This window comes from Musca vetustissima, unplaced genomic scaffold (genome assembly GCF_032173495.1).
Source record: "Musca vetustissima isolate MV318-11 ecotype Yass unplaced genomic scaffold, APGP_CSIRO_Mvet_v1 utg27537, whole genome shotgun sequence".
NCBI classification, from domain to species: domain Eukaryota; kingdom Metazoa; phylum Arthropoda; class Insecta; order Diptera; family Muscidae; genus Musca; species Musca vetustissima.
Window position 1 is genome coordinate 253538 of NW_026882770.1, and position 144179 is coordinate 397716.

At 34.3% G+C, this 144179-nt stretch overlaps 4 protein-coding genes across 5 annotated transcripts; 3 read left to right on the forward strand and 1 right to left on the reverse strand.

Moving 5' to 3' along the window:
• The first annotated feature begins 32005 nt into the window (after nt 1-32005).
• On the forward strand, nt 32006-66170 carry LOC133329442 (facilitated trehalose transporter Tret1-2 homolog). Of its 2 annotated transcripts, none has more exons than XM_061537916.1 (6): nt 32006-32036; nt 58289-58403; nt 58475-58621; nt 62471-62656; nt 62721-62965; nt 65400-66170. In XM_061537916.1, the coding sequence occupies exons 1-6, from the start codon at nt 32010-32012 to the stop codon at nt 66168-66170; spliced, it is 1491 nt and encodes a 496-aa protein (XP_061393900.1). In that variant the 5' UTR covers nt 32006-32009. The 2 variants fall into 2 exon arrangements, with proteins under 2 accessions (XP_061393900.1, XP_061393899.1); XM_061537915.1 differs by lacking the exon at nt 32006-32036 and adding an exon at nt 48550-48670.
• A 15200-nt stretch (nt 66171-81370) lies between these two features.
• LOC133329440 (facilitated trehalose transporter Tret1-like) lies at nt 81371-97919 on the forward strand. The gene is made up of 5 exons (XM_061537913.1): nt 81371-81451; nt 93454-93626; nt 93696-93857; nt 96683-96934; nt 97006-97919. Exons 2-5 carry the CDS (start codon nt 93488-93490, stop codon nt 97917-97919), a joined length of 1467 nt encoding a protein of 488 aa, XP_061393897.1. The 5' UTR covers nt 81371-81451; nt 93454-93487.
• Nucleotides 97920-101572: 3653 nt separating this feature from the next.
• Nucleotides 101573-102621, forward strand: LOC133329437 (facilitated trehalose transporter Tret1-like). Its single transcript, XM_061537909.1, has 2 exons — nt 101573-101645; nt 101705-102621. Exons 1-2 carry the CDS (start codon nt 101573-101575, stop codon nt 102619-102621), a joined length of 990 nt encoding a protein of 329 aa, XP_061393893.1.
• A 7024-nt stretch (nt 102622-109645) lies between these two features.
• LOC133329438 (facilitated trehalose transporter Tret1-like) lies at nt 109646-111225 on the reverse strand. Its single transcript, XM_061537910.1, has 4 exons — nt 111180-111225; nt 110960-111121; nt 110651-110902; nt 109646-110586 (listed from the first exon to the last, which is right to left on the reverse strand). The coding sequence occupies exons 1-4, from the start codon at nt 111223-111225 to the stop codon at nt 109646-109648; spliced, it is 1401 nt and encodes a 466-aa protein (XP_061393894.1).
• Nucleotides 111226-144179: the final 32954 nt, after the last annotated feature.

Below are 144179 nucleotides of genomic sequence, written 5' to 3' on the forward strand. Positions count from 1 at the left end.
TCATAAATAAAGTAGCATCATTGAGAATTCCATAAACCTATAAACTTTTTCTTGTCTTCTACCAATCGCATACCTCCTTCTGGTCCTCTATAAACAGAAAAAATATATCAAGTTTTCGATAGAAAACATTTTTTTGCAGATAAAAGTCTTCCTGGAGTCGGTCTTTTATTGACATAGATAGAAGGTCTACAGATAGGCATTCTGTAGATAATATACCGCTTACAGAACTTTTATAGATAGGTCTACTCCAGGTTTTTTATAGGAAGAATACCTCTATAGACCACATTCAGACTTTCTTTATTGATAGAGAACTTTCGTCAGATATTTTGAGAAAAAACGTCCTCCTCCGGCATGTCTCCTATAGATAGAATGTCTATTAAATCCTCAGTCTGTCTATTAAATCCTCAATAAGCTATTCTGCCTATAGAAGCCCACAAGAACGCTTTTTATTGTAATAACTTCTTGAGAAGAGTATAGACAGACGACACTACAGGTCTCATATAGATAAAGAAATATATCTAAAATATGAAATGATAAAGGGCCTAAGGTCTTCTTGGGTATATTCATCAGTATATTATCTAAAGACAGAAAAATGTCTTCAGCAGTCAATGGACCCAGACTTTTGTGTAAAAAATACAAAAATTGTATTCTACGGCGTATATATTTACTCCTGAAGGACAGAGACCCGAGAAGTTGATAGTATATCCAAGAGGAGTGGTTGACCTTCAAATTGATACCAATTAGATTGCTACATGTGCTCGGGATCTATTTGCAGGGATCTACTTATATTTACAGTGATATGCCTATTCTGATATTATTATTTAGTATTACCATTACCACACTAGAGGGCGGAAATGTAGCGCTGATGGCATGGGAATTTTGCATGTGGTTCCGGTTATGATCAAGGACGATGCTTATAATTTCCGATGGTGGTCAGATGATATTTCTAAACGCTCTAGACGCTACAATTATAATGCGAACATTACAATTTTTCCATGGGGAATGTGATCTGACCCAACAATTGTTTATAAAAAAGTAACAAAACATTTTTTATATAAAAGTAATTTTTTACTCCGGGAAAATATGCCGTAGAGGAAATATTTACTTCTAACCGGTCAAGAGTACAAATATTGCGAAAAATTACCCAGGCTCGGAATATAGAAAGAAAGTTAGAATTCCGTGTAGTCGGCCCCGTCCGACTATATTGCTCCGCTCACTGGGTTTTTAACCAACTTTAGTTATGTTTCATTTTGTTTATTATTTACTTAAATTAAAAAACGGTGCTCCAAAATATTTATATAATACAAAATAAATAAAATTACAGTTTAAAATTAAATATATCACAGAACTGACTATTAGGTGATTGCAATTGCATACTGAAGCTTAGTATTGTTTTTGTCTTCCTTCGTTGTCTTCAATTCGTTTTATATTCTTAGGCTTTCTAATGTATATCTTTTGTTTTCCTTTTTGTGCTTTATTTAAGATTTTGACATTTTTAAAGTCAGTTGTGTGGCCAGTTTCTTTAATGTGCTGTGAGATGCGTTCATCCGGTATTATATTATAGATAAATTATATATTCCGTCCGCTTTAGGACAGAAGACCTCTATCAAATCTTATATTCGCATTTTTTTAAGATCTAAAACTACAGTATTCACGACCATGACCTATGCCTATAAATGTTATTCACCTTTGCGAAATAAAAAGACAATTCAAAAAATACCTCATTTCAGAAATTATATTCGTTGTGCGCAGCATTTCAGCGTACAGCAACGTCATAATTCCACAATTAGTGATAAGAAAATAAAACGTCATTTTTGTGTATACGAAATTTGTAAACAAATTCGAAAGAAATTGAAGACATTGAACTGCCATTTGTTTTTACGTATTTTCTCGTACGTGGTTTTTGCGCATTTTTGCCTTCCCTTGTGATTGATCATATTTGTTATGGATGTTTATTGAACTTTTCTACGTTTGTTCAAAAAAAGCAAAATACAAAAATTTTGATAAAATTTTTAATTAAAATATATAGTAAAAACATATAACATTTGTATGAAGACGTTTAAATAACTGCATAATAAATAGATGGAACCCATTAAAGAAGGATTACAAACAATAGATTCTCATAATAAGATAGTTTCCTCTCTAAAGAAAATAAATCATAGAAGAGCGAGTTTTATACCGACCAAATTTGGATGTGTGGAAATGCTCCCAATAAATACTGTAATCCCCGAAATAATTAAATAATAATAATCATGGTCGACGTTTTTTAAATTATATCTTTGTGTTAGTTTCAACATTGAAGGCCACTATTGGTTTGGGCAGAGTAGCATACATAAGATTTCATCACCTTATTACAAATTTGTAAAAATGAAGGCAAAAAACTCATTCTTCAAATCGACCGGCATTTTTATATGAATCCAAATCTATACTAAACAAATCCACTTCGACTCGGCCCAGTCGCCGACTCTACCTCTCTTTTTATTCCCTCTGCCAGTGCCTTCGAAATTTTTGTTTTACCGTTTCATACAATTTGGAGTCGAATTACAAATGTCCATCCGCCCGTTTATTATTCCGTCTGTCAAAATTCCACCCAATATTTTTTTATCTAGCCTATATTTAAACACTCCTTCTGGTACCTTCCCCACAATGGGACAACATTTAGCATGTTTCAAATATCCAATGCGAAGGTGTGGAATGTCCGATTTAATGCCAAATATATACATCGTAATATTTTATTCAAACTTAATTCAAGTTGGAATATGGGACCCATCGGTTCACTCCTTATGGCACCTCCCATACAAAATGGTAAGCATTTTACTGAAAATTAATTTCATGGACTATTCGATTTGTACTAAAAAAACTTAATATTTTAAACATGCATGGGGCAAAACGTCAACATTTTAAAAAATGAGGTAACATATTTACGGTACATACATCAAGTTTGAATGCGGGACCCGTTGGTCCACTCCTTCTGGTACATTCCCTACAAAGTGTCAACAATATGAAAATTTGTTAACCCAATATCAAAATAATGAAATGTCTAGTTTGGTTATGAAACTTTGGAAATTGTTATATTTTTCCAAGTCTATAAATAAATTCTAGAGCAACCTTATCTAGAACATCTCCAAAAGATGATTTGTGGAGAATTTTGAGCATTTGTGTGGGAGTTACCAGAAGGAGTGAACATTCCATTCGCCTGATATTGGATTTAGAAATACTGAAATTTCGACCCTCTGTGGGGGAAGTACCAGAAGGAGTGGATCAATGGGTTCCATCTTCCTACTTGAGCTAGGCTGGGTAAAGATAATAGGTTGTACAAAGTTTTGTTAAAATCGGATAGTCCGTTTGCATGTTATTATAAAATTAATTTTTAGCACAATTTTGATCATTCCCATTCTTCGAACTTAAACGAAGTTTGGAAGAAATATTACGATGTGCAAAGTTTAGATGAAATCGGTTATTCCCTTCGAGAGTTATCGTGCGCACCAGCCAGACAGACAGACGGACAACGGACGGACACGTATAAATCGACTCCAAATTTTCTGAAACGGATTTAATCCAAGGAAATATGGGGTCGAAACCCAATATTTCGATTAGGCACATTTCACCGTATCAAAGTGTATATACCCCTTCATAGCCTTCTTCAAATGCTCATCCTAAGACAGATAAGAGTGGCTTTCGCAGAAGATTTGATAACACTGTTTAACTCGATCGAAGGATAATGTCAAATTCTGGACTTCGGGTTCATCCAGACTGTATAAGCAAGCGGTTTTTATAACATTTGAAACAGTCACTCTACAAGTCGTCGACTTGCCCCGGTTAATGGTGTCGAATGACTTCAATAATTCAAAATCCACCATAAAATTTCGGTTCAGTCTCTGTAAATATTTATGGGTAAAGCGTGTATCGCTATGCATTTTCCTGAAACCATGCTGATATTTGGACTACTAGATGGGAAATAAATAGTCTCTTTAAATGGCTATGTGGCGATTCAACCAGCTGAAATATTTTCCGTACTCTAGTCCCAAGTTTATCGATCTTAGAGTTTTTGATGGTGGTGGGGGGGAGGACTCTTTTACGATGCAACAGACACATTTGTTAAATGTCACAGTATCTCTGCCATCCTCCTACCAGCGTTCAACAGTGATGATGCATTGAATGCAGAATGATGCATTGCTATTGTTGGTCTATCCACTTGGGTCTTAAACCGACAACTATATTATACCCAATAATCGATCCACTTGACCTTAATTTATGTCTGTTAGTACAATAAAAATGTGATATATAATTTTCTTCAATCTGACATCTACACTACCATATGTTGCCGGTACATTACCTTTTTGGCTTTTATCGTCGGAAACTCCCCAGCCAAAGCCTTATGGGCAGACTTCCACAGCCCAAGCATGTCAGGAAAGATCTTCATGATCTAGAGAGGTTGAAAGGTACAAGATCAACCGACCTATTGCAACCCAGAGAAAGAGTAGATGCTAATGCAAACACATGTACTCTTAGCACATCTAAGATCAGTCTGATGTAACCGCTTAAATTGATATTGGAAACGAATTAATGTCTCCTAATTCTCTATGGACATTGCCTATACAATTTGTACAATTTGTACTAAGTATTCCTGTTATTAAAACAGCAAACATTTTCATGAGTAGAGAAATTATAATAATAATATAATAATCAGGGACTACTATCTAAAAGGAATACTTACCTATAACAAAGTTTAATATCTAGGCGGAGATTGGACATTTGGATTTAATTTATAGCGAAAACTTCGGAGCTGGCAATTTACTTTGAATCTGCAAATGAAAATTAGATATATTACTTTTATAGATAAGCATACATTTAAAATATACTGTAATGTTATTCATTTATATTTTAAAAATTATTTTATTTTAATAACGTTCTCGTAAAATTTGAATTTGTTCCCCTGAAAACAATATTTCCTCAAACATTTAGCCATGACTTTTCCTAAAAGTACAATGACTCTGAACGTTACCGGTTAATCTCATTATCACGAAAAGTATATATGTTTCAATCAAAATCTGGGTCATTGACTGGCCTGTTTCCATTCACAAAAAAAAATAATTTTCGTATTTACTTGGCAGTACACGGGGATGCTTTTTATCGCAAAAGAAAAACAACACACACATAAACTTTGTTTACAATAAATATTAAAAAAAAAAACATTGTTTAAGCAATATACACTGCCGCGCCAATGTCCATAAGTAACAAGGGCAGCAACAGCAGAATCTCAGGTAGCTGCAAAGTAAGAAAATAAATAAATTTTTGGTCATTCACCTGCCGTTTTTTGGCAATTGAAAATAAAATAATAAAAAAATGCACACAATTTTTGTGTTTTTTATGCGTTTGGTTGTTATATGGAAATTAAGTTTACTTTTGGTCATTCATTGCCTAAATCGTCGCTCATTATTTTGCTGTCGTTGCCTGTCTGTCTTTCGGTTTTTGGTGTGGTCGAGTGGTGTGGTGCTATAAATCATTAACCTTTCTTGTTAGCTACAACATGGCGTTGTTGTCCATGGCGGTTGTGTTGCTGATATTCTAAAATTTCAATTATTTTGGATTTATTTTTTTGTGTGTGGTTGTTGTCAATTTGATTTTGGACGATAAACACAATGATAACTTAATTATTATATCGTATTTCATTTATTTCACTTGCTGTTGTTGTTTTTTTAATTACCTTCAAATAAATACGTTTAAGCGTTTTACTTATTTGCCGTATGACTGTTGCTGTTGTATTGTATTAACCAGAATTGTATGGAATAAAGTTCAAGGTCGTTTCAATTTTTTGGTCATTTAGTTAGGTTTTTTTTTGCGGTGGTGAAATAAATATATTTTTTAATAAGTTAATATTTAATACATTAAAAAAACACAACGTATGGAGTTATTGTAATAAATCTAATTTATTGCTGTTCCTCCGCCGATATCGTTCTCTTCATTATCACAGACGTTGAGGAAGATTGGATTTTGGTCGGAAAAGCTTTCATTTTATATTGCCGCTAATACAACTACTGTCTTCGGTCTGCTATTTGCCACGTGATTTTCTTCTACCGTTGCCTTGGTAATGGTCCCTGCAGAAGCAGCGACTATATACGAGGTAGGAATTCGTTCGATCAGTAATTCCCTAGAAACCTTGTGGTGATAGTCCATTGCGAACTTCCTAACGACCATTAGGTGCTCCTTGATCCAGATGAATTAATTTTCACTGATCATGTTTGGCTCCTTACATACGTATCGATCGCAATAGCAATTTGCCTTCCGATACGCTTTTCTATCCATAAATCACTTGGATTTGGCACTTTTGGATGTAGGGACCGACGGCGGTGATTCCAAAGTATCTTTGGAACACCCACTAATGTCTTCTTTCCCCTCAGTGGCCGGTTACATCCTAATCTTCGTCTGTCATTGGGGTATTGTAGCATTTTTCGGTTGGAATGATCTGCCGTATTCCTGAATGAGTATAAAAAAGGATTCATTTTGTGGGTTCCAATTATCATGGATGTCGCTCAAGACCGGAACCCAGACTGCAAACCGTATACACCGATGAACACGAGTTCGACACCCCACCATTAGGGAATCATCCTTTAGGGAAGGAGACCAGGAATACATGGTTTTCAATTAGTTATAGGGGAACCAAAACGTTGTCCCGAGACCCTATATTTGATCATTCTGCTACCAAATCCAAGGTCTTTTAACTTTTAACTTAAATCACCTTCGTCCGCAAAGTAGGAATTCTTTCAAACAAGAAGTTTCTCACGGACATGTTCGGGCAGTTCCTTGTGAAATACTTTGCGATTATTGTTTATAAGTCCGTAGTGGTATTTCTATGTCGCTCGATGTAGAAAGTTATCGCTCAGCGGTAGATCTTTTTCTCAGATGATTCCTTGAAATTTACAGTTTTCTGGTTGGTTGTGCAGATTGTTTCAATGAAAAGATCATTGACACCAAAATCCACCTCAATCGGTTTGCCACCTACCTCTATAATGTTGGGTTTCCCATCCCCACCAAGATCATTCCTGTTTCATACCATTGTTAATGATTCCCTTTAAGTTGAGAGAGTCACCTCAATTACGGATGTGTAGACCACATCTCCTTCATCCCTGTCTGTCAAAGGTTAATTATCGCAGATGTAAGTCTGAATACTTTCTTGGCAAAAACAGACCCACTTTCTGGACAGTCCAGGATGTCTACAAGTGTGAACGAGTTGGAGTCGCCAGCTAAGTGAGAATTCAAGGTCGACAATGACAATTGTTTTGAAATTTTTACAACATATTGTCCGAATGGCCCAGAATGAAACTATATAATTTTTTTCTTGCAGAAATTTATATTACCTGATATGTGGGCCTTCACATTCCCGCAGAGACACTTGTCTTGCTTACCTCTTTAAATTCACCGAAGAAATATGGGTGTCAATTTAAATGTATTTTTTGGGCGATCCATACTTTCGAACATATGGATATGGCTTTGGATGGGGAAATTAGGCTACGCGACGAAATCTCCCTTTAAGTAAAATATCTCTTTCTATGGGCATCTGACTTCATATTGATACCCATATTGCCTAAGTGAATGAATTGGGTTTTTTGTCCATTATTTCAATAATTTATATCGGAGCTTTAAAGGTTGGGGAAAAATAAATCTTTTATTTTTATATGAACTATAGGACTGTATTTAACATGCTTCGGAATGTCCGATTTGGGCCAAATATGCATCGTATTGTTTTATGATTTGTTGCCATATTGAAGGTAACTTAATAATGCATGACTCATATAAGACCTGCTCTCTATTAGCAAAAAAACACTAGTATTCGATTTTCACCATCCTCCCTAGATACCAATTTTTTTATCATTAAAGAAATTTTGTAATGCAAGAAAAAGTTGATAATCGCTTGGTGCCAAGTCCGGACTGAATTGCGGACGCATTAAAACTTCCCAACCAAGCTCCTAATGTTTCTGGCGAGTCACAGTGTGTGGCGTAACGTTGTCCTGGTGGAACACGACACCTCTCCTGTTGGCCAATTCTGGCCATTTTTTGGTCAGTTGTTATATTCAAACGGTCCAGTTGTTGACAGTAGATATGGGAATTTAAAGTTTGGCCATATGGAAACAAAACATAATAAATAATCCCCTTCCAGTCCCACCAAATGCATATCAAGACATTCCTGGTCGTTAGTCCTGGTTTGGCCACCGTTTGAGGTGCTTCGCCGCTCCTTGACCACTATCTTTTTCGCACGGGGTTATCGTATATGATCCATTTCTCATCTCCAGTTACCATACGTTTAAGAAATGGTTCTATTTCATTCCGTTTGGTCAAGGCTTCGCAGATGGAAATTCGATCCATCCTATTTTTTCTGTTAACCCGATAAAAAGTTCAAATGTATATTCCGTTTTAGAACCAATTTCTACAAAATATATAAATATGAATCGATTTCAATAAAACATAGCAAATTCCATTCTATACTGGTCCGAATGCTGCACCATTTACCTTAAATCGGACAAAAATATATATGGGAGCTATATCTAAATCTGAACCGATTTTTCCCAATTTCAATAGGGTTCGTCCTTGGGCCGAATAAGTGACCTGTGCCCAATTTCATCACATTCGGATCATAAATGCAACCTGTACTTTGTTTACAAATTTACATCAACAGGCACAAAAGCCTTAAATATTACATAAACACTGCGTGGTGCAATCAAGACGGAATGACAAATAAAAACTTTGATATACCACATCTCAGGAAATATGGATTTCCGCAAGAAAAAAATGTGTACCGTTATAATTAGAACCACTTAATGGTTCAATGCCAAAAATCTTAAGAGTTTAATAAAGAGTAACTATGTTAAGGGCGATATCATAGTCATTGCGACACAAGTGATCATATCCTTGCAATGGGGAAAATGCAACAGTTAAAAGCATAAAGGGAAATTCGCGATTTCAACCACAGCAAAAAGTGGATTTTAAACATCGGAGTGGTGTATGTAATGTAAAGATTAAAGTACGTAAAAATATTCTTTATAAACAATTTTACTTACCATTCTTATATTTTATATTTTTCAAAATAATAATTTAAATAAATAATAAAAAAAAAAACAAATAAATAAATCACTGCACAAAAATTCCACCACACTGAGTGAGGTGTATTGTTTGCAAAAATAAAAATCGAAAAACAGCTGATGCTGATCCTATCCTAAACTAATTGCGTTTTGTTGGAAAAATCGAAAAAAACGATTGCCCGCCAAATCCATGATCCAATAAATAGGTCGTGTCACAAGCAATCGTTATCGACAATTTTGTCAATTGCCAAGCTGTCAATTTTTTGTTTACGTTTTCACACAATTTAGTCAAAATTGAAAGCATTTTGACAGCTCGGGTCTGGCCTTATCGGACGACCTTATTATTGGCCAAATCCACCGAACATGGTCTATACATAAGGTCACCCAGGGAGATCAGCTGGATATCAGCAGCCACTCAAATTTGCTGTCAAAATTCATTTTTGAATTGACTTCCATTGTGGAAACGTAAACAAAGGCCAAATTTTTGACATTAGACTTGAGAAAAAACACCTGTTTTCCGATTTCGGTTGCTACCTGTGTGACCTTATTAACAGTACGTTTACATTTAAGCGGATTTCGTTAACCCAGTGGGTTTCAATTGTCATTTCCTTTGCATATATGTCAAATAAATCCTCATAATGTAGGTTAACCCGGTAAAAAGTTCTAATGTACAAGGAGTTTAATAGATCTTGCCTTCGACTTTTCCATGGCCTATAAATAAGGTCACCAAGGGAGACCAGCTGATTATCGATAGCTCTCAAGTTTGCTGTCAAAATGCATTATTGTGAATTGACTTCCATTATGAAAACGTAAACAAAGTCGAAATTTTTGACATTAGACTTGAGAAAAAACAGCTGTTTTCCGATTTCGATTGCTATCTTGGTGACCTTATTAATAGATCTTGGACTTTTCAATACAAAAATTCGATTAATCGATTAGTCGCAAGTCGATTTACTTATCCCTAATCATAATTTGCCTAAACCTCATTCGTAAACAACACGGTTTCCATTTGGTCTCCATCCCACCTCATTCGTAAACTTTCGGTTATACCATTTTGAGTTCATCTTTATCGGCCATTTTGTCTCCTCTTCCCATTCGTTAGCACGTTGGAACGTTTTCAATTTTTTCAGTCGTTGTTTTTATTTTAGCTCCGTTCCAGAACCTAAAAGAATCTACTAATTTTAACTTTTTACTCGAAAAACGTTCCTGAATCCATAAAACTGGTAAAACATTGAATCAAATTTAAGAGAGCACAAAACAAAATGGCTTTCTCTTTGTAAACTTTTTACTCGAGAAATTTGGCCGAGTAAAAATTGTAAACAGGAATGCCTACTTCTGATTGGCTGTTATGTTGATTTTGAAGAATTGCCATCTAATTTTGGCATATTTACCAGATTTGCGTTCCCGAACTTTTCAAATTATTTTGTACTCTGAGACTTATTTTGAAATGTTTCCCTTTTACTGGCTTTACTATTAAAAAAGTACTGGAACAGACCATTTGTTGGCGAACGTTTGCGTACGACGTCGCTTGAGTCTTGGCAGAACGACGATTAACAAGCGAATTTTATGAAGACTGGAGTCTTGGAGGCTTCCCTCTCATTGTACAACCGTATAGTACCTTTGCTCCATATAGTTCCTTTGCTCCATACAGTTCCTTTGCTCTTTATAGTTCCTTTGCTCCATACAGTTTCTTTGCTTCAAATAGTTCAAAAAAGGAACTGGATCAGAGAAAGGAATTATATTAATTAAAGAACTGGAACTAGTTCCGTTCGTTCCTTTCTCGGAATAGTTCCAATGAACTAGTTCGTTCCGGAACTACTCAACTCTAGTATTGATGCTGCTGCACTTCGCTTTGTTTGTTTGCCATTTATTCGTTCGTAATAACTGTAAATTTCCCCAGCGTGACTAAATCAAAGTTCCAATAAAATAATAAATACCAAAAATACCAAGGAAGAGCATTTGAGACGCAGTGATGTCTGTGACAGAACAATGCACCAGTTCTTCTGGTCTAACGACTGTAAGTATTCAATAAATTCCTTTTTATATTCACTTGTATTACAATGTGCATGCTTTGTCTTCCGCAACAGGGTTCGGTTGATGATCTGCTGGAAAATGTAACAAGTTTTATAGACAGTGTCCTGAATTCATTGTCTCCGGAATTATCTTCCCGAAATGTCACATCTTCTTCAGTAATACAAGCAAGTCCTACGTCTCCAACAAGTAATGGTCGACGAACGAGACGCCCAACGCGTCGTAATATAGATGCGGATATCGAAAGAAGTAAGTTGGGGTAAATGCAAAAAATCATTTGCAAATTTCAATATTTATATAATTAGCGGCTTAACTCTAGTTTAGTAAAAACGATCAGAATTTTCTGAACATTTTTCCAGAGGTAGGTATTTTTACCCTAATTATGGGGATATCTTTTTTCTTGGGGGACGTACCCGGTTACCCGGTTATTTGACCCGGAAGTTCGGGTACGGGTACCCGGTTATATCCGGTTCTACGGATCCGGTTTATTTAATATTGGTATCATTTTAAAGGTTATAAAAATACCTTTCCATTGAGTAGTAATATGATGGGGTTATCTCAAACCATTTTGGAGATATAGTCAAAAACTGGGTTTTGGTCCCCGATTTTTTTGAAAAACTCCCTAAAAGTCGAACTTGGGCCCATTATAGTACCTCTCTAACCCAAACTCAAATGATAGACCACAATTTGCCCTTTCCAAAATGGTGCGATATGTGGCTGTATCTGTTGTGGATCAAAAGATATGGGCCTTAGAACCCTACAAAAACAAGAAAATTCTGTCGCGTAGCCGGTGTTGGTATCTGTCCATAGGAGAAAGTCTTAAATCCCCGGCCGAAGGCCGGCTACACAAAAAAATATTCTATTTAGAAGGATTTTCTGCCGCGTTAGCCGGTGTTGGCATCTGTCCATAGGAGAAAGTCTTAAATCCCCGGCCGAAGGCCGGCTACACAAAAAATATTCTATTTAGAAGGATTTTCTGCCGCGTTAGCCGGTGTTGGCATCTGTCCATAGGAGAAAGTCTTAAATCCCCGGCCGAAGGCCGGTCACCCTAAAAAGTATTCCATTTAACAAGAGATTCTGTCGCGTAGCCGGTGTTGGTATCTGTCCATAGGAGAAAGTCTTAAATACCCGGCCGAAGGCCGGCTACACAAAAAAATATTCTATTTAGAAGGAGTTTCTGCCGCGTTAGCCGGTGTTGGCATCTGTCCATAGGAGAAAGTCTTAAATCCCCGGCCGAAGGCCGGTCACCCAAAAAAATATTCTATTTAACAAGAGATTCTGTCGCGTAGCCGGTGTTGGCATCTGTCCATAGGAGAAAGTCTTAAATTTTCGGCCGAAGGCCGGCTACACAAAAAACATTATATTTAGAAGGAATTTCTTTCGCGTAGCCGGTGTTGGTATCTGTCCATAGGAGAAAGTCTTAAATCCCCAAAAAACACCATGCTATTTAAAAGGAGATTCTGTCATGTAGAAAGATTTTCCTTGTTTTCATAGGGTTCTAAGGCCCATATCTTTTGATCCACAACAGATACAGCCACATATCGCACCATTTTGGAAAGGGCAAATTGTGGTCTATCTTTTGGGTCATTTTTGGAGAGGGACTATAATGGACCCAAGTTCGATTTTTAGGGAGTTTTTCAAAAAAATCGGGGACCAAAACCCAGTTTTTTTACTATATCCCCAAAATGGTTTGAGATAACCCCATCATATTACCACTCAATGGAAAGGTATTTTTATACCCTTTAAAATGATACCCATATTATATTAACCGGATCCGTAGAACCGGATATAACCGGGTACCCGTACCCGAACTTCCGGGTCAAATAACCGGGTAACCGGGTACATCCCCCAAGAAAAAAAGATATCCCCATAATTGGGGTAAAAATACCTACCTCTGGAAAAAATTTCAGAAAAATTTGATCGTTTTTACTAAACTAGAGTTTGTTGTAATAAATATACATAACCGAATAACCATTTAGCCATTTATATTATCACTATTTGAAGTTTATGTGATGTATAAATTAGTAGTGTGTAATTAGTCAGCTCTGAGTGAATTCAATAAAACTGAGTATAGTTCATAAGCAACCGTCAAACCAACCGCTTGTTTTTCCTTTTGGCCTCTCAACAGGTTATGGGCCCAGAGGCATTTTTTAAAAAAGTTTAAAGTAATAATTTCGAGATATATAAGTGAGAAGCGATTAAAATGGCATCGGCATTGTCTTTTCCATTTGATAAACTTCGAGGCCGTGAAAACTTTGATACATGGAAGCGGCAGGCAAAATCGTATCTTATATTGAAGAATTGTTGGAAAATTATAGAAAATGGTTTGGCGGTAGACGCAAATGAAAAGGACAAAGAGAATAATGAAAAAGCGTTGGCTGAAATAACCCTGATGGTGGAACCAAGTAATTTTGCGCATATTGCTAAGGCGAAGTCAGCTAAGGAAGCATGGCAGGCGTTGGTGAGTTCCTATGAAGACACGGGCTTAACGAGAAAAGTGGAGCTATTGAAACAACTGGTGCAGCTGAAATTATCTGACTGCGATAACGTCGAAGATTACGTTAATCGGATGATAATGGCATCGATGAAGGTACAACAGGCAGGACTCAAAATTGATGATGAGTTGGTAGCATCCCTTATGTTGGCCGGACTTCCAGAAGAATTTAAGTCATTGGTGCTAGCAGTGGAAAATTCTAAGACACAATTGAATGTGGATATGGTGAAGAATTTGTTACTGCAAGATGCTAAATTCGATGGAATAAAGAAGGAGGACGCCGCATTTATATCAAAGAAGAAATTTATAAAAGGTAAAAAGTTTAGGTGCCATGGTTGTAAAAAGGAGGGTCATTTCATAAGAAATTGTCCGAACAAGAAAAAATTTGAAAATTATAACTGTGCGCAAAAACAGAAAGAGACAGATGATAGACTGCTGTTGACATCTCTTTTTACACCACATGAAATAAATGCAGAAGATTGGTACATCGATTCTGGTGCTACTGCTCACATGACAAATTCAAGATCGCTTTTGTCGAATATTCGCACTACTACTGGGAGAGAAGTAACGGTGGCGAACAACAACACAATGAAGGTTGAATGTGTAGGAGATGTGAGAGTGGTGTTGAATGGTGGTGGCACAAAGACAAATGCAGTTCTAACGAATGTTGAATTTGTTCCATCTCTTTGCACAAATTTGTTGTCTGTAAAACAATTAACGGCGAACGGCAACAAAGTAGTTTTTGAAAAAAATATGTGCACAATTCTTGGAGACGATGGTGTTGTTGTGGCAAAGGCAATTTCGCAGAACAATTTGTACAAGCTGTGTGGTTTAAGTTTTAGAAAAACAAATGCAGCCTTTACCGTGAACAACGATGCAAGTATTTGGCACAGAAGACTTGGGCATATTTGCGATGACACATTAAAGAAAATAAAAGCCGCAAATGAATTAAACTTGAAGGCAAATGGCGAGAAGTGTGAAGTCTGTATTCAAGGTAAACAGTCAAGAGCCTCGTTTAAGGACGAAGGTCACAGAGCTACGGAATTACTAGAACTTGTACATTCTGATGTGATGGGTCCATTTGAACCAAAGTCGTTTTCTGGCGCTCGGTATATTGTTACATTCGTGGACGACTACTCCAGAAAAGTATTCTTAATTCCTATTAAAAATAAATCGAATGTCTTTGAAGTCTTTAAGGACTTTAAGAATATGGCTGAGAATCAGTGTTCCAAGAAGTTAAAGATATTTCGATCAGATAATGGAACTGAGTACGTCAATGCGCCTTTCCAAAAGTTTTTGTCTGACTCTGGAATAATTCATCAGAAAACAGCACCGTACACTCCGCAACAAAATGGCGTGGCGGAAAGATTGAACCGCACCATAATGGATCGAGTACGTTGTATGCTTTTGGATGCTGGACTTAAAAACAAATATTGGGCTGAAGCTTCTGTTACCGCAGCATATATTTTAAACAGAATTCCATGCAGAAAACAATCGAAGAGTCCTGAAGAATTATGGACTAGCAGAGAACAGAATTTGGAGCACCTAAGAGTATTCGGCTGTAAGGCGTTCGTCCATATTCCTAAGCAGAAGAGATCGAAACTTCAAGCCAAGTCAGAAGAATGTATTTTCGTTGGGTATAGTCAAGAGAGTAAGGCGTATCGTTTATTCAATCCGAAGACACAGAAAATAATAATTAGCCGTGATGTTGTATTTGTGGAGAAACAGGTATGTAGAACTGGGACAAATTTTACTAATGAGATTCGAAATACTCTAGTAGAAGTCATCGATGACAACGAAAAGGAGGTGTGTGTAGAAGAACCACAACATGATGGTGCAGCGGAAGTTGTCGAGAATGCCGATGTTTCCATCGATAGCATGAAGGTGGAATTCGACGAGTGGTCCGATGATAATGTGTTGTTTGAAGATGCTGAACAAGAACTCCATAATGATAATAACGATACCGAGATACGTCGGTCAGGAAGGCTAGCTGCAAAGTCACGTGCGAATTATAGTTTTTGTGCTGCAACATTCATTGCAAATGATCCCACTACATTGGAAGAAGCCATGAAGTCAAACAATGTTAAGGAATGGCGTAGTGCAATGGATGAGGAGATAATATCTCTTGCACATAACAAAACGTGGGAGTTAGTAGATTTACCCAACGGAAGAAAACCATTGAAATCTAAATGGGTATTTAAAACAAAGGCAGATGGATCCGGATCAAACACTCGATATAAGGCTAGATTAGTGATAAAGGGCTGTAGTCAAACAGAAGGAATCGACTATGAAGAGACATTTGCCCCTGTTGTGCGATACTCATCGATTCGATTTTTGTTGGCACTGGCAGTGAAGTATGACATGCACATCCACCAACTCGACGCAGTAACTGCTTTTCTCCATGGTGAACTTAAGGAGGAAATCTACATGAAACAGCCTGAAGGTTACGAAGATGGTACAGATCGAGTTTGTTTGCTGAGAAAAGCGCTTTATGGCCTAAAGCAATCTAGTAGGGTATGGAATAAAACCCTGAACAATGTTTTGTTGAAGTTTAGATTACAAAGAAGTGAAACTGATCAATGTGTTTATTATTACCGACAGTCAAATCAGTTTCTGTTCGTTGCTATATACGTGGATGACGTATTAGTATTTTCAACTGATGTAGATGTCACCAAGAAATTAAAGGAAGAATTATCGACACATTTTCGAATGAAAGATTTGGGACAAGCTACATCTGTACTTGGGATGAAAATAGAACGAACAGAAAACAGTGTCAAAATTGATCAATCACAATATGTACAGCAAGTTTTAAAGCGTTTTGGTATGGCAGATAGCAAACCGATATCTTCTCCAGTGGATATAAATCAAAAGTTGTCAATAGAAATGTGTCCATCAACTGAAGAAGATAAGGAGGAAATGAGAAAAGTCCCATATTTGGAAGCCGTGGGTTCATTGCTGTTTGCTGCTCAAAACACAAGACCGGATATTTGCTATGTTGTCAACTTGCTAAGCACATTTAATGCCAATCCTGGAAAAGCCCACTGGAAAGCAGTTAAAAGAGTGATGCGGTACTTGAAGGGTACTTTTGAGAAAGGTTTGGTTTATACCAAGTCAGGTGGCGACTTAGTTGGCTTTTGTGACGCAGATTGGGCAGGTAACGTAGATGATAGGAGGTCGACTACAGGCTATGTGTTTACGATGCAAGGGGGAGCAATATCGTGGTGTACCAAGAGACAACGTACAGTAGCCCTATCGTCAACAGAAGCAGAGTTTATGTCGGTTGTTGCTGCAATGCAAGAAACTGTTTGGCTTCAAAGATTGGAACGAGAACTATTGAATGTGTCCAATACTATTACATTATACTGCGATAATAAGAGCGCAATTCAAATAGCACGCAATAGCTCATACTCATCCAGAACAAAACATGTAGATATCAGAATTAAATTTATTCGTGAGAATCTAGAATCTGGTCGTATTAGTCTGGAATATTTGGAAACCGAAAACATGGTAGCCGACCTATTCACCAAAGCCGTGGCTGCCGACAAGTACAAATTATTTTCCATTAAATTTGGGCTAATATAAATTTTATGAATTTTGTATTTTTAAGTATTTTTTTTATATCATGGTAAATGCTTATTCAGGGAGAGTGTTGTAATAAATATACATAACCGAATAACCATTTAGCCATTTATATTATCACTATTTGAAGTTTATGTGATGTATAAATTAGTAGTGTGTAATTAGTCAGCTCTGAGTGAATTCAATAAAACTGAGTATAGTTCATAAGCAACCGTCAAACCAACCGCTTGTTTTTCCTTTTGGCCTCTCAACAGAGTTGTTCCTAATTAGCCATATTTTATTTTATATGAACGGTGTAGCTTGAATGTATTTAATGAAGTAATAATGAGGTTGTTGCCTTCCGTTTTGTATGTAACATACCAGATCGATTTCGAGGTAAACAATATGGGATGGAAATTAATTAAAGGATGGAAATGGCATGCGTTTGAAGATGATACGCATTTGTAGATTATTGTTATTTTTGTTGATTATTGTTATTGAATGTTATTTCAGCAGAGTGAAATAACATTCACTCCACCATAAAGTGAATTATATATACAATTGGGGGGAACAAGTCAAGTCTCATAGCAGGAATTGGAATCTGCCCACAGGAAAAGCTTGAAATTAAAGGAAGAAAAGAATGCGTCTCGTAGCCGAAATTATCATCTGTCTATAGGAAAAAGTCTTTAATCCTCATCGGAGGACTGGTCATCATTCAATACAATTCGAATTATAATTTTGGGCACGCATTTCTCAGCAAGTATGAACTTCTTCGATATGAAAATAACATTTTTGTAATATAATGTAGTGATCCTACGCCCTTGTGAGAATATGTACAGACCGATACCCACATTTCCGATCCACCGGAATCTTAACTTGTTTTGTTCCTAAATTTGTCATTCACTTCACCTTGTTGGAAACCCCATGAATATATATGTCTCAAGTCTAGTTTTTACCAAATGTAGTTTTTAGGACATCCAAGGATGCAAAGTACCTTTGCCTTCTATTTTCTTATACCTTCTATTTTCTTATGCATTATAAAATTCCCTAATCTTTTAAGAAATTTTTGAAATTTACCATATTTAGCCCTTTTGATTCTGATAGCAACCACATATTTTTCTTTTCGGAAGGAAATCATTACATGTCGTGATATGGGGTTCCAAAGTTAAAAAACACACTCATTTTTTATACCCTCAGCCTTATGGCTAATGAGGGTATATATAATTTGATACGGTGAAAATGTTTTTTTATTTTTTTAGACTCCATGTTTCTTTGTACCAAATCCGTTTCAGACAATTTTGAGTCGATTTACAAATGTCAGTCCATCTGTCTGGCCGGCTGGTACGCACGACAACTATCGAAGGAAGAAAGGAATATTTCATCCAAATTTTCCATATCTTAATATATCTTCCAAACTTTGTTCAAGTTCGAAGATTGGGAATATTGGTCCACACCTTCTGATACCTACCCCTTAAAATTGCCAAAATTGGACTTAAAATTAATTTTATAACATGCAAACGGACTATCCGATTTTAACGAAACTTTGTACAACCTGTTATCTTTATCAAACCTAGTTAAAGTCCGAAGATGGGACACATAGGTCCACTCCTTTTGGTACCTCCCCCGCAAGGGGTCAACATTTTCAATATTTTAAATGCAATATCAGACGAATGGAATTTCCGATCAGAACCAAACTTTGAACAACCTATTATCTTTACCAAACATATATAAAGCCTGAAGGTGGGACGGGTCTGGCCTCTCGTCTGGTACCTCCCCCAATCAGGTTCAATATTATATAAGCATGTAAATTTTATTTGAATTACCAATTTTATCGACATTAAAAGCGAAACATCTTTGAAAAAACATATACCTTATACGGCAACACTGGCTGATACTGATTAAATCAACATTATTATTTTTTATATTACTCCGGCGATGGAGAGTTCCAAATTTTCAAAAAGAGACTATTTGGTTTTAATTCGTACGCCTTATATGGAGTTTAAGGGTTGAGTTGAAATTGTAAAAATCCTAAATCCCCTACCGAAGGCCGTCTACTTTTAATAAAACTCCGACCAAAGGCTACTTAGGAACAAATCTAAAATAAAAAGAAAATCCAGTTCGCGTAGCACAATTTCTCATAGGAGAGGTAATATCTTAAAGCCTCGGACGAAGGCCGACTATGTATAAAAATATGAAATTAAAAAAAAACTGCTAATTTGACTGCAATTTGGTACTGTGATTTCCATTGGGTATCAAATCTGCCTACTAAAACTGATCAATATCGGTACTCCCCATTATTCGGTATTTTGGAGATTTTTGCAATTTTTTCCACCGAATATTATTATTTGGGTAGTTTATTAGGTTAAGCACTTCATATGCATTTTGTAATTTATCTTTAATGGACCTGAAGGCTTGGAATTTCAAGTTAAATAAAATTGAATTCAATCCAAATGCTGTAACTTGGTACTTTGATAGCACAGTGGGTCGCATATATTTCTACCAAAAATGATCAATATTTGCCAATTTTTCGGGGAGCCCCCATATAACGTCACCTCCTGATATTTGGTATTTTGAAATTTTTGGACACCTTTTTCAAATGTATCAGCTGTATGTTGGTATTTTGGGTTATCACTCGGTAAAAAAACTTCCTACTAAAAATGGTCTATATTGGTCCATTTTTTAAGGGTAGCCCCTTGTGGGAACGTTTTCAACTGAATTGGCTGTAATTGTGTACTTTGAGTTCGTATTGCAAATCTCACTACCAAAAATCCTCCCCCTTGCCATCAAAAGTAACAAAATCGATCAAAGATAAGCAAAGCTATGACCCCCACCCCCTATAGTGTTTACGTAATACTTGAACGGCCCCTAACAGTGCTCTCCATTATTTTGTATTATTCTGTATTTTGGTATTTTTGTAACGTTTTCCAGGCATTCAGCTGTTATCACTATAAAAAATTACAAAAATCTATGAAAAAAAAAAACAGTGAGCGCAGCAGTATAGTCGGACAGTGCCGACCATATGATACCCTTCACAACTTTCATGAAAATCTAACACTTTTGACTGGCTAGAGGTCAGTAAATGTTACTAATAACCAGTACAGCTCCTCTAATTGCTTGTCCAGATTCCCTTCACCGTGGGTTGTGTTGTGATGTTCGGCTTTCGACTCGAAAAGTACAAATAATTAAGTTTTCGGTCCACTTCATCCGAAAAATTATTATCTGATCATAACCTAACATTTTAGGCGTTTCCTTGACCATAACTGGAATCTCATGGAACATTTCAAAGCGATCAGCGCTATATTTCCGCCCTGCAGTGTGGTAATAGGTTACTAAATAATATATGAATACGTAAGCACCTGTAAATATGTAAGTGTAACTCCCGCATCCGAGTACCTACGACAATATAATTGGTATCAATTTAAAGGTTAACCACTCCTCTTGGATATTCTATCAACTTCTCGGGTCTATGTCCTTCAGGAGTAAATATATACGCCATAGAATACAAATTTTGTAATTTTTCACACAAAAGTCAGGGTCCATTTGACCCGCTAAATATTGACCGATCTTTATCAAAACAAGTATGCTTATTCTTTGGTCCGTTCTCCTTCTCCATGTAAAATTCGAGATGTTTGGGCCATAATTGCGGCCTCTGGAGCGAACAGAAAAACCGACAAAAATTAAGTATTTGGTCCATTTTATCCCCTAAATATTAACTGATCTTTACCGAAAACAATGGGGGTCTTCATTGGCCAGAACCCATCCTACATGCAAAATTCCGTGACGATTGGTCCATAACTGTGGCCTGTATCGTGTTTACAAATTATAATAGACGAACGGACACACATGTCTAGATCGACTCAACTAGTCGAGGTACGACGATCGGTATGCTTAAAGGTGGGTCTGGGACCAATATTTCGCGGCGTTACAAACTCTTAGGGCTGCACAAAGCTATAATACCCTGACAACATAGTTGTGTAGGGTTATAAAAATTTGGGTACGCTTTTCAACTTTATCAGCTGTATATTGATTTTTTTTTAGTTATCACTCATTAAAAAATCTTCCTACTAAAAATGGTCTATATTGCTCTACTTTTTAGGTTAGCCTCTATGTAATGCTACATCCCAAATTTCAATATTTTTGGGAATTTGGGCACGTGATTCAAACAAATTCTCTGTAATTTTATGAATGGGTTTCTCATTGAGCAATGGGTTTTTTATTTAGTGGAACTCGTTTTTCAACCGAATTGGCTCTAATTTGATTTGCAGTATTGGAACAAAATCCTTGCACACAATGCATAAACATCGACAAAAGGTTACAAAGGGTCAACAATAGGAAAATTTGTAAATCTGGTATGAAATATTTTTATCAAATCTGAATATGGAACCCATTGGTTTATCTCTTCGGGTGCCACCTCCCTCACAGAGTGTAAATATTTTAAATATGTCATATGAAACTAATGGAGTATTTGTTGTGGTCCGTTTAATGCATAAACAGAGGTTGGCCAACGGTGCAATCCTTCTGGTAACTGCCCCACAATGGGCCAACATTTTGACAAACATGTAATTTCACATAAAGCTTTTGGAGTATCAATGGCGAATTCTGTGTAGTCTAAACCTAGCATAAATGTATATATAGTTCCATCATCTCCGGTACCACTTCACAACAGTCAGGATATATCAGCAACACCGACTAACACGTTTTTACTAGTTTTTCTTTATTCAAACAATTCAGAGATATTAATAATCTTTATTTCTTTTCTTACAGTTAACAGAATCTGTGATACAGTTGATCGCGATTTACGCTCAGTAAACATTTTTATTAACCCAGGAGGTGATAATCAACGTCAACGTACCACAAGAAGAGGTAAATAAATACATGCAATGGAAATGCGTAAACTTATCTACCTATGTCGTAATTGCAACTATTAGAAAAGGTTTTGATTGGATTTTATACGACAGTTATTGTAGATCCCTTCATACTTGCTACAAATATTTCTAGCATTGAACATTTACTTAATCGGAGTTGCTCTGATGCAGCTCTTTCCGATTCTCTTTTGAATTTCCTCCCCCATTACAAAGTTGTAGCAGAATTTCTTACAACAGTTGCATGTGTAAACCCCGACTTTGTAGATGAAATTAATTTTTATTTTATTTTTTATAGGCACAACCACATCAACAACAAATAATACTAACAATGACGTATCTCAGGCGCCATCAAATCCCAGACGTTCGCGAACGACACGTAGAGCAGCTACGCATGACGATGATGAGCCGACAACAAATCTCGATGAGGCAATCATTGATACAACAACATCCAACCATCAATCTATATCTACCACTATTCCTCTAGAAGATGAACCAATTAATAATCATCGATTTTCCACACCTACCTCGAATGCAGCGAGAACAACAGAGGAAATTGTTTTGGCCGACGACGATGATGAAGAAGTGGTTGTTGTTTCCTCCAATTTGCCAACTGTTATAGACTTATGTACCCCTAACAATAATAATTTAGGATCAATTCGACAATCTGGAATAAATCGCAATGATTTGACACGACGTAACTTGGAACGTCACCATTCCATTGATTTTGATAATACAATTACATCGCCACCACCAGTTCGCAGGCGACGTGTCACAAAACAAAAAGAACCGCCTGCAACGCAGGAAGTCGTCGAAGATGCAAATGAATCGGAATCGCTAAATAATACACCATTTATGTGTCCCGTTTGTATGGAATCATGTTTGAAACGTCGTCCAACATCGACAAGATGTGGTCATGTCTTTTGTGAAGAATGTATTAAAATGTCCATACGTCTGACACACAAATGTCCCATGTGTAAGACTAGAATTAATTGTTCGCAACTTATACGTATTTATGTGTGATTTAAAGCCGAGAATAACCTCATATTTAGAAATCTTTTTTGTGATGAGCAGACAGCTACTATTTTCTTTGTTTTTTTTCAATATTCATAGATTTTATCTTCTTACTTATATATGAATGTGAATTTTCACTTGTTTTTGTTGTTTAAGTAATTTATTATTACGCATATGATTTTGTTACCTCCTAAATTCTTTTTATATGTAAATGGATATTGGCATTCCTTTCCCACTCGATCCATAATTAATAAGCATTTTATATTTTGAATCCAGTTTTTTTTCTAAAATTTTTGTTTAAGTTGATTATAATAAATATTTATCATTAAAAAAAAATTAAATTTTTAATATTAATTTCTGACTTGAATATTAAAAAGGCAGGCATGAGATATAGATAAGGGGTGGATCGCCATATTGGGGAAGATTTTGGTATTTGAAGGGGAATTTACACCAATTAATTTGGTTTGAACCATAAAACTTTAATGAGGAGGGATTTTAAGATAGGAAATTCTTTACAAAGTTTAGGATACCTTACCATTGTACCTCATCGACGGGAAAATAACTTATATTGACGTACAATTTATGCCTTCACCAATCCAATCCAAAAATACTAACAGCTTACATCTTCCTTACTGAGGTCGGTCCTATCATCTTCTTCGAGATATCAAATGTCAGATGATTTTACCCCTTCACGGTAAGTTCTATAATTTCCCAGTAAATGAGCAACCAATATGCAACTTATCGCGCTAATTCTACAGGCAGTTGATCTACCAAATGAGCATGATGAACTCCATTCATATAACCCAGCAGATCCCACGGCCAGAGAACTCACGTTGGAGGTTATCTGATTATTTGGGGATAATATGCGGAACAAATGGTAAGAGTAGCTGAGGTGTTAAACATTGGAACCAGTGTGTGCATAGGGGTCACGGTTAGGTCTCTCTCGAACCTTGGCAAGAAGTATGAAAGAGCCTCAGTCACTTTTAACGACGAAACTGTGATTGATCCGAAGATATGTGCCAGTTATTTTAAACGACACTTTGTCGAGCATTCCTGAGAGCTATAGGACAAAGTGAAAAGTACTAAGCCGTCTAGCGGAATAAATGTTTGGGCATCGTGTTAATGGTTAAGTCGCTCTCGAAACCTATTAAAAATTATGACCTCAGTTATTTTAACGACGAAACTGAGTCTGATCCAAAAGATGCGCCAATTATTTTATTCGACAGATTGCGAAGCGATAAGTACTACGATGTTTCAGATATATTTCCATCGAGGTGCAACCAGCACATTGTTCCCGAAGTTCCGACGATTGTACATGCAGTTGAGCTCCATCAATCTACCCCTGCAGATCCCAGGGTCAGGGAACTCACGTCGACAGAGCTGGTTGGCCGTCAGCAGATTAGTCGTGGAGAATAGCGGAATATTCTATAGGCAATATACATGTTGGATGGCGTGTGAATTGAATAGATGGCGTGTGTCGTGAGGGCTTTGCTGGCCGGAGGGACACTTCTTTAGGACTAAGGGGACAATGCGCTCTCGATACGAATTAAAAACATTGCTGAACATCAGGATCATAGTTTTGACAGAATCAAACGCTGTCCGAAATTGCAGGAGGATTTTGGAGTAGGACTTTGTTGCATCTACAGCCATTTATGGCTTCAGAGATCGCCACGGATTTCATTGCGTTCGCTATCGACAATCTGTTGATGTCCGATGGAATGACGTCTTGGATATCTTCACGATAGCGCCTGAAATCATGACTCTTGTTTCGTGGAGGTCGATCTGCCATCACTGTGTGATGGTTGGGATGACACGGCAAATAGCATGCCAGCAGGGACTGTCTAGTTAACAACACATTATGATGCTTGCATCCTGGTCTCCTGATGGAGGTTATCGACGCTCGTCATATGGACAGCCGATTGCAATTCCGAGTTCATTATTTTGTGTTGTTTGCAAGGATCTCCATAGATGATTGTTCGATTATGATGGTATTGTTTATTATCGTTGATGACATAAGTGCAATGTTGAGCGCATATCTCGTCGAATTAGCAGCCGTATTCCACTCGAGGAATATACAAAAATATTCGCCACAAAATCTTAGGCTACATTCTTCACCACATGGACGGCATGGATGGAAATACCATTGAAGAAGGAGCATACAATTCCCACCACCAACTACACCAACATTTTGGGGGTCACATTCGATAGCATGTTTAAATCGTCTGCAAACCAAATCAGATTGAAAAGTAGGGCAATGTCCTCAAGGACCTTGCTTGTCGGCAGCACTTTGGACCGAAATAAGGAAACCTTGTTGACCTCTTATAAAGCGTTAAGTTGGTCTGTGGCCAGGTATGTAGTGCCAGTATGGACTGGCAAAATGTGATACGCAATGGAGAAGTATTCAGAACAGTAAAAGCTCCGCCCTGGTATCTGCAATAGAGTACCTCCTCATGATTAAGATCCTTACCTTACGTTAGCGTTTCATTGCCGCACCTGGTGGGACGCTTCTGAGAACTCTCCAACCTGTCTTGACAGGAAGGATTCGGATGATCAAGATATATAGTCGAAGTTTATAAAAGGAATCATGTAGGTCAAGATACCTATTAAGCAGGTCTGAATAGTATTCACATACATTTTCCGATATGCAAAATTAATAAGTAATACTCGGGTCGGTTTGAATCGTTGTTGTTTTTGTAGCAGCTTGTACTGCTGTGTTTTTTCTTCTCATTCTAACTCCTGCTTCTAACTCCAAGTTCTGGAAGGCTGCGACCTGTATCGGTTGAGTCCAAAGAAAAGATGGGGTTAGGTGAGTGGGTTTGGCTGGGCAGTTGAATAGGTGTAGCATATCATGTGGTCCATTACCACATGCCGGGCAGATATTATCGACCTCTCCATCAATTCGTGCCCAATATGAATTGAGGCAGCCACTCTGGTTTGTGGAGATAGCTGCTGCTCTTCTGCAGCTATCGTAAGCGGTTGATCTCCGAGGATAGTATTCACACGATATTCTCGAATTGCTTTCTCAACTCCATCCGTGTGAATAGGATTCAATCCTGCTTGATAGGCCTGTTGATCTGGAGGCTCCCTTTTGTACCTTTGGACCTCTCTCTCTCCAAATAATGAAGATAGCCGCATCTCCGCTGTCCATGTGGTAAACAGTGTGGTCGTTGACTTAGTGGCGGATATTTCCATATTCTCCGACCGGAAAAAGTCTGCAATATCCACAGATTCGGATTCGGCCATTCGGATCGTAGACTCCTTTGTCGTTCTAACCTAGCAACCAATTAAAATCCGAATAGCATTTGGAACAAATTTCCCTATGGTGAAAGATTTTTGACTAGACAAAAAGAATCATGGTATTGCATAGAACTTGTCTCTTCTAAATATAATGAAAGGTTCTCCCAAAGACAGTTTACCTGTGTCGAAGTCGAACATTTAAAAATATAAATTCAATACAATACAAAATTTATCGTCGAAAATTATCCATGTCTTTTCACATAACATATCCGAAACCATTACCACCGCGAGATAATCAATCGCCTACCAATGAAAATGGATTTACGGCAACCGAAATTGCATCGTTACGAAATGGTTGGCGTCTTATTAAGCGACGTTTTAATTATCATTCTAAACAAATATTCATGGAGTAAGTGGAATTGTCAAGAAAATTTAAATTTCTTTTCATTTCCTTTCTAATTCTTTTCATTTATTTAAATATGCAGATTTTTCCAGGAGCATGAACAATTGTTGGAGAAATTTCGCAATAGAATGGGTAAATTTAATATGCAACGTCTGCATCAACATCCCCAGGAGCTGTTGCAAGTCTATGGTAATCTTATAGAACATGGGTTGGATAATGCGATATATCTTAATGTTTTATTAACCGATGTGAGTCAAAGGCATCGTATGTTTGGTGTGTCGTATGATGATATTAAGGTGAGTATTTGAATACATACATGGATAGATAAATATTAATGTTTTATTTTTTTATTGTAGCTGCATACGGATCACATCAACTTGTACATATTAGAGTTTTTGGAGAAGATAATTTCATCGTCATTTGTATTGGCTCTGCAGAAATTAAGCGATTTAATAAATGCATATCATCGTGACGATGCATATGATGATCAGTTGGAAAACGCCTCAACTGATGCAATATACTAAAAGTAAATATATTTGATACAGCTTAAATTTAAGGGTCATGTTAGAGAATGTACGACTGTCATGAAACAGTCACTCCACTCGTAGTAAACATGCCATGCTAGTAAACATTGTAGATAGAGCTTTGTAGATAGGGATAGAAAGGAAAAAAGAGGAAGTGTGAAGTAAAAGGTATTGGTTAGGGCTGGTAGCTCACCAATAACATGTTTTGGTAAAGCTGTATATGGTGTTGTCGGAGAAAAAAGGTTAAGGTTTCTATCTCATATCTTCCAAATTATTGATACCAACTGTTCCGAAGTATGTGGGATCGACAGAGTAGTTGTTCGATTCCTTGCGTCTCTTCTTCAAGCTCGAAAATACCTGATTCTGCATCGACCAGTGGTGATACCCACAGTTATCTTTAACTTTGTTTTAGATCTTCGCTCCATGTTCTACCTCCAGTTTTCACATTCCATCTTGTCGCCATTACCTTGTACTCAACAAAGTCTAACAAAATGTCGTATATCCAGCAAAACAGATGTTTAATTATGAACGACTCTAGAGTTTGTAGTCCATGACCTGATTGTTGACTTTCGACAAATATAGTCATCGGCCCTGATTACTATCGTCCAATATTACTAAAAAATATGAAAATGCTCGTAACCATTATATAGGGGATAGGTTAAAGTTACTTCTTTTCTAACAAAAGTCAAAGTGGATACTGCCTTCAGAAAACGAAATAATTTAAAAATAAGTAAAAACGTCGTTAAGTTGGTCCGTCCAAACTTAACGACGTTTTTTATTTTTGGCGGCATATAGTGTGTACCATATAGCCAAGAGTGTATATCACTAGCCGAGATGAAGACAGAATAGCAATCAATCCGCTGTAGAATAATAAAGCAGCAGGTGCCGATGGGTTACCAGCCGAACTATTCAAGACTGGTGATCAGATGCTGGTCAGGAGCATGCGCCAGCTGATTAGTACAATTTGGCTAGAGGAATGCATGCCCAATGATTGGAATCTCAGTATCCTGTGTCCCGTGCACAAAAAAAAAGGGACAAGACGATATGTGCCAACTATAGAGGAGTAACAGCCTGATTTTGTAAAATTCGAAACGAAACAATTCGAACGAATTACTACCAAACCTTTATTTATGTATAAAAATGTTTCTTGATTCAAAACAAAAATAAATGACATATTTTTCAAAGCCAAGGAGTTTGGTCGTAAGTCACTCGAATTCGTTCGTTTTGAATTTTACAAAAACAGGCTGTAAGTCTCTTTCCCTTCGCATGAATGTGCTATCCAGCGTGCTGTGTGAACGATTAAAGCCAATGGTCAATGACATTATTGGACCATACCAATGCGGCTTCAGGCCTGGCAAATCCTAGTCTTGACCAGATATTCACTTTTCGCCAGATTCTGGAAAAGACCCAGACCCAAAACACATTCTACCTATTCGTCGACTATAAAGCCGCATTCGATAACCCGATCAGATTCATAGCTGTTTAAAGCCATATCTGCGTTCGGCATTCCTGCAAAGTTAATACGGCTATGCGGGATAACTTTGACTTGCACAAGGTCAGCAGTTAGTTTAGTACAGAACGAGGATTCAGACAAGGCGACAGTTTATATGAGAGGCAAAGGTGACAGAAATGACACTCTGTACACCAAACAACACATGTTACTCGCCTACGCCGATGACATCGACATAATGGGTCGAACAGTGAGAGCGGTAACAGCCATCTTTGAACAAATTGAGAAGGGGTCTGCTAAAGTGGGTCTGGCAGTAAATGGTGAGAAGACCAAACTGATGGTATCAACGCGCAAGACGTCCAGTAGACTCGGACCAACTGTGGAACTTGAAAACTACAGCTTCGAGGTAGTTAACGATTTTATATACCTCGGTATCGCCATAAACAAAACTAATAACATCCGCTTAGAAATCCGGAGGAGACGGTTAATATCATCGTCGACGAGTAAAACATGAGTTTTACCGACTATAACCGGAAATCGACGTAGTCAGACGGATCGAGCTGCAGCGACTACCTGGGCTAGGTCATGATGTGAGAATGGATAATGATTCCCCCATTTAAAAAGTACGTAAAAGCGAGCCAAGTGCTGGTTCACGCAGAAGGGTAAGGCCATGAATTCGATGGAAAGATCAAGTAGAAGACAACATCTCAGAACATTGTTCGTTAAATAGGATAAGATGCGCACAAGACCGACGCGCTTGGAAATCTTTTTTAAGCTCGGCTTTTGATTAGAATGGACAAAAAACTTTATTTCTGTCCGATTTTCTCGCGCCTCTGGTGAAAGGACAGTGCCCACATAATATAACCAATCCAATTAAGATCTTTCTTATGTTCTAAATTGGTTTTGTGGTCCTGATCGTTTTTTATAGCAAAAATTTGCAGAACCCCAGTGCTTGTCTGTTTTTTTATAGAATAAAATGCAGAAACTCAAAACATTGTATCCATATAAAGGCCTCGCCCAATTTTCGCTATTTTTAGAATTTTAGCCGCATTTTCTATCGACAAGGTATTATTTTCTATTGTGCTGAAGGCTGACGTACTTCTGTAAAAAAAATGATCATTATATAGCTCCCATAAGAATGTCCCGCCAAATTATAGATATTTTAAGGATTTCAGCCGGATTCTCAATCGAAAAGGCTCTAATTTGGCATTTCAGGGTTGTTTAGGCTGGCATACATGCCCATCCATGTTTTTACATAGATCCCTTATAAAAGTCTCGCCCAGTTTTCGGTATTTGCCCTTATTAAAACAACATATAGACCCTGATGTAGCACCTGCTAAATGTAATTGGCAGTGAACATACCATCTGTAAATAGCCTTCTTGACGCTTAATCGGTCTTTAACTTGATTTATTAAAAAATATTAGAATGTGCAATACTTCGATCTCTTCGAGTTCTTAAGTAGTTTCAAGAAGTATTTTCAATTTTTCAAAATTGTTTACACATGATATCTTTTGGTATTATTTTAATATGGGAAAATTGGAAGATATGCCTTAAAACCGTTAGCGGAAACTTTATGAATTAGACTCAAAGATGAAAGTATTTCTAGGGCTAATTAATGCTAATTGCAGTGTGATTTCTTGTCCAAACGTTTTTTTAATTCTAGTGTGCGTACAGTTCTGGTAAACCAAGCCCTGGGTCTCTTTGCATGACGGTCTAATTTGCTATTCAATCGAAAATATCGGTTTCACCGAAGGTCCTCCCAAATATTTCAACGTGATATCGCTGAATTTAAGAAATACATTTCTTGTTGCAATTTTCAATCGAAGTTATTTTTTTATTTTGGTTTCTCGTTTTGGTCCCGCCTTTTTATTAATTACTATTTCAATAATCTCAAATATAACATATGGTGTATACCAGCAGTAGATCGATGCATGCTCAACAATTAATTTTTATAGATTCGTACAAGTACACCCAATGTTCACGTGAAGTACTGAGGCGGTTTCAGTATTCTTAACATCTGATGACGGTTACTCTTAAAATTTAGTGCTTTATCACTCGACGTGTTCCATAGCAATTAAATTGATAAGCCATAATTCGATAAACCAATATTAGTCTTATCAAAAAAAAAATTTATTTTTTTTTTGAAATCTATGTCGAACAATTTAACGATTAAGCTACCGTACATAAAATAGATTTCAAAATCTAAAAAATGATTTAGAGATATCTTTCTTTTTTAACCCTTTGATGAACAATGAGGCTCTTGAGGTCTTTTGAAGTGGAAAGTCATTACTTTTTTAAAGATTTTTATTTATATATACATACCAATTGTGTTATGGAGAACTTAAAGAATCTCATCGATTTCAACAAACCTTTCCGCTTATATAATCCCTATAAAAGATAAAAACGCCTCCTACTAAATTTAGTACTCCTTATTTATAGAAACAACTCCTTATTACCATCCTACTCACCAACAACAGTTCTAATACCCAATTTCTGAGATCCGACCCCTCGAATTTTAAGATTTCTGATAAGGTCCTCAAAGACAAGAAATCCATCTTCGTATGTTTTTATCGACATTTTGTATTCTATTTTCTAAAGAAGCCAAGGCCTTTAATTTCCACAAGGAATTTCTCACTCCAAATTTGTCGCATATTATTATTATTTTCTTAACTAAATACCATTTTAATATTTTTTATTTTTAAAAATACTAATTCTCTAACTTGTGGCTGTTAAGAAAAAGAAGAAAACAACAAAGTAATATCTCTCTTTTTTGATAATCGTTACATATCTACTGATTACTACTGCTAAGCAAGTCAGTAAATAAGTCAAGCAGCGAGCCAGCGATTCACTTGGTTATTGCCTATGCATTACCATACGGATGTGGATGGTTGCGGTGGGATATAAGTTCTACTAAAACCCCATTTGAAAGTATAATTGTGTGCGTACACTTCGATGTGGTCGTTGCTGTGGTGTGGTGGATAAGCTGAGGCGTCTTGGGTGCTATATTTACGTCGCTTAGCCTGCCGTACAAACTTGCATACACACATACATTCGTATTAGCCGTTTCATATCTTCTCACTTTATCCCAATGCCGAACGCAGCACAACTAACTGTTGCTTGTTGACTTTTGGCGCGGGCTGTCACTTTTGAGACACTTTTGAGACTTTAGTTGCGTTGTGACTATCGTCTGGAAAGCAGTGAAATTTGGAAAATTTTGAAATCATAATTCGAAAAAAAAATATTTGAAATAGAAAATAGTGAAAAATATTGATCAAGTACTGAATGCATATTTCAAATGAATGAATAGTTTATTAATAATATTAAAAGTGAAATAGACTGAACAAACAGCTATAAAATAATGGTGGCTGTAACCGATCCCGTCAAGGTATAAATATTTGGTGGATTATTTTATAATTAGAAAAGCTTATTTAATTAAAAAAAGTAAAATACAATATTATCGAGTGAACTAATTATGGAATATTTCCTAAAATTGAATGTAAATATTTTCGGTATGAGCTATCATTAGAAATCGGATCATCCAATAATGATTGTGTAGACTTATAGACCTTAGACCTTCAGAATAATGATCCTCCTATTAAATTTAAAGTTTCATTCATTCACTATGTACTAAGGAAATCCAAAATTAAACTAAACCCTTTACAAAAAATTTTCATACTATTATTAAAGATTTAATTTCTTTTCATTTACTCATTGCGAAATGTAGGTGAGACTGGGGACCATTCGGCACTTTTTGTTTAGAGCTCTATATCTCAGTACTTGTTCATAGCTTCGGCATAGGCATAGCCTGGTAAATATCACCGCTATCAGTCTGATTGAAATTCAGATCCTCTAAAGTTATATTTTATTTTAATATGTGACTCAAAGTTTGACTTTTAAGGTTATATTTTCCAGCGGCGGGCGTAGCATTGTAAGGTAACACGCACCATCAGAAATAGTTCTTTTTTCTATCCCATTTTCGGCAATACAAGCACATTTGGTCTTATATATTTAATTTCGAATCATATTAAAGGATTATTTTTAAATATAAACTCAACAACATTTTAAGGATATAATATTTCACTATCTGTATATGGCCGAATGTGACCCACTTCAAAATGCCGAATCTACCCGAAGGTATTTTTTTTATAGTTTTTTCAATTAATTTCTAACAATCTTCTAAAAACATTATATTTTTAATTATTTTTATAAGAATGCACAATGTAATTAACTACTTTTTAATAATACTGCCTTAAAATATGAAAATTTTTATTCACGACATACTTACGAAATGGAATGGAAATATTACAAAAACATCTGTAAAGATACAAAAACACGTCCATCTAAATAAGCTAGAGATTTCAAACTTTGCGTCAGTTTATTATTTATTTTGATATTCGATACCTATGAATAAAATCTAGTGATGTACAATCAGAGCTTCATATCGAAAAAATCAATTGCCGAATGTGCCCGACGACGAAGGTGCGCCAGTCTCCCCTACTATTGAAGTTCGACAAGTACTAAATGACACTTATATTACTATATTTGGCAAACTAATATATCTAAATCTTTAATTTCTTTAAAAATTAAAATGTTCAGAAAAGTATATACTGCCCTATTGGATGAACGATTTGATCTGAAATCTTGTGATTTGGTGTGGTTATAGATAGATCTAGCTGTGAAGGTTTGAGAAACTTGTTATTTTGAAGTTCGTATTGTATAAGGATGTAGTTTTGGACATTTGTGTTATAAGTATAAGAAAAGTGGGGTGGAAAAAACTAGGAGACATTTGGGTACATCTATAGAATGACACATTCGTCATTTTTTATGTCTTAGTCGCATTTTCCTTTTTTCTGTAATCGGCATTTCGATTTCTCACACAATAGCTAATGTATTTGCAGAATATTTAAAATGTCGGCCCATAATGCCCGCTGGTATTGGGTTTGCAGTTTGGCATTTCATTTTCTTTTTATAGAAATTTACAATAATATGAACTCCGTATATTAGTTCCAATGTATTGGAAGCAATTTGGATGTCCATCTTATGATGAAGTATATAAAATGTTTGGCACGGCTGAACTTATCGGCGTTTTTATTTGTTTTTAATTATTCAACCCCATTTTCGAAATATTTATAGCATAACTTTGCAACTTTACACATATCCTTACACTACACCTACGATGTTTGGAATTGAAAATTGGATATGTCGTCCATTCTTTATATCCTCAGCCTTATGGCTAATAATGGTCTAAACTCTTTCATACGGCAAAAATGTGCTTCATCGAAATGAAGGTTTTAGACCCCATTTTTTCTTTGGACCAAATCCGTTTCAGACAATTTGAGTAGATTTACAAATGCGCACGATAACTCTCGAGGGGAGTAACTCTCGTTCAAGTTGGAAGACTGGAATATCGGTCCACTCCTTCTGGTACCTCAAAATTGTGCTAATTTTTTTGTAATAAAATGCGAACGGACTATCCGATTTGAACTAAATGCTGAAAGATGGGATTTCAATCCACTCCTTCTTGCATATCCCCCACATAGGGAAAACATTTTGAAAACTTGTAAATCTCAATGAGAGCGACCGGAATATTCACACAAGTGTTAATATTAACCCAATGTCAAGATAATGGAATGTCTACTTTAATCTAAACTTTGCTACACATAAAAATTTTCCAAAACTGCTTTAAATTCTAAGATGAAGTCTATAGGGAAACCTCATTTGGAAACCCTTCAAAGATGGCCATCTCTTTGAAATAACCTGGACATTATTCAGTAAACCTCCGCAAACCTTAGGCTGATCTATCAGCAACACCAACTGGCATCTTTTTACTTGCTACATACTTGTTTATTTATATTTTTAGTATTCCCAAACAGGCCAATTAAAAAGACACCTGCATACGTACTTCGGTTTTATACCCTCCATCATAGGGTAGAGTAATACAATTTCTTTTGGGTATGTTATAAAATGATCGGAACTTTACGAAATATTTGCTTGTTTTTTATACATTCAAGTAAATGTCTTAAATGATCTTCAAATATATGGAAGTGGACCGACATGGTCCACTTCTCTGATACCTATCAAAAAAGATAGTAAAGATTTTTTTGACAGAGTTAATTTATAACATTTTTATCAAATCTATATCATGTCCATTTCGTAACTCCCCACCAATGGACAATATTTTGAAAATTAGTAATCCTAAATCAAGTCTGAAGATGTAATTCATTCGTCCATTACTTCAATGAATTCAAGTCATCAGAGAATACCAATAGCTAAGAAAGAAGAAGCACAAAGCTAAATAACTTTGCCGCTAAAACATTAAGAATTGTTTTTAAAAGGAATAAAACATTAATTCAGACCGCCAGAGTCTTTAAATTAAACAAGTGTTTTATTTTACCAACCACCACCAGTTCCTAATTAGCAACACGTAAGTATCGCCTGTATACTTGTTGTGTTGTCTAATATTCATATTTATTGTTGTTCGTCTTTGTGCAACAAATAATTTCGGTTCTAAAGCTACTCTGTAGATTTAGAACCCCTACAAGTCCATACGCCTGTATCGGAACTTGTACACTTCTGATAATATTTGTATGTACGACACTTGAAGACGACATTTGATTCGTAAGCATAGAAAACATAAAGAACTTCTATATATAAAATTCTTTACTAAGCTTTCTATAGGCATTTTTGGATCAAATAGCCATTTAAAAAGTCTTTTGTTTTTTTATATCTAAAACGTTTTTGGAAGATTACACATGTAAATGGTGTAACTTATTATTATTATTTTAAAATCATTTCCATATAAAAACAAAATATGGAATTATATTCAAATAAGCATAACAATTATTGTAACTATTTATGGTTTTATTTACTATTACTCAGTTTTTTTGTATGACGTATTACAAGTCATGCCTCCAGTGCAAAATCTTGACAACTAATATGCATGTAAATGGTGTGTAAAATTATTTATTATTTACAATAAATATTATTATTATCATAATCATCGTCATTAGTAGCAGCAGCAGTAACAGCAACCCCCGTGTACTGACCGGTATTGACTTTTCTTCCTAATTAGATGAAAAAATACAGATGACTGGAACTGATGACAATAATTGCTTACCGGTTTTTTGCATTGATTTTGATTTTTTTTATTTCTGTTTTGTTTACATTTTGTAAAACTTGTGACACTACAGATTTATATTTTTAGTTTCAGTATAATTACCCAAACAATTGTAAGATGAACTGTTAGAAATCACAGTAAGATTCACGTGAAGTCTGTGGGTTTTTATTTGTTAAACTTAAAACGGTTCTACGACTTATAGTTGTATTTTTATTGAGGCAGGTATTGTAAAATGTGTATTTATCGTGATATCAGATAAACTATGTCTTTGAATTTAAAAAATCGAGATATATTGTCCGTCCGTCTGTTGTAATCACGCTATCTTCTGTAGAAATTGAGATAGGGTGCTAAAATTTTGCATAGGTTTGTCTTTTGTCTGCAGACAGGTCAAGTTCGAAGATGAGATATATCGGTCCACGTTTAGGCATAACTCCCATATAACAGTACCCCCCAAATTTCGGTATTTTGTGATTCTTGAACGCGTTTTTCAACCGAATACGCTGAAATTTGGTACATTGAGTTCTTATTGAGTACTAAATGTCTCCACAAAAAATTATAAATATAGGTCCATTTTTTCGGATTATATATATATATATATATAAACTGTAACCCGCATTTAGGCCTAGCCCCTGTGTGGGTGGTACTAGTACAGATATTTCCCATGTTCGAACTTGAGCTAATTTTGGAAGAAATAATAAGATAGGCAAAGTTTGGAAGAAATCAAAAAATTTTGAAACAAATTTGGTTCAAAGAAACATGGGGTTTAGGACCAATATTTAGAACCGTAATAGGTTTGTAGAAATGTCGGTATAGGTACACTATTTGGTATGTTCCCTATATTTTTATTTATAGTACCTGGCCGAACTTAACGCTTTTTCACTTGTTAAATATTACACTGCCTATCCTTCTATTATTTAAAAATATACAATTTTATTATTATTATTTTATTACTAAAATTCTTACATTTTATATTTGTCTAACATTGTCTCAAAAGGATTATTAACAGACAAATACTTACACCATGGCGTATGATGAATGTACACAAAAACAACAATCATACGCCATGTAGTTCCACATTGTGAAATTAGTTGTTGAAATTCACTTTCAAATCATTGCTTACACTACACATTTCTAAACACCCACAACAATTTCAAAAGGTGTGTTTTGTTGTTAACAAAACAATGAAACGTGAGTAATTTCGATAATGATTTGTATTTAGTCGTGTCTTCTTGTTGTCTAAATGCCAACACATAGCAAGACCGCCTTTAGCATAACTGATTATTAAGTAATATGCAAATAGGCTGGTTGATATGAGAAAGTGACAGTTTTATAAATATTAATCACTTGCTTTGGAGACAATTTAAGAATACATTTTTATATGTAATATTGTGTAAATATTGTGTAATTTTGTATAATCATTTAATGATTGTTTAAAGCAATGATCATACCCTACACAACTATGTTGTCAGGGTATTATAGCTTTGTGCAGCCCCAAGAGTTTGTAACGCCTCGAAATATTGGTCCTTGTTATTGGTCACCTTTAAGTATACCGATCGTCATATCTCGACTAGCTGAGTCGATCTACACATGTGTGTCCGTCCGTCCGCCTGCCCTTTATAATTTGTAAACACGATACAGGCCACAGTTATGGACCAATCTTCGAAATTTTGCATGTAGGATGGGTTCTGGCTAATGAAAACCCATATTGTTTTTGGTAAAGATCGTTTAATATTTAGGGGATGAAATGGACCAAATACTTAATTTTTGTCTGTTTTTCTGGTCGCTCTAGAGGCCGCAATTATTCTCCGAACATCGCGAAATTTTACATGGAGAAGAGGATTCGGCCAAAGAATATGCAGGCCTGCTTTCGTAAAGCTCGGTTATAATTTAGCTGGTCAAATGGACCCTGACTTTTCTGTTAAAAATTACAAAATTTGTATTCTATGGCGTATAGATTTACTCCAGAAGGATATAGACCCGAGAAGTGTATCCAAGAGGAGTGGTTGACCTTTAAATTGATACCAAATATAGTAATGTACCTACTCGGATGTGGAAGTTACACTCAACTATTTACAGGTGCTTACGTATTCAGATATTATTTAGTTACCCATTACCACACAAGAAGGTGGAAATATAGCACTGATCGCTTTATATTTTCCATGAGGTTCCAATTATGGTCAAGGACACAGAAAGTTAGAGTTCCTTAATAGTTGTGGTCGGCCCCGTCCGACTATACTGCTCTGCTCACTGGTTTTTAATATAGGAATTTAATTTTTAATGGTCATTGAATATAATAACTAAATTATTAATCCTTGAAAATATTTTTTTATAAATCCACACCTCAGATACACCTTGAAAAAATATTCTTCAATATATCCACGCCATGAAAAATATTATTTTTTAAACCCCACCGATAATAGTCCTTGAAAGATATTCTATAACAAAAAAAAAAAAAACAAAAAAAAAACGTTTGTGTAAGTCCTTGAAAAAATATTCTTAAAAATCCAACACCTTGAAAAAATTATTATTATTTTTAATATTATAACTGAATTAACTATCATTTACCACCAATGTCGTCATTGCAAACAAAACTTCATATAAAAATCGACATTGAAATAAGCTTTAAGTTTAAGTGAAATTCAATAAACGTAATTAAGCTATCCACATGAATTTGATTGATGTTCAACTGGTGGCCGACACGAAAGGAGTGCACCCACAACAATGCAAACGCTAAAAAACAAACAGAATGCAACAAATGTCAAAGGCGGGGGGAAATGCAGTTAAGTCTGTATGGCACGCGACAACAACATTTAGTTAAATATTTCCCCATAGTTTGTTGTTGTATGGACGATGATAATGTCGTTGTTGGCGTTGTTGCATTTTCACTGCACAATATGCTAATATTGGTGATAATAATAACGATAAAATGTCGATGTGTAATTACAGAGAACAAAATGTTTTGCAATAAAATTTTACTTTTCCTTTGGAATTATAAAGCATTTCTAATTAATTAAGAAACAAATGAGTTTTAATTGTGTTGTTTTCTGTAAAATGTTCTAGTGGAAATAATTAAAAATAATTGTGTAGTGTCTTCGAAGTTAATGTGTCCTAGGGAATGCGATTTTTAAGAGAATATTTTTTCAATGACTATTTCGATGAGGCATATTTCTATCGTATGATGAAGTTCTTTAGCCCGTCTATGATGAAGGCATTAAGTTAAATTGACATGCCAATTTTTGGAGCCTCATATATATCTATGCATAAAATGAAGGTTCATGTTTTGACACAGCCGCCATGTACTTAGAGTGCCATTTTTCCAAAGTAGCCTAATTTTTGAGGTTTTGGAAGCTGATATACATATTTGCAAATAATGATCAATACAGGGCCATAGTATATCCCCTATATAAAACTCCCGCTCCATTTTCAGCATTATCCGCAATTCTCTACCGAATTAGCAGTAATTTCATACCCACCAAAGTCTTGGTATTTTGAAGGTTTTAGCCGCATTTCCCCACCGAAGTTGCAGTAATTTTGTAATGCGGGTATTCGGAAGCAGACATACAACTATTGAGAAAATGATCATAATATATCCATGTTTTGGTGTAGTTCCCATATGAAGGTGTCGTTCACATTTAGATAATTTCAGAATTTTATTCAGTCGAGAGTGCTATACTTTGAAATTTTACAAACTGACGTACACATAGACAGAAAATTATTATAATAGGTTCATATTCTGATATAGCTCCAATATAAATGTGCCGCCGCATTTTTGTTATTATGAATATTCGCCACCAAAGTAGCTGTAATTTGGCAATCTGGATTTTAAGAAACTGGTATAACGGTCCCATCTCACTTACGGTAGCCGATTTCCCCGTCAATTCGGTCATTCTATGTTCTTTGAGAATATATTCATAGAGCGACATAGTATTTATATAAATATTTGCCCCATTTTCGGTATTTTGAAAATATACCCGAATGTCCCCAACTGTATTTTAATATTTAGCAGGTCAAATAAACCCTGCCTTTTGTGTAAAAAATACAAAAATTGTATTCTACGGCGTATATATTTACTCCTGAAGAACATAGACCCGAAAAGTGGATAGTATATCCAAGAGGAGTGGTTGACCTTTAAATTGATACCAATTATTGCAATATTTGCATATTGCAATATTTGCATATTTGCAATTTTCCATGAGGTTCCAGTTAAGGTCAAAGACAACGCCTTTAATTTTAATGATCAGATAATAATTTTGGGATAAAGTGGGCCGAAAACTACCTTTTTTATGTTTTTTTCGAGTCAATCTACAGGCCGCAATTATAAGCCGAACATCACAACACATCCCACGGTGAAAGGAATCTAGACAAGTAATTAGGAGGGTTGTACTGCATATTAGAGGAAGAGGTGCTGTCTACCTCTAATCGGACAAGAGGTTGCAAATAATAAAATAAACATCCCCAGAAAGTTTGATTTCCGTGGTAGTTGTGTAGGGTTTCATATGATCGTCCGACTATACTGCTCGGCTCACTGGTTTTCACATTTCAGATACTTCTAAAAAACATACTTCTTTCCAGAATAATGTCATTATATGTCCCGCTTAATTTTTAATATTTCAGAGTTCCTAATATAGCCTTCTGGCATTAGCGTATGTTTTTAATTTTCTCAGAGTTTATACAACCACTAGCAGACAATGTTTCCATATAAAGGTCCCGACTTGGAAATTGTTGTTACGAACTTCAAAATGAAGAAAATGGAACTGAACCTTATATAAATGCCAAATTAAACTGTGGCACAAAATCGAGCTTATGGTCTGGGGGGTGTAAAAGTCCTTAATTATAGGGATGAAAGCCTTTTGTGAGTTTATTATGTCGCGATGAATTTCTTGCTGATAACTCTAAAATTCATTAAGTTAGAATCTATATATCTTTATTCGCGACTTATTTTTGAGATTTGAGGAATATTTTTATAAAACTCCTCCTTCTATTTCGAATCCTTGTCGATTTTTTCCCTTATTTTATTGAACCGACAGTTTGTCCTAATGTAACATTTATTCGAAATTTTTTAGTGTTTTTTTGAATATATGGAAGTCAAATAATCTCGCCTTGTTGTATTTACGGTTTAAGAAAATAAGGACGAAACAAATGCATACTCGAAATATAAAGAGGATATGTTTACAAAAATATTCCTTATTCTATTTCAATGAACACATATGACCTTAAAAATAACAAAGATATATAGCTTTATCTTCATTGCGAATTTGTCCTTCTGGGTTATTATTATACTCGCCAAGGGTTTTTATCGCCATAAGGAATTGTCCAACCTAAAAATCTTGTTGCTCAGTGTATGTAGGGGAGAACTTGTTGAATTAATGGACTTACTCCATGTGAACAGACACCGTATGCGCAACATTACTAACGAAATTCTTCATACGCATCCTGGTACCATACGCACCAAGCAACCAACTGAGAAGTATATCGACAATTGAGAACCAAAAAAAAAAAAAAAAACAGATTACACTTTTTTCTCTGTGTATTGTATAGTAATGTTTAGGGAAATGTGCAATTTTACACACACATACACATCAATTGCAACCGCAACGACGTGCGAGTAGAGAATAACCCCCCATCAATATATGGCATGTGTCTTGTGTTCACCACAACGACGACGATATTGCAATGTTGTGGCTTTGCCCACTTTTCAATTCTGCTGCAGACCCACTACCTTCGTTGCAATGACAGCGGTACTAAAAAGTGGGTGTGTAATGGATGGTCATGTGACCGACCGAAGGACCGACATATTATTTGTTGTTTTTTTTTGTTAAAAAGAAAGGTAGAGAGGCAAATAAAAATCATATTTATAGATTTAAATTAAAAGATATGAGAGGAGAGCCGACAGAGGTGGAGGAGGACAATTTTTTTAGTTACAATTTTATAGTGGCAAAGATCAACTCTTTCTTGTTGGCAGCGGCAATATTTATTCTTCTTTAGTTTTTCTTTTTTGCTATAACCTTCTTCCTTGCCTTTAAATTTTGTTTATATGTTTTCTTTCTCTTTTTTTGCTATATTTTTTGTACCCCTTTCTCTGTTTTGTTTATATGCCTTGACGTTTGTTTGTCGTAATTCAGTTGCCTTTAATTGAAATATTTTGTAAATAAATAATTGAAAATGCAAATAAACTAAACTGAACTGCATTGAATCGCATTGCTCGGGATGGTGGTCGTCGTCGGTCACCGCACACAAATTCGTTTGAATATTTGTAGTTTATTTATTTAAATTCTTAGGAAATGTAAAGATTATAAATTTTAGTTATGGTGGGACAATGGAGAAATGGAAATGTACCCTTCCCATAATAATTGCGCTATGTAAAATAATCGAGCTCATGGTCGGTGGAAGAGTGGTTGAAAAATTACTTATGGGCATGAAAACCTTTCAAGAATAAAAGGACGCACAGGTATTCGAGGTAGAAGGACAAAAGTCCTGACCCATTTTGCTTTTAATTTTTTATTCGCTCACTGCTCTTATTTATTATTTCATTGTAGTGTGCTTCAGTTAACTGCTTATTTCTAGTTTATACCTCTGACGTATTTCATTCCCCTCAGATCTTTTGTTGATTTATAAAATAATGCAGTGATCGCCGCTGTTGTAGTATCATCGCATTGATACATTTTTTACAAATCAAGCGAAAAATGTTTGTTTATATGTATATATTACATGAATGATTGTATAAACGTTTGTTTGTATTGCACGTGATACGAAATGAATTGTATATTTGTTATGCGAAAAAAAAACAAAACAAAAATATTTTGGCACTTTGGCACAGATATCTGTCTAAGAGATTGAAATCTTTCATCAGATGCTATAAATAAATGGCTACAAAACTAGTGATAGTAAATAATCGAATACTTCTCGAATTGAATGAAATTCCTAGCAATTACAAAGATACTACACAATTGACTTTACAGGATGCATTTGAGGGTTTATATGGAAGAAATCAATGATGGTCTATTATTTTACTTTATTCTATGATTCACTTTACTAATGTTACTACAAATAGCTTCTACGAGGCATATCCATAACTAAAAAAGTAATGTAACTTATGATGATTAGTCTTCCCTGTCTTATACCATAGACAGACGACAGCCTTAATTTGCATTAAAAAGTTCTTAATTTGAATTAAAATTTACCCCTGACAGACGAGAGTTTCTTCATTTATGAACCAGTTTTTTGTTTCAAAACAATTGTTTGTCTGTGTGTAGGAAGAAAGTATTGACATTTGTTTACAATATTTTTTAGGATTACATCTTTTTGAAATTGATACATGGCAGGAAGGAAAACTAACAGCTATAACGAAGATAATACAGCTCCAACTTTGAAGAAATGTTGAATTTTCCCTTTATTTCTAATTTTTATTTTCGTAAACATAAACAAATTTGACAACAATCAATTTATTTTCTACAGCATAGCCATATTGAAATTGCTTAATTCAGTATAAATTCAGTTTGATTTTGTGCATTAACAACACGTAAAAATGAGGATAATGTACAAGTTAATTTGAATTAAGGCTGTTAATGCAAATTAAGGCTGTCGTCTGTCTAGGCTATTATCCCTTGGTAAATAATGTCATATTTTCCAAAATTTATACTCAACATCATGGCATAATTATTGAAGGTAGTCATGGTACAATTATAAAAGGTAACAGCAAATCCCAGCTGATTTGATTCCAACGTAATACTAGTGTCAATATGAATTTGACAAATTATGTTTTTAAAAATCGCCCAACAGGAAAATTGGGAACGCATACAATTTGAAATTGTTCTTTATTAATGTGCTCCCGTATTCAATTTACTCAATCTGCCTGCTGGGAAAGTTTGAGGAAGCAAATCTTTCTTCAAGGAATAATTCGCTATTCCCAGCATTTTTTATATGTGTTACACATATATGTGGCAATGGCTCAATTGTAGGAAAGATGTGGAAGCGATAGAAATATAAATTTGATAGATTTTCATTCATGTTTTTCAATTTTTATTTTGAGGATTCGAAAATATTTCATTTTCAAAATAAAAATAATTTGATGATAATTTGTTTGTTTACATTTTTCTGTCATATGAGTTGACAGTAGTAGAACTTACAACAACAAATTTCCATGTGGTTGTTGTATCGTTTTTTTCTACAACAACACTTGCTGTTACCTTTTATTATTATACCATGGAAGGTAGTTTAATTTACTACATCAATAATGGCAACAATTTTTTTATTTTCGGCAACCCTGTGTCTTGTGAGTGTCTCTTTTTCATGCTTCCTTCCAAGCATATTGTTATAAAAACGGAACTAGGTGCAAAGATGGACTTTATAAATACCAAAGCCCCATATAACTCACTTTATGGTTTTAGATCTTAAGTTCAGACCATTCAAAATACCTACATATGTCAACACATCGACATACACTGGAAATTGTCTATCCTGATAATTTAATGTCACTTACATGTATATGGTCATGGTACAATTATAAAAGGTAACAGCAAATCCCAGCTGATTTGATTCCAACGTAATACTAGTGTCAATATGAATTTGACAAATTATGTTTTTAAAAATCACCCAACAGGAAAATTGGGAACGCATACAATTTGAAATTGTTGTTTATTAAATGTGCTCCTGTATTCAATTTACTCAATCTGCCTGCTGGGAAAGTTTGAGGAAGCAAATCTTTCTATTCCCAGCATTTGTTATATGTGTTACACATATATATGGCAATGGCTCAATTGTAGGAAAGATGTGGAAGCGATAGAAATATAAATTTGATAGATTTTCATTCATGTTTTTCAATTTTTATTTTGAGGATTCGAAAATATTTCATTTTCAAAATAAAAATAATTTGATGATAATTTGTTTGTTTGTTTACATTTTTCTGCCAAATGAGTTGACAGTAGTAGAACTTACAACAACAAATTTCCATGTGGTTGTTGTATCGTTTTTTGTACAACAACACTTGCTGTTACCTTCTATTATTATACCATGGAATATGGTATGGTTGGAAAATAAATGGTCTTGCATTAAAATGAATGTGATGAAGTTGTTTACCCTCTAACAGTCAAGAATATAAAAGTACAGCCACTTCGGTTAAAAACGTCGTTTGCGGCATAACAATACCTATTATTGAGCGGGTCCTTTATAAGGGAACTATGTGAAAACATAGACCTTTGTTGAAAACTGTAAACTTTTAAGAAACCAGAATGCCAAATTACAACTACTTCGATTGGAAAATGCGCCAATACTTAACATCATAGAAGTTGTAACCGACTTGGGGAATGTAACTGGTGAACTGATTTGAATTTTGAAGACTATATCACCTTCGGAAACATATTTGTTGGAATTGAATATTTCGATGGAGATAATTTTTTCCGCTGCCAATTATATATACATTACATTCATTGGCAAGTGCCTGCAACTTCTTTTGTGTTTTTTATAAGATTGATAACTTTGGAGACATTTCCAGGTCTACGGCGATACTTCCAATAAGAAACTGTGGCAATACTTCTAGGAACTAACTTCGATGATTCTTCCAAAAAGTTATTACGGAAGAATCTGACAGTGAATACGGCTATTCATCGGCGACACTTTTAGTACTACCCGGCCCCTCTGTGGAAATCAGATGGACCTCGAAATATTGAAGTTAGAGCTTTGAAATTTTGTATTGTTACTGTTCCTAGGTTTTTGAATTGAAAATCGTATATATTGGTCCACTTTTTTGAGTAGACCCCGTTTAGGAGACATGAGAGCTTATGTATAGGGAGACCAGCAACAACCGGCTCGTTTGGACCAAATGTTTAGGGGCGCGAGAGCTGAAAAAAAGGGAGATCGGCAACAACAAGGCAATGTTTCTATCCGGCTCGTACGGGCCAAATGTTTAAGCGAGGGGCTTGCTCTACTCCTCGCCGTGGTTATGGTGAATGGGGGAGATCAATGATTAACTCAAGGGAACGGGGTGAAGCGACAATAATAGAACTCCCAAGCAGTTAATGGTGTATGGAATAGAAAAGAAATTGCAAAGAAAATAAAACACAAGAGTTATTAATATAATATTTTAAGTATCTTGGATTTATTGGTGGTATTCCTTCTTTTCTATCAACAACAATGATTGACTGAGCTCGGGAAGCTGAGTCAGAACGTATCAAACTTATACAGACCCCATATAACGATTCCCTTATATTAGGTCCTCTTTTTTACGGTATCCCCCATATATCTGTACCTCCCAAATTTCGGTATTTTGGGGAGTTTAAAAACATTTGTCTCCAAATTGGATGAAACTTGGTATTTTGAATTCTCATTAATGAAAATTATCAATATAGTCTCCCTTATTTTGACGAGTATGTATCTGAACTTTTTTAATTGTTAATCTGATGTTCTCTTTACAAAATCTTAAAAGATCTCGTTTTTACGGATATTCTTTCAAATAATCCAAGGATCTTCATTTGATAATCGTTAGAATACATTCTTAAGTGGGTTTATGAAATAAATAAATATAAGATATAAGCATTTCGAAGACACTGATTACGATTCTGCAAGAAAAACGTAAAAAATCAATAGGGTGGATTTTTTTTAAAAATTTTTATTAATACAATTATTTTTCAACCCGTTTTGTAGAGGTATGACCACTGATTACAAATATTAAATCAGATTTCATATTCAAGTCAATATAGCATGGAATCGTATTTTGTATGTATTATGGTCTGAAAAATATGGCATACCTTGAATACATTGTAATTATAGCCAGCTCAAAATCTCAAAACTACCAAAAAAAATTGGGGTTGGTTTATGTGGGCCTTACCCAAAAACCTAACTCAATATTGATAGTTTTTGTTACAAAGACTGTGCAAAATTCTGCACAGAGAACATAGCGTCGACTGGTGCTATAACCATTAAAATATCCTCTGGCACTGCTTGCCGCTATAGCAGTTCCATCTATGTAATTGGCCCTCATTTCATGTTAAATTTTCGACATTATGGTGCAAAAAATATTTTATAGAAAAATACATGTAAATTTTATCGTATAATTAAACACTGTTAATTGATTTTCCCGCTTAATTGGTTCAAAATTCATGTCATCAAAAATAAATTTCCTTTTACTTTTCTCCGGTTAATTGCACTATAATAATTGAATAATAATCTGCCATTTTTTTACATATATATTTGACATAATTTGTGAAAAGACTATGTTTATTGCTAAGGAATAACTTCGATAAAGCGTAATTTGTATTTGACATTGGATTTGTTTAAATCATTAGTAGTTCCAATTATACGTGATTACTGTAATTGAACAAACTATTCAATTAAGCGGGTTCGGATAATTGGTTCCTCGGTTAATTGAACGAAAATTTGTGCAAATTTTGATGTGCAATTAACCGAAAAATACTGTATATAAAGTTTAATGGGCTCTGCCTAAAATGGGCTTTTTGCAAAAAATTGGAATCCTTGCCCATAGTGCGTTCCTTAAAATAATATTAACATTTTCTTTTATATTAAAGTTTCAGGGATATTAGAACAGATATTTTTGAAAAGTTCACGCTTGAGAAATCGCTGAAAATGAATGACTTCCGACTTAATGTCAATGATGAAACAACATCGTTACGATTGTCCAGTTTAGCACGAAATTTTGCACATTCCACCAAATTTCAGTATAGGAGGGCATAGCTTTATTTAGAGTTTAGAGTTATTTCTTATTTATATCAACTATGCGAATGTTAACTTCGATTTCACTATTTCAAATTGTTATGATCTGATGTTATTGAATTATTCCCTTTATAGAAGGGTTTTCCATTGTAGTTTACAATTAAAACCTGATTTATTTTAGGTATATTGATTTCATTTCCTTGAAATTACGTCAATTTAATTCAGAAAAAACTTTCCACTTCTAACTTGCCGCCATTAATGACTGGTAATTTTCCTTCAAGGGCCACGGCCAAATGAATCACCCAGGAATAACGAGAACATAATAATAAACAAATGAATTAACAATTAACGTCAACAACAATTAAAATTTAATTTGTTTATGATGCATTTCATTGATTCTTTTTAAATGAAAATACTATTGAATTAAAAATCTCTACAAAATCGCGTAGAATTCATTTATGTTCTTCTTCGTCTTCCTGCAAATGGTCCAACGGCCTCCCCGCCGATTGTCTGTCTTTTTTCTTTATTTTGCATCATTAATTGTAAAACAACAACAATAAGACGATTGAAACATGAAAAAGAAGAAGAAAATAAAAGATATGCAATAGAAGACGAAGAAGATACGTAAAAGAAGACTAACCAACTACTGTGGATTGGGGGTGCGGGGGAAAGGATGAACAAGATCGGCGACAGAAACGAAAAGTTCGAAAATTCATTGTGTAAAAATGTTTTTACACAAAAACTGTTCGAAAAGATTTTAGTCTTCTCTCAGATATCGAGGCATCCACACGAATAGAATTAAAATTTAGAAGAAAAAATCAATTTGAAAAAAAAAATAAATATTTGCATTCTCAAAAAGAACGGACTATGGACGTCAAGTGAAAAAAAGAATTTTTGAACCGATTGTTATGTTTCGAATACAAAGTGCAAAACAATGAACTTGAAATAAAATTGAACGGATTTAAACTTGTTGCAACAATACAAAGTGATTTTTTTATTTGTGAAAATTTTCAAAAAAAGAAAATATTTATTTTTTGGTGGATTATAGAAAATTAATTAATTTTTTTTTACATAACTGATCAAACTTTATTGAATTCTGTTCTTCTTATCGCACAATTAATTCAAATTAAAGTTATATAACCGGCCACATTTTCGCTACATATAAATCTGTTCGTGTCCTCAAAGGACTAACAATGGATTCGGATAAAGTAGTGCGCGCCATGGCGCGTTGGTGGCAGGTAAATTTAGAATTTTTCATATTTTGTGGTTATTTTTATTTTGTGTTCCTCCTTCAGTTACGTTTTGGTGGTCACATTGACGTTATTCCTACATTTGGTCCCAGCCCCCAAGCAAACACTCCTACATCGCGTTTTGGCTGGCAAACACACCCCCTTTTTCTTTTAAGATTTATGAATAGTTGTCTAGTCTTGGTCGTTGTTGCTGTTGCTTCTTATAATTTTTGTTTATTTGCAAAAATTCTCTCGGCAATATTGGACATATTTTCGAAAATTGCATATCAACAGCTGTATGGTTATATACGTTATAGGATGGTGTAATATAAAACAGTTTGTGTGTGTATTTCCTTTGTTTTTATTTTTTGACGAAAACATTATGTTTTTCAAGTGTTGACTGATTTTTGTGTGGTTGGTCAACAAATATTAGAAAAATACACTATTTTATTAAAATTAATAATTTGGAAATTTAAAAAACGAATATGGGACATAAAAATACGCAAGGAATTTTAAATAAGATAGTGAACATACATTTTGTAATTGTAATAATTGTAATTTTTAGAGTAATTTGCACTTACCACAATTTTCATTGAAAATTCTAATTTAATAAAAAATTGGCATGGACTCGAAATTGGCTGTAAAATAAAAAAATGTTTAAATGACAAATATTAAAACATACAAATACAGAAATAAGACCATTTAAGGGAATTCTGATAGTAATGTAAATTAATATATTTTCGCAACTCTTCCGTATGTTGCTATATGATTTGTTCCAAGGAGTGGGCTGTCGTATTTAGGATATACGATATTGTATCTTGACTAGCTGTCGGTCTGTCTGTCTATTATATTTTGTAAACACGATACGATATTTTCCATTTATGAGCGGTTCTGGTCAAACAAATTCAAACGCTACAATTTTTACAATTTTATTGAAAGCAAAAAATGTCGGAAACAGCATCAAATTTTGGAATAAGTTTAGATTTGTTCGAATGCCCCAATTTAGATTAGGCGAGTTTACTTGCGGCAAGTCTTTGTTTGAAGGAGAGAGGGGCGAGGGAATAGAAATTTGAAAAAAAGTTTCTGGCAATTCTTTTTATAACCTGCACAACTATGTTGTCAGGGTATTATAGCTTTGTGCAGCCCCAAAAGTTTGTAACGCACCTTTAAGTATACCGATCGTCATATCTCGACTAGCTGAGTCGATCTAGACATGTGTGTCCGTCCGTCCGTCCGTCTGTCCATTATAATTTGTAAACACGATACAGGCCACAGTTATCGACCAATCTTCACGCAAATTTGCATGTATGATGGGTTCTGGCCAATGAAGACCCCTATTGTTTTTGGAAAAGATCGGTTAATATTTAGGGGATGAAATGGACCAAAAACTTTATTTTTGTCGGTTTTTCTGGTCGCTCCAAAGGCCGCAATTATGGCCCAAACACCGCGATTTTATTCATGGAGAAGGGGAACGGGCCAAAGAATAAGCATGCCTGTTTTGATAAAGATCGGTAAATATTTAGCGGGTCAAATGGACCCTAACTTTTGTGTGAAAAATTACAAAATTTGTATTCTACAGCGTATATATTTGCCACTGAAGGACATAGACCCGAGAAGTTGATAGTATATCCAAGAGGCGTGGTTGACCTTTAAATTGATACCAATTATATTGTCGTAGGTACTCGGATGCGGGAGTTACACTTAAATATTTACAGGTGCTTACGTATTCATATATTATTTAGTAACATATTTCCACACTGGAGGGCGGAAATATAGCGCTGATCGCTTTGAAATGTTCCATGGGGTTGCAGTTATGGTCGACGACAAAATGTTAGGTGATGATCACATAATATTTTTCGGATGAAGTGGACCGAAAACTTAACTATTTGTACTTTTCGAGTCGAAAGTCGAACATCACAACACAACCCACAGTGAAGGGAATCTGGACTAGTAAGTAGAGGTGCTGTACTGATTATTAGTAACATTTGCTGACCTCTAGCCAGTCAAAAGTGTGCAAATATCGCGAAATATTGCCCTATCTCAGAATATAGAACCACAGAAAGTTAGATTTTCATGGAAGTTGTGTAGCGTATCGTATACTGCTCCGCTCACTGGTTTTGTATTTTGTTTGTAGTATCAGTAATTTGAAATACCAATCCAGAACATTGTCACAAAATGTAAAAAAAAATATTTTTGAAACCGAATTGCCTTGTATAGACGCATGAAGCAAGTTCAAAAAAGAAGGATACGAATTGCCGCAAGTAAGCTCGCCTAATCTAAATCAGGACAATTGGTCACCTTTGGCACGAATTATGGCCTTCAAACGGACCATGAAACCGTCACACGCTGCCCGAATGTTGTTCTGCGGCGAAGCGTTTGCTTGAGGTATTTGATATTTTTCTCCAGACACAATAGTCCAATGGATTGGTATCCGTGGGTTTTGGTGGTCGGCAGTTCACCACTTTCGGTCAAGCGAAGTAACTCTTTAGCTCTTTTGTGTCTTTTTCATTCTGTTGTGGTGTAAGTTCTTGCAATTTTTGGAATTTTAATGGCTTTACCCCGAGCTTATTTTTCAATATTTGCCGAATGGAATATTGCGATATGTTCAGCTCACGCTTCTTTACTTTTCGAACCATTTCTCCTGATGTTACTGTTTTCTTCCGTGCACTTCCTTGACGTCGGGCCACTCTACCAGTAAGCTACGACACACAAAAAATGTATTCACATTTAAATGCTGGAATGCTCTAACTATAGCCACTTGTGGTTTTCCAGCCAAATATAAAGAAATCACACTATAATGCCTGAATTCGATCACGAATAACGTTTTTTCTGGAAAATGCTTTTGACCGCTTGTTAACACTGTCACTGGAATAATTTTAACAGCTGCCGGAGGAGTGGCTTAGAAATGACAGCAGATGGTTACAGTTTTTTCATCCCACCCTGTGTGTGACAGCTGGAAAATGTGACCTGAAACATCGCAGTGAATAAATATGGAATGGTTGACTTTTAACCTAATATCAAATATAATGCTGCACGAGGACGAAATGGATGATATACTAAAATTTGTAGAGGACATATTTTTTATATGGTTTGATATATACAATTTGATACGGTGAAAATTTGCCTCATCGAAATATTGGTTTTAGATACCATGTTCCTTTGGACAAATCCGTCTCAGAAAATTTGGAGTCGATTTACACATGTCCGTCTGTCTGGCTGGTGCGTACGGTAACTCTCAAAGGGAATAATCGATTTCATCCAAACTTTGCACATCTTGACATTTTTTCCAAACTTAGTTTATGTTCGAAGACATGGTATATCGGTTCACACGTTCTGGTACCTCCCCCACAAATGGTCAAAATTGTGTATTTTATAATAACATGCAAACGAACTATCCGATTTTAACGAAACTTTATAAAACCAACTATCATTACCAAGTAGGGAGGTCAAGTAGGAAGATTGGACTTTATTGTCAACTTCTTCTGGTACCTTCCCCCCAAAAGGGTTTAAATTTTCAATATTTATAAATTCAATATCAGGCTAATGGAATGTCCGATTTGAACCGAACTTACCACAATATATTACCTATATTACAAGTTTGAAGATGGGACCCATTGGTCCACTCCTTCTGATACCTCCCCCACAAAATGGTCAAAATTGTGCTAAAAATTAATTTTATAATAAGACGCAAACGGACTATCCGATATTAACGAAACTTTGTGCAACCTATTATCTTTATCAAGCCTAGATCAAGTAGGAAGATGGGACCTATTGGTTCACTCCTTCTGGTACCTCCGCAACAGAGGGTCAAAATGTTCAATATTTATAAATTAAAAATCGGATTTGAACCAAATTTTGCACAATCTATTATCTTTACCAACACCAGATCAAGTTTGAAGGTGGGACCCATTGGTCCACTCCTTCTGCTACCTCCCCCTCAATAGTTCAGTATTTATATATCCAATATCAGGCGATTGGAATGTTCGATTTAAACCAAACTTTGCACAACCTATTATCTTTACCAAGAATGGATCAAGTTTGAAGATGGAACCAATTGGTCTACTCTCTCTGGCACCACCCCCACAAAGGGTCAACATTTTCAATATTTATAAATCCAATATCAGCCGAATTGAATGCCCGATTTGAACCAAGATTTTCACAACCTATTAATTACAAGTCTAGATCAAGTCCGAAGATGGGACCCGTCTGCCCTCTGCTCTGGTAAATTCTACAAAAAAGAGTCAATGTTATATGTTTGACCAACATTAAATCCAAAACATTTTTAATTAAACATATACCTTATATAAAACAAATAATAAAACCTGTTTATAACTCCGAAGATCTCCTCCGCATAATAGAATGAGGGTATAATATCTGTCGGCAACACCGACTGACACTTTTTTACTTGCTTTCATATTATTCGTCGTGATTTATCACGGCAAGAGCACATCGTATATATACCATGACAATGCAGGCTACTAAAAAGTGGCTCAAACTAGAGCCTTTTGATCCGGTCAAAAAATGTATGACATTTAGTTTTAGTAGTACAATAAAATTAGACATCCTGTTTCGTGAATTAAAAGCTAAATGGCGCTGTTTGCATTGTATTGGAAACGCTATGTTATATCGAATTCAGTGCAATTTTACAAAAAAAAATGCAGGAAACTGGATATGGATAGAAAATCGGAGTGCAATTGTAATATATATATGCACATTGTTATGGGAGATACCGAAAATAATGAAGCGCAGTGTTTCTAAAATACAGAATGTCATCAAAACCCATTGATTAACGACGTTAATAAGGTCAGGATAATGATCTCAAACATACTGTTCTAAATTCCAGACTTTGCATCCTTAATAAATGTCTCAAATACTTCGAACGCCCATTCATAGTAGATATCTTAATCCTATTAAAAATTTGTAGCCAATGTTGAAGAAAAAGTTTAAACATTATAGCATCAGAAACGTGAGACACTTGAAAATAGCTTTAAAAACGAATGGGATCAAATATCACCAGGTTTCATTTTCAAACTAAGTGGGCCATAAAACAAAAATTGTAACCAGCAAAATAACAACTTTTCTTAATATCCAAAACATTTTTAGTTTTTGGACTACGTCTTATTGGTTGAAAGAATCCACATTTCATGTTTTATATTGAGAAATGCACAAAATTTCGTTGCATTGTGTAATTTGCATGAAAACTGCCATTTAAACACCATCATTATTTTGAGTTGTTGTTTTATAGTGAAACTGCGTACATGGACGCGGGCCAAATTATTATAAAAATAAAAATCTAAAGATATGGCCGATTTAAGACAAATATGCTGCGCAGATGCCATGCAAAGCGTTTTGAAATAAAAAAAAAAACAGAAAATTAAAAATTTAATTAGATATTATAATAAATAAAAACATTATGAATTATTTACTTCATATAAAAATGAAGAAAAAATGCAGAGAAATTAGAAAAAAATGCAATTTCTATGAAGATCTAAAATTTTGTCACACACCCCAATCAATTCGAAAGCCATCACATACAGTGAACCCCACATTGGCGCCGTTTAGTCATTGACGTTTTTTTACCTCATCGCTACGTAGCACGTGCGGTATGCCAAAAATTGTGGCTAAATTTAGTTGATATTCGGTTTTTTGTCTCCTATCGATTGTTTTTTTGTTGTTCTTTTATTGTAAATTGGTTAAATTTTTAAAATGTTTTTCTTTTGTTGTTGTTCTTGTTATTTTCTTAGTTTGGCTAAAGTGCATTGTTGAGATTTTTTCTAAATTGTATTCTTTTATTTTGTATTTTTTTTTTGTAATTTCAATTGTTGTCTTGCATTTTCTTTTTGTCTCCTAAACTTGAACTTTAGAATCGATTACAATTTTAGTTTTTTTCGGGCAGGAGGTCCAAAGTCTAATTAAAACTATACTAAATAGTTTCGAATGAGAATAAGGAAAGAAATGTCACCGACCAAAAGTATTTCATGTGTCGGACGGAAGTTGTTTCGCTTGACGTTTAGTAATTGAGAATGGTATTTGACGTATTTGTATTCGAAATCGATGATACATTCTTGTCAAGGATGTGGGAAAGGGAACTAATTGAGTGGTTCAAGGGAATTTCCATACAAAAATCGTTGGAATGCAAGGCATCGCACTAGAATTGAGTAACGGTGAATAATTGAATTATAACACTAATATTAATAGTTTAATTGAAAAGTCAGGAAATAACACAGAAATATTATAGGGAGTTTTAAATGAAGATAAAAGGTCGTTTACATTGAACCGGATTTGGTTAACCGAGTGGGTTTAAATTTTCAATTCCTTTGAATATATGCCAAATAAATCCTCATAAAGTAGGTTAACCCGGTAAAAAGTTATAATGTAAATGCCGTATAAGACTATACAAATCTGAAGGCTTAAAAATGGAAAATAACAGACTGACAGGTATTCTCACTCGATATTTCTGTCTACAAGTACATTTTTACATGATAGGATGCGCGAGAACAACAGAACTTGTGGGGAAGGCGGCGAAATATTAAAACATTTCCTATGCCGCTGCACAGTTTTTGAGAAATAATAATATTAACGAACTAAATGGTCTAAGCTAGTGTGAATGAAAATATTTTCTCATTGTCTATAACCTTTCACTGGCTTAAGTGAATGTCCTATAAAAGGACAAGGGTGTTGTAAACCACCGCTCTTTTCAACTTAATCTAACCTATCAAGTTCCCAAAATATATGATGTTCGGTCTAATGGTCGGAATTATTTTGATATTGGTACTACATGGACATTTATCGCCGATAGGCTTATAGATTATTCGTCGTTGACACCTCCTTTGAAAGGAATTTAAACGTACGTTCCTATTTTGACTGCTGGTTTTATTATACCCTCAGGGTGTATACATTTTGATACAATCAAATTTACCTCATCGAAAGATCGTGTTTCGACAGCATGAAAATATTTATTAAGAAATGTCCTTTAATGGATATGAACATCGTAATTTTTCTTTCAAGGCGGGAAATAATTATCCTCCTGGTACTGAGGTGGACAATCAAAAAACCTAAAATCGATTTAGTCTCATTTGACTGCTATGTCATGGTAAATTTCTATCAGCAGAAAACGAAATACCAAACTACAGACCTTTGTATGGGGGCTACGGAGAACTTTGACTCATATTGAAAATGTTCTGTGAAGATGTTTAGACACTAAGGACAAAAAATAACAAGTTACAGCTACTTCGTAATGCTAACGTATGGTAACTTCGGTTGGACCAGTATTGAGCTTTTATATAGGCAAGGTTTTTTGGTATGAAAATGTAATGTATGAATGCATATAACAAAAATTAGGGGTACCATTCTATGGGGACTACACATGGACCAATTACTTTTAAAAATGAAAACCAAAAATATGTAATAACGTACATTTCGGTTGATGACATGCCTGACCTGATCATTTTGGGAGGGAAAATGTTTCACCCAATGCCAACTAAAATTATAAAATTAAATTAAAAGAAGTAAAAAAGTGTCAGTCGGTGATATTTAGGGTGAGGACCCTATGTTTTGCGGAGGAGGTTATACACAGGATTTAAAATTCGTTTTATATAAGGTATATGTTTAATTAAATGTTGACAATTTGTGTGGGAGGTACCAGAAGGAGTGGACCAATGGGTCCCATCTTCAAACTTAATCTATTCATGGTAAAGATAATGGGTTATGCAAAGTTTTATTTTAATTGGACATTCCATTCGCCCGATATTGGATTCATATATATTAAAAATTTTAACCCTATGTGGGGGAGATACCAGAAGCAGTGGACCAATGGATTCCATCTTCCTACTTGATCTAGGCTTGATATAATAGGTTGCACAAAGTTCTGTAAAAATCGGATGGTCCGTTTGCATGTTATTATAAAATTAATTTTTAGCATAATTTTGACCATTTTGTGGGGGAGGTACCAGAAGGAGTGGACCGATATCGATACCCATCATCGAACTTAAACTAATTTTTGGAAGAAAAATTAAGATGTGCAAAGTTTGGAAAAATTGAATTAAATGAGTGGTACCGGTTTATGTGGTCTGTAAATTTTGGTAAATTTGGTAAATTATAGTAAATTTGGTTGAAAAGCGGTATATGGGGTACTGGACTGATATATCACATTTTCAATAATAAACATCTTAGGACGGACATATCATCATAGAACTTTATATATGGGTTATGTGCATTTTTTTCTAGGATATATGTTATCCTCTGGGAATCACTAATCACTTTACCTCCTAGAATTAGTTGATAGAAAATTCGCCTAGGACCTTTAACATTCCGTAAATGTGGAGGCTATGATTGACTCGTAATTAAAATATTCTGGGCAGCTGTTTTTGCCTTCAAAAAAACTGGGATGCCAAATTACAGACACTTTGGTTGGAAAATACCCCTAGGACCACCAACATATATTAGGTTGTGGAAAAAGAAATCCATTATTTTTTCGGCAGATGGCAGTACTGATAGATTTATTGTAAAGTATCGATCAAACAATTTCAGATTTATGCTCGTTGGAATGGTGATATTTTGGAGTAAAAAATTATTTTGCTGTTTTTTGTTTGGTGAATTCAGTTGTGAGTTACAGGGTGTTAAAAATGGAAGTGAACAAAGAGAAAACTCGATACATTTTACAGTTTTTCTTTGACAAATGCGAAAATGCAAGTCAAGTGTCTAAAATTGTGAATGGTGTTTATGATTCCGATACTGTAACAGCCATTTATGCGCAATGTTGGTTTCGTAGATTCCGTTCAGGAATTTTTGATGTTAAAGATGCACCTCGCATAGTTGACCAGCATGTTAGCAGTCGTAACATCGTCCATAACTGTTTTAAACCAATTACATTAAAAAAGGGATTTATTTTTCCCCAACCTAATATATATTAACCCTAGATGCCAATTACAGTCCCTTCGATTGGAAAATGAGTATAAAGTACCGAAAATGGACTCTTTTTGGTTATAGAGACTATTCCAAAAGTTGATCCGATACATCCCATACTTCTAATTTTTTCGAAAACTTATTTCAGTTTCATTTGGGATCACAGGACTTCCACAAAACATTAAACCTTTTGTTATTTCGGTCAATTATTGTTTTTTTTTATTCCCCTAGCTAAATACATGATTGGTCTGCTGCAGCTTGTCCTAGGTGATGCGACCTATCGTTTTCTAGAAACATTTGCTCTTCATGTGTTGATGACGATATTGATATTTGAATATGGGGGGAACTTCGGATACATTTCGCTAGAAAAGGGACAAAAGCCTCTTTTTACAAATATTGGAAACCACATTGAAAGAATTTTTCCTCCCCCGGTGGTATCGAATCCTTAACCCATAATTCGGTGTTAATATTTTACTATGGGTGGCGCTATCTCCTGCCATACCTATTTTGTATTATCCTCATGTGTTGATGTCAATGTTGGTTATTAGAGGCCAGGAGGCTGCGGGTGAAATTCGTCTGGAGAGGAATATATGCTTTTTTACAAATATTATAAAAGCAAGTTGAAATCATTTTTTCTCCTTTCTGGGACCCATAATCTGTATTTCAATAATTTCTTTAATTCTTTCTTAAAAATCACTAAATTTTTCTTCTTTCCTCTCTTAGACTGTTAGTCAAGAAGACAATGACCCCAGCTCACGGAATCCCATGCTATATGACCCCCTGCAAGATGGGGTCGTTAAGACATCAAAGAAAATGCAATATTTTGCAGCCATGGTTGGTAAGTAAACCCTCTAAATCCCCCTAACACTGTCAAAATAATAAAATGTCTCTCTCCCCCTCTCTCCTTAGTTTGTTTGGGTGCTGTATCTGCTGGTACTGCATTAGCTTGGACATCCCCAGTACTGCCACAGATTAGTGAGGATCCAAATGCTAATACCACTGCAAATAATTCTACCGATGGTTCTTCATCGCAACTGCAATTGACGTTAAGTCAGCGTAAGTACATAATATCATAAATCCAAATTGCAATCCCCCTTCTGAAGTGTTGTCAGATTTTAGTGGGTGGGTCTTAAATATACATTAAATGATCATAAAAATATTAAAGGCTACAAATCAATTCCAATGAAATAGTTATGATTAATACCTTCCATATCCCCACCTACTTCTCATTTGATTCCTAGTCAAGTGGTTCCCTAATGCCAGGTTTTTATTAGTTTTGCCATGCAATCATTGCAACTGTTGACAATAAATGACAACAATTCAAACATTGACGGTCAATTCAATTATGACAGTTGACGCCAGTTTCAAGTGTTTTATTTACTTTTTTGCAACAACAATTACTACTTCGCCCATTAAACCACATACATCCATATTGCAGGGCGTTAGAAAGTGCAGCCGTTCCACTTTGTGTGGTTAGCAATGATTTATCGGTGTCATTCTTCTTCCGTTCAGGGTGTTGATGACTACAACCCTTCTATTTGTGCAAGAAATATGATTGCACTATGATTTAGTTTTTTGTTGTGGTTTTCTTCTTCCTGACCAACTGAACCTGAACTATCCTATTTTTATTATTAGTGTGGCGTCGACTTTGCCATTGGCATTCATTTCCATTACCAACCATCCCGACTCTTGAGACTATTACGAACCGTTTCCATTTGCCTTCAATTGGCCGATGAGTGATAGCCACTAAAGTGCAATCAGCGGTTGATGAGTTGTGTGATTACAACGTTTCAAGTTGACTGTCCATATGTTTGTGTGTAATACACATGTATATATTTTATTTGTGTGTAACAATTGACCACTTGGGAGATACTTATTAGAATTTTGTTATATTAAAAGAAAAGTGCAACGCGTGTGGATACATTTTTTTCTATTCACACTATTGTTGAATCCATTTGAGCGAGAGGGTATAATTTCCAAACTTCAGGATGTTATTTAGGAATAGTTCGAATTATTATATATTTATAAAGGCAGAAGTGTACGTATATATGAAATCCATAAAAATCGATTATGTTATACGGCAGTGATATCTGGCTTGTGTCTAACACAATCACGCAAAAACTTCAGGTGTTCATAAACAAATGCCTCAGGATGATGCGCAGAATATTCAAGATCAACACATAAGTAACGTAGGGCTGTGGAACCTAACGAACCAGGAACCCATACAAAAGCAGACTAAAAGAAGGAAATGAAGATGGATAATAAATTTATACAATATAATCAGAATGACGCTTGAGGAGTAACAGGTGAAAAATATATTAAATCATTGACATGTGAAACATCAATTAGTTCGATCGGCTCCAAATTCTTATACCCTCCATCATGTGATGGGTATTCAAAATACCTTAAGGCGTCTCTGATGAATATTTCGAGGTAGTGCAAATTGAATAACAAATTTAATTAATAGCCAAATTTAACCTTTTTAATAAAAAGTGGTCATGGGGTCTAAAATCGACATTTCGATGACACACATTTTCGTCATATCAAACGGTATATCCCCTCATTATACAAATGGGTTGAATAAGTCATAATTTCTGTCGAGCACTATATTTCGATGGGCCGACACCAGTAAAGAGTACAATTTCGGGATGATATGATGAATATTAACATTTACCTAGTTGATAGGGACAGTATCTAGAGAAATTATTGTGAGTACCTGCCATTTGGCCTACCTCACAGTGGCTTAACCACAGGCGGCAGCTGATATCCTATCAGGAAGTATTGCACGTAGGACGGGTTGTGGTTAAATAATACCAATATTATTTTGGCAATGATTGGATAATATTAGGGGGATCAAATGAACCAATAACTTTATTTTTTTCTGTTTTTCTGTTCGCTCTAGAGCCGAACATCACAAAATTTTACATGGGGAAGGGAATCTGGCCAAAGAACAAGCATGACAATTTTGATAAACATCGGACAATATTTAGCGGGTCAAATGGACTCAGACTTTTGGGTGAGGGATTACAAATGTTGTATTCTGGAGCGTATATATTTATTTCCGAAGGACATAAACCCGAGAAGTTCATAGTATATCAAAGAGGAGTTGTTGGCCTTTAAATTGATACCAATTATATTGTTCTATGTACTTGGGTGTGGGAATTATTCGTAATTATTTAAAGGGGTCTATGTGTTAAGATATTATTTAGTATTATACTACAGGGCGGAAGGCTGTTCGCTTTGAAATATGTCATGAAGTTCCAGTTATGGTCAAGGATGACGCCTATATTTTTCATTGATGTTAAAATGTTATTTAGGGATGATGCTTCTAGTCGCTCTAGAGGTAATTACTATATGTAGAACAACACATATTTTACACGTTGAAGGGGATCTGACCTAATATTACAAGGGTCTAATCAATCAAAACCTTAAGATAGTTTATGGTGTCAATATTGACCTTTGAATGAATTCGGTTACATTCTTCGAGTGGTAACGTGCGCAAAAGCCAGCCAGACAGGGGGACGGACATTTGTCAATCGAGTTTAAATTGTCTGAAACGGATTTGATCCAAAGATTTCTATGATCACATTTTTTTTTCATTACATCGGAAGTCGCAGCAGTATAATAAAGTTCCAATAAAGTAGGTTATCATTGCAAATATATGTCAGTCGCAATATAATTGAAAGAGAAAGGTAATTGGACTATTATATAGTAGACCGGGGCCGACCATAAGATAATCTACACAACTACCAATTAATTGTAACTTTCTATGGAGCTAAAAAGCGGGCCTGGGAACAATTTCGCCAAATTTTTACCCTAAAGTGTGGTATTGGTGGACTTCTACTGTTGTTGACTTATGTTTTGATAAAAATACCATATAAGGATCCCTCCCTATTTGAATTTGTCTCATATTCGGTATTCTTATGAACGTCTCCTTCCTATTTCTGCAATTTATGTAGAATTTTCTCGAAATCGTATTTTAAAAGTCTTAGATCTTCGTAAATTACGACATCAATATAGGAGCGCCCACTCGCTGACGGAATTGCGGAAAGATCAGAAATATTGGCGCCGTGCAGTTTGTATACTAACGGACGACATTTTTACTAGTCCTTACATAAAAAATATATGAGTTTATTTATTTTCGTTGTTGTTTTTTCATTTGGAAATATTTTTTAAGTACTTATTACGTCAATAAAGGCTTTTCATAAGAAGTCAATATGACTTGGTCAATAGAAATTATCTTGTGATAGACGATAATTAAATCGAACATTATTTGGTTAGTTCTTGAAATAGGGACAAATTTTAGATGTTCATGTAATTGAAAAAAAAAATCATTACCAATACTTTGTAATCAAGAGTAATACTCGACAAAAATTCAGTAATTAAATATAATGTTATAACATTTTGGTAACCAAGCAAATTTTCCCAGAAAAGCTGTTATTTCATATTATACATTACCGAATGGGGATTTTACTCTTTACCCTTGGGATAAATCTGAGTTTTCAGCTTTTTAAAGTCATTAATAAAAAATCCTTCTACGGAAAATTTTCAATGTTAGTCCATATTTTGATTTTAAGTGTTTTTGAACAACATATTTTTTAAATTGGTCCTTGAAAAAATATTCATTAAAAAACTACTCCTGACGCATGTTCTTAAAAAAATTATTTTTCGAACATTTACGCATGTATTAGTCCCGAAAATATATACAGGTTCCATCCCATTTTCAGCATTTTAAAGACGTGGCCTCATATTTTGACATAAACCCCATATAAGGGATATGACACATTTTCAGTATTTTTGAAGAATAACCTAATTTGCTAGACCTTGCATATTTTTGGTATTTTAAAGTCGCCTCCGTAATAGATGTCAGTTTATTTATTAACTTCTTTTTTTACATATTTCTAGAAACCTGGGTTAGTTCCTTACTAGCTATTGGGGCCTTTCTGGGCGCTTTACCCACAGGTTACATTGCTGATTATATTGGACGCCGCTACACCGCTCTGGTTATGGATATACCCTTTATTGTGGCATGGACAGCAACTATTTTTGCTAATTCGGCTACGGTTCTCTACTTCGCTCGTTTTACAATTGGTAAGATTTTGAAACCCAAATATCCTTTTTGGTTCCATATATAATGTTGTTGTTGTTTTTACAGGTTTGGCTACTGGCAGTTTCTGTGTTGTTGCTCCCATGTATATTTCGGAAATTGCTGAAAGTAGTATAAGAGGCACACTGGGTACCCTCTTCCAGCTGACATTGTCCATTGGTATTCTGCTTGTGTATATTATTGGTGCAATGGTCACATGGACTACGTTGAGTGTGCTTTGTTTGCTGGTTCCGGTCGCCTTGTTTATTGGAATGTTGTTTTTGCCAGAGACACCAACTTATTTATTGAAAAAGGTAAGCATTAAACAATTTAAAACATACGCCCTGAATTGGACCTTGAAAAAATATTCTTTAGAAAATACACGCCTTGTATTGGACCCTGAAAAATATTCTTTAGAAAATCCACGCTTTGTATTGGGCCCTGAAAAATATTCTTTAATAAATCCACGCCTTGTTAAGGTCCTTGAAAAATATTCTTTAATAAATCCACGCCTTGTTAAGGTCCTTGAAAAATATTCTTTAATAAATCCACGCCTTGGACCTAAGGACCTACACTCCCACAGTGATCCTAAATCCCAGTTTCAGGATTCCAACTCTATTGGGTCACCCACAATTTAAATTGTACCAAATTTAGTACACAGTAGTAAGAATTTCCAAAACTGCCTAAATACCCCATCCTACACCCCGACAGTGATTCTAAATCCAAGCTTCAAGATTCAAACTCCATTAGGTTCATCCACAATTCAAATTGTACAAAATTTTGTACAGAGTAGTACCAATTCCAAAACTTTCTATATAACCAAATCCTACACCCCAAAGTGATCCTAAATCCAAATTTCAGGATTCCAACACTAGCGGTTCACCCACTATTCAAATTGTACCAAATTTAGTACTCAGTAGTAATTATTTCCAAATCCTCCTTCCTACCCCAAACTTACACTCCCACTGTCATCCTAAATCCAATTCAAATTGAACCAAATTTAGTATACAATAGTACCAATTTCCAAAATTTCCTATATACCCCAATCCTACACCCCCACAGTCATTCTAAATCCATGTTTCAGGATTGCAACTCTATCAGTTCACCCACAATTCAAATTGTACCAAATTTAGTGCAAAGTAGTACGAATTTCCAGAACCTCCTTCTTACCCCAAACCAACACCCCCACAGTGATCCAAAATTCTAGTTTCAGGATTCCAACACTATCGGTTCACCTACAATTCAAATTGTACAAAATTTAGTACACAATAGTACTAATTTCCAAAGCTTCCTACATACCCCAATCCTACACCTCCACAGTGATCCTAAATCAAAATTTCATGATTTCAACTCTATCGCTTCACCCACAATTTAAATTGTACCTAATTTAGTACACATTAGTACAAATTTCTAAAACTTCCTACATATCTCAATCTTACACCACAACAGTGCTCCTGACTCCAAATTTCATGATTCTAGCTCTATTGGTTCACCTAAAATTCAAATTGTACTAAATTTAGTACAATTAGGACTCATAAGTACTAATTTCTTACACTGAATCCTGACCCCAATCCCTCACCCCTACAGTGATCCTAACTCCAAACTTCATTGTTCCAGCTCTATCGCTTCACCCAAATCCAAATTGTACCAATTATAGTACGATTTAGTACTTTTCGTACATATGAGTACACGCTTTCAAAAACAATTTCCTTAAATATACTCTACATCTCAACCCTAATTCGCATTCCACATTTCAAGTTTTTAGCTCCATCCATTCCCATGCTACGAATTTGAACCAAATTAAGTACATTTCAGTACTTTTCGCATACTTTTAGTTCGAATTTTCAAAAACTCAGCCTTATCTGTCACCTTTGGATCAAGAGTTACCCTCAGCCAAAATTTCAAGATTCTAGCTTCAGCCGTTTTGTCTGGGCGTTAATGAATCGTTAAATCAGTCAGCCAGTCAATTACTTTACTCTTTTATTAGTATAGATTAAATTTGTACCAAATATAGTACCATATAGTACTTTTCGTACACATGAGTACACGCTTTCAAAACCATCTCCTTGGATAGACTCTACATCTCAACCCTAATTCGCATTGCACATTTCAAGTTTAGTACTTTTCGAATTTAGGATTATAGTTCGAATTTCCGAAAACCCTTTGCTACACCTATCCTACACTCCATCAGAGACCACCAGTCCAAATTTCAGAGTGCTAGCTCTACCGGTTCGCCAAATACAAATGGTATCACATTTAGTACTTTTCGTACCAAGTTTTTAGCTAAATCCATTCAAATGCTACGAAATTGTACCAAATTTAGTACATTTCAGTACTTTTGGCATACTTATAGTTTGAATATCCAAAAAGTTTTTTGCTACATCTATTCTACACTCCATCAGTGACCCTCAATCCAAATCAGTTCTACCTCTACTGGTTCGCCAAATACAAATGATACCAAATTTAGTACTTTTCGTACCGTTCTAGTACGAGTTTCCAAAAACCCAGCCTTATCTGTCACCTTTGGACCAAGAGTGATCCTCACTCAAAATTTCAAGATTCTAGCTTCAGCCGTTTCGCCTGTATTGGTCCTTGAAAAAATATTCTGTAGAAAATCCACGTCCATATTGGTACTTGAAAAAATTATTTTTAAATATTCACGTCTATAATAGCCTTTCAAAAATTATTTATAAAAATTTTATTATTGTCCTTGAAAAAAATTATTTATTTCGTTTTTCTCTCTTCCAGGGTCGTCGTGGTGATGCTGCTCTCTCCCTCAAATGGCTTTGGGGTCGTTATTGTGATTCTCGCACTGCGATTCAACAAATCCAAAGCGAATTGGATCAGGCCGGTGGTAATGCTTCCTTCTCCGATGTTTTCCGTATAAGAGCTGCTCGCAATGGCCTAATCATCTCCATGCTCCTGATGTTCTTCCAACAATTCTCCGGTGTGAATGCTGTGATTTTCTACACCGTACCAATTTTCAAGTCAGCCGGTAGTACTTTGGACCCCTCCATTTGCTCCATTATTGTTGGTTTTGTACAGGTCGTAATGACATTTACCTCGTCGCTGATGATTGAGAAGGCTGGACGCAAGTCGCTGCTGATATTTAGTAGTACCATAATGACAATTTGTTTGGCCATTTTGGGTGCCTATTTCGATATGAAAGATGATGGAAAGGATGTCTCTTCGATTGGTTGGCTACCCCTGCTGTGTGTGGTCTTGTATATGATTACATTCTCGGTGGGTTATGGTCCCATACCATGGCTTATGATGGGTGAACTATTCTTGCCCGATGTTAAGGCTACAGCTGTGGCATTGACTGTCATGTCCAATTGGTTTTCGGTATTTTTGGTTACGAAAACTTTTGGTTCCATGATTACGGCCTGGGGTTCGGATATGACATTTTGGTTTTTCGCATTCTGTATGTTTGTCGCCACAATGTATGTGGCCTTTATGGTCCTGGAGACAAAGGGCAAGAGTTCGTCACAAATTCAATCCTGGTTGGATAATAAATAAGGGGTTTGAGCGATCGGAAATTTGAGGGGGTTATTATTTTTTAAATAATTTTTTTAGAGATTAGTTGTAAATTAAAAGAATTTATTTTTTATTAGAGATTTTTTTCTGTAGCTTGTAAATAAAACAGCTCGATACCAAAAAAAAATTTAAATATTATGATTTAAAATAAATATTGGAAAATAAATAAATATTATATATATAAAAATATATAAATTTAATATAAATGTACGTAAATAGATGTAGGACTCTTTTGGTGGCAGGAATATGAAAGGATGAGTCAATCCAGTTCGCCTTCTTTAGCCTTCCACCAATAAGGGTTTTTGTTTTTTCTTAAGTTGTAGTATGGCCATTAGAGATGTATATTTGAATCATTTGGAAACATTTTTTTCTGTAATGCACTCATACAAAACTCAGGAATTTACTTTTCCTTCTCCACATTATTGACAAAAAAAAATCGAATAAATTGTTTCCTGGTGGTTCATTTCTTAGAGTAGTTATTAATGTAATTTTTATCAGACTATAGTTTTTTTTAAATATTTAAATTGTTATTATTTGATTTTTAGTTTTTATTATTTTGATTGATACTTTTAAGTTATTTATTTTATACAGGGTGTCCCAAAAAGACATGAATGAAAATAAAATAAATGATAAATAAATACAAAAAATGGGACCAGAATATTTGTTTTATTTATTTATTAAAAAAAATCCACGCCTATATTGGTCCTTGAAAAAATATTCTTTAAAAAATCCACGCCTATATTGGTCCTTGAAAAAATATTCTTTAAAAAATCCACGCCGCTATGGTCTCAGAAAAAAATATTATTTAATAAATCCACGCCGATATGGTCTCAGAAAAAATATTATTTAATAAATCCACGCCTATATTGGTCCTTGAAAAAAATATTCTTTACTAACATATACCCGCTACTTCGTTAGCGAATGTGGGATGTCTTTAAAAACCTATATCGACCATTATTAAAATGTTAGAACCATTTAGTACATATGTTCTCATATAGTACGTTTTTCAAATTTACCTCTATATCTCAACCCTACACACCCATTCCGACCGCAACAGAAATCTACCTCTATACTAAATTTGGTGTCATTAGTACACAGTAGTACGAATTTCCAAAACTTCCTACGTAACCCAAACCTTAACCCAACAGTGAACCTAAATCTATGTTTCAGGATTCCAATTCTATCGGTTCACCCACAATTCAAATTTTACCAAATTTAGTACACAGTAGTTCCAATTTTTTAAACTTCTTACATACCCCAATCCTACACCTCCACAGTGATCCAAAATCCAAGTTTCTGGATTCCAATTCTATCGGTTCACCCACAATTCAAATTGTACCAAATTTAGTACACAGTAGTTCCAATTTTTAAAACTTCTTACATACCCCAATCCTACACCTCCACAGTGATCCAAAATCCAAGTTTCTGGATTCCAACTCTATCGGTTCACCCACAATTCAAATTGTACCAAATTTAGTACACAGTAGTACAAATTCTAAAACTCTTACATATCTTAACCATACACCTCAATTGGTTTACCTAACATTCAAATTGTACTAAATTTAGTACTACATAGTACTCATAAGTACTAATTTCTTACACTGAATCCTGACCCCAAGCCCACACCCCCTACAGTGATCCTGGCTCCAAAATTCATTGTTCCCGCTCTATCGATTCACCCAAACTCAAACTATACCGATTATAGTACATTTCGTACACATATGTAATAAATTTCCAAAACTACGTTCATATCCCAATCCTACACTCCGACGGTAATATTAATTTCATGATTCCAGCTCGATTTGTACCTCCAAATTCAAATTGTACCAAATATAGTACCATGTAGTACTTTTTGTACACATGAGTACACGCTTTCAAAACTATCTCCTTATATCGACCCTACTTCTCAACCCGAATTCCAAATTTCTCAACCCGCATTCCAAATTTCAAGTTTTAAGTTCTTTCCATTCACATGTTACGAAATTGTACTAAATTTTGTACATTTTAGTACTTTTCGGATACTTATAGTTCGAATTTCCAAAAAATTCTACACTCCATCAGTGACCCTCATCTCAAATTTAAGAGTTCCAGCTCTACCGGTTCGCCAAATACAACGCCTGTATTGGTCCTTGAAAAAAATTCTTTTATAAATCCACGCCTGTATTGGTCCTTGAAAAAAATTCTTTTATAAATCCACGCCTGTATTGGTCCTTGAAAAAAATTCTTTTATAAATCCACGCCTGTATTGGTCCTTGAAAAAAATTCTTTTATAAATCCACGCCTGTATTGGTCCTTGAAAAAAATTCTTTTATAAATCCACGCCTGTATTGGTCCTTGAAAAAAATTCTTTTATAAATCCACGCCTGTATTGGTCCTTGAAAAAAATTCTTTTATAAATCCACGCCTGTATTGGTCCTTGAAAAAAATTCTTTTATAAATCCACGCCTGTATTGGTCCTTGAAAAAAATTCTTTTATAAATCCACGCCTGTATTGGTCCTTGAAAAAAATTTTTTAAAACATCCACGCCTGTATTGGTCCTTGAAAAAAATTCTTTTATAAATCCACGCCTGTATTGGTCCTTGAAAAAAATTCTTTTATAAATCCACGCCTGTATTGGTCCTTGAAAAAAATTCTTTTATAAATCCACGCCTGTATTGGTCCTTGAAAAAAATTCTTTTATAAATCCACGCCTGTATTGGTCCTTGAAAAAAATTCTTTTATAAATCCACGCCTGTATTGGTCCTTGAAAAAAATTCTTTTATAAATCCACGCCTGTATTGGTCCTTGAAAAAAATTCTTTTATAAATCCACGCCTGTATTGGTCCTTGAAAAAAATTCTTTTATAAATCCACGCCTGTATTGGTCCTTGAAAAAACTTTTTTTATAACATCCACGCCTGTATTGGTCCTTGAAAAAAATTCTTTTATAAATCCACGCCTGTATTGGTCCTTGAAAAAAATTCTTTTATAAATCCACGCCTGTATTGGTCCTTGAAAAAAATTCTTTTATAAATCCACGCCTGTATTGGTCCTTGAAAAAATATTCTTTTATAAATCCACGCCTGTATTGGTCCTTGAAAAAAATTCTTTTATAAATCCACGCCTGTATTGGTCCTTGAAAAAAATTCTTTTATAAATCCACGCCTGTATTGGTCCTTGAAAAAAATTCTTTTATAAATCCACGCCTGTATTGGTCCTTGAAAAAAATTCTTTTATAAATCCACGCCTGTATTGGTCCTTGAAAAAAATTCTTTTATAAATCCACGCCTGTATTGGTCCTTGAAAAAAATTCTTTTATAAATCCACGCCTGTATTGGTCCTTGAAAAAAATTCTTTTATAAATCCACGCCTGTATTGGTCCTTGAAAAAAATTCTTTTATAAATCCACGCCTGTATTGGTCCTTGAAAAAAATTCTTTTATAAATCCACGCCTGTATTGGTCCTTGAAAAAAATTCTTTTATAAATCCATGCCTGTATTGGTCCTTGAAACAAATTCTTTTATAAATCCACGCCTGTATTGGTCCTTGAAAAAAATTCTTTTATAAATCCACGCCTGTATTGGTCCTTGAAAAAAATTCTTTTATAAATCCACGCCTGTATTGGTCCTTGAAAAAAATTCTTTTATAAATCCACGCCTGTATTGGTCCTTGAAAAAAATTCTTTTACAAATCCACGCCTGTATTGGTCCTTGAAAAAAATTCTTTTATAAATCCACGCCTGTATTGGTCCTTGAAAAAAATTCTTTTATAAATCCACGCCTGTATTGGTCCTTGAAAAAAATTCTTTTATAAATCCATGCCTGTATTGGTCCTTGAAACAAATTCTTTTATAAATCCACGCCTGTATTGGTCCTTGAAACAAATTCTTTTATAAATCCATGCCTGTATTGGTCCTTGAAAAAAATTTTTTATAAATCCACGCCTGTATTGGTCCTTGAAAAAAATATGCTTTCATAAATCCACGCCTGTATTGGTCCTTGAAAAAAAAATTATTTTATAAATCCACGCCTGTATTGGTCCTTGAAAAAAATTCTTTTATAAATCCACGCCTGTATTGGTTTTTTGAAAAAAATTATTTTATAAATCCACGCCTGTATTGGTCCTTGAAAAAAATTATTTTATAAATCCACGCCTGTATTGGTCCTTGAAAAAAATTATTTTATAAATCCACGCCTGTATTGGTCCCTGAAATAATATTCGTTAAAAAATCCACGCCTGTATAGGTCTTGAAAAAATATTCTTTAAAAAATCGATGAATTTAATAAAAAAATATTTTTCAAAAATTCCCCTATTACAAATTTAATTTTGAATAGCCCTGTCTGTGTTTAATTTTTTTGATTTGATTATTATTATTATTATGTAAAATTAAATATTTAATTGTATTATCACTTAATTATTAATTTTCTAGATGTCTATTGTTAAATTAATTATTTTCCTTATCAATTAAATTTATAAATATATATAAATAAAAACAATTATAAACTACAAATATAATTGTAAAATAAAATTAAATTCTAAAACTCATCTCGTTTGATTAATGTTCTGCTTGAAGCATTCAATTGGCTCTCAAATGTCGTTAATGTTTACATTGACCTCGTTACACGAAGGGGAAGCGATAAAAAATAAAATTTTAAAAATATTTTTTATGATTTTTTTTTTTTTGCTTAAAGTGCGTTTTAGGCGCTTCTATGATTTATCGTCATGTTATCGCCAATACGATGTTGCTGTATAACATCTTAAATGCGTATACGTCAGAGTGCAGGAAATATTGAATCCGACTTGATGTGCTGATAAAAATACTATAATTGAATTTTTTATTTTATTTCCTACAAAAATGTGAAAATATATTTTTTGTGATTTTTTTCGTAACTGCATTTTTTACAAGCAACAATGTAGAAGAATGATTCCGATTTTTGTACTTTGATACACCTGTCAAAATATGCCCCACCCCCTCCATTTGTATTAGACAGCTGCTCTTTTACAAATCAAACCGAACATTTCCAGTTAACAAATATAACAATTGACCTAAACTGCGCCATTTCCTCAAAATTATCACTACATATTTTTAAAAAATTTTCAATTTCCCTCATGGAACATTTTTTACAAATCTGGCGTCGTCTATCAATCTCATATCAATCATTTATTTTATTTTATAAATAATCATCGTACGAATAAAAATTCTTGTATCGAATGATAACCCTAGGGTACAACAAAACCGACAACATCATCATCGGAATGACACCTCCTCCATTCTTATCAGAGGGGAACAATGCAACAAAAAAAATATGCATATTGTTGCAATGTCTATGGAAAACGCCCCTCAATCGGAAATTTATGTGTCAATCTCAGGAGGAATATAGAAATGATAATTGCAATCCTATTGTGAAACATGTGAATGTAGTGATAATAAAATAAATGGAATATAATGTAAAAGGGGTAATGTATTTGATAAGATTTAGAGGGGTTGGGACTTGTCATGGAGGATTGAAGGATTTTTTGGTTTGGTTTTGCCACAGTCAAAGCGCTGTAAATCCAACTAGAGCAAGTAAGTGGTAACTACACACAAATGGGTATTTACCCAATACCGTCTATTTATCCAGGATCAGATACAGATTTTTCTCACTCCTCTTGTGGGCAAAATTTGTCTGCTACATCTTACTCGATTAGTCCTTCTGTTAGTTTTGTCCATTATTTCATTGTTTTTATTCCAGCTATGTATATGAGTGGTCTGCTGTAGCCTGTCCTAGGTTTTAGTGGTTTGTGTCCTTGATTATTTACTATTCTCATTATACCCTTCACCACATTGTGGTACAGGGTATTATGTCTTTGTGCATATGTTTGTAACAGGCAAAAGGAATCGAGATAGACACATGGTTCCTTTTGATAATATGCATAGAATCACGTTTTAAGTCCATTTATGCATGTCCGTCCGTCCATGTATTTTTGTTAACAAAGTACAGGTCGCATTTGTGATCCGATTTGGATGAAATTTGGCACAGTTCACTTATTTGGCACAAGGACGAACCCTATTGAAATTGGGAAAAATCGGTTCAGATTTAGATATAGCTCCCATATATATTTTCGTCCGATTTTATGTAAATTGTGTACCAAAGTCCCTATATATCCTTCGATTTGCACGAAATTTGTCATATCATTCGGAATTAAGCCTAGAACGACGTGTGTTTAATTTCCTGAAGATCGGTTCAGATTTAGATATAGCTCCCTTATATATTTTCGTCCGATTTTAGGTAAATAGTGCACCAAAGTCCCTATATATCCTTCGATTTGCACGAAATTTGACACAGAATACTGAATTAATTCTAGAACGATGAGTGTTAAATTTCGTGAAAATCGGTTCAGATTTATATATAGCCCCCATATATATTTTCGTCACAGCGTTCTGAATTAATTCTAGAACGATGTTTGATAAATTTCGTGAAAATCGGTTCAGATTTCGATATAGCCCCCATATATATTTTCGTCCAATATTAGGTAAATAGGGCACCAAAGTCCCTATATATCCTTCGATTTGCACGAAATTTGGCATAGCATCTGAATTAAGCCTAGAACGATGTGTGTTAAATTTCGTGAAAATCGGTTCAGATTTAGGTATAGCTCCCATATATATATTTTCGTCCGATTTTATGTAAATGGTGCACCAAAGTCTCCATATATCCTTCGATTTGCACGAAATTTGGATTTATAAGTAAATGAAGAGTTCAAAATGTGGCTGAATGCAAAAAACATACTGAAATAAGAGTAACCTAACATGTGACAAGTTTCGATCGGTTTAGATTTCGATATTTTGCTTTAAATTTATTTACATAATTTTGTCCCATTGCAAGAAGCAACTCTATATCTGACCAAAATTTAGTATAGGTTGCAGAATGACATGTTTAATTTCATGTTAATGGCCCTTCAAAAATGCGACGTCTGTTAGGAGCCCATCTGTTGAATATACCAAAGTGGTGACGGGTATCATATAATCGGCCCCGTCCGACTTTACTACTTTCCTTACTGGTTTTTGGTTGGTTTTTCTGAATATATAAAATGTGGTGAAGAGTATTATATAGTCGATCCCGTCCGAATTGTGCCTTTATGCAATATTTACATGCAGTCGGAATAAAATATATTTATTTGAATTACATCTGAATGGGAACCGAATTTTGCTAATCTCAAAGAATGAACTGTGTTCCGTTTCTTCAAAATTGAATAATATTTACGATCTCTACTTTTTTTACATACATATATGCATGAATGGACGAACATGCTTAATTCTCGATTAAAAGAGGTATATGATATGAAAATGCGATTCCAATGTAATTAAATAAAATTTCGTAGACCTGTACGCAATTAATTTTTGTTTTTCGAACTCTAGATTTATATGACAAATTTGTTTAAAATCAATATTGCTTCAATAACAATTAGCGATCGTGCGTGCATAGACAGATACTTTGTTGGCCGGTCATTTACATGTGCCGCCAAAACTTATTTGCGAGCTGCATACTAATTAGTATTGTGCGTCTACAAATACGTTTATTGTCCATCCATGACCTTGATAATGAAATTGTGAATTATCTGAGGTAGGGAGTAGCTTACAATGACAACAAATTGATTGCATCATTTAGATAATATTACTAAGTCATTAAGTAGTAGTTTTTTTATTTCCCCCATCATAGTATTTTTTTTGTACATATATACAATTCCATTGTATATATTTCAAATAAATCCTCATAAAGTAGGTTAACCCAGTAAACAGTTCTAATATAAATGCCATGTAACTCAAATACATTTTTATTTCCGACCGTATCTCTAAACAAATTCAGATAAATCGCCAAAATGTTGCATCAAGTTGTTTTTATCTGCAGGCAAGTTCGATGATTGGCTATATCGTTTAGGCATTTCCCCCACGTACCTGCACCCCCAATTTGCGGTATCTTAAGTCCGTTTTTCAATTGGATAAGCTGTAATTTTGTATTTTGGCTTTCTATTTGATAGAAAATCGCCCTACCAACAATTATTACGTTATAGGGTATCCATATAATGGGCATTCTAACATATCGCTATTTTGAGGAGTTTATGTACGATTATCATATCTCGACTATCTGAGTCGATCTAGACAAGTGTGCCCATTCATATGTCTATTATAATTTGTAAACATGATACAGGTTACAGTTATGGACCAATCTCCACGAAATCTTGAATGTAGGATGGGTTCTGACCAGTGAAGTCCCCTATTGTTTTTGGTAAAGATCGGTTCATAAAATGGACCAAATACTTAATTGTTGTCGGTTTTTCTGGTCACTCTATTGACCGCAATTGTGACCCGAGCATCACGAAATATTACATGGAGAAGGGTATTGGGCCATTGTTTTGATAAAGATCGGTCATTATTTAGCGGGCCAAATGGACCCTGAATTTTGTGGAAAATATGACAAAATTTTGTATTTGTTCCTGAAGGTCATAAACCCGATCAATTGATAATATATCTTTAAATTGCTACTAATGTCGGAGTTATACGTAAATATTTGAAGGTGTCTATATGTTATAATATTTTTTAGTATTACTAATACCCCACTGAAGGGCGCATACCGCTTTGACATTTTTAATGATGTTCCGTTTATGATCACGGACGACGCCAGTAGTTTTGAGTGATGTTGAGATGATATTTAGGAATCGCAATAAACTCAAACCCTTATTTTTTGTCAGATTTTCAAATCGCTCTAGATGTCAGGGTGAGGTGAAGGGGATGTGACCAAATACATAGAACGGCTGTTTAGATGATGATCGTTCAATATCCCGGGGGTCAAATTAACCAAAACCTAAGTGACCAACAATTTTTTTTATCGTGCAAATAATCAACTCAGGAAAACATGGTCTGAAAATATGCCAGGGTTAGAAAGTGGGCAAGAGTATGAGGGTGCAAATATCACGAAATATTGCCCAGGCTCGGAACAAGCATCCGTAGAAAGTTAGAGCTACGTGGTAGTTGTGTAAGATATTAAATTTGTGGTTTTGATTCATTAGGTCGAAAACGAAGATTTTAGAAAAAATCCAACAAAGGTTCCAAAAGGATTCCCATATATCCTCTGAGGACTCCCATATATCCTCTAAGGATTCCTACTACGTATCATAACTATAGCCGCACCTTAAATTCAATTGGTATGTTAGTTTACAAATAAAATGGACCCATTAAGTTATGGTTCACAATAAAACGATCAAAAACACATATTATTGAACAAAAATAATTAATTTATTCTTTATGGTTTCGCCGAATTCTGCACTTTCAAAATTACTGGTGTTGCATAACTATAGACGCACTTTGACAACATTAGATAAATTTCTTTTTTAAAACTTAAATGAAATAAAATAACTTTTATAAATAATGGGTAGGGCCTCCCTTATTTTGAATAAGTTCGAAAATTGTATCCATCATACTGTTGATCAAAATTGTTCGCAAGTCTTCATCGATTGACCGCCATTCATCGATAATCACTTCTAGGAGGTAAAATATAGTTTGGTATTGGAGGTTTTCTGCATAGACACGACGAGTCAAGATTCTACACATGTTCTCTATCGGATTATGGTAGGAAATTTTAATATTTTTTCGATTTTAACCATAGATGAGTATGGCGACTTTTATGAACTGGAGCGTTGTCCTGCTGAAAAACGAGCCCTTCATTGTTGTTTTATCTTCCAAGACTTGAACGTACTCCATTAAATTCATCCGACAACTAGGAAATGTCAAATCAAGCATTCCGTGGTTATAAAATGCTCCCAAGACCATTAAGGAACTGCCACCGAAATATCGTTTTAAGAAATATCGTAATTCCGTCCGTAGATATCTCCGATATGTTTTCTTAGTTGTTTTTTCGGATGAGAATAAACTCAATCTTGATGCAACAGATGGTTTTAGTTGTTATTGGAGAGATCTACGGACGGAATCACTATATATCTTAAAACGATATTTCGGTGGGAGTTCCTTAATGGTCTTGGGAGCATTTTATAGCAACGGAATGCTTTATTTGACATTTCCTAGTTGTCCCTAGAAACTCTACATTATAGACAGATTTATGGAAATATTTACTATAAATAGATCCCATCATGCTGAGCACGTTATTAAGGAAACAATTATGGTCAGGGTATCAACCAATTTGCCCCTGGGAACGATAGACTTTTTGTCTTTCATTTAATAGGAGACATGAGAACTAGCAACTATACCCATAATTTTTAAACATTACCTGCATAATATTTAGCTGCTTCCGAACGTTGACCTTATTTCTAGAAAAAATAAGTCTGGAGAATTCAAATTCTTAAGTCATCTTGTATCTATATCGCCTATATAATAGTATTCTGGTTAACAAATACTATACCTGTAAATTTAATATAAAAAAGCATACATTACTTTCTGTTATTTAAGAAATCAACAAAACAACTGTTAAATAAATTTGTTTAAATATTTTATATAATTAAAATTAATATTAGTACAAAAATGTGTTTAACTTAATTTATTAAAATATGTGATGAATTTTCCACCAGCAACAACAAAACATGAATGAATCCACAATTGAAATAAAAACAATGACCGGTGAGGGGAAAAAATCTCACTCTAACAAATACAACAGGCATTTTAATTGCAACATCAGTTAAATTAATTCACTAAGCGCACATCATGAATTTGAAAATGAATGTGATTTGAACTTGAGGCAACAAACACACGTGCATTGGCACACAAAAAAAATATTTTATGACCGGAAAGGGGTAAACAAGGTAAGTAGAAACAACAATAATAATAACAATTAAAACTACACATTTAATAAAATAATTTCAACAGCTGACAAATTTTCATAATTTGTTTTTCTAATATGGGGGCGGAACAGTGTTGACAGACAGCTTTTTACAAATATGGCAAAAAACTTGACGTTTACTAAAATAACGGTAATCGTAGTTAACAGTGTAATAATTAAAAAAGCTTTTTGCAAAGTTACGTTATTCAAGTCGTAAATAAAATTAGAAAAATGTTTAAAATCACCGTTGGTTGTAAACTTGCTCTCCCTCCATCCCATATAACTATCTATCTCTAAGAATTATTTGGAGAGTTGGAAATTTGTTATTTAAGAGTAGGAGTTTTACAACGTGTATCGATATCTGAGAGATAATCTCCGACACCCAACTCATTCACTGTTTAAGTACTCACTGAGCATTGATGTTGTTGTCGTAATTTAATTGAAAGCTTAGTTATTTTGTGTTGACATTTTTTTTCTTTTGGTTTGTTTGTAAACAACTATTTGTTTTTTCTACAATTTCTAAATTCAATTGTTTTAGGAAATACAAAATAAATAAAAAAACTAAATTACACTAAATTACTCGTTACACAATACAATAAAAGTAAAATAATAAAACAAAACAATTTGTTTTAAAAAAATGAATTTCTGATGACATTTTTGAGTTGGATAAGTTCTTGCTCTATCTTTTTATACCCTCCAAGATGCAGTGTATATTAAATTTGCCATTGCGTTTGTAACACCTCGAAATATTCACCGGAGACCCCACAAAGTATATCTATACACATTCTTGATCAGAATAAAATTCTATGTCGACTTACTTCCAGGGATGGTCCGTATGACGAATTTTAGGTTTTCTAATAGTATTGGGTGGGTTTCCGACGTTTCTGACGTATGACGTATACGTCGAAAATGTATGTCACTTACGTCACTGTTTCTGACGGACCATCTCTGCTTACGCCTGTCCGTCAGTTTGTTGAAATCATGATAGAGATCGCAATAATTAAAATAGAGTTATGCAATTTTGCACAAACATTGCTAGAACTTCTTGATGGTCCACGTTTTGGTGAAGGCCCCATATAAAGGTACACCCTAATACTCGTTCTTATTGAATAACATATAATAACATAAAAATTTTAATATTCTAGGGATTTTGGATACGTTTTCTACCGAATTGACTGTAACTTAATTTGTTTTATTCTCGTTGCTTGTCAAATCTCTTTCATATCAACATTGATATCCGTTTTGTTATAGCCCCATATAGCGGTAGATTTACTATTAGATATTTTGAAAATATCAATCACCTTTTTCTCACGTATTTTCGGTATGTCAAGTCCTATCATAACATGATAGGAACTCACATTAATTTTAAAATTTCCGCCTGGCCGAACTTAACATCGTTTTTAATTGTTTAAACATTATGTTGAATTCGGCGGGACATAAATTTTATGGGATGGACATTGGAAATATATAAAATCGGTAGGGACCTTTGTATGGGGGCTACGTAAATTTGTGTCAAGGGGTTGTTTATTCTGTGAGAATAAAGATTGGGCTAATCAGTCTAATGAAAATGTTCAAAAAAATGAAGATACGGATCTTGCTCCCTTGAATAAATTCTATTATTTATACCCTTTACCACACTGTCATATCGGGTATTACGTCTTTGTGCATATGTTTGTAACAGGCAAAAGGAAACGAGATAGACATACGGTTCCTTTTGAGAATATGCATAGAATCACTTTTTAAGTCCATTTATGCATGTCCGTCCGTCCGTCCGTCTGTCCATGTTAAATTGTAAACAAAGTACAGGTTGCATTTTTGATTCGAATTGGATGAAATTTTGCACAGCTCGTTTATTTGGCTCAAGGACGAACCTTATTGAATTTAGGAAAAATCGGTTCAGATTTAGATATATCTCCCATATATATTTTCGTCCGATTTTAGGTAAATAGTGAACCAAAGTCCCTATATATCTTTCGATATGCACGAAATTCGGCATAACGTACTGAATTGAGCCTAGAGTGATGTCTGCCACGTTTCGTAAAAATCGGTTCAGATGCAGATACAGCTCCCATATATAGTTTCGTCTGATTATATGTAAATGGTGCACCAGAGTCCCTATATACCTTTCGATTTGCACGAAATTTGGGTCAAAGTACTGAATTGAGCCTATAGTGATGTCTGCCAAGTTTCGTGAAAATCGGTCCAGATTTAGACATAGCTCCCATATATAGTTTCGTCCGATTTGCACCAAAGTCCCTATATATCTTTCGATTTGCACGAAATTTGGCATAACGTACTGAATTGAGTCTAAAGTTAAATCCGCCATGTTTCGTGATAATGGGTCCAGAATTAGATACAGCTCCCATATATATTTTCGTCCGATTTTAGGTAAATAGTGCATCAAAGTCCCTATATATTTTTGGATTTGCACGAAATTTGGCGTAACGTACTGAATTGAGGCTAGAGTGATGTCTGACAAGTTTCGTGAAAATCGGTCCAGATTTAGATATAGCTCCCATATATAGTTTCGTCCGATTTTATGTAAAAGGTGGACCAATGTCCCTATATATCTTTCGATTTGCACGAAATTTGGCATAACGTTCTGAATTGAGCATATAGTTAAATCTACCATGTTTCGTGAAAATCGGTCCAGATTCAGATATAGCTCCCATATATAGTTTCGTCCGATTCAATGTAAATGGTGCACCAAAGTCCCAATATATCCTTCGATTTGCACGACATTTGGCACAACGTACTGAATTGAGCCTAAAGTGAAATCTGCCAAGCTTCCTGATAACTAGTCCACATTTAGATATAGCTCTCATATATGTATATGTTTTTCCGATTTAATGTAAATTGTGCACTAAAGTCCCTATATATCCTTCGATTTGCACGAAATTTGGCATAGCGTACTGAATTGAGCCTGGAATGATGTGTGCTGGGTTTCGTGAAAATCGGTTCAGATCTATATATATATATACATTTTTTGTCCGATTTAATGTAAATAATGTACCAAAGTTCTTATATTGCATAGTGTACTGAATTTAGTCCAGAATGATGTGTTTAACAAGTTTCGTGAAAATCGGTTGAGACTCATAAATTATCGATTGATTTTAAGTAATTGATGCACCAAGAAACCAATATTTGGTTGATAGGAACAAAATGTACTGAAATTAGTTCAAAATATTCATATCTGGATATAGCTTCCGTATATACTTTCGGCCAATTTTAAGTAAATGGTGCATCAAACTCCTTGTTTTTGTCAGATTGACATGACATTTTGCACAACGTACAAAATTGAGCATAGAATAATGGCTAGTTGCTTTTTCTAGAAGTATAGACATAGTCCAACGGATGTCCTATTGATATTTGTTTGAAGTCGCCCCGTCCGACTTAACTGCTTAAGAATAATTTTTCAAGGGTTCATATAAGGCCTGGATTTTTTTTTTTTGAATAATTTTTCAAGGATTCATATAAGGCCTGGATTTCATTGCTGCAAAATATTTCCAAATCTTCATTTCAAATCTGAAAATAATCTCTAAACCGAACAGTTTTTTTTGTTGTTTTTCATTATTGCACATCAATTGCACTGATACAACAGATAGTCAAACAACAGCTACAACAAATCCGCTCACATTTTTTATAAAGCCCACAATAATAACAATAATAATAATCACAGCTCTGGACAATATACAACAATATTTTGTTGTTGTTTTTATTCGCTTTTTTTCAATGGGACAATTTCTTTTGTTTAAGCTTCAGTTTGAGTTTCGGTTTGCGAGCTCTGATCAGTTCATTCGTGAACGCATTTAAATCAAGACACACTTGCGCTGGTGTACGCTCACTTGCACGGTTGGCTCACACCCGAACTGTGTGAATTTTTATTGTTGGTGATTTAGTCGGTGTGACTAAATTCGAAAGCTATCCAAAAAAACAATTTTTAAATTTTAAAGTTCAAATCGTTTGGACAAAACGAAAAAAATACAATAAATAAAATAGACTTAAACATATGCCGCGAACATTTTATAGACTGAGATCAAGTGTTCCTTTATATACATTAAAAAGAAAAATAAAATAAATCATCATTCATTCTGAAGAATTGTTTAAGTGTATCTTTAAGTAGATCCATTGCATTATTGCTGCATTATCATTTAAAAAAAAAAAAAAATGCAGCTGAAGAGACATTCAACAGATTAAGACTGGCATAGGGAGGACATTTTTCAAAAGAGTGAAAACTTATTGTGATGTGTTATGTATTAAGAATACTTAAACTTTTACAATAAAAAATTTAATATATGATTTAAAATTGTTTTGCATAAGACACTGAGTGCGTGCGGACATTTTTTTGTGATAAGAAGTTTTTTTTCCAATACAAGAATTGGTATTGACATTGGTTTCCTTCTCAACATTGCTGATAAAATCGGACAAATAATATTTTTTCTGCTGTTATAAAGAAGTATTCAACAGGCAAAATGGGTAAGTATTGTATTGGTCGTTGAAAAAATATTCTTAAATAAATCTACGCCTTGGATGGTCCCTGAAAAAATATTCTTTAATAAATCTACGCCTATTGACGACCCTTGAAAAAATATTCTTTAATAAATCTACGCCTATTGACGACCCTTGAAAAAATATTCTTTAATAAATCCACGCCTATTGACGACCCTTGAAAAAATATTCTTTAATAAATCCACGCCTGTAGTGATCCCTGAAAAATATTCTTTAATAAATCCACGCCTCAGTTGGCCCTTGAAAAATAGTCTTTAATAAATCCACGCCTCTTCTAGTCCTTGAAAACATATTCTTTAATAATTCCACGCCTCTTATAACTTTACACTTCGATTACTCATTAAATTTCCTCCGAAATCCAGTTCTGCGAATACTTCTGAACCACCTTCCATGTAACACCTCAATATAAAACAAATTACCCTCTGTCGAATTATACACGTCATAATGTGGCGTCGCCAAAATGTCAACTGAAAACAAAACGCCACTTGAAAGGTCTGACAGCCATTGATTTGCCTTTTGTCAACGGAAATAACTGTTGGATCCACACGAGCTGACGAACTAATTAAATTCTTGTTATTTATTTAATCGCATTGCACCCGATATAACTGGATAGAATGGATGCACGGATACACAACTATAATGAACAAAGAAATTATTATTTTGCACCCCTACCTCCTAACTTATCTATTACAGGAGGTAATTGATACGCAATACCCATCCATTGAATAGCAAAAAAACGAAACTCAGAACACTTCAAACATCAATGGAGAGATATTTGCACAATTGTTCGATTCTATGGCTATTTGAGATCTCCAATATAATGGAAGAATTGACAACTAATAAATTTGTTTAATATCATGTCGATGGAATCAAAATCAATAATTTGACACATCTAACAAAAATGTGTATTTCAAATAATGTCAGGTGATTTATTAGGATATGTGCCAAGATGCCAGTCCCTACACGTATTCGAATACTCTTAATCCAATGTTTTGTGGGAATTAGTATTACCCCCCAAATAATTGTTTTTGAAAAAATGCCAATGGCTTATTTGGAAGCTGACCTTGGTTACTAATAATATTTTCGAAAATACATAGTCGTAGTTTCTTGTTAAACATTTTTGCTACATTTTTTCCTATTCGCATTTAGATTATTTTAAATCAATGGTATTTGACCACCAAATAAATATTCTCCCGCTGTTGAAAGCATCTCAGGTGTGACCAATTCCATATGGATGTTTTCATGTAATTTGACAGTTAACATCAACAATTCCTCTAGACAATAACAACAAATAGAAAGACTATGTATGCGATTAGAATTAATTTTATTTTTGGGATATTCATTTAAATTAAGTCATCAATATATAAAACAATTATTGATGCGGTGATCATGTCCTGTAAATACGATTTTTGTGTTTTCGATTTTGGGCTTCGGTTTCATTGTCATAAACATACATCCATGATTTTTGAGGTAATATGGATCCTCGTCGACGATGTTCAACAGCATCGAAGCGATGTCCATGCCACATTGCCACATTTCAAATATCTTAATCGGGTCTTCCAGGAGAAAACGAAATACCAAATTACATACACTTATGTTGTGTTGGAGCCTATAAAATTACAGCCAATTTGGTTAAAAAAATATGTCCAAACTAAAAAAAAAAAAAAAATAGGTATCTACTCTAAAGAGTTGGCCAATATTTATTGTTCTTGGTAGGCAGATTTTATATACCTCGCCATAAACAAAACTAATAACATCAGCTTTGAAATTCGGAGAAGAATAGTGTTGGCCAACAGATGCTATTATGGTCTCCGGATGGTTCTCCGGAAGATCTATGGGCCGATCTGCTTCGACGGTGAATCAACCATGGGCTAGACGGATCGAGCTGCAGAGACTACGTTTGCTAGGACATGTTTTGAAACTAGATGAGGATTCCCGTACTCAAAAGGCATATAAAAGCCACCCAAATGATGGTTCACGCGGAAGGGGAAGGCTACGAATGCGATGGAAAGATCAAGTAGAAGATAACATCTCGGAACACGGTAATTCAAAATGAATGAGATGCGCACAAGACAGACGCGCTTGGAAATCTTTTTTAAGCTCGACTTATGGAACATCCGTTCTGTCACAAGCCAGTTAAGTAAGTAAGGTAGACAGATTTCCTACTTACTGAAACTAAACATAACTATGATGTTAGTAACGCCGGCCTAGAACCACCTTTAAGTATACCGATCGTCATATCTCGACTAGCTAAGTCGATCTAGACATGTGTGTCCGTCCGTCTGTCCATTATAGTTTGTAAACACGTTCCAGGCCACAGTTATGGACGAATATTCACGAAATTTTGCATGTAGGATGGGTTCTGGTTAATGAAGACCCCATATAATAAAGATCGGTTAATATGTAGGTGATGAAATGGACAAAAACATTATTTTTGTCTGATTTTCTGGTCGCTCCAGAGGCAGCAATAATGGCCCAAACAACGCGAATTTTTACGTGAAGAAGGGGGCCAAAGAATAAGCATGGCTGTTTTGATAAAGATTGGTCAGTATTTAGCGGGTCAAATGGACCCTGAATTTTTGTGTGAAAAAGTGACAAAATATGTATAGCGTATATATTTACTCCTGAAGGAAATCGACCCGATAACCTGATAGTACATATATCCAAGAGGAGTGGTTGGCCTTTAAAGTGATACCAAAATGTCGTATGTGGGAGTCACACATAATATATTTACGTATTCAGATATTATTTAGTAACCCATTGCCACACTAGAGGGCGGAAATATAGCGCTGATCGTTTTGAAATGTTCCATGAGGTTCCAGTTATGGCCAAGGACAATGTCTATAATTTTCGGTGATGATCAGATCATAATTTTGGGATGAAGGCGACCGAAAACTTATTTTTTGTGTTTTTTCGTGTCGATCTATAGGCCACAATTATAAGCCGAACATCACAACACAACCCACTATCAAGAGAATATGGAGCGTATATGTTTACTACTGAAGGACCTAGACCCGAGGAAGTTGATAGTATATTTAAGAGGAGTTGTTGAGCTTTAAATTGGTATTAATTATATGGTTGTTATGATATTGTCTAGTATTACTATTACCCCACTAGAGGGCAGAAATGTCGATTATTGCTTTGAAATTTTACATGAAGTTCCGATTATGGTCAAGGATGACACCTATAATTTCCGATTATGTTGAGATGATATTTAGGGAGTGCAATGAACCAAAACATTTTTTGTCAGATTTTCTAGTCGCTCTAGAGGCCATTATTATATGCAGAACATTACACATTGTACACGGTGAAGGAGATCTTACCAAATACTTAGAAGGAGTCAAATCAACCGAAACTTAAAGTGACCAAATTTTTATTTTTATTTAAATATTCATCTGAAAAAAAACAAGAATTTGAAAATTTGTCAGGGTTAGAAAGTGGAACTGTTGACCTATATTCGGTCAAAAGGGGGCAACTATCTGTGGTTCTATATTCTGAGCCTGGACAATAGGCTCAGAATATAGAACCAGGGTATCTTATGGTCAGCACGTCTCTTGGTGAAAATAATCAATATAAGTACATATTTTGACATAGTCTCTATATTTTGATTATTTAGCTGCTTTTTCACCGAAGTATCTGTAATTTAGCTTTCCGGGGTTTTGGAGACTGACATATACATATATGCAGAACATTATGAATATATGGCCATGCTTGACATAGTCCTAATAAAAAGCTCCCGTCCCATTTTCGAAATTTCAAGGTTTAACCACAAATATTCACCGAATTAACTAACATTTAAATTTTACATACATTACTATTACTTCTGAGATTTATGGCATTGCAAAGGCAATATACCGATCTATATATTGAATTCTAGTCTTATTTTCAGAATTTTGATATGGGTTTTTGTACATTTTTCCACGATGTGGCTATAATTTGACATTATGGGTTATTGAAGGATACACAACTATTGGCAGAAGATTTTTGATATAATATAATCGGTTTTACCGATTATATTGGCTATTTTAAATTTTTTAGACGAACTTTCCTTACCGAAGTGATTGTAATTTGGCAATGCATAAAAAAACTTCCCAGGATTTGTTCATGTTTTACATGACCCCAAAGATTCCACATACTTAATGACTATAATTTGGTGGGTATGAAAAGTTCTTCCAGCCCCAGTTCAAAAGTTTGTTTGTATTCTTCACATACAACCCGATATTATACCGGACTTAGTCTCATTTTCTTTGGAATGTAATGTGACATTTCGAGACTTCAATTCAAATTTCTCATTATCCCTGAACTTAGAGGTTTAAGATTTCTTCCTGATAGTGGGATTTCTATTACATTTTATAACATATCTAATTTTAATTTATTTACGTTGTAAATTTAGGTATTTTACAATACAATTAAAATAACATTAACAAATTGTAAAAAAAAATATTTACATCACGTTTCAAATTAATGTAAAATTACATTACATCGAAGAAACAAAATATGTCAACCACAAACCAAAGTGTCATGTAACCGCCAATATAGTGATTTATATCAAACACTTTGTCAATCCTTACAAATTTTTTTTCTGTAATTAACGTCAAACCAAGTCATTCAAAGACCTCTCAAAAAAAAAAAACTTCAAATATATCTCTGATTTGTGATTGGTTAAAATTGTTTTGGCTAATTGTCTGTTGTAGTGGTTGTGGTGTGGTGGCGTTTGATACTTCGTTAGAAGTGACAGCGACAAACGATGGCCAACAAGATAAGATATAACTGAAATAATAAAAAGCAATCAATAGGAATCCGCCAAGTGTAGCTTGTTCTGCTTCCACCTGCTAATGTTTAGTTTCTACTTTTCTGTTCGGTCAGTATTTGCACACATGTATTTGTTTGTGGTGACTTGAGAGTGTTTTTTTGTGTTTTAGTCCAGTTGCTGTTGTGGCATATTTACTTTTTTGTTTGTTATAATTTCGTATGGAATCATCATCACCATCATCATCGATCGATTCGATTCGTTATTCGTTTCATTTCATTTCAATTCAATTACAATTCCGTTTTCGTCTATTTACATATGTCGAGTATGAGTTTGATTACAAACAGATAAAATAACAGTCACACATCTATACACACACACACCTGCGAACACACATACATTGAGATTGTTAGCTACGATGTAAGTACCCACCATATCCACTAAACGGAATCTTTAAATTGAAGTGCATCCATAAAATTTTAGTTATTATCGTTTTGCTTTATTGCCTAAGAACAGGTTGAATCGGGTGATCGGTGGTTCTTGGATGCGTGTCAAGTGTGTGTGTGTGTGCCGAAATCGAAGGATATTTTGTTTTAATTAAAGTAAGAATATTGGAAAAAATACAGAAACTGTAGTGAAAAAAGCCTAGAATATTTGATATGATATAAATATTCGAAATCAAAGTGTTGAATTTATATTGGAAATAAAAAAATATTTCGGTGATTTTTTTTTTAATATAAAAATTGTCAAAGGATCGTCGTAAAATACATCTAGAAACTTTATTGAAAAAAAAAACATTTAAAGATTGATTTAAGTATTATTTCACCAATGATATAAAGGACATGATTTCCTAAAAGGATTGTTACAATGAAAATATATCGAACTATTTCCAGTGTGTTTTAAAATAAAAAAATAATATAATATTTATAAATAATGACCTAACATAATATCACGTAGCCTGTGATTACGTTCTGCTATTGATATTCGTCAATCAACCATTGACCGGTTGTCTACAAAACAGGGAATTTGATATTCTGCCAATAAACGGTTAAGAATATACAGCTGTACATAAATATACGTATATAAAGTATGTTTGAATAAGTGGTTGTCCAGGCTCTTAGAAGTTAAATGCTTTTCTCGCAAACTTTTCTATGTGACTATATTTGAGCATTTCGGGAGATAAAAAACCAAATAAACCTTATTTATATTTATTAAGCTTCTAGCCACACGTTCAAATCGAAGTGGCTGTAATTTTACATTGTCCGTCTGTTGAAATCACGATAGAGATTGCAAAATTTAATAGACATTTTGTATTGAAATTGCTATTACTCCTAGGATGTTTGGTATTAAATATGGAATATATCTGTTCACGATTTGGAATAACACTTTAAAAAAGGCACAAAATCGTGGACCGATATATCCCACGATTTGTTATATTCCCAAGGTGATGGTAACCTCAATATTCGGTATTTTTGGGGATTCTGGCCACGTTTTTCAACCAAATTGGGGTTTCATCCCTGTTCTAAATATTTATGTTAATATTGAACCATGTTTGAGTGTAGCCCCCATATAACCGAACCGAACATGTAATTTGTATTCTTATTGTCTGTCAAATTGCAATACCCAAAATGATCAATATTGGTCCCCGTTTTGGTCCCCCATTATTCACTAGCCCCCTATTAGGTAATCATCTTTTTCTGACGTTTTGTTTTCGGTATATCATCACATGACTGTTCTCCTAGTAGCGCCCCTTCATTTTACATATTTTGAATGTCACCCTCATGGTAGAGGGTATAAATAGTTCGTACGGGACGAAATTAACATAGTTTTAACTTGTTTTATTTGTGGGAAGGCTCCAAGTTTGGAAAATATATTACGGTGTGTAAAGTGTAAATATACTCCTTTCAAAAGTAATCGTCCACCTCAGCCCGTCGGATGGAAATTTCTAAATTGGTTACAAATTGTCTGCAGCCACTTTTTAGTATGCCGATACTCAAAGGAAAGGATCTAGGTATGCGTGTCCGTCCGTATGTCTATTATGATTTTCAATTAATAAATCTAGATTAAGTCTGGATAATAGAAAATACCTTCTGGGAATGAAAGCCCACAAGGCTATTGTAGGATATATTTCAGATGGCTTGCCTTCACTAGAATCGAATGAGTAAAACATATCCTTATTCTATTTCGATTTCATTTCATAAGGTTTGTCATTTTCGTCTAGACGAGATTTTTTGACCTCCAAATATTCTACAAAAATGTCGTTAAATTTAAATGGAGTCATCAAAAATAAGAAATTGAAGTTTGTATGCTTCCATCGTCCTTTTTCCACTATTACCCGATCCCTGCTCAGATAACTTTATATCTTCGAATATTAATAAATTTTGAATAAATTGGTGGGTAAAAAACTTCTTCATATTCTGGCATAGACCTTATTAAGAGGTCCCGAAAGTGTTTTCATGTACCTAAGTGACTGCAGTTTGGTAATCTGAGTTCTTTTTGAGTCTAAATTTAAGTCAATATTTTGAAATAACACCCATGTGTAGGTCATACCCTATATTATGTCTTGTGACTGTCCTAACGGCATGTTCTCCACCGAAGTGGCATGCGGGTTCTTGGTTTCTTCGAAGCCCTGTAGGTCCATACTTTGACATAGTCCCATTTTAAAAGTTCTGTCGAAATTTTAGATATTTTGCGGGTTTTATGAACAATTTCCAACGGAAGTCATGATTGGTATTCAATATCGGTCGATGCTTGCCATCTATTCGGTATACTGAAGGTCTAAGCTGAATTTCTCTGAATGTCTGTTATTTGTTATTTAATTTTCTTAGAACCTAAAAAAGACCACCTTGCAGGCAATAAAGTTCCGATCAATTTTTTGGTATTTTTAATAATCACCAGATGTTGAATTTCGAATAGGCCGAATTTTTCAGTACCTTAGTACCAAGAACTTTTAATAATAGACCTATACCTTAGTATACTGATCGTATCTCATACATTATATCTCTAAAAGTTAAATAGATTTACCTATTCCGTCCGTATGTCCGACCATTGTTACCACTTACGACTTATTTTCAATTCTAATTTCATATTATTTTAGTTCCCAATTGGGTGTCAAATCTTCCTACAAAAAAGTATCGTTCCAAGTTCTCTTATATCTCCGATAATCCCAATGTTCGATATATTGATGATTTCAGATATGTTTTTTAATCGTCACGCGTTATTTTTAGTATTATTTATCCATGTCCTAGTCCAAGAATTTTTTATTAGTTTTTATATATTAGTATAGATTATTTAAAAGTTCCCCCTTTAAGCTGCAATTTTCAACCGACATGTGACTTTATAAAAGCCATGTCGGAGTTTCAGTTGATTAAAGAATTCATTGAAGAGACAATGTCAATATATGACCCTTTTTTGTAATAGTATCTCGTACTATTTTGGGAATTTTTAATAAATATACAAATATTTAAACCCAAAGAATAACCAACTTTCCTGGCAGAAATTTTTCCTATAGAGGAGTTCAAACCGACATCAAAAATATTTTAGACCTCTAGGCTGATTTTTCCATTCGAAAAGGCTGTAATTCAGAATTTGAAATACCAAGTTCTCAGAGGCCAACCTTCCTCATTATAGACAACTTTAAATATTTGTCAATATTTGAAAATAGGTAAATTTGTAGTAATTTGAGACTTCTACTCGCAATTTCTGGTACAGGGTATAAATAGTTTTGACCGCCTGAACTTTACAATGGTTTTCTTTTTTCACGTTCCAATTGTCACTATTGATTTCACAACAACAATAAATATATATTTTCTCTTTAAATTTAAGCTTTGAATTTCGAGTATCAGATAACAAAATCGTTCTGCATATTCATGACGACCCATCGTTTATAAAATTTGTTTATTATTCGTATATAAACGTTAAAAAAGGCCTAACGATTTTTGTTGACAAAATAATTTTTTAGTAATAATATGGGAATTAACCATATTTAAAAATATGGTAATTCACAACAAAGCTTAAGTCATACTAACTTGACCTATAAAGAGTTGCCGAAATTTGAATGTGAAATATGGCTATATGGTCATAACGATTGACATTGAATATCGAGGGTTGGTTGAAATAGAAATGAATATAATGATAATTTTTGTAAATTTGTCAACTCACTTCGAAAACAGGTGTCACACTTGTATACAAAAACACATTATGCCATATTTTAATTGGTCCAAGCATTCTCAACTAAAAAATAATTCGCTACAAATTCAAATTCTGATAAGAAATCGCACCATATGAATATGTATCACATTACAGATTCGAATATTTTTTTTATTCTAACAAAGCCCGCGCTCGTGAAATATTCAACATTATTATCAGTCTGATTATACGATTTTAGAATAATTATTTGACGTTGATCAAATGTGATTATCACCGGATTTTTTTGCATTCCAGATAATCATTGGCGGAGATGAGCATTGGGTCAAGTATTCCCAATGGGTGTGTATTGCATATACACACACCCATTGTTGTTGTTCTTCTTGTTGTTGTTTTTGCAATTTAATCAAAAAAATGTGTAATTAATATTTAATAGTAATTAGTCGAAAGAATGAATTATAATTACTAGTCTATTTAAAATCGCCGTGTGTACAACAAATGCAAATCGGTTTATATTTGGATTCGGAAAATCGGAATATATAGATATTGTGTAGTGAGGTGATAAAAGAAAGGTGATACACTTTGACGGGCAGATATGAATACATAATTAAATAATAATAAATATAAAGCAGTTGAAAACCATATTAATATATATTACACATACTCACCTATACACATATAGCTCTGAAAATAAAAAAAATAAATAATTATAAAATATATATATACTTTTTGTAAAATAAATAAAATAAAATACCTGATAGTAATGGCGAAATGTTCTTAGCAAGGCTGAACCCTACCAAAAACTAAACCATGAAAATACTGAATTTTGAAGGTAGCTATATGTAGGCTCTAAGTAAACATTAGAAGCTGGTTTTGACATTTTTATGTCCAAGAACAAAAATAACACCAAAATCTTAATCCTCAAGAGCAAACCTTCAACAACTGAAATTGGTTTTTTTTGGTCTTTGTTGTGCGGTAGGTTTTTCGTTGGTCTATTGTGAGCTCTATCGTGATTTTCCCAGACTGACGGATATACATGCATACTTGTAGATACATACATTTACTACAATATTATTTCGAAATAATGAAAACGAAATGACAAATTTTGTCGACACTTCACCGTACTGAGCTGTGTATACGAAAACGGGGACCTACAGCATCTTAGGAACGCCTAAAATATGAGCATGTGAGGGCTACATTTTAAGGGAATATAAAAGACCTTAGATACGTCTTTTATAGAATTCAAAAAGAAAACCTTCAAGAGCTGATTTAACATGAAAGACATTAAACAACAAAACCGTCGGTATATTTGCCCAACCGAACTTTTTATTCCAGTAAATTTGTTTCCGAATATTCGAAGACGTTTACATCCCTCTCCAGATGAAATACACCCGAAGCCTTCCAATATGTTAAAAACCAAAATCGGCATCAACACATGACAATAACACTGAGGACAGAAGATAGTGTCACCCGGAGGAAAATGTCAACACTAAATAGCAGGGATTCAAACCAGTGCAAAAATGTCAAATAGGTGTTGTTTCTAGGAAACGGTAGATGACAGTCCCATCACCTAGAACATGCTACATCAGAACCAGGATCTGATACGTATAAAAGAGCTTATATGGATGGAAGACCTTCCAAGAGGGTCCTCTATGGACTAAAGACCTTCAAGAGGATTTTTTTGTATTTATAGTAGACTTTCAAGATGCCTTCAAAATTTACTGGAGAGGTTTCCGGTACAACTTACATACTTAGCTTCGACCCATTTCATCCCCTAATTTTTATCTGATCACCACCAACAATTATAGGTATCGCCCTTAACCCTAACCGGAACTTCATATACAATTTCATACTGATTGACCTGCTAGTATGGTAATGGTAATACAAATCTTCGATATACTGCCTGCCTTATCCTGTTTATGTTTTCAAGGGTAAATATATAGGTCATCAACTTTTTTACACAAAAGTGTTGCTCCATTTGACACGTTCAATATTGACCGATCATCGCGGTCAAACAGCCAAATTCCCGTCTCTGTGTAAAAATAAAGTTTTTGGACTATTTGATCACCATATTTGGCCAGAACCAAATCTAAATGCAAAATTGTGGCCTGTATTTTGTTTGCTAATTATAATGAGCAGACGGACGGATAGACACACATGTTTACATTGATTCAGCTAGTGGAGATATGACCTATCATATTCATCATATCATATGACATATTCATCATATTTCGATGGTAGAAGGTGTGTCTGAGTTCAATATTTCGTGGGTTAAAAAAATCTTGGGCCCACAAGAACCTATACTATCCTTACAACATAGTTGTGTAGTATATAAAGACTTTATATTGATATTCTATAAAAAGAAAATAGAACACTTGGAAAGATCTTATATATATGTTAGGTTTTATAGCTACCGCCTGCAGAATGAATAACTATTATTGGACGCCTATTACAGTAGATAATTAACAGGTCTCCTGTATATATATTCAAAAATCCCTATTTTTCAATAAATTATCAGTAGATATATACGTAGCAGATTTCATATAGACCGCCTAGATAGATGTTAAGAGCTCTCCTATAGCTGGTAGACCTTTCAGAGGTCTTTTAAAATCGGTCTTTTCAAAAATAACTTTTGTGGATCTTCCATAAATAACTATAGGAGGTTTTATGTCCTTAATGTACTTCTCAAATTATACATATTGAAAAATCTCTAAAAGGTATTCCCCATACTTCATAAAATAAAAACCTCACTAGTACCATTCACTTTCAATTAATTATATATTCTAATTAAAAAGGACATTGTATCAAAGCTACAGACACGTGACACTAATGATAATATCTTTCCGCCTAACACAATTTAGTTGGAATTGCGAAAAGGCTTCTCAAATTACAATGAAAAGTCTGTGAGTAATGCAACTGACACCCACGCCAAATAATACTTCGCTCTCCCGTTCGCTCTCTGAAATTTGTTAACATTAATCAAAAATGCATTCATATCTCATATCCTTTATTGTCTATAAGCGCATACATGTATATTAATGCATTGTCTCTCTCTGTTTATTTATGATTGTAGCTGTGGTCGTAACTGCCATTCGCCTGTTCGCTAAATGAGTTCAGACGAACCACAAGTCAAATACCAAGAAGTAAGTCCATTTCAAATCAGTGAAGGATTTACAAATTCTAACGCACGCAGTCACACAATGGAGCCCGTCAAAACCGGTCGCATTTTTCTGGCAGCTGTTGCTGGTGAGTAGGAATAAATAATTTCGAAATTATAAAAATATGAAAATATTAAATGTTTTTTTTTGTATTTAGCCAACTTATCAGCCTTTGCCGTTGGCACCTGTCTAGGCTGGACCTCACCTGTTACACCCAAATTGAAAACCGAAGATACCTCTGATTCACCTTTAAATGCACCCATCGATTCAACAGATGAAGCATGGATTTCATCCATTGTTGCCCTGGGAGCTTTAGTGGGTAAGTTTAGAGACGATTTACCTTTTGAAAAACTTTATTTGAAATGACAACAAATACGTTTTGTCCTTGGTCACAATTTTTCCCTTGAACGAAAAACAATAACCAAATACTTTGTTTTTAAATAATAAGGGTGTTGGAGGTTTTTTTTTGTAGTGTCCGTTATATTAGTGATTTTATTATGCCTATGTTCTTGAAATGTTCACCTCAAATTACAGGGAATTGAAGATGAAGTGATGGTATTTTTCATGGTTAAAAAAATTAAAAAAAAATGTTCATGGTTTGTACAATCTCAGGTCCAGCACAAATCCAGGATATTTCATGGTTCTAGCCGCCATTCTCCACCGAAGTGGGTGTAATTAGGCACAAAACTTCTTGGTAAAATAAAAATAGATCAATTATTTGATATTACGTCCATATAAACCCGATTTTTGACCCCTCTGGGAGGTTGCTAAGCTAATTACCCGATTGAATTGTCAGAATTGACTCCTTAGGCTCATTTTCCTATCAAAATGGCAGTTCTCCATTGAAAATGTTTAGTATCGGTCTACGTTTTGAGGGATGGTCTATACACCACCGCAAATTCATAGTTTGATATACACTTAAGCCTTGAGAGACCTGTTATGCCCTATAAACAAGAAAGAAGTCGTCCTTAGAATTGGTTTTTCCTAATCGATTAGGAATTTGGGGTTGTTTGTGAAGACCTTCAGCTTTGTCCATTCACACGCCTTAGGTCTTTGAACATGTTAAGGTTCTACCTTTTAGGGTATCTTTGTGGTGATAGGGTCGTTTTCCAACCGAATTGGTTCTAATTTGGTAATAATGGTTAAACAAAATTACGTTCTGACAAAGCCCACCATATAAATGTCCCGCATCAGTTTAGGCGTTTTGATGATCTTAGACTCAATTTACAATCGTAGAAGCTGTACTTTGGGCCCTTTATGGGTACAAAAGTTTTTTTTTTGGTAATTTGGTTTATGTTTTGATAAAGCGCCCAAATACATGTCCCACCCCATTTTCCAACCGAAGTGATTGTAATTTGACAATCCGGTTCCTTTCCGAAAAATGTTCAGTATTGGTCATCATATCACAACCCCCATATAAAAGTACCGGCTCATTTTGGGAATGTTTATACGTCTGGGCTGATTTTTCAATCGAATTGGCTGGCGAATTTGGCATTCCGGGTGCTCGAAGTGTCCGTATTTTGGTCAATCTATTTTTTAGTTATATTAAAGGTCTCAGCGCAATATTCCAACCCAAGTATATGTGGTTTTGTATTTCGTCAGACAATTTACCTTACCATATCATAATGGAGGGTATAACAACTTCAGGCCACCCGAACCTAACAGCAATTTTATTTGTCAGCATAGCATTTGTTCGATTTTAGACAAGTGGTTCGTAGTGCAAGAGAACTTCATTGAAAACATCTGTCTACATAGATCCACTGTTTTGGTATTTGCGAATTGTAGGGCACACACTTAACCCATTGAAAGGCCTGTTGTGAAGAAAATGCCATGAGATTGGTCCCCATATGCTTCTAGGAATTCTGAGTTCTTAATGAAGTCCTACAGTCCTTTCCATTATCATCACTCTTAGATCGTAAATACTACAATTTCTCAAACATTGGGTTCGATGGATTGCTTCCTCATACACTCTACTACACCTGCTGCTTCCGATTCATCCAGGGCAAACATTCCTGCAGGGTGAGATGTCCCGTGAGAATATCTGTCAGTCTTTTTGTTAAGCTTTTTAGATTTGCTTATTCGTATTTTCATTTGGGTCTCCCCATAATTTTTGCTGTTCTTTCCAGGCCCCTCATTATTCTAAAGTATTTTCTAGGTCTCATTCGCCCATGACCTCATTTCTAGAGGTATTGCGCTAAAAGGTTTGGAATTTTTCACATCTATAGTGGGTATAACAGTAGCATTTCTGACAAGAAGATTGGCGTCTCATTGCCTATTTTACCCGTTCTTCAATAAAAAGTCCCATTCCCGAAGTTCCTGCTTGCCATCTGTGTAACAACAGTTACCAGAGGGAATTTGTGCTAGCGTTCGGCTATCCCATGACTCTCTGACTCAAAACTACTGATTGAAGATCCGATTGTAGCCTTTTCCTTTATATATTTAAGTCTTAAAACTGCGACGGCCGCTTCATATTCTCTTCAAAGCTCTAGTTAGTGTTGTCCGCATATATACCGTGGCAGCATATTTTTTGGACGTTTGCAAAACCATTACATTCTTTGCTGTCCACCAGACTATATCCTCCTATGTTAGAATTAGTCTAACTGCGCTCTTGTAGATCCAGTGTATCATCTTTGGATTAAAACCTATTTTAGAGGTTTAATTCGAAGAATCTATGGGTTTTATCGACCCGTTTCTGTATGTAGTCGGCAATGGTGATAAAATCCCTCCCAGCGGTGTCCCTTGTCTCTGATATTTATGTATTGTATGTTACAGTTTATCCATATATTCCTTACCACGTGCCTGACCCAGGCTATGAGTCAACTCGAAAGGCTTCAAAGGATTAGATATGAGTTTCAGCGTCGATATTGTTGAAGCCCCGATTTTTTTCAATCCAAAAGGTGGTTGCAAAGACTCTTTTGTTAGCATAACCACTATGTGTTTCCTCAAGAAATTGTCTGAAATATTTGCTTTAAGCTTAGAGTAAAATACTGAACGTAAAATTTTTATCAGGACAATTAAACTCCTAATCTGTGTTTTAACCTTCCTCCCATCCCACCAATTGTGACCAAGGATTCCAGTTAGGTTTTTTTATCTTCAAATAATTATTAAATTCCAATTGTATTTCTATGTTTTCTGTCATTCCAGCTCCCTTCGTTGCTGGTCCATTGGCGGACAAAATTGGTCGCAAATGGGTACTACTGTCGAGTTCTGTGTTCTTTGTCATTGCCTATATACTCATGATGATCGGTGGTTCGGTGGTAGTTTTGCTAGTTGCCCGTCTCATACAAGGTTTTGGAGTGGGATTCGTGATGACAGCCCAGCCAATGTATGTGGGAGAAATTGCCACGGATAGTGTGAGAGGTGCCACGGGATCGCTTATGCAATTGTTTATTGTGTGTAAGTTGTTAGATTCCAAAAATCCAAAAATGGTAGCCTGATTGAATTTCCTTATCTTTGTTCTCTTATAGCCGGCATTTTGTATGTCTATGCCATTGGTCCATATGTCTCCTATCAAGCCCTGCAATGGTGTTGCATTGCTGTACCCATTGTTTTCGATGTGTGTTTCTTCTTTATGCCCGAAAGTCCTTATTATTTAGCTGGCAAGGGTCGTAAAATGGAAGCTTTGAAGTCGCTGCAATTTCTCAGAGGTCAAAGTGCTGATGGTGCCCAAGATGAAATGGCTGCCATACAGGCGGGTGTTGAGGAGTCAATGGCTAATAAAGGTTCCATTGCTGATATTATTAAGAATCCTGGTAATCGTAAGGCTCTGTTCATTTCCGCCGGCCTCTTGGTGTTCCAACAATTCTCCGGTATCAATGTTGTGCTCTTCAATTCACAATCGATTTTCGAAAGTGCCAATACCGGTTTGGATCCTGCTGTTGCCACAATTATTGTGGGTATTGTACAGGTGGCCTCTTCGGGCCTAACACCTATTATTGCCGATCGTTTGGGTCGTAAGGTAATTCTGTTGACATCGGCCAGTATTATGACTGTGGGTCTTGCCGCTTTGGGTGGTTTCTTCTATATGAAGCTGGTTGTGGGTGATACATCCAGTGTCCTGTGGTTGCCTGTCCCCGCCTTGGTTGTGTACAATATTGTCTACTGTGTTGGTTTCGGTCCCCTGCCATGGGCTGTTTTGGGTGAAATGTTCCCGGCCAATGTTAAGTCGATTGCCTCTTCGATTGTTGCCTCCACTTGCTGGATTTGTGGTTTCTTAGTTACATATTTCTACCCGGCCCTAGATGCCATGGGTTCGTACTATGCCTTCTGGTTGTTCGGTATCTTCTGTATTGTCGCCTTCTTCTTCGTCTTGTTCATTGTTATGGAAACGAAAGGTTTGAGTCTACAAGAAATTCAAGACAGGCTAAATGGTAGAAAATAAGCCCCAGGAGATGACTTTCGGTTGGAGGAGAGAAGGCCAACACAACAACACCAGTCATTTTGTAGGATATCGAAATGTTGAATGTTTGAGTATTTTACAAATGGAAGAAATATCCAAACCCAGAACCCACTAAAGTATTGCATGTAGTTAGTTATATATTATTAATAAATAATGAATAAAATGATTAATTATCTATATGTGTATGTATAATGTTAAGTTGTTAAGTTTATATAAATATATACAATTTCTATACCTTATATACACGATATTATTATATACAAAGATTAAAGATGTATGAGTATGTACGATAATGTTTTAAATAAATAAGACGAATAAAACTTTATTCGAACGGAATTTTATTATTATACCCTACACAAATATGTTGTCAGGGTATTATAGCTTTGTGCAGCCCCAAAAGTTTGTAACGCCGAAATATTGGTCCTAGACCCACCTTTAAGTATACCGATCGTCATATCTCGACTAGCTGAGTCGATCTAGACATGTGTGTCCGTCTGTCCATTATAATTTGTAAACACGCTACAGGCCACAGTTATGGACCAATCTTCACGAAATTTTGCATGTAGGATGGATTCTGGCCAATGAAGACCCCTATTGTTTTCGGAAAAGATCGGGTAATATTTAGGGGATGAAATCGACCAAATACTTAATTTTTGTCGGTTTTTCTGGTCGCTCCAGAGGCCGCAGTTATGGCCCAAACACCGCGAATTTTTGCATGGAGAAGGGGATCGGACCAACGAATAAGCACGCCTGTTTTGATAAGGATCGGTCAATATTTAGCGGGTCAAATGAATTCTGACTTTTGTGTGAAAAATTCCAAAATTACAAATTAGTCTATGGCATATATATTTATTCCTGAAGGACATAGGCGCGAGGAGTTGATAGTATATCCAAGGGGAATGGTTGGCCTTTATATTGATACCAATTATATTGCCGTATGTACTAAGATGTGGGAGTTACACGTAAATATTTACAGGTGCTTACTTATTCAGATATTATTTAGTAACCCATTACCACACTGGAGGGCGCAAAATTATTATCTGATCGGCGGTGATCAGATAATAATTTTGGAATGAAGTGGACCGAAAACTTAATTTTTTGTGTGTTTTTCGAGTCGATCAATTGCAAAAAGTCGAACATCACAACACAACCTACTGTGAAGGGAATCTGGATAAGTAATTAGAAGGGCTGTACTGAATATTGGAAATATTCGGAAAATATGTCAGTGTAAGGAAGAGATGCTGTTGAAATCTAATCGGGCAAGAGAGTGCAAAATCCGCAGAAAGTTAGAGTTACGTGGTAGTTGTGTAGGGTATCGTATGGTCGGCCCCGTCCGACTATACTGCTCCGCTCACTGGTTTAAAATTATTTAAATTAATTTTTTTGGTAGCCATTGAAAAAATATTTTCAAAAAAATACACGCCTATTGGTAGCCATTGAAAAATTAATTTAAAACCAGTAAGGAAAGTAGTAAAGTCGGACTGGGCCGACAATATGATACCCTTCACCACTTTGAGTATATTGTACACATATATCCTTACAATTGCATGTCAATGTTCCCTCTAAGGAACATGCTCATGCCTTTTGCTACCTATGCTAAATTCAATTCGATTCGGGCAGATTTAAACTCGTCTGTGTACCATGGGATAAAGTTATAGCAAAATTGATAAAGCGATGTTCGGTTCGCGGCACTGTTAAAAATGTTATCTTTATCAGATACCTGTTCGAAGTACATATGGAACAACAACAAAACGCAATAACGGCATTCCAGTCTCGATTTGATACGTTGTGCAAAATTTCGTTTTAAAGGGACAAACATTAGGAGTTTGTTGCACCGTTTATGTAAAATCTCACGAATATATATGTATATGTGGGAGCTGTAGCGAAATCTAAAACGAAACTTACAACACATCATTCTATTCAATTCAGTACGCTATGCCAAATTTCGTGCAAATCGAAGAATATAAAGGGACTTTGGTGCACCATTTACATAAAATCGGACATAAATATATACGGGAGCTATATCTAATACTGAACCGACTTTCACGAATCTTAGCACATATCATTCTAGATTTAATTCAGTACGCTATGCCAAATTTCGTTCAAATCGGAGGATATATAGGACTTTGGTGCACTATTTACCTAAAATCGGACGAAAATATATATGGGAGCTATATCCAAATATGAACCGATTTTCTCGATACTTAGCACACATCATTCTAGACTTAATTTAGTACTTTATGCTAAATTTTGTGCAAATCGGAAAATACATAGGGACTTTGGTGCACTATTTACCTAAATCGGACCAAAATATATATGGGAGCTATATCTATACTTTCGCGAAACTTAGCAGACATCACTCTAGACTTAAGTCCGTACGATGTGCGAAATTTCATGCTAATCGAAAGATATATAGGAATTTTGATACAGCATTTACATAAAATCGGACGTAAATATATACGAGAGATATATCTAATACTGAACCGACTTTCACCAATCTTAGCACACATCATTCTAGACTTATTTCAGTTCGCTATGCCAAATTTCGTGCAAATCGAAAGATATATAGGGACTTTGGTACAGCATTTACATAAAATCGGACGAAAATATATATGGGAGCTATATCTAAATTTGAACCGATTTTCTCGATACTTAGCACATCATTCTACACCCTATGCCAAATTTCGGGCAAATCGAAAGATATATAGGGACTTTGGTGTCCCATTAACCTTAAATCGGACGAAAATATATATGAGAGCTATATCTAAATCTGACCCGCCTTTTTCGAAACTTAGTGCACATCACTCTAGACTTAATTCCGTACGTTGTGCCAAATTTCATGCAAATCGAAGTATATATAGGGACGAAACTATATATGGGAGATATATCTAAATCTGAACCGTTTTTCTCGAAACTTGGCACACATCATTCTGGACCTAATTCAGTAGTCTATGCCAAATTTCGTGCAAATCGAAAGATATATAGAGAATTTGGTGAACCATTTACCTTAAATCGGACAAAACTATATAGGGAAGCTATATCTAAATCTGAACCGATTTTCTTCAATTTCAATAGGGTTCGTCCTTGGGCCAAATAAATGAGCTGTACCTAATTTCATCCAAATCGAATCATAAATGCGACTTGTACTTTGTTTACAATTTAACTTCTACAGACGGACGGGCATGCATAAATCGATTTAGAAAGTGATTCTATGCATTCTATGCAGGAACCATGTGTCTATCTCGTTTCCTTTTACCTGCACATAGACATATGCACAAAGACATAATACCCTGCATCACAGTGTGGTGAAGTGTATAAAAATCCACGCCTATTAGTAGCCCTTTAAAAAATTAATTTAAAAAAAATTCACTCCTATGTGGAAAAAACAATTTTAAACATACGCGTGGATTTTTTTGAAAATTAATTCTATTATTTTATTAAATTTATATTTTGCAGTTCCTTTCTTTGCTGGTCCTTTGGCAGATTGGGTGGGACGTAAATGGTTACTACTCGGCAATTCGACATTGTTCATTCTTGGCTATATCCTACTGATGCTTGGGGGAAAAGTATGGATTATACTTGTGGCTCGCGTAATACTAGGACTTGGCAGTGGCTCAGTTATGACCGTTGTCCCAATGTATATCGGGGAAATAGCTACAGATAATGTTCGAGGTGCCACCGGGTCGCTGATGAATTTGTTCGTTGTGTGTAAGTTAGAAATTACGTAAAAAATTAAAAATAATAATTTAAATCCTCCTCTCCTTCAGCTGGCATCCTTTATGTTTATGTCATTGGTCCATATGTCTCCTACCAGGTGCTGCAATGGTGCTGCCTTGCCATACCCATTGCATTTGTTATCTGCTACTCGCTTATGCCTGAAAGTCCCTATTATTTATTGGCAAAAAATCGTAAAGAGGATGCCTTGAAATCACTGCAATTTTTGCGAGGACAAAGTTTAAACAATGTACAGCAGGAATTGTCGGAAATTGAGAAATTCTTAGAAGAATCTAAGGCAACACAGGCCTCTATGATGGACCTCTTCAAATTGCCGGGAAATCGTAAAGCCCTGTTGATAACCACCGGTCTCCTGGTATTTCAACAATTATCTGGCATCGATGCAGTACTCTTTAATTCCCAATCAATATTTATGAATGCCGGCAGCAGTTTAGATCCAGCAGTGGCCACCATAATTGTGGGTACTGTGCAATTTGCAGCATCTCTAGTCATACCCATCATTGCAGATCGCATGGGACGCCGGGTAATCCTCCTGACTTCATCAAGTATTATGGCATTGGCCTTGGCTGCATTGGGTACATTTTTCTATGTCAAAATGGATTCCGGCAATGTGGACTCTATTCTATGGTTACCGGTTACGGCTCTTGTGATCCACAACATTTTATATTGTATTGGTTTTGGTGCTCTGCCCTGGGCTATTTTGGGTGAAATGATTCCACCAAATTTGAAATATATTGCCTCACCAATTGCCACATCGTCATGTTGCACTGCTGGTTTTGTGGCCACCTACGTGTATCCGTATTTGGATGCCATGGGGACTTATTATGTTTTCTGGATATTTGGTGGATGTTGTGTCCTGGCTTTTTTGTTTAGTTTCTTTGTCGTGATTGAAACGAGAGGCTTGAGTTTACAGGAGATACAAGATAAGCTACACACAAAGAAAATGTGAAAGTTGTGTATCAGGAATTTTGGAATGACCTTGGCAGTATTTCAGGACATATGACTGATAAATTATGAGATTCTATATAGAAAATTGACAGTATTAGAATATAATTAAAAATATTTTTTCCGAAGCAAATCAATATAATGCGTATTTCAATAAATATTTCAAAAGGTAAAATATTAATTTTAAACCAGTAAGGAAAGTTCAAAAGTCGGACGGGGCCGACTATATGATACCCATTACCACTTTGGGTACATCCAAGACATGTTAATATCTACAATATCCTGTAGACAGAACGGTCATAGAATCTTTGGAGGACCGTTGAGATGAAATCGGGCGAAATGGGCCATCTAGATAAATATTTGAACCAATTGAAAACCCCCATACCCTGAAATCAATGAAAAATTGCATGTCAAACGGACAGACTTGGATTCTTAGGTGTACCATTTGTATTTTGTAATCACTATATTCAATTTAATAAACTCTGCCAAATTTCGTGTATCCACCATTTACATAAATTCGAACGAAAAATATATAAGACCTATATCAAAATCAGAACCGATTTCAACACACCTTATCACGCATCATTTTTTCCTCAATTGCATTCACTATGCAAAATTTCTCAATCGGACAAATATTGGAAGTTTGGTGCATCATTCACATAAAATCGGACGAAACTATATATGGGAGCTATATCTAAATCTGAACCGATTCCAACAACATTTGGCATACATAAGTATGGACTTGATTCAGTGCGCTGTGCAAAATGGTGTCCCAATCGGACAAATATTGAGAGTTGGTGCATTATTTACATAAAATCGGGCGAAACTATATATGGGAGCTATAACTAAATCTGAACCGATTTTCTCCAATGTCTGTGCCAAATTTCATTCAAATTGGAACATAAATGCGACCTGTACTTTGTTTACAAAAATGCATGGATGGACGGACAGACGCACATGCGTAAATCAACTCAGAAAGTGATTCTATCCATATTCTCAAAAGGAACCAACTCGATTCATTTTGCCTGTTACGAACATATGCACAAAGACATTACCCTGTATCACAGTGTGGTAAAGGATATAAAAATCCAGGCAAATGTAAATAATAAAAAAATATGTTTTAATTTTTTATAAGTTCTTCGTTATTTTTTCATAATCCTTAAAAAAATTTAATAAAAATATTTTAGTAAATATTTTGAAACTAGACACCTTATCCTTTCAAATGTTTTTTATTTCACTTAAATACGTTCCGAAACAGCATACCGCTGCAATTCAATAATATGCATGCTCAATCAATGAAGCAAGCAAAGAAAGATCCTACCCCCAACCACCACCTACTTGAACAACAACTCTACAATACGAAAGCACACAACAATAACAACAATATCTGCTATGAATCTCTATCCTTCCATTGCCACCCACTTTGGAGATCTTAACAATATCACTGTAATAGACCAGATAACGAAACACTGAGAGGAGAATAATTGTACTCTCCTCTACACAGTTACATTCTCTCATAATGAGAACAGTAAACATCAATATATATACTAACAACAACAAACATTGTATGGTGTCTTTTTTCTTGGGAGTCTGAAAGAATATTATTCTTCTTCTTACCTTTTAAACATGACCACTTTGTAGAAAGGGCTGGAATTTTTTAACAAAAAGAAATATACACACACGCGGATTTTATATTGAATAATAATTATTCTTTTATACATTTTCACTTGTAAATAACGATTCAATAGAACATGCACTCGGAAATAACTAAATGAACAATTGACCAATAAATTTTCTAATGAGAAAAATGTAAACCACATGTCTTGACCTTTGTGGGAATTATAATAGGGAGACTAAATCACACTTTACAACATTTATTGATAACATTTTTTAATTATTTTCAAATATATAGAATTGCACTCGCGACACAAAAAACACGGATGTGAATACACTTTTAATTTTCAAAAACTAATTGCAATACGAATGAATTGAAAGAATACTTCACGCAACCGCACGACCCGACTTTTAAAGAATAACTAAATTGAGTAACGGCTGAGAACAATGTATGGAGCAGAAAATTGAGAGATCTCCCCATCAACAGAACAAAAACAATGCATAAGGAGAATCCCGCTACATAACGGTAGGAGTTAGGCAAATGTAACCCTGTTGCCATATAAGAATTCTAATTAGAACTGCCAAACTTTGCAGTTTACAGTGATGCCAATTTAGCGATTTTCCTGACAATGTATTTTGGAATACATAAATATAAATAATTGAAGAAATAAATAATACAAAAATTCACGCCTATTGAAAAATAAATTTTAAAAAATCTACGCCCTCGAAAAGAAAATTAAATTTTAAAAAATCTACGCCCTCGAAAAGAAAATTAAATTTTAAAAAATCCACGCCCTTGAAAAATAAATTTTAAAAATTCCACACCCTCGAAAAGAAAAATAAATTTAAAAAAATCCACGCCCATGAAAAATAAATTTTAAAAATTCCACGCCCTCGAAAAGAAAATTAAATTTTAAAACTTCCACGCCCTTGAAAAATAAATTTAAAAAATCCACGCCCTTGAAAAATAAATTTTAAAAATTCCACGCCCTTGAAAAATAAATTGTAAATATTCCCTTAAAAAATAAATTTTACAAAAATCCATGCCTTAAAAAATAGATTTAAAAAAAATCCACGCCCTTGAAAAATAAATTTTAAAAAAATCGACGCCCTTGAAAAATAAATTAAAAAAAACGCGCCCTGGAAAAATACATTTAAAAAAACCACGCCCTTGAAAATTAAATTTAAAAAATCCACGCCCTTGAAAAATAAATTTAAAAAATCCACGCCCTTGAAAAATAAAATTTAAAAAAAAACACGCCCTTGAAAAATAAATTAAAAAAAACACGCCCTTGAAAAATAAAATTTTAAAAAATCCACGCCCATGAAAAATAAATAAAAAAACCACGCCCTTGAAAAATAAAATTTTAAAAAATCCACGCCTCGAAAAATTATTTTAAAAAATCCAAGCCCTTGAAAAATAATTTTTAAAAAATCTACATCTTGAAAAAATACATTTTAAAAAAATCTATGCCTCGAAAAATAATTTTAAAAAATCCAAGCACTTGAAAAATAATTTTTAAAAAATCTACATCTTGAAAAATAAATTTTAAAAAAATCTACATCTTGAAAAATAAATTTTAAAAAATCCACGCCTTGATCCTTTAAAAATCACTAAATTGTCATTACTGTTACTGTAGCTAAATTGCATTGCCTGAATTTTGGCAGTTCTAATTAGAACATTAATTTAGGATCTCATGACATTCTCACGGGGCAACAGCTATGTGTGTGTGTGTGACTGTGTAATGAAATGGAGTTTGTCAATTGGCTCTCTTCCTAGGTAGATTGGGGTAACTCTCCATTCGTTCGCTCCAGTCTTTGTTCTCGGCAATTACTCGACTTTAGTTCTTCTTGCAATATCGGGTAGTGCGGTTGTGTTATTTGCGTTTAAAATTCGTTGGAATTGGAATATTAGTTCTGCAAAATTATTTTGTAATTGTGTCCGAACAAGTGCGTGTACCTTTCGCGTGTGAATTAAAAAACAACTAATAATATAAAGTAATCACCTACGCGTTTCGTATTTATAAAGGAAACAAATCGTGTGTCGCTTTGTCATAATCGGGGTTTTTTACTAGTCCAGTCTTTTACTCCCTTCTGCGTACCATTTCATTTCCTTGTCGAAATCGTGCGTGAAATATTCCATGTAAGATTGTGTGTCGATATGTATTCGGGGTATTATTTTTTCGCGTTTGCATTTTCTAAAAAAATAACTATTTTTCAATACACATTCGTGCGTGTGTGCGTACCCTGTAGGACTTTCATCAACTAGTTTACAAAATGTTTAGTTATAAAGAAATTATTAATCAACTGATTATAAATCCAAAATATGTTCATGTCATCAAAAACATAACACACGCAAAACAAGAAACCGTTAGAATTGCATTCCACACAACAACACCGAATGCGAAGATGACAGAAAATCATTCTGTTTGGAAGTTCGGAGAGTGAAGACGTGTAAATCGTAATTAATTGTAATTGTGCTCTTTAAGTGTGAAATTAAAAAAAAAATGGTAAGTGTTTTAATAATATAATTGAAATGTCACGCCTCAGCATGAATTTAAGCGAGTAATTTATTATATAAATTAAAACCAACTATTCTAATACGAATTTTAAAGATTTCCAAAATGTTTTAGAGTGCCTTATGGACGTCTTCCGATCACTTCCAGTGGATTCAGAGAAAGAGCTCCAGAAAGCATTACATATTATTAAAAAACGTCACTTTCACAAAATATGCATACAAAAAAAAAAAAAAAACAACTATAAGTCAATCATTTAAATTAAATTTCTGTGATGTACTATTTATTTATCATATTTTATGTATTTCCACCTATGTATATAATTTTCCAACTATTTATAATAAAATTTATTGAATTCTAAACTGAAATTGTACATTGTCTAACGTTATTTCATAGATTCAAACATTGCAGTATTGGTATAATTACAAATTAGCCAAGTTAAGTTAGTAAATAGTTATATTAACATATACCAACTAATAGTCATTTCGAAAATTCTACATATAAATTAATCTCTTTTAGACCGATGACTATCTGCATTTTTTTTATCTAACTATAAATCGGTCAAAAATAACTAGTTTGTAACCAGTTGAAAAGTTACTGACTACTACCGCGATCATCGCCATGTAAAAATAGTCAGTTGGTCCAAAGAAAAATAATCGATAAATGGACTAGTAGTGACTATTTTAAAATTAGTTTAAAATTGGTTCATTTCCCTACAGGGTATGTTTTTTTTGTTTGTTAAGGTATTTGAGCCCTCTACACAATGTGGACATGATCATAAGGTAAGAACAAGAATATTCTTTGAGTCTCCCAAAACAGGCGCCAAACAAACGTAGTTGTTAGTGTCCATTGATGTTAACTGTTCTCATTACGGGAGAATGTAACTGAGTAGAGGAGAGTGCAATTGTTCTCCTCTCAGTGTTTCGTACTCTTGTCTATTACTGTGATATTTTTATGCTCCACAGAGAGTGGATGGTAATGGGTGGATAGATATTCATAGCAAACACTGCTGTTCTTGTGGGTTTTCGTATTATAGAGTTGATGTTCAAGTGGGTGGTGGGGGGTTAGGATCTCTTTTTGTTTGCTTCATTGATTGAGCATGCATATTATTGAATTGCAGTGGTATGCTTTTGGGATGATTCTTTAAAGAGCTGTAACTTTACTCTTTAAAGAATAATAATATTGGTCATATTAAAGAGAAATAAAAAGCATTTGAAAGATATTAAATAGTCAAATTTAAATAAAAATTCGAAGATGGAGAAAATCCGTCGGCTTCTTCTGGTTTCTCCCCCACAAAATGGTAAAAATTGTGCTAAACATGGATTTTATTTTCTAGAGTTTAATTAGAGCCATTGGCGTGCATTTTTAAAGAATATTTTCCAGAGGATTTTTAGAGCTATTTGCGTAGCTTCTTAAAGAATATTTTACAGAGGATTATTAGAGCTATTTTTTTTAAATACCATAGCGTATTAGTTGAAATCAGTTAATGCGCATGCGGTTTTCGTATAAACCGAATCAATGTCTTTTAATAATTATGAATTTTTTGATGTTTAATTTAGCAGTCAAAGTGTGACGCTCGATGCACTTTACTATGCAAAAACCCTAAAAATGACTAAAAATCACGCAACGTGCATACGATTTTTATGCGCATCCGATTTCAGTAATCTCCTATAAAAATACACAAAGGCACACCTATTTTAAAAGGATCAGTTAAGAACCGCGGATATGCCTCCACAATCGATTTTGGATAAAATACGCATATTATTCGCGTATCGATATATTTTTGGCCTATTTTCACACAGATTCGCGAATATGATAGCGCAAGAATGAATGTATATACGCGAATTTGTCAAAATAAGTTTTTGCAGATTTTCCCACATTCAAGGTACCTATATCCGCCGTTTTATTGGGCGGAATAAATTTTAAAAAAATCCACGCCCTTGAAAAATAAATTTAAAAAATCCACGCTCTTAAAAAAATTAATATAAAAAAATCCACGCCTTGAAAAATAAATTAAAAAACCCACGCCTATGTTTAACCCTTTAAAAATTAATTTAAAACCAGTAAGGAATGCAGTAAAGTCGGACTGGGCCGACTATATGATACCCTTCATTACTTTAGGTATATTCTACATATGTATCCGAAAAGGCGTCGCCTTTTTGAAGGAATTTTGACATGAAATTGAACGAACTTAAATAAGTTTAAAGTCGTTTGCACACAGTGGGACAGATTTGTGTAAATCGATTTAAAGCAAACTTGACACACGCTATTCGGTATGCTGAACTGTTCGTGGTCCAAATGTTCGTCTTTGGAACCCAATTGCAAAGAAGTTACGGTGAGCACATTCATGAGATATACACTAAATAAATAAAAATCACGAGTTCTACAATCCTATAATTTGTTTAGTCCATTATCTGGATGCGCATCCTAATTATAAGAAAAATTTTGGGTGGATGCAGTGATTAAATCGAAAAATCATACATTAGAATCGTATTGTCCATGGGGTATTCTGCAACTTAGTCACTGATCACATGTGCGTGCGTTGTGTAGTTTAGCCACAAATCAGGAACGAACAAAAACAGACTCGTTGGCTTCAACACATTTTAAGCCATTTTTTTTAAATTACCACCATCACAGCATCCACCAAACATATTATTTATTACCAATATTTTAAGATTTTGACAAGAACACTTCATTTTATAGAAATGAATTGTAATTAATTGCAATATGTTCATATTTGGCGAGTTATAACCTTGCAAACCTCAGTTTCAAGGAATTTAAAAGATTTTTGTAATTTCCCATAAATGATATATTATTATATTTTTTCCTTAAATTTATATACACAAATATATCTTCTTCGCACTTTTTAAATTTTTTTATTATTTCAAACTACATATTTCACTGACCCCCTTGCTCCCCTTCTCCTTGTCTCCCATTCAATTGATCTTGTATCTGCTGCAAACTCAATCCCTTAGTTTCCATTACTACAAACAGCGTAAAAGCAAAAGCCACAGCGCAAAATACAGCAAATAACCAAAAAGCATAGTGGGGACCCAATTGAGCCAACGAAGGATATGAATAGGCCACCAGAAAACCCAAAGTCCAACAGGTTGAGGTACCAATGGAAGCAGCTTTTGATTTAACATTGGGTGGAAACATTTCACCAGCCACGGCCCAGGGTAGGGGACCAAATCCGATGCAATAAACAATATTGTAAATAACCAAGGCCGGCACCGGAAGCCATAATACCCGCGAAACATCCCCCTCCTCCAGCTGCATATAGAAGAAGGTACCCAATGCTGTTAGACCCATACACATGCCAGCTGCCGAAATGAGTAATATGATTTTGCGGCCCAAGCGATCAGCCAATATGGGGGTTAGTCCGGAGGAGAGGACCTGCACAGCTCCAGTTATGATGGTGGCAATGGCTGGGTCTAAATCGGTGCCGGCACTTTGAAATATCGATTGGGCATTGAAGAGTACCACATTTATTCCCGAGAGTTGTTGAAAGGCCACCAAACCAGCTGTTATAATGAGAGCTTTGCGGTTTCCAATATTTGTAAGGAGATCCTTGAAGGAGGCTTTGCTGGACATAGACTCCTCTACAATTTTCTGTATACCACACATTTCCTCCTTAACGTTATCGGCTGAGTTTTGTCCCCTTAGAAATTTCAAGGATTTCAGGGCATCCACTTTACGGCCTCTGCCAGCCAGGTAGTATGGACTTTCTGGCATAAAAAAGAAAACCGCATCAAAGAGCAGTGGTATTATCAGACAACACCATTGTAGGGCCTGATAGGAGACATATGGGCCGATGGAGTACACATAAAGGATGCCAGCTGTAAGGAAGGGAGGAATTTGTATGTGAATTAATATTTTTTTTAAATTTTTGAAGGTCCTTACCCACAAGAAATAACTGCATTAGCGACCCTGTGGCTCCCCTTACATTATCAGGGGAAATTTCACCCACATACATTGGGGTGATCGTCATAACGAACCCAGCCCCAAAACCTTGTAGGAAACGTCCCAGTAGCAACAATCCAACATTGTGGGCCAACATCATTAGAACAAAGGCGGCGACCAGAAATATGGAACTGGATATCAATGACCATTTGCGTCCAATTTTATCCGCCAATGGTCCAGCAGCGAAGGGGGCTAGGGGTAGGAAGAAAAATAAATAAAAAACATAACATAAATTTCTTTTTGCCTTACCCGCCAAAGCACCCAATGCCAAAATCGATGAAATCCATGCATCCTCATTTGCATCGATTCTATAATCCAAAGGCGAACCAGAAGTATCCGGTGATTTCAATACGGCCCCAACTGGTGAGGTCCAACCCAAGCAGGTGCCCACCGAAAAGGCAGATAAATTAGCTAAGAAATAAAAATAAAATTAAAAATGCAACAACAAAAATTAATTTCAGTAACTCACCCGCTATGGCAGCCAGGAATATACGTCCTGTCTTGTTCGATTGCATTTTGCAACTGCATACCGGCTTTGGTGGTCATGCAAATCTCGCCTGCCCTGGTGGAAATTAATGAAATAACAAACAAACAAAAAACGACTATCCCAAGCGTGTTAGATTACATTAAACGCTTATGAATGGTTGACCAGCCAATGAATGGAACCTGATGACCGAATGACCCCAAACCGACGATGAAAGCTTCGTGAATTTTTGTTTTGTTATTTCGCTCTTTTATTAATTTTAACAAACAAACAGTCACGGCGGGTCTCACATATAGTTTATAGAGGATTTAATGACCTCCTGAAGAAATATATAAAAAAATTGCAACATCGTGGTGGCCTGTTGCGGAAACAGACACACCCCACTCTTGCAAACCAATCTGATGAAATGTCATTATTTTTGCCATTTCGCGGTTGACAGTTGCAAAAATTAATGTGAAAATTAAAAAAAAAAGAAATTTGCCAGTCATTAGTATAGAATGTCCTTCCTGTCTGTCCGATAAAAAAAATGATTAAATGACATAATTAGTGCCTGTCATGTCATGCGGATGACATTGAAAAAATGTCCTATGTCCTTGACATAGTGTGAAGTTCAAAGTTAAATAAAAATAGTATTGTTTGTGAATTTTTAGAGACATGTGTATATCAGACCGATCTAGGTAAAGAAAACCTGGTAAGGATTTAAAACAAAAAATATAAAAAAACTCAGAAAATTATTAGAAAAAAAATATTTTTTAAAAAAATCTACGCTCTAGAATATAATAAAAAAAACAGTAAGGAAAGTTCAAAAGTCGGACGGGGCCGACTATATGATACCCTTCACCATTTTGGGTATATTCAAGAGATGAATTCTAACAGACGTTACATTTTTAATGGACCAGTAAAATGAAATTGTATCCATAAACATGTTATTCTGCAACCGATACTAAATTTTTCATTTGGTCAGATATAGAAGCTATATCTAAATCTGAACCGATTTTCAGGAAACTTAACAAACATCATAATTCATTACGCTGTGCCAAATTTCGTGCAAATCGAGAGATATATAGAAACTTTGGTGCACCATTTACATTAAATCGGACGAAAATATATATGGGAGCTATATCTAAATTTGAACCGATTTTCAGGAAACTTAACGCACATCATTCTAGGCCTAATTCATTACGCTGTGCCAAATTTCGTGCAAATCGAAAGATATATGAGGACTTTGGTACACCATTTACATTAAAACGGACGAAAATATATATGGGAGCTATATCTAAATCTGGACCGATTTTCAGGAAACTTAACACACATTGTTCTAGACTTAATTCAGTACGCTATGTCAAATTTCGTGGAAATCGAAAGATATTTAGGGACTTTGGCGCACCATTTACATTAAATCGGACGAAAATATATATGGGAGCTATATCTAAATCTGGGCCAATTTTCAGGAAACTTAACACACATCATTCTAGACCTAATTTATTACGCTATGCCAAATTTCGTGCAAATCGAAAGATATATAGGAACTTTGGTGCACCATTTATGTTAAATCGGACGAATATATATATGGGAGATCCTTCCTATATATATGGGTCCTTAGGCCAAATAAATGCGATGTACCAAATTTCATCCAATTCGAATCACAAATGCGACCTGTACTTTGTTTACAATTTAACATGGACAGACGGACGGACGAACATGCAAAAATCGACTTAAAAAGTGATTTTATGCATATTCTCAAAAGGAACCATGTGTCTATCTCGTTTCCTTTTGCCTGTTACAAACATATGCACAAAGACATAATACCCTGTACCACAGTGTGGTGAAGGTTATAAAAATCTAAAATTCTGCGGTTTTATATACTGAGCATGGGAAATATTTCGCGATATTTACACCCTCTTGATCCACTATAGGCAAACAACTCCACTTTCTAACACTGGCATATTTTCAAAATTTAGTTTTCCCAATACGAATATTCGGTTCATTGCGCCTCCTAAATGTCATCTCAATAATCACCTTGACCCAACCGGAACTTCACATAAAAATTTCAAGGTCAAAACCTTTTATTAACTTTTCGGGTCTATGCCCTTCAAGTGTAAAAACATACCCCATAGAATTCAAAAATTTGCCACAAATTTTGACAGATCCAAGCTCTTAAAGTCCCATAAAAATTATTTCTTAGTAATCCATTCTAAGTTAGACATAAACCAATAATCATTTTAAAATTCCATGCTTTAACAATTCTGGAAAAAAATATTTTTTAAAAAATTCGGCTTCTGTAAACATATCGAATGATCCTAAAAACCATGATTTTTAATAAGTCCAAGCTCAACATAATTATTTAAAAAACTCACGCGATAAAAATTAAATCTTTAAAAATTCCATTATTTATTTTTTTAATCTACTTCGATTATTGCTATAAAAAGTCTCCTGAAGTATTTATTTTTTCGTATGTAGATCTTATTTCAAGGTTAACTCAGTTAATGTTCAGGTCTCATATTTCAATGTGTGTAGCAATTCTTGCTATATGAAACTTACTAATATTGTCGTTGCTTTTTTCTCATTAATTAAATGATAACATAAGCCCAAAGGTGATTAATTATTGTTATTATTATGATAACCTGATAATTTAAAGCTTGGATTTAATAAAAAAATATATTTTTCCTTGCCTGGACTTTTAAGGCATTTATTAGAGACAGAAGGAAGAACTGACCCGTAAGAAACTTTATTTGATTCAACCGATGACAAATCATATTAAAAATAACCTGCAAACAAAGTAATAAAATAATTCCTTCATGAATAATTGGGTCGGCAGTCAAAAATTCGTAACGCTATAACACAAAAACCAGAACAATGGAGAATTGGCTCTTCTGTGTATATAAATTACTGTTCAAACATTCAGCATTACGAAACTTATTTTAAGAATAAATTTAAAATGAACCAACTTTAAATTCTGTAAGTCTGTAAATGGGCCACTTAACCGATAAGCAAGTAAACTCGACTGCACTATCAGCCCAAATGGTGGCACTGTATTACCGATATTTGCACTACTTTATCCACTACTACATTAGTTGCCACATTGTTTCTCATGAAATATCAACGATACCAACCAATCATTGATGTTAACACCCCTGGTAATAGAAGGTCACATATAGATGGCAGCACATGTTTTTATGATATGACCAAGTTTATTTAGTCAAAACTAATTTACCATATGAAGGTCACTGAGAAAATGATTTGCGATACTTTTCTTCGTATATAATATATAAGGCAACAATTAAATCTTTATGGAATATCTGTTAAAATTGAATGGCTCAAATTTTTAGAGGTCATGTCTAAATTCGAAAGTAATATAGATTTAAAATGTGTAGTAGCTTTAGAATTTTGCGTATACTTATCCGCATTTACTTCTGTTAGAAACATTTTTGTTTTTTTTATCATGTGGAGGAGATGTATTCTCTCCTTCATATGATCCGTTTCAGCTTAATGTGATTTTAACTTGATTTAAAAATAACGTAAATTTTGTGCGCATTCCTGTTAGCACTAACATGTTTACGTTACGTCCACCACTAACTGCGACACAGTCTACCAATTAGAAAGAGAGAAAGCTATTGACCATTATTACAGTACGTTTACATTTAACCGGATTTCGTTAACCCAGTGGGTTTCAATTGTCATTTCCTTTGCATATATGTCAAATAAATCCTCATAAAGTAGGTTAACCCGGTAAAAAGTTCTAATGAGAGCTGAAGGCAAACAAAACACAATTGAAATTGGAATTAATAATTGCTAGGTTCAGTAGGGAAAATTTAAATGTTATTAAATGAAAACATTTAAATATATTACAAAAAATTAATTTCTTGAATACATCAAATAATACCAAGAAATATTAACAAATATATATTTTTATAAAACCCGCAACCACATTTTTGTTTATGGCAATCTTGTTCTCTATCTGCGTAAACCACCAAAGACATAAAAGTATAAAGATAGGACAATTGATACGTTAACAATTTTCAACAGATGGCTTTTCCTCTGTTGTTACGATATCATAACAACAGAGCAAACAATATTAGACGTTTTAAACGCTATATTGCAAGCTTATAAAATAAAAACATATTTTTTGAGTACAGATCTCTAATTTTATTTACATTTTATACACATATTATCGCGTATTTGCGTTTTTATTGTTAACATGCCTCTGTTATGCCTGACTCCCCCTGGATATTTTTTCATAAACTATTTTGTCAAAATGCATTTTGTCAAGTCTTTACGGTTTCTATGTCTTTGAAACCACTTTGGCTTGCTTTTTCAGTTGTCGACAAATTGTGCATGGGTGACCATGTTTCGCAGTGTCATTGTAAACTTCTATTCATTTGGTTGTAAGGGCGCAGGAAGAATTCTGTGATAGTTTTCTTTCGCCAAATAATTTTTTTTTTGCATTCCAGCAATCATTTCAAACATAACTAATGTAATTTCTTTCATTTATATTTATTACAAAAAAAGTTATTATAAATTTCCGAAAAATGCCATGGGTGGGGCACCTTTGAACATGCCCATTAAACTCGAGTAAAAACGGAGTTTTTAACTTTTGGCTTCGATTTCTCACAATCTCAAATGGGCTAATAAGATTACGAAATTAACTGTGTTTTTCACCATATAAATTTTTGTTTTTAAGTCATTTTATATTTTAATAAATTTTGATCTAAATTTTTTAAATTTTTAACATTTTTTATATATTTTTTAATGAATAAATGCATTTCTGATATGTATGAATAAAATACATACATATTTGAACATTAACACTGTAAAAAATCATTTCGTTCAAAAATGCCCCCCCAGGGGGCAGCTTTGAACACTTTGACTTCGTCCATTAAAACAGTAATAAAATATATTTATCAAGCTTAAAGTATGTCATATGTATATCCATTTTAAAGGTTACATATCTACCTATTAGTTAAAATTTATAAGAAACCAAAAATTATAAAATAAAAAATTTTATAAGGCTTGAAAGAAAAAAGTGGTCAAAGGTCCCCCCCTCTCCCATATATGAAATTTATTTTTCATTTTTCATGATATATGAGTTGCATATTGAAAAGGGTTTCCATTAGCAATTTATCAAATGAGAGTACCTTCCATATTTATGCCATGAAAAACTAATTTCTATTTAAAAATATTTAAATTTGCTAAAAATATTAATATCTATAATAACATTTATTATTTTAAACATTAATTTTTTCCAGCTACTCCATTGGGGATTCCATTCCATTGGGCCAGGGCATTCTACATATGATCCTGAGGTATTTGTATTTAAATACCTGTAACTTTTGCGTGATTGTATTTGACACAAGTCAGTTTCACTGCCTTATAGCAGAATCAATTTTTTAATGCCGACTATGTTTCCTAGATAATAGGAAACATAGTCGTATGTTTCCTATATAGTTGTATGTTTCCTATATAGTAATATGTTTACTATATCTTAAAATGTGTACATATTTTTTTTTCATTTTTTAAGAAAATTTTGTGGTGTGCATTTTCGGAAAATATTGATTTATAATTCTCGTCTTTACAATCGATTCGAAAGCTATGAAGCAAGTGAGTGATTTAGACATTTTCTTTCGTATAATGAGAGTCCTTTACTTGTGCTTTCGAATAAACTTTCGATCGAATACATTTTCGTCCAGAAGGGGTTTAGAGAAACGCAAATTTATTTTTTTAATGGAAGCGAAAAAAACCTTACATACCTTTTAGTAAAACAAGCTGTTAAAATACTATATTAATTTTTTTCACATTATATTATGGAATTTTAATATGTTTCTTAAATTTTTTATTCTAAAACATTGCACTCTTAATTTTGTATATAAATAACAATAAACTAATTATATTAATGAAATACTGATATATTTCTAATTTATTTTTCTTATTTTTAAAATCATTGTCCATTCAATTTCCTATATTCATATTTCCCATATTCATTTTTCCCATAAGAATTTGGCGGTAAAACCGCCATCATCCGACGTCAGTGTTGTGTTTCTTCTGATAGGCGTCAATTTATGCAACTGTGCAACCACTTGAAATGAATGAATGGATGAGAGAACGAGCGAGCGAGAGAGAGGGAGAGGCACTAGTGAGAGCCGGAACACAACACACTCAATCAGTGGATGGTTAGTTTATCAACAGCAGCGCAATCGAGCGGTTACGTACGTTTCGAAATCTAATCGGACGCGTAAATGAAACGATGAAAGAAATGAAAAAAATTATCTTAGAGTAGTAGTGTGTTTTTGTGATTGAATCGATTGTTTGTTTGTTGTCTTCTTTGCGAGACAATACAATAAAAAAATAGTAAATATTACGCGAGTGCTGTTTATTTTTCGGAAATAATTATTATTTAGTAGAGTAAATAGAAGTTAGAATAACCACAACAACGATGTCTGTCTATACGCAATTACATATTTAAATGTCTGCTTTGTTCATAATGTATTGAAGTGTTATGAAAAATTAATTAAAGTTTATGAGAAGAATTATTCAAACCGAAAAAAATTTAGTGAGTGGAAGAAGAAGCAAAATAACAACAAAGTGTGCGTAACGTAAAATACAAAAAAAAAAAAATTGAGTGTTGTGTTTAAAAGAGAATTTGAGAGAATAAGAAAAATAAAAAAATAACAAAGTGTTTTTTGTTGGCCAACATCAAGCATAGGCCGAAATCGAAAAATAAATTAAAAATAAAACAAAATATAAATCACAAAACAACGAAAACAAAAGAACGCCTGCAAACAAAACTGGTGGAACGAGTTGTAGGCAAGAAATGCCAAAATAAGAAATCATTCACCAAGCAAAGGCAGGCTGGCTGGTCCCCTTCTGCCCCCTCCCCACTCCACTCCACTACAACGCAACGAAACGAAAAAAGTTCAGTGCTTAATGTTATGATGTGTGAATGTGTGTGCAAGCCATTTCTATAGCAACAACAACACCACTGTGTATAATAGGCCTCCACCAAAATAGGAAAAAGTTTCTAGCAACAACAAAAGCTGCCTAATTTTAAAAAAATCTAAATTCTAAAAACAAAACAGCAACACAATTGCACCACACCCCAATTTCAGACAACAGCCAAACAACAACAAATAAACGTATCAACAACAAAAGCAAAACATTTGTTTGTGTGTCTGTCACTATTTTCAAAGGCTTTGTTTTTCGTTGTCATTTCAATGTAACCTTGAAATTGCAGTTCTCTTCTTCTTCAACTGCCAGCCAAAATAACCGAAAAAAAACAAATCGTGCTTTTGTACCAAAAAAAAATCCTGACAGAGTAAGCCAGCATTTCCATTTCCCTTTGGGGCCGCCATTGAATTGTTTTGCAGCAACAACAACAACATCAACCAACGGTAACAGCAAATGTCAATTGTTTTGGTGCTCATCCTTTAACTGCAATGTTGTTACATCCACTCTCTTTTTCGATTTGTTATTGATGAACCAACAACAACAACGACTGTTTTCTTCTCACCACAGGAAGTGTGATGTCATATTACTAAAGCTCTCTTTCCTGTTATGACAGAGATAGCCCTGCTCTATTTCCATGTTGTCTCTCGTTCTATGTTAACAAAACATTGCGACCACACGACTGCTGCTATCTCTTTGTTCACGAGTAAACAACGAATGCAAATGTTTTGCCACTGTTGTTGTTGTTCTTAAACACTGGTTATCATTGCAGAGCACGGAGTAAAGACAAAACATATGTTTGTTATTAACAACAGCAGCAACAACAACAAGAAAAATAATAACAACCCAAACAACAACAACAAAGGAAATATTTATATTTGAAAAATAAATCATATTTTTTTTGCAAGAGTGCGTGTCATCATCATCGTACAAAATGCCTTTGCTAAGGCTTAATCGTGAACGACAACGACGACCTCCTTGTCATCGGTCGCTCTCCTCCTCGTCCCCGATTGCCGTTATACACCATGGATTTATTTACTTCTTTTGTGCATTTGCAATTGCCAGCATATGGCTGCCAATGACAATGGATGCTGCAACCACCACAATAAATGTCAAAACGGATACCCAGTCAAAAGGTGAGTTGAGTGACGGAATGAGTTAAGTGGCATTGTTACATATCCACTGTTAAGGTTACTTTTGTTTCTCTTGTTCTCTTTGGATTTCTTTGAGAATAGAACGAAGAAAAAGGAAACTTTACAAAGGGGTTAAAAATACAGCAAACAAAGAACTTCTTTTGCTGGATGCTGTGTTTTGCAATAGATTGTTTTTGCACAATGCATGCCATGCATTGCCATTTCTTTTGGAATGCAATGCAGTTTTTTTGCTGTTTTCCTGTTTTCTAAATGAATTGGAATTTTATTTTGTCGTTTTGTTATTGTTTTTATTTGTTTGCTTTGGTCTTATTAGAACATAAATAATCATATTTATGAGTTTTGTGAAAATACGATTATGCATATGGGATTTTCTGTTATCTTGTTAGGAGAGATAAATACTGTGATTTATATACAAGAGATAAGATTGTTGAAGAAGTGCCATCACAAATTTTGGAAATGTTTTTAAAATAGGGACAAAAGGAGTGGTTGCCAAATGAAATGACTAAGAACAATTTTTTTAAGAAGAATAGATTTTTGAAAGCACATTTTTCAGGGACAATAAGAACATTTTTAAGGTCTATAGCTACGTAGATTATTGGAAGAATATTTTTATGAACTATACGAAGCGTAGATTTTTTAGAAACATTTTTGAAGTTCTATTGATAGCAAAGATTTTTAAAGGATATTTTTATGGGATCTATTTAAAGTATCGATTTTGTAAATAATGTTTTTTTTTCATAGAAGCGTAGGTCTTTAAACGGATATTTTTCAGGGTCCATTGAATGCGTAGATTTTTAAATAATAGTTTTTTCAGAGTCCATTGAAATCGTAGATTAAAAAACAAATAGTTTTTCGTTGTCCATTGATGGCGTAGATTTGTTAAAGATAAGTTTTTCAGGGTCAACGTCTACTGAATGTGTGGATTTTTTAAGGTCTATAAGAGATAATATTAAATATCATTTTTTTAAAGTCTTTAACAGGCGCGGATTATTTAAAGAATAATTTTTCAAGCGTAGATTTTTTAAAGAATAATTTTTGAGGGTCTATTGATGGCGTATACTTTTTAAAGAATACTTTTTCCAGGTCGACAGAAGGCGTAGACTTTTTAAAGAATATTTTTCCAGTTCTACAGAAGGCGTAGATTTTTATACCCTACACAACTATGTTGTCAGGGTATTATAGCTTTGTGCAGCCCCAAAAGTTTGTAACGCCGCGAAATATTGGCCCTAGACCCACCTTTAAGTATACCGATCGTCATATCTCGACTAGCTGAGTCGATCTAGACATGTGTGTCCGTCCGTCCGTCTGTCCATTATAATTTGTAAACACGATACATGCCACAATTATGGACCAATCTTCACGAAATTTTGCATGTAGAATGGGTTCTGGCCAATGAAGACCCCTATTGTTTTTGGAAAAGGTCGGTTATTTGTGTTATTTTCGAGTCGATCTATAGACCACAAATGAATGTCGAACATCACAACACAACCCACGGTGAAAGGAACCTGGACAATAGCTGTACTGAATACTCGTAATATTCGGAAAATATGTCAGTGTAACGAAGAGGTGCTGCTTACCTCTAATCGGGCAAGAGGATACAATTATCACGAAATATTGCCCAGGCTCGGAAAAAACATCCGCAGAAAGTTCGGTTTCCGTGGTAGTTGTGTAGGGTATCGTATGGTCGGCCCCGTCCGCCTATACTGCTCCGCTCACTGTTTTAAAGAATAATTTTTGAGGGTCTATTGAAGGCATAGATTTTTTCAGGGAGACGTAGATTTTTTGAAGAATATTTTTTCCAGGTTTACATAAGGCGTAGATTTTTTGAAGAATATTTTTTCCAGTTTTACATAAGGCGTAGATTTTTTGAAGAATATTTTTTCCAGGTTTACATAAGGCGTAGATTTTTTGAAGAATATTTTTTCTAGGTTTACATAAGGCGTAGATTTTTTGAAGAATATTTTTTCCAGGTTTACATAAGGCGTAGATTTTTTGATGAATATTTTTTCCAGGTTTACATAAGGCGTAGATTTTTTTGAAGAATATTTTTTTCAGGTTTACATAAGGCGTGGATTTTGAAGAGTATTTTTTCTAGGTTTTTAGAGAATAGATTTTTTGAAGAATATCTTTCGAAGGTCTACATAAGGCGTATATTTTTTAGAGAATAGATTTTGTGAAGAATATCTTTCGAAGGTCTACATAAGGCGTATATTTTTTAGAGAATAGATTTTTTTTAAAAAATATACGTTCGTGGAGTTTAAAAAAAAACCAAGAAATTTTCGAGTGGGTTTTTATTTATAAAAATTAGTATAGTATATCAGCAAAAAACTTCAAATATTATTTAAGAAATAAAAAATATATTATATTTTAAATTAAAAAAAAATTAAATTTTCAAATGTGAATTTTTTACAAAATATTTCTTTAAAAATTTCCGGGCATAAATAAAAAACCAGTAAGGAACGTTGTAAAGTCGAACGGGGCCGACTATATGATACTCTTCACTACTTTGGGTATATTCAACAGATGAATCCTAGCAGACGTCGCATTTTCAAAGGACAAGTAAAATGAAAGCGGATCCATAAACATGTCATTCTGCAACCGATACTAAATTTTTCATTTGATCAGATATAGAAGTTATATCTAAATCTAAACCGAATTTCAGGAAACTAAACACACATCACTCTAGAACGATTTATTTTATGGAGTACGTCTGTTTAAAGGATTTTGTTAAGAAAATTCCCTGATATAAATATGGATATTTAAAGAATATTTTCTTAAGAAATATCACTAATATAAGGGTGGATTGCAAACAATTTCTCTGTCCTACCCCAAAATGTCCATTAATAAAATACGAATTTAATTTCAAACTACTTCATGAACTACCCAAACGAAATTAAATTACTAAATCTCCAGAATCACGCTCTACAACTTTTGCAGGCACAACTCCTGCAATTTCCCCTTTTATATAACTGAAGAAAAGACATTGCCATATCCGTTTCCCATAGTTTGTGTCTGGGCCAAGCATAACAATTATTGTTAAGTCTTTTTCAAAAACTAATTCAAATTTCAAAAATGTGCAAAGTTTTACACTTGAAATTTTCTGATATTAAACCCCCGCACCCATAATCTAAACAACCACCCTTAAATTACACAATCAAGTAAATTCAAATGGGCAATAATGTGGGGATTTGTTCGAAAGCTGGCACTTTGGCCAAAAAAAAGGGTCTCGCAGACACCAAATCATCTTCAATTGTTTGGAAATCCTCCACAATGGCCCAACAACATAGTTTAATTTGATTTTAGACAATCAAGGAGAAGCAGAAGTGGAAAAAATATAAACCTTGTGTTATCCTTGCTAAGGGCCTTACACAAAATTAAACAATAGACTGGCGAGGGTGGCATGAATACGCATCATGAACCTCAAACACTTGAGTTTGCCAGCCACAAAATAAATGTTTGAAGGGAGAACAAACAAAAAGGACAATGTTGGTGAAGAAGTAGACAAATTCTTGGCGGATTGTTTATTTCATTCTTTTTTAACACATCAATGATTTGCTAAAGAATTGTATTTTTTTCTTCTTCTTCAAAACTCACCAAGGAATTTGAAAAGAATTCCATAGGTTAACATCAAAAAAAGGGGTTAAACCTTTGAGAAATCTTCTTTCCAAATACTGAGATTTATTTTGGGGATAGCATATTTTATTTTTTCAAATTCCTGTTTTCCTTTTCAATTTTATTTCCCTTATGTTCCTTTGACAGAGATTGTATTTCCTGTTTTATATTTCGTTATCAAGTTTGTTTTTTTTTCCTCTACATATTTTTAATTTATTTTCTTATATTACTTTTGAGCTTTGGATTTGGATTTTCCATTACCATGGTTATTTTATTTATTTTTTCTTCTGGGCTGTGTCATGTCAGAGTGCCACAGAATAAATGAAATATTGCAAAACTGGTTTATATTTATTTTTTCGTTTTTTGTTTTTGTTTTAGATCTCATTTTCAAGGTTAATTTAATTCATGTTCAGATCTTTTTTGGTTTCGACTGCATGTAGGTAGCAATACTTGTCTTATGGCACTTGCGCGTGTGTGTGGTCTTGGTTGGTGATAATGAATTTCAAGCTCTCTGATTTTTTTGTTGTAGTTCTCTTTTTTTCGCATTAATTAAGATTTTGCGAAAAAATGCATTTGGGAATTTATAACTAATTTCTAAATTTTAACCAGGATTTTTGGTGTACCATTTGTATGAAATCTTGCAAAATTGAATTGAAAATCGAATTGAGCAACCGCTACATACTTTTTTGCAACTTTAATATTCATCACCCTAAACTCAATTTAATATCCTCTGCAAATTTCGTGTATATCGGAAAAAATAGGCTCTTCGGTGAAACATTTACATAAAATCGGACCAAAATATATATAAGACTTATATCTAAATATGTGATGGAGAATTATCGGGAGAAAAGGAGAGAGGAGAAACGTGTTTTCAGAAAAAAGAACAAGAAAAACGTGAGCAAATCGAGATGTACAAGAGTCAGAATGAAGTCCGAAAATTATACGAACGAGTACAGGCACATCCTCCTGTAGAGATAAAGAAGGAAACCTGGTGACAGATACAGACAGCGTGCTCAGCATCTGAAGGGAGCATTTTGAAAAACTTATGGTATCAAGTAGTAGCGGTGAAGAAGATACCCCAGAACAAATAAGAGATGATGGTATAGAGTTTTTACCACCTAGCCAAGATGAGGTCAGAATAGCAATCAATCGGCTGAAGAACAATAAGCAAGTGCCGATGGGTTACAAGCCGAACTATTCCAGACTGGTGGCCAGATGATGGTAAGGAGCATGCACCAGCTGATGAGTACAATTTGGCTAGAGGAATGGCTGCCCAATGATTGGAACCTCTGCATCCTGTGTCTCGTGCCTAAAAAAGGAGACAAGACGATATGTGACAACTATAGAGGAATAAGTCTCCTTCCCATCGCATATAAAGTGCTATCCAGCGTGATGTGTGAACGACTGAAGCCAATGTTCAATGACATTATTGGATCATACCAATGCGGCTTCAGACCTGGCAAGTCCACCATTGACCAGATTTTCACTCTGTGCAAAATCCTAGAAAAGACCCACGAAAAACACATCGACACATACCACCTATTCGTCGACTATAAAGCTGCATTCAACAGCCTTATCCGTTCAGAGGTGTTTAAAGCCTTGTCTGCGTTTGACATTCCTGCAAAATTAATACGGCTATGCAGGATAACTTTAAGCGATACAAGGTCAGCAGTTAAAGTCGGAATGGACCTTTCGGATCCCTTCTATACCGAACGAGGATTCATACAAGGTGACAGTCTGTCGTGTAATCTTTTTAATATCCTGCTGGAAAAGGTCATACGAGACGCAAAGGTGAACAGACACTATGTACACCAAACAACACATGTTACTCGCCTACGCCGATGACATCGATATAATGGGTCGAACATTGCGAGCGGTAACAGCCAACTTTGAACAAATTGATAAGGAGTCTGCCAAAGTGGTTATGGCAGTAAACGGCGGGAAGACCAAGCTGATGGTATCAACGCGCAAGACGTCCAATAGACTCGGACCAACTGTGGAACATGAGAACTACAGCTTCGAGGTAGTTAAAGGCTTTATATACCTTGGTACCGCCATAAATAAAACGAATGACATCAGTTTTGAAATTCGGTGAAGGCCAACCGATGCTACTATGGCCTGAGCAAACAACTCAAAAGAAAGGCCACCTCCCGCCAGACCAAACTCACACTTTACAAGACGCTGATACTACCCGTGCTGTTATACTTGCGCAAACAGTTGAGGAGGCAGCTCTTGGGGTGTTTGAAAGAAAAATTCTCCGAAAGATCTACGGCCGATCTCCGTCGATGGTGAATATCGGCATCAAATGAACCACGAGCTTTACAATTTATACACGGACATTGAACATAGTCAGTCGTATTGAGCTGCAGCGACTACAATGGCTAGGCCATGTTGAGCGAATGAATGAGAATGCCCCAGCTATAAAAACGAGCCTACTCATGGTTCCCGTAGAAGGGGAAGGCCACGAATCAGATGGAAAGATCAAGTAGAAAACAACATCTTGGAATGTGGTCTTTCAAATTGAAGGAGATGCGCACAAGACTGACGCGCTTGGAATTTTTTTTTAAGCACGGCTTATGGAACAACCGTTCTGTAACAAGCCAGCTAATTAAGTATCTAAATATGAACATATTTCAACAAATCTTCACACATATCAATCATGAAAAATATTGGGAATTTCGTGTACCATTTAAATTCAATCCGGCGAAACTACATATGGGAGCTATAACCAATTCTGAACCGATTTCCACAAAACTTTGCATACATCAACCGGGACCTCATCCAGTGCACTGTGCAAAATTTAGACTTAATAAATATTGGGAGTTTGGTGCACTATTTAGGTAAAATTGGACGAAACTATATATGTGAGCTATAATTAAATCTGAACCGATTTTCTCCAATTTCAATAGGGTTCATCCTTGGGCCAAATAAGTGACATGTACCAAATTCCAAATTGGATCATAAATGGGACTTGTTCACATAAATACATGGACGGACGGACATTCGAAATCGACTCAGAAAGTGATTCAATGCATATTCTCAAAAGGAACCATGGGTCTCTCGATTCCATTTGCATGTTACAAACATAGGCACAAAGACATAATACCCTGTACATACCACAGTGTGGTGAGGGGTATAAAAATATAAAAATGTGTATTTTTTGAAAAAATCTGTTTCAAATATTCTTTATTATGCCTGGATTAAAGACATTATTCTGGCCTATTTTTAATACCTTTTTGAAATCTGAATTTTCTTAAGAATTTTTTTTTCGAGCCAATTTTTCGAGGTTTTTAGGAAAACGGTTGTTTTAAATTATTTTATTTGAGAAAAAATACAAGAGTGAATTTTTAAACAAAAATTAAATGTTGATTTTTAGAAAAGAAAAAAGTGATTTTCCGGGAATGTGGTTATAATTCTAGAGCGGATCATGGATGTTAAAAAATATTTATATTTTTTTCTAATTCTAAATTGATTCCTTCCCCACAATTCTAATTCTATTCTCAATTTCCTCATGTATTTTTCCACTTCAACAAAACCAAACAAAATTTCATAGTAACTACAAAATAATTTTTTTATCTTTGACAGGGATTAAATTAAATTCACATTATTCAAAGTTTTCAAAATTCTTCTTCAAGTATTTTAAAGCCCCAACTGGCATAAAGTAATTCCCACAAAAATACTTTTCAAAGCATGAAAACGTTACGTTTACGAACAATAGTTAATAAACAATTTAAGTTATGCCCCCATACTTCACTCTCTCTCACACACTCTCTTTCCTCGTTCTCTCCCCCGGTCTTTCAAGATTTATTATTAAATTATTAAAGCATTTGAAGAAATGCTGAAAGATGTTTTGTTATTTTTGTTGTTTTGCTATTACAAAAGAATAACTTTCGCTTTTGTTACGCTTTGGGAATACTAATAATAATGGATGTTGTTTTCCATTTCATTGAATGGTCATCATCGGCATCACTTCAGTTCAGCATCATCATCATTTTATCATCTCAGTTAAGTATTTTTTCTAGTTAAACTTTATTTAATGGTTTTACTTTTACTGCTGCTTTAAGAAATAAATACTTTCGTCTTTCTTTTGTTAATCGTTGTATTCTTCAAAAGTCTTTAATAATGTATTGATATTCTTTGTTTTTGTTTTCATTGTCTTCGAAAATAAAAATTCCTCTAAGAACGAAAAGTGAAGAATAGGCAGATTTCTTAAGTAGGTCATGCCCAGCCATCACGTTGTTTTTTATTCTGTTTGTGTGAGAGTTTTTGTTTTCTGCACGTTTTCGACTTGATTTCAGTTTTTATTATTGATTTTCTGTTTTCGTTTTTTTTTTGGTAATGCTCCAATTATTTTTATTGTAAATTTCATTTGAAACAATTTAACTCAGTTTAAGAGACTTTTTCTTACAAAGTCATGATTGAATTCTAATAAAAAACCTAAATCTATAAAAAATAAAGTCATGAGAAATTTTCGAATAATTTTATCTACAATTTTATTAGTGTATTTGCTGATGACAAGTCAATAATGTTCTCTTTCGCTTTGTTTTTGACACCTCAGGGCTATTTGTTATTCACAAAACGTATAACCTGGAATAAAAAGTGAAGAAAGACGAAATGCAAACAGGTTTATTAGAAATTTTTTTGAAGATACCAAATCCCTAACATTCTGTCCCATTTACAGATTTCACTTTAGAAGCAGTGATTTTTCAAATCGTTTTGGGGGAAAATTGAATTTTTTCGACTCAAATGAAAATAAAAGTGAAGGGAGAAAAGGCAAAAATATGGAGATTATTCTCTTAAAGATAATTACAAATTTTCCACAATGAATTTTACCAGAGCTCACAACAGAGCTACATAAAATATTGTTTGTAGAATTTTGCTTAGAATATTGGGCTTAACTCTGGTGTATTTATAAAAACGATCTGATTTTTTTAAATTTTCCAGAGGTAGGTATTTTTACCCTAATTAGGGGATATCTTATTTATTGGGGGACGTACACTGTTACCCGGTTATTAGACTCAGAAGTACGAGTACGGGTATATCCGATTCATATCATCACTCAATAGAAAGGAATATGATGCCCATACAAAAGTATTAATCGGATCCGTAGAACCGGGCACCCGTAAACGAACTTCCGGGTCAAATAACCGGGTACATCTCACAAGAAAAAATATATCGCCATTATTAAGGTAAAAGTACATATTTCTGAAAAATTGCCAGAAAAATCTGTTCCGTATTTTGTCCGAATTTCGCATAAAACTCGAATAACCTAACCGAACATAAAGGATGTGTTTTTTTTAATATTTTTTTTTCAACAAGTTTTCGAGCTAAGTCGGGATTTTTTTAAAAATATATCTCTTATACTTATTAGAACCATAAAGTAAGATTTATTTTCCAAACCTATCCGAGCTATTAGTGTGATTTTTTTAAGTGTTTTATAAACCCCTATTAGGGATATAAAAGTAATTAAAAAAAAATCAGCAACTATTGGTAAATTTTTTTAGAATATGTCTTAACACCAAATCGGTCTGAAGGACCTAATTTTTAAAACTATTTTTTCAAAAACTATCGAAGTTATATATGCGGATTTTTTTACATCAATCCGATTATAGAGAATGGTTTAATATATTTTTTCTACACATATCGGAGATATAATGGTGTTTTTCAACGCCTATGTGTACTATAAGTTTGGATTTTTTAGAAATATTTTTTTTTAATATTTTGTCAATGCATATCTGTACTAAAGGCCTGGATTTTTTTAATAATGTTTTAACCTTTACCCAATCTATAAGAGTTCGAAGAAAATTCGAACGTTTCTGACGAATGTCGTACGGGTTTGGAAAAAAAATCAGTCAATATTTTGAAGTGATTATACCCACACTTTGGTTCAGGGCAAAAGGAAACGAGATAGACCTATGGTTCCTTTTGAGAAGATGCATAGAATCACTTTCTGAGTCGATTTATGCATGTCCGTCCGCCCGTCTGCCATTGTTTAATTGTAAAAAATGTACAGGTCGCATTTATGTTCCGAATTGGATAAAATTTGGCACAGCCCACTTGTTTGGCTTAAGGACGAACCCTATTGAAATTGGGAAAAATAGGTTCAGATTTAGATATAGCTCCCATATATAATTTCGTCCGATTTTTAGAAAATGGTGCACCAAAGTGTCAATTTAGGTCGAATGACACGAAATTTTGCACAACAGACTGAAATTTGGATAGCCTAAGGTTGCCTAAGGTTAGGATGTAATGTTATAATGACAATTTAATATTTTGAGGCAGATATCCGATCCGAATGTCGTACAACAATGTGTTGTGTTGTTTACACTAAGAAAAGTCAATTTGCCAAAAAAGGAAAACTTACTCGTAAAAATTTTCGCGCGATATTTTTTTTACACATAAACCACTAGCTGCTGACGTACCACCATGTGTTGTATTATTTACACTATGAAAAAAATTGCCCAAAACATTGAATTAACTCCAAAATATTTTCGAGCTACATTTTCTCCCTATAAACCTACTAACTACTGCTTGACATACGACCATGTGTTGTGTTGCTTACATTGAGAAAAAAGATAAATTTATGAAAAAAGTTGAATTAACTTCTAAATATTTTTGTGCACAATTTTTTACACATAATACCACTAATTACTGCTGTATGTATCATGTGTTGTGTTGGTTACACTGAGCTATAAAAATAAACTTGCCAAAAATGGAATTTACTCCTAAATAAACCTACTAACTACTGCTTGACGTACGAACATGTGTTGTGTTGTTAACGCTGAGCACAAAAATAAATAAATAAATTTGCCAAAAAATGAATTTTAATCCTAAATATTTTCGTGTGACATTATACTAGCTACAGCTTGTCGTACGAACATCAATTAGCAAAAAAAAAATGGAATTATATCCTAATTCTTTTCGTTCGATATATTTTTTACACATAAACCCACAAACTAATGTTTGGCGTACGGACATGTGTTGTGTTGTTTACACTGGAAAAGAATCAATTTGACAAAAAAATGCAATTACCTCCTAAATATTTTCGTGCGACAGTATTTACACATAAAGCTAGTAATTACTGCTCGACGTACGACCATGTGTTGTGTTATTTACACTGAGAAAAAAAATCTGTTTGTTAAAAAATGGATTTAACTCCTAAATATTTGCATGTGACATTCTTTACACATAAACTCACAAGACAGTGCATCGATAAACGATTCAATACACATTTTTTATGGCGATTAAGCCATAACACTGAGAAAAACTAGTTTAATCAGTTTATGTATGTATTTATATTTTTTAATTCGTTCCATACTTTTCTATTTTTTTCTTTGTCATATTTCTTGTAAATAATATTTTTAATTAATAATTCTATTTTTACTCTCTTTCTTTGCAGGTAATTCACATTTTCAACATGACGTCTTTATGCATCATATAAAATATAATACTGGTAATTATAATTTTTATATTAAGTCAACTGAATGTATTAGAGCAGAGTATACATTTTGTAATCCAACATTTTGAAAATGAGACATTGAGTCATTTTATTCGGGTATATAAAAAATTAGTAAATTGTGTCACATTTGCGTTTGATATTTATCATGACCTTATTTTTTGTTCGCTGGTGTTTTTCCATTGAGCGTTACATTGTAAATTGTTGCCGGAGAAACCACAGAGATATCATGGGGATAAATGTACTTGAAAATGGTTATTATTAAGCATTGGGATGGAAGTTACCATTACATTTTATATAGATACTCATGAGTCAAATTCTAAATTATCTTAATATAATTAAATTTTCAAGTAGTCGAACTTCAGACCTATATTGAATCAATGAATTAATTGTTCTACAATAAGAGTATAAAAAGTCCATATCGGTATGTGAGTTATACCGCTAGGGGAAATTATAAAACACGAATTTTCACAGCAAATTTAGTCTGGTTGGCAAATTCGACTAGGACCTTCAAATACGAAAAATGGTTTGCAACCTTTATATGAGGGCTACGTAAAAAATGGACCTGTGATTAAGTTTTTTAACCAACCAACCAAGAACCCCGAATTCCCGAAGAACCGCTATGATTGTAGGTCGCGATCTTTTTTTTGTTATATACGTTGAGTATATGTCTTTATAGAATTGCTCTTTATTATTTGACTAATTAAATGACAATTAAGATTACAACATTGTCTTTATTAAGACAATTATAGTATTACTAAATAATGGCTTATCTGGATCATGTGTTTTATTTTTTTATTATCATATAACTGTAAATTTAATTAAATACCATGAGTTAAACTTTATGTTACATCAATAAAGATACTAAGTAGAATATTTTAATATTCCTACAGCAAACATATATATATATATATATATATAAACCAGTAAGGAAAGTTACTATATCGGAAAAATATATGAGGTTTGGTGCACCATTTACATAAAATCTGACGAAAATATATATGAGAGCTATATATAAATCTGAACCGATTTTCTCCAACTTCAATAGGCCAAATAAAAGACTTGTGCCAAATTTCATCTGAATCGGACCATAAATGCGTACTTTTTCACAAGAATACATGGACGGACGGATAAATCCACTCATAAAGTGATTCTATGCATATTCTAAAAAGGAACCACGTTTCCTTTTGCCTGTTACAAACATATGATCAATGACATAATAACCTGTACCACAATGCGGTGAAGGGTATAAAAACCAGTAAAAACGTTGTTAAGTTCGGTTGGGTCGAATTTTTTATATCCTACACCATGAGGTGGACATCTAAAATAACAATAAACGTTCGGAACCTTCTATAAAGGAGGTATATGCCATGATAAATATTTGACACCCAATGAAAACCAATTGCAGCCATATAAGATATTGAAGATTTCAAAATTGCAACCCTTTGTAAGGGAGGTGCCAAATAAGGGGACTAAGGACTAACATTCGCCATTGTCGATATACAACGTTTAGACCTACTTGATTATTCCGTTCTTTCCGATTTATTGTGAGTGCCGACCAATAAATTGTACGCAATGTAATTTATACAAAAACATTTAGAGCCTACAACTCACATAAGGTGGAGTATATGGAGTTTTCGGAGTAGACCCCACCCCAATTTATATTTATTCTTGATCAAAGTAAAATTATAGGTCGATTTAGCCATGTTTGTATGCCTGTTGTAATCGCCATATATCTGGCAATATATAAAAAGGAGTTTTGTCTGATATGGAAATATTGAACCACACTTCGGCATCGTCCATTTTTTGGGAAATTGGCCTAACTGACTGTAATTCTACATTCCGGGTTCTTAAAGGCGAACAGATTTCCTCACATACCATCCAGTCCCATTTTATATATTTCGAAGTTCCTAATTTATTCGGTTATTTTTTTTCCTGAAATTTCTCAATGTAGGTCCAAGCCTTACTGCAGAAGCCCAGTCGATTTTATGAAAATTAAGGCCTAGATTTTGAAGCGAAGCGCATTTCAGGTTTTCAAAAAATAAAAATCCACTCAAACAATTTTAAATATTAATTGAGTATATTATATTTTGAAATATTTTCCAGGATGATCTTTACACAATTTGGTGCCTTCAAACCAACTGTCAGAGCACATTTTCCACTACGATTGATAAACCTCCAAATTTTTAATTTTTTTTTAAAGTTTCAACAACATCATCACAATAAAGAAGAAAATAAGTCTTTAGATGCCAAGTCAAGGTTGGTGAACTACAATGATACGACTTAACTTTTTAATATTTCGCATTTCACCGAATACTTTAGGAACTGGTCAATAGTTTTGCCAAAGAAACATGTGTCCATTTGCTTTAGAGTGATTCTTTCACAAACAACATTCGTTGGACTTGACTCGTTTTCGATGACCCACACGGTCGATTGATCGATCAATGATTCCTCATGACCTGTGGCGACCCTTATGAACGTCTTTGGAAGCAGAACGATATTTTTTTCCAATTTTGCACCAATCAACTAGATCGTGTTTTTGAGCGATTGGCCAAGGATGGCTCAGATTAGTTTATCTAGTCAAAGGAAACAACACAACACATGGTCGTACATCAAAACGTACAGGTGAATACTTATGTTAAAAAATTTTAAAATTTCCAATTGAAATACTAGATGGCGCCAGGCAATAATTAGTATATGAATATATTTAATAACTCTTATAAGAATATTCTTATTAAAATATTTTAAATGTGAATGAACTTATCGATAATAGTCATTATACAGAAGGTGTATTTAGTTGTCTTGCTAAAAAATTATCTATTAAATAAGGCATTTCTATATCATTCCGGATTTTCTTTTATTTCTATCAACATTTATTTCCCTATATGTCTGTATTTCACGATCTAATGACAAATTTATTAACAACTTATATAAGATTAAATACAACTTTCTAAAACTCAAACTAAATATGTACCACAATTTTATTAGAGACAAATCTTAACCCCACAGTTTTATTTTTTTTATAACATTCATTAATCACGAATTCAATAAGCTCAACATTGCTAAAAGTGAAACCAAGACAAAGAAATGTCAAAGGTGCAGTTGTCATTTTATTATAAAAAAAAACACAAACAAAAAAATAGTAGAACTACCTATAACTGTTCTTTTGTTTACAAACAACCTTTATTTTGCTATTTGTTGGTTAAGTAACTACCGACCACCAAGTTACCCAGCACAAAACAAAATATAACTACCAGAATTGCAATAACACCTGGGTGACTTTTTAGGAACGTTTTGTCGTTGTTTAAAACAAAATTGACATTTGCATGAAATTAAAATAACAACAAAAAACTTTTAATGTGCCACTAAAAGTTTTATCTCGATTAAGTGGGAATGACTAATTCCTGACTTTTTTTTGAACTGTTTGTGTTTTTTTCGCAAACAAAGAATTAAGGTTGCCTGTTTTATTTCTAAGGTAGGAGTTCATTTTTTTATTTTGTGAACATTGACTAATTTGGGCATACATAATCTTATCATTTGCAAAACTGTTTTGTTTATTTGTTTCGTTGTTTTTATGAAAAAAAAATAAACAAAAAAAAAAACTGTGTATTTTTTATAATTTCATAAAATGAATGCAAACATGTTCTTGCATTTTATTTTGCAATAAACTTAAATAAACAACAATTTTAAAATTTATAATTTCAACAGACAATTATGAACGAGAAGGAATTTTGCCGGTACCTATATATTTTAAAACAAAGGAAGTGTGTTATATTTTCGGGGACTTTTAATAAAAAATGTTGTATTGGATATCATATAATATACCAGAACAATTTATTAAACCTAATAGATTGAATACTACATTCATGTGTAATAAATATCTGGTTAAAATATAGTTAGGAATATTTTATAAATTTTGTGTAGTTAATTTTCAAAATATTTTAATGAGATTTTCAAGTTATAAAAATGTTGAAAAAGTTTATAAATTATTTAAAACATTGGTTATATTTTTTGTTGCCTGGTGCCATGTCACATTTCCATTTGATAGTTTAACATTTTCGAGCATAAACGTACTCAGTACATTTTGACGTACCATCATGTGTTGTGTTGTTTACAGTCACTAGGAAAATCAATATGTCGTGCGATCATTTTTCGCAACTTTCAACATGGAGTACATCGATGGTCTTATTGGGGTTGGGGGAAAAAGAAATCCATTATTTTTATATGAACTATAAGCCTTTATTTAAAAGGCTTCGGAGTGCTTTATTTAAAAGGTAACTTCATAATGTCTCTTTCATAGAAGTCCTGCTCTCTATTTGCAAAAAAAAAAACTCTAGTAGTCGGTTTTCACAATCCTCCCTAGATACCAATTTTGTATCATTAAAGAAATTTTCCAATACAAGAAAAAGATGATAATCGCTTGGCGCCATGTCCTGACTCTGTGGCGGATGCATTAAAACTTCCCAACCAAGCTCCCGAAGTTTCTGGCGAGTCCCTGTAGATGTGTGTGGCCTAGCGTTGTCCTGGTGCAACACGACATCTCTCCTGTTGGCAAATTCTAGCCGTTTCTTGTCAATGGCAAATTGTTTAAAACAGTTTCATTGTCGATTTTTAGCATGCCGGTCAACTTCGATTATTTCTCCGATTTTATCCGCATTTTCGACGACCGGCCTACCTGAACAGAATCTACGAAACCAAAATTGCACATAATTGGCTGTTACAGCATCGGAACCATAAACACAAATCACAATTTTTTTACTGCGAAATATCACCATTCTAACGAACATAAGGCTGAAATTGTTTGATCGATACTTTACGAGAAATCTATCAGTACGGCCATCTACCGAAAAAATAATGGATTTATTTTTCCCCCAACCTAATATATGCACCAACCCATGGCACTGTTAAAAGCTGGTTCTAAGACGAATGTTGTCCAAAAACGGCTGTTGTCCGCCGATAAAGTTATGCGGTTCGGGAACGAACTAGTTCAAATGAACTGTTTTACAAAAGGAACGATCGGTACTAGTTCCGGTTCGTTTAATCATCCAGTTCCTTTTGATCAATCTTTTTGCTCCCGTTCACCTAGTTCCAATCATTCATCTAGATCTTCTCGTTCATTTTGTTCAATTTTACAATTAAAGTTTGAACTAAAGGGAACTAAATGAATGATCTACTACCTTTCAGAAAGACTCATTGAATTATAATTTTTCCGCTAAGATTCGCTGGGTTTCAACTGGATAAAAATATTGTTTTAGAATCTCTAAAAAACACTGACTGGTTTATATTGCATCAGGTTTTTATTGCATGACTGACATTTAGTTCCTACATAAAAAACTGTGTTGAGATTGAGCTAAAAATAAATATGTAACTAAACGAAAAATATCGAACTGCTTGAAAGCAAATCGAAATGATTGACTCCTTCTTCGACAAAACTGGCCATCGGACGACAATTTCACTCCAACAACGTAGGACGATCAATTCTGAGATCTGGAGCCCTCTATCAAATTATTTTGGCCAGCTGAAGGACGGATTCTCCATATAAACGGATAGGATGCTATTGAACAATTATGAATGACTTTTTTTGAAGAGCTAAAGACCTGGGAGATAACGAACTAGTTAAATGGAAATGTTTCACAAAATGAACAATCGGTACTAGTTCCGGTTCATTTGATCATCCAGTCAATAATTTATTTCTCTACATATTTCACGTAGTTATGATCGACTCCTTCTTTGACAAAACAATTCGACTTCAACAACGTAGGAAGATCAATTCTGAGTTTTGGAGCTCTGTATAATTATTTCGGCCTGCTGAAGGACATATTCTCCATATAAAAGGATAGAATGCTTTTGAACCATTATGGACAACTTCTTTGGAGAGCCAAAGACCAGAGAGTATGCCTGAATGTCAGATAGCTTGAGAGAAAAACTGAAGGTTAGCTGACTTTATAGAACCCAACCTCAATAATGCTACAGTATATATTAATCAGAGGTAATAGTCATAAAGAAATCCTGAAGGAAATAGTCACAATCTTTAAGGCGTTTCACCTCAATATACACTTTTAAATTTATATAAAGGTATATATGTATGATGATGATACATTATATATACTTATACATTATATATATATTATACATTATATATACATTATATACTTTATTTTTACACTTTTAAATATTCGGCCATTACAGACTTACTGTTTTCTCCCGTACTTGTTTTATAAACAATAAATTCCTCAACCATTTAAATATACGTTTAAAAATATATACATATTACGTTGTTGTTAATGTAAATATTGTGAAATTTAATTAATTGCTATTTTACAAAGCTATACACATATATAAATAAATATCTTTTGTTGTTGACAGTAAACATGCCAATATAAATAAATTAATTGCAATTTGTATTGAACCCAATGGTGTACCTGCTAAATCTTTTCCTACTTCTTCCTTCTCGTAGCAATAAAAAAATGTCACGATTTCCATAAAGTTAGTTAGTTTGCTTTTGCAATTTTTTATTTTTTGATTGACTTTTAATTTACAATATATTCTTCTACGACTTCATTTAATTCGATTTGAATTTCAATCATGTTTTTTATTAAAAAAATGATAAAAAAGAGAAAAACGCTACAAAAGGCGGACAGTAGGTGCAGACAAAGCTGAAGAAAATAAAAAGAAAAGTGGACAAATAAAATGCCATTAAATGCCATAACTTCAAATCGTCGTCGTACAATGTAAAGCGTAACTTGAATTGTGTGTGTTTAACTTAGTGGCTGCCGTTTTTTTTTGTCTACCATTTAGCCCAGAGTCCAGAGGCTAAGTAGTCGGTGAAGTTATATTTATTTCGTCTTCTTATTATTCTTCTATATTTTCTATTTGATGTATGGTCATAGTAGCTCTTTTATATGTAGATTTTTTTTTTCAATTATTTTGAACCAAGTCCAAGTGATGTATGTATGAAGTAGGAATTAGTCAGTCCGTCAATCAATCACTCAAAACGCTATGATGTATCTATGTATGTAAAAGGGGGGTTTTTTGGGGCCGAACCGAAGTGATTGATAATTAAACTAATGAAAAATATTTCATTCACAATTTGAAATTAATGGGAAACTTAAATTCATTTTATAAAAAGAGATATTTAATTTAGGGGAGAATATGTAAGCATTGTAGGAAGAAATCGGGAAGTTTTTACTGAATGTTGAACTTTAGACCTTCAATAAAGTCTACAGGCCTCAAAATCATATATACATGTTCGTATGTCTTGATCTCTTTCATGCAGACTCGATGGATCTTAGCTCTTTAACGAAGACTCATTGGTCTTTAGCTCGATAAAAATATTCCCAGCTTTTAAGTATCGCAAGAAGCCTCACTCACTCTTTTCAATTATCTTTATCAGTCGATTAAAAATGGCTTAAATTCTGCAGTATGCAACCCTTCTATAAAGACCCCAGGATTTCAAATGATGTATAAAAATGTTCCAATTTGCAGTTCTTCTTCTAAAATCAGGCTGGCCTCCAAAAGAAAATCATAATTTTAACCTAACCCAAAAATACCTTCGCGAGAACTCAACACTGCAGAATACACGGTCTTAAATTGGTTTATAAGGCAGAACTTCAGATATTTTTAAAACAAACGGAAATAATTCCGTTCTGCTAAAAAAAAACAGCTGCGTAATTCTACAAAGGGTTCAGAACTTCAATTCATAGTTAAATATGTTTTGGTTTGTAGATTTTCTAAAAATCCTGACTTTCAGCTTATAAGATGACTAACCTTCAATTCTCTTTAAGAGGTTGACTTGCTTTAGGCTTGTCTATTACGATTAATGGGATTTAAGGTGGTTGATGAAGCCTGTAGGACCATAAGCTCTTTTATACAAGCAATCTGACATGCATGTAGACCATTCGGCCATAAGTTCATAAGTTCATAAGGTGTACCTGGTCTTCGGCTCGCCAAAAAATGGAATATATCAAGATTAGCAGGACGTTAGGTCATCTGCAAAGTTTCCCTGACGTCCAAAAATTTACCAATTTTCGTCAATAAAGACTCTTTGGCCTTCAAATGCTAATATAAAAGTGATAGGGTCTCCCATTCTCTTATGCAGACTCCCATGCCTTCAGGACGTTTATAAAGACTATCAGACCTACAAATCAGGACTTCAGATCGTTTATGTAGACTACTTGGCCTACACATCACCAAAAATATTTATATTTGCATTCGATGAAAACTATCTACAATTCCACTGTCCCGTTAAATCGATGTGATTTTTAACTTGTCTAGAAAATTGATATATTCTGCCTGCTTACAAAGAATACCTATCCTTCGATTCGTCTGTAAGACCTTCAACTCTACCACAGAACAGCTCTACTGTAAGAATTCCTATGTATTCATTCGATAGCTCGTCTGCAACTCTTTCCTGACCTTCAACTTGTCTACAAAGACTCATTTCCCTTCAGTTTGCCTACGTAAATGTGATCTGACCTCCAGCACTTCTGCAGGTCGTTTATAAAGTATACCATTCCGATCATAAACAAAAGATGTGATATAAAGGTTAGCTATCGGATCTTCAACACTATCACAGAACAACTCTTCTGTAAAAACTCCTTGGTATTCATTCGTTAGTTTGTCTGAAAAGACTTCTACAAAAATTATTTGACCTTCAATTCGCTTTTTCAAAGGTTGTTTTTTATAAAAACAACAATCTGGGATTTAGTCCGACTATTTTGCAAAAAAAGTGATCTGGCCTCCACTACATCTTCAGACATTTTATAAAAACTACCATTCAGCGAATCTATGCAAAGCTATTTGATTTTTAGCTCGTCTAAAAAAATCAATATCTTTTATAGGTTACAGGTTTTTCTATTCATTTATAATAGATATCGATTCTCTAACATGACTGTACAAATCCCAGGTATTATTTTTTTCCTAATAATTGGGTTCGGAAGTCACATGAAATGTTCCAACGTTCCGGTCTCTAAAGATCATACGGTCTTCAGTTTTTCAAAACCTACATTTCACATTAAATACCTCGTATTTTAAGCAGTATTGCCTGGCATTTAAGTCTTTGGTTCAATCCATAAAAGGAACTAGGTCATTCAACTAGTTCCATAGTTCCTTTTAGTTCAGTCGTTCATTGGGATATGTCGGTTCAACGTCGGACAATGAACGAGAAGATCTGAATGAACAAGACAAACGTACATAGTGCCGATCGTTCATTTTGCTGAGTAGTTCCTTAATTAACTGCTATAATTCAGATATTTCCAATTTGTATACTTCGAATATCAAATGTAAAAATTCAAAAATCGAATTCCAATAAGAATATTTTGAATTTTATTCGTATTGCAATTAAAATTACGCAATTTCGAATGTTGTACATTTGTGACAAGATGAATTTCTGTTCGTCCTTCAAACTTAGGCCGGCTACATGAATGTTCCTAATAATCTGACAAATTATGTGTCAACTGCCTGTCAATTTCTTTCGTTTTGTTGCAAAACTGACATTTGTTTATTTCTTACAAAATACTTTTGTGACAATAAAAACAAAAATACACACATTTAATCCCATTCTGGTGTTTGGAAACAAACATTCCTCTTTTCTTTATCCTTGGACATTTCATTTATCATTAGGAGAACAAAGCAAAGAGAGAAAAAAATCGTAATTGAAATGAAATGGATTAGGAAAACAAGTCATAATTTTTTAGCACAAGACAACAAAAACAAATTTTGTAGTTTTTGTTCTAAGCTGTTCATTTGTATGACAGACAATGGAATAAATCAAATTATTTTCCTATTGTAAAAATAACACAAATATAGATTTTTAATTACATATCTAAGGGAGAGGGTGGTGTAGCGTGGCGTGGTTGGATGTCAGCTCGCTTACTAATGGCAAATGACATGTTGTGAAGTTGAGGCACGTGTTTTTCCTATTGGGCACGTTCCTCGGGCATTTAATTGTACAACAACAAACAGACATACATATATGCGTGTAGAGAGGAAATCTGCTAAACTAACAAAAATTGTTCCTTATTTTTGTTGGTTGGTTAGGTGGGGGGGTGTATTGTAATTATGATAACATTTTTGTATCTGCTATAAAATATGACTTCAACACGTTTTCTTTTCTGTATACATTGTCACACTGTTTTGTATGTTTATATTCCTTGTAACATTCAAAAACAGAAAGCAAATAATTGTTCCGTCATTATAGAAATCCTTGTTTCCTTATTGTAGTTTTTTGTGTTTTCTGTAAAGAAGAAAAGTATAATGGTAAGAAAATTCTAATCAAATGACTTGTATTTCCATACATTGTCATTTCCACGTATTTTACTTTGTGGTGGAAAGTCCGTTAATAGATTTTCAAATAAGGGTGCATGACCTTTGACTCTTTATTATGGTTATAGTAATGATAATATGGCAAGCTTAGATATTAGGGTGTCATATGACTTTTTTTTAATTGAAATGGGGTGGCTTAAAAAACAAACAGATGCTGTTTCTATCACATGACACAAGAGAGAGAGGGAGAGCACGCAGAAAAAAACGTGACGAAATCAATTTCAATTTGTCATTATAAAGTCAAATTAGTTTTGATTCCGTTCTATAATCCCCTGATTTATTATAATGACAAATTGAAAAAAAAAAACAAAAAATCATTCAGGTACAATTAAGAATATGTGACTTCTATTTGGGGAAGAAATATGAATTCGGCTACTACCTGCATATATTGACATTTTTCGAAATGAATCGTTGACATTTGAATGAAGAACTCATTAAAATGGGAAAATTATATCGTTTGCTCTGTAAAACTGTATATGAAACTTAATATTTTGAATTTGTTTGTGGAAACCTTCAGCTTGTCTACAAATACTCTTTGACCTTCAGTTCTTGGCAACGCTTGCAATGAGTACCATTCCACTTATATAAAAAACATGTTACATAACGATTCACCGGCCGGTCTATACTGGTTTCCTGGCCTTCGATATATCTGCAATAGCTATCAGAACTTCAACACTTCCATAGAACAAGTCTATTGTAAAGACTCCTAGGTATTCATCTGTTAGTTCGTCTGAAAAACATCTCAGATCTTTATCACGTCTGACGTTTAGAAGCGTCCGTCTTCCGATCGTTTGTGCAAATGCGATGAGAACACCACCTTTTCTTCTGGTATTTTATTTAGAATAAAGGGCAACTCTTCTATGAAAACGTCATCTGAAAATATCGATATCTTCTGCTAGCCAATAACGGCTTCATAACCTTCGATTCTTTTGTAATAGACATCGGGTATCTAACTCTACTGTAAGACTCCCAGATATTTATTTTTTATAATTTCTCACCAAGTCTTAACCATAAACTTATCTCTAAATATCCTTCGACCTTCAGTTTTTCAAAACCATCAATTTTTCTTAAAATACTCCGGATCTTCAACAGTTTTTCCTGGTATTTAAGTCTTTGGTTCACTACGCAAAAGGAAACAAGGCCATTAAACTAGTTCCATAGTTTCTTTTAGTTCAGTCGATCATTGGTATATAACAGTTCCTCGTCGGCCAATGGTTCAGTTCTTTTTTAAATACCACATTTCATTTGAAATCTAAAGGCATTGAAATTCACTTGGAATACATAAGGTTATTTTTGCAACCGAAAAAATTTCAAACAGCATCCTGCCACTAGCGTAATAAAAGGATTCAAAGACATATCTAACTTATATCACAGTATTTAAATTTACGAGGTCTGATAAAAAATAACCTTTAAGGTCTGAACGAACGATTAGCCCTCATATCAGATGGTTTAAACAGTTTCATTTTTGGCCATGGAACTCATGTATTAACTTTTTGAATGATTTATGGCGAATGTCTATTTCCAAAAGGAAATAGTTTATGCATTTAGTTCCATAATCCATTTAAATTCCATCCTTCATTGGTACAAGTTGTTAATTCGGCCAAGGAACGGGATGATCTCGATGAATTAAAAGCAACTAGGTAAACGAGAACAATCATTTACGAGTGAAGCAAAATGAACCAGATTCACAAAGGAAATGGACCTAGTTCCGATCGTTTCATTTGCGAAATAGTTCCTTTGAACTAGTTCGTTCCGGAACATATCTAGGGAAAACCCAAAATCGTTCGTATAAGTAAGACAATATCCATGATTTATTTACTTAAGTCCTGAAGTCGTATTTGTCTCTCTCATAACATTTAATTTCTTACATTCTTCTTTTTTTGATAATAGGTTAAAAAATAACTTCTGAGCAGAATAATAAAGCTGGACAATGTCGTTTCTGAAAAGGTGAGATCTTTTTCGGAACACCCCGCAAAAGGAAATAGGTTTATTCATAGTTCATTTTAGGTTAGGTTAGTTTCATAGTTCATTTTAGTTCAGTAGTTTATTGGTAAACGTCGGTTAATTTGGTTAATGAACGGAATGATCTACATGAACAATTGGATCTAAAGGAACTAGGTGTGGACGAGAGCAAAAACGAATGAATGAAACAAAGTGAGCCAGATAAACAAAGTAAATGGACTAGTTCCGACCGTTCCTTTGAACTAGTTCGTTCCGGAAGATACATAGAGAACATCCAAAATCGTTCGTATAAGTAAGATAATGTCCCTGGTAATTTTTTTGTTAATTGTTTAAAAATGTCTTCCGGGCGAATATTAAAGTTGGTCAATCTCGTTCCTGAAGCGATTCGATGTATTTCGATTTGCTCCACAAAAAGAACAATGTCATTCATTGATATCCTTAGTTCATTTTAGTTCATTATTAAATGTCGGCAATCTAGATGAACAATTGAATCATAACACACTAGATATACTAAGGAAACGGATCTAGTGCAGCCTCTTTTGGAAAATAATAGTTCATATGAACTAGTTCCTTCCGGCGAACACCTAAAATCGTTCGTATAAGTAAAATAATGATCAAAATGTCCATTTTAAATTCTACTTTGTTTAATTGCTTACAAAGAACTTCTGAGGAGAATATGAAAGTTGGAAAATATCGGTCCTGAAGCGATTCGATTTTTTTTTGGTTCCCTCCTCAAAATAAACAATGTTATTCATTTAGTTCCATAGCTCATTTTAATTCAATAGTTTATTGGTAAACGTTGTTAAATTCGGATAATGAATAAGGAGATCTAGATTAACAGTTGGATAAAAAGGAATTAGGTGAACGAGAACTAAAAAATGAACTGAAGCAAAAGGAACTAAAAAATAGTACGATTGCGTTGATGGTTAATTCTCGTTTTTCTCTTTTCGTCGGTCATTTTTGATGATGATTTCTTAGTTATGATTTAACACTGAACTAATGAGCGAGGGAAACGGAACTAGTACCGACCGTTCCGTTTGCGGAATAGTTCCATAGAACTAGTTCTTCCCAGAATGACACAACTGTAGTATCATTTGTCGGAAAAATATTCAATATATTTTAAAGAAAAAAAAGTTCCAAAAGTAGCTCTAGGTATTAACTTTCGAATAAAAAAATCTTCTACAATAATGTGGTAGATTTCTTGTAAAAAATTATGAAAAAATCCTTTTTTTGGACCTCGATATCTGAACCCCTTAAATAAATTATTTCATGGACTATTTTTTGCTGATTCCTAGAATTTATTTTTAATATCCCTTAATTTACCTTTATTTAAAATTTAATGGAAGGAATGCAACGACATAAATATATTAGGATTATTATTTTCTTATACAATTCTTCTTCTGAAAACCACTGCAAATACAATTCTTTTCAAGGTATGCAAGAGGATGTCTTTCAAAAAAATATTTATTTTAAAATAAATACAATAACATTTTTTCCCATTACAACAACATATAAACATTTCAGTTGCCATTTTCCTTG

What these genes read in the sequence shown, in the direction of transcription:
- LOC133329438 (XM_061537910.1), bottom strand. Translation starts at nt 111,225, where the DNA reads ATGCAATCGAACAAGACAGGACGTATATTCCTGGCTGCCATAGCGG. An exon ending in ATTCCTGGCTGCCATAGCGG is followed by an intron (nt 111,122 to 111,179) that starts GTGAGTTACTGA and finishes TTTATTTCTTAG; the next exon opens with CTAATTTATCTGCCTTTTCG. An exon ending in GGCATTGGGTGCTTTGGCGG is followed by an intron (nt 110,903 to 110,959) that starts GTAAGGCAAAAA and finishes TCCTACCCCTAG; the next exon opens with CCCCCTTCGCTGCTGGACCA.
- LOC133329437 (XM_061537909.1), top strand. Translation starts at nt 101,573, where the DNA reads ATGTATATCGGGGAAATAGCTACAGATAATGTTCGAGGTGCCACCGGG. An exon ending in GATGAATTTGTTCGTTGTGT is followed by an intron (nt 101,646 to 101,704) that starts GTAAGTTAGAAA and finishes CCTCTCCTTCAG; the next exon opens with CTGGCATCCTTTATGTTTAT.
- LOC133329440 (XM_061537913.1), top strand. Translation starts at nt 93,488, where the DNA reads ATGAGTTCAGACGAACCACAAGTCAAATACCAAGAAGTAAGTCCATTT. An exon ending in TTTTCTGGCAGCTGTTGCTG is followed by an intron (nt 93,627 to 93,695) that starts GTGAGTAGGAAT and finishes TTTTGTATTTAG; the next exon opens with CCAACTTATCAGCCTTTGCC. An exon ending in TGCCCTGGGAGCTTTAGTGG is followed by an intron (nt 93,858 to 96,682) that starts GTAAGTTTAGAG and finishes CTGTCATTCCAG; the next exon opens with CTCCCTTCGTTGCTGGTCCA.
- LOC133329442 (XM_061537915.1), top strand. Translation starts at nt 48,626, where the DNA reads ATGGATTCGGATAAAGTAGTGCGCGCCATGGCGCGTTGGTGGCAG. An exon ending in CTTCGCTCGTTTTACAATTG is followed by an intron (nt 62,657 to 62,720) that starts GTAAGATTTTGA and finishes TTGTTTTTACAG; the next exon opens with GTTTGGCTACTGGCAGTTTC. An exon ending in CAACTTATTTATTGAAAAAG is followed by an intron (nt 62,966 to 65,399) that starts GTAAGCATTAAA and finishes TCTCTCTTCCAG; the next exon opens with GGTCGTCGTGGTGATGCTGC.